The 121,052-nt window shown below is 50.8% G+C and overlaps 4 protein-coding genes across 5 annotated transcripts; 3 read left to right on the forward strand and 1 right to left on the reverse strand.

Moving 5' to 3' along the window:
• Window positions 1-4,779: 4,779 nt before the first annotated feature.
• Window positions 4,780-21,878, reverse strand: CORO1A (coronin 1A). Of its 2 annotated transcripts, none has more exons than XM_038762897.1 (11): window positions 21,739-21,878; window positions 19,286-19,484; window positions 12,294-12,416; window positions 11,995-12,124; window positions 10,975-11,159; window positions 9,880-9,999; window positions 7,269-7,370; window positions 6,661-6,806; window positions 6,467-6,524; window positions 5,181-5,384; window positions 4,780-5,079 (listed from the first exon to the last, which is right to left on the reverse strand). In XM_038762897.1, exons 2-11 carry the CDS (start codon window positions 19,481-19,483, stop codon window positions 4,975-4,977), a joined length of 1,371 nt encoding a protein of 456 aa, XP_038618825.1. In that variant the 5' UTR covers window position 19,484; window positions 21,739-21,878; the 3' UTR covers window positions 4,780-4,974. The 2 variants fall into 2 exon arrangements, with proteins under 2 accessions (XP_038618825.1, XP_038618824.1); XM_038762896.1 differs by having other exon boundaries at window positions 7,269-7,373.
• On the forward strand, window positions 19,984-88,988 carry MAPK3 (mitogen-activated protein kinase 3). The gene is made up of 11 exons (XM_038762713.1): window positions 19,984-20,461; window positions 22,242-22,263; window positions 75,371-75,529; window positions 77,647-77,829; window positions 81,364-81,553; window positions 83,654-83,770; window positions 84,094-84,208; window positions 84,625-84,756; window positions 85,105-85,214; window positions 85,373-85,521; window positions 88,234-88,988. The coding sequence occupies exons 1-10, from the start codon at window positions 19,984-19,986 to the stop codon at window positions 85,493-85,495; spliced, it is 1,629 nt and encodes a 542-aa protein (XP_038618641.1). The 3' UTR covers window positions 85,496-85,521; window positions 88,234-88,988.
• A 1,355-nt stretch (window positions 88,989-90,343) lies between these two features.
• GDPD3 (glycerophosphodiester phosphodiesterase domain containing 3) lies at window positions 90,344-94,351 on the forward strand. Its single transcript, XM_038763358.1, has 10 exons — window positions 90,344-90,702; window positions 90,797-90,839; window positions 91,006-91,141; window positions 91,362-91,407; window positions 91,710-91,828; window positions 91,940-92,029; window positions 92,493-92,626; window positions 93,388-93,447; window positions 93,540-93,591; window positions 94,091-94,351. The coding sequence occupies exons 1-10, from the start codon at window positions 90,564-90,566 to the stop codon at window positions 94,217-94,219; spliced, it is 948 nt and encodes a 315-aa protein (XP_038619286.1). The 5' UTR covers window positions 90,344-90,563; the 3' UTR covers window positions 94,220-94,351.
• An 18,767-nt stretch (window positions 94,352-113,118) lies between these two features.
• On the forward strand, window positions 113,119-115,507 carry YPEL3 (yippee like 3). The gene is made up of 4 exons (XM_038763000.1): window positions 113,119-113,301; window positions 113,443-113,486; window positions 114,406-114,514; window positions 114,984-115,507. Exons 1-4 carry the CDS (start codon window positions 113,185-113,187, stop codon window positions 115,071-115,073), a joined length of 360 nt encoding a protein of 119 aa, XP_038618928.1. The 5' UTR covers window positions 113,119-113,184; the 3' UTR covers window positions 115,074-115,507.
• Window positions 115,508-121,052: the final 5,545 nt, after the last annotated feature.

Consider the following 121,052-nt stretch of genomic DNA (forward strand, 5'->3'; position numbering starts at 1 on the left):
GAGAGCTAGCTTGGCGGATGGGCGGAGGGAGGCCATTCCAGGCCCGGGGGAGGACGTGGGCCGGGGGTCGATGGCGGGACAGGCGAGAATGAGGCCTAACGGTGAGGAGATTAGCGGCAGAGGAGCGGAGGGTACGGGCTGGGCTGGAGAAGGAGAGAAGGGAGGTGAGGTAGGAGGGGGCGAGGGGATGGATGGACAGCCTGGAAGCCCAGGGTGAGGAGTTTCTGCCTGATGCGCAGATTGATTGATAGCCACTGGAGAGTTTTGAGGAGGGGAGTAACATGCCCAGAGCGTTTCTGGACAAAGACAGTCCGGGCAGCGGCGTGAAGTATGGATTGAAGTGGGGAGAGACACAAGGATGGGAGATCAGAGAGAAGGCTGATGCAGTAGTCCAGATGGGATAGGAGGAGAGCTTGAATGAGCAGGGGAGCGGTTTGGATGGAGAGGAAAGGGCGGAGCTTGGCAATGTTGCGGAGCTGAGACCGGCAGGTTTTGGTGACGGCTTGGATGTGAGGGGTGAACGAGAGAGCGGAGTCGAGGATGACACCAAGGTTGCGGGCTTTTGAGACGGGAAGGATGGTAGTGCCGTCAACAGAGATGGGAAAGTCAGGGAGAGGGCAGGGTTTGGGAGGGAAGACAAGGAGTTCAGTCTTGGACATGTTGAGTTTTAGGTGGCGGGCAGACATCCAGATGGTAACCAGGTTACAAGGTGATCAGGTTGTCCCAAGGGAGGCTCACAGTTTTAACCCCCCTTTTACAGATGAGGGAACTGAGGCACAGAGAAGTGAAGTGACTTGCCCAAAGTCACACAGCGGACAATTGGCAGAGGCGGGATGGTTGATCTACTGATTAACTTATTCACTGATTAATGATCTACCCTGGCACTTAGAACAGTGCTCGACACACAGTAAGTCCTTAACAAATGCCACGATTATTAGAAGAGGGTGAACTCCCTCCGTACCTCAATCTCCTCTCCTTTGCCGCCAATTCCTTACCCACATCCTCCCTCTGACCGGCAACTCCCTCTCCTTCGCATCTAACAGACCACATTCAAAGCCTTATCAAAATCACATCACCTTCGAGAGGCCTTCCTCGACTAAATACAACCCGATTAGCTTGTATATATCCCAGAATATACAGTACCTGACATAGTAAGCACTGCCCTACCTTCTCCCTTCCCCACAGCACCTGTATATACGTTTGTACAGATTTATTACTCTATTTATTTTACTTGTACGTATTTTCTATTTATTTTATTTTGTTAATGATGTGCATCTAGCTTTACTTCTATTTATTCTGATGACTTGACACCTGTTCACGTGTTTTGTCGTCTTTCTCCCCCTTCTAGACTGTGAGCCCATTGGTGGGTAGGGACCGTCTCCATACGTTGCCGACTTGGACTTCCCAAGCGCTTAGTACAGTGCTCTGCACCCAGTAAGCGCTCAATAAATACGATTGAATGAATGAATGACTAAACCCTCATTCCCCATGGAAGCACCTAACAAGTATCATTATTATTATTCTCCCTTCAGCACTTGGATCGGTAGCCTTCAATCACTTGAGAACGGTTGATAACCACGTAACCTCAGCCCCATAGCACTTACGTCCAGAACCGTAATTTATTTTAACGTTTGTCTTCCCATTCGTTCCAGTCAATCATATTGGGCGCTTACCATGTGCCAAGCACTGGACTGAGCGCTTGGGAAAGTACAGTACAGCTCCTTGTAGGCAGGGAACACATCTACCAACTCTGCTGTATTGTATCATCATCGGTGGTATTTAGTGAGCGCTTACTGCGTGCAGAGCACTGTACTGAGCGCTTGGGAAAGTACAGCTCCTTGTAGGCGGGGAACATATCTACCAACTCTGCTGTATTGCATCATCATCGGTGGTATTTATTGAGCGCTTACTGTGTGCAGAGCACTGCACTAAGCACTTTGGGAGAGACCAGCACAACAGAGTTGATAGACGCATTCCCCGCCTACAACGAGCTTATTGTACTCTCCCAAGTGCTTAATGCAGCGGTCTTTACAGAGAGAGCAGTCGCTAAATCAGTGGTATTTATTGAGCGCTTCCTACTGTACTAAGCGCTCGGGAGAGTACAATCCAACAGAACTAGCAGATACGATACCCGCCCATTAGGAACGTGCAGTGTGAAGATACTGCCGACGAATAACTATCCGTGCCGCCTGAGTAAACACCCTCCTCCTCGTCAATCCTATTTATTGAGCACCCACTGAGTGGTGCTTTTCGGCGGGAGGGCAACAGAAACAAGCCAGCGCTTAGAATAGTGCTTTGCACATCGTAAGCGCTTAATAAATGCCATCCTTGTCATTATTATATAGCTATAATTCTATTTATTCTGACGGTTTTGACACTGTCGACGTGTTTTGTTGTCCGTCTCCCCCTTCTAGACTGTGAGCCCGTTGTGGGGTAGGGACCGTCTCTGTATGTTGCCGACTTGTACTTCCCAAGCGCTTAGTACAGTGCTCTGCACACAGTAAGAGTGTGGCTCCGAGGAGAGAGCCCGGGCTTTGCAGTCAGAAGTCATAGGTTCAAATCCTGACTCCGCCACTTGTCAGCTCTGTGACTTTGAGCAAGCCACTTCTCTGTGCCTCAGTTCCCTCATCTGGAAAACGGGGATTAAGACCGAGCCCCCCGAGGGACAACCTGATCACCTTGCAACCTCCCCAGTGCTTAGAACAGTGCTTTGCATGTAGTAAGCGCTTAATAAATGCCATTATTATTATTATTGCGGAGTACACTGTGGGATGCAGAAATGAACACCGCCCTGGCCGGAGACATTCACACCCCGGTGTGTTTCCGGGGACTGGATGGATTGGAGCCAGTGAGGAGAAGCGGGAGCCGGGTTCATGGATAGAGCGCGGGCCTTGGAGTTAAAAGGACTCGGGTTCGAATTCCGCTCCGCCACTTGTCTGCTGTGTAACCTTGGACAAGTCACTTCGCTTCTCTGTTCCTCAGTAATAATAATAATAATGATGGCATTTATTAAGCGCTTACTATACGCAGAGCACCGTTCTAAGCGCTGAAAGACGGGGATAAAGACCGCGAGCCCCATGTGGGCTCCCGATTAGCTTGTATCTGCCCCAGTGCTTAGTACAGTGCCTGGAGCGTGGTGAGCGCTTAACAAATACCCTCAACAACAACACTACTGTCTCTCTGGGCCGAAAGGCGGGGGCGAAGATGGAAGCGAGACGTGAGCACCCCAGACACTGCGGCACCGGGGGTGAGCAGCGAATCACCCTGGAAACGAGCGTGTGGAAGGCGCCGGCCGGTGGAGCTCCGCCGCTTGTCAGCTGTGTGACTCCAGGCAAGTCACTTCACTTCTCTGGGCCTCAGTTCCCTCATCTGGAAAATGGGGGTGAAGACTGCGAGCCCCCCATGGGACAACCTGATCACCTTGTAACCTCCCCAGCGCTTAGAACAGTGCTTTGCACATAGTAAGTGCTTCATAAATGCCATCATCATTATTATTTGCCATCCCACAGAAGCGTTGGAGGCACCGGCCGGGAGCCTGAGCGCTCTGCCCATTTCACCTCAACCCCAAAGATAAACCGACTTCCTGGTTGGCAATGGAAGTAGGTTTATTGGGTAAGTAAACGCGCCACCGCCCTTTCCTGGCCCCTCAGTGGCTTGCTTAGCGTAGCCTGTGGCCAAAAGGCTTTCGTAATTGAGGGATCCGTTGGGTGTGCGCTGTACTAAGCACCGGGGTTGGCATAATCTAAGCAGATGGAACGCATTCCCCATCGCCTCCCGGGCAAGTTTCAGTCAGTCGATCAGTGGCATTTATTGAGTGCTTACGATGTGCGGAGCTTGGGAGAGTACAATGCAGCCGAGTTGGCACACTCCCTGCCCACAAGGAGCTTACACTCTAAAGGCTTCCTGTAATAATGATAACTAAGCGCTTACTATATACCAGGCACCGTACTAAGCACTGGGGTGGATACAAGCAAATCAGGCTGGACACGGTCCCTTCCCATATAGGGCTCACAAGTGGAATCCCTGTTTTATTGACGAAGCGAAATCCCCATTGATGAGGGAACTGAGGCACAGAGCAGTGAAGTGACTTGCCCGAGGCCCCCCAGCAGACAAGTGGCGGAGCCAGGATTAGAACCCATGACCTTCTGGCGCCCAGGCTTACTATATGCGAGGCACCGTACTAAGCACGGGTGGATACAAGCAAATCAGGCTGGACACGGTCCCTTCCCATATAGGGCTCACAAGTGGAATCCCCGTTTTATTGACGAAGCGAAATCCCCATTGATGAGGGAACTGAGGCACAGAGAAGTGAAGTGACTTGCCCGAGGCCCCCCAGCAGACGAGTGGCGGAGCCGGGATTAGAACCCATGACCTTCTGGCGCCCAGGCTTACTATATGCCAGGCACCGTACTAAGCACTGGGGTGGATACAAGCAAATCAGGCTGGACACGGTCCCTTCCCGTATAGGGCTCACAAGTGGAATCCCCGTTTTATTGGCGAAGTGAAATCCCCATTGATGAGGGAACTGAGGCACAGAGAAGTGCAGTGACTTGCCCGAGGCCCCCCAGCACACAAGTGGCGGAGCCGGGATTAGAACCCATGACCTTCTGGCGCCCAGGCCCGGGCTGTACCCACTAGGCCGTGCACAGCGGTTAACTCCCCCGTCCCCCGACGCCAAACCCAACACGGCTATCTAGCCGGGCCAGAGACTGAATAGGTGGTTCACTGAGAACTGGGGGGAACCCAGGGGGGTGCAAACAGTAGCCAGAGCCTCAGAGATATCAGAAAATAAATCCGTTATAATTTTTCTTCCCAGCCCCTTCACAACTCTCTCCCCTCCCCGGCCGTGAAAGGGGAGGGCTGGAGGGGGTCCAGGATGGTCTCAGTTGAGGGCAGCTTGTTCAGTAGGATCTGGAGGGGTCTAGCCAAGCCCTCCCCTCCCGCCCCCCGCGCTCCCCCGTCGTCTCGCTTCTCTTATTTCCCTCCAATTTTCAGCTCCAGCTCATCCAGGCGTCGCTGGTGTTCCTGCAGCGTGGTCCGCAGCTGGCGCACCTCTTCCTCCAGCCGGGACACCGCTTCCTAGAGCCGGGGGGAGAGCCCTCAGTGGTCCGCGGCCCCCGGGGCCCGGCTTCCCCCGCCACCGTCCCACGGGACCCCGAGCGCCCGCCCGCGTCCCTCACCGTGCCGGCCTCCGGGGTCCCCCGCTTGCGCCCGGTCTCCAGCCCCCGGTTGACCCTCAGCTCCCGGCTCTTGGGGGGCACGTATCCGTCCTTCAGGGACACCAGGAGCGGGGCCGCGTTCTTGCCCCCCAGCCACTCTTCGGCCGTCAGGGCCGGGTCGGGCCCGGCCGTGGGAGGGTACAGGTCCTCTTGGAACAGGTCTGACTAGAGGAGGAGAGCGGGGACACGTGGCGGGCGGCAGCAGGGGGACGCGGAACCCCACCGAGTCACGGAGGGGGCTGCCACGGACCCCCCACTCCCGGGTGGCTCCGTGGTTGGAAATGTGGGACCGCGGGAGCGACCCTGGCCTGCCCTCTGTCCCCCTCTAAGCTCGCCGTGGGCAGGGAATGTGCCCGTTACTTGTTGCGCCGAAATCTCCCAACCGCCTAGTACAGTGCTTTACACACAGTGAGCGCTCAGTCAGTACAGCCGAATGAACGGAAATCCGTTCATTTGGATTTGGAGAAGCAGCGTGGCTCAGCGGAAAGAGCCCGGGCTTTGGAGTCAGAGGTCATGGGTTCAAATCCCGGCTCCGCCACTTTTCAGCTGGGTGACTTCGGGCAAGTCACTTCTCTTTTAGACTGTGAGCCCACGGTTGGGTAGGGACTGTCTCTATATGTTGCCAACTTGGACTTCCCAAGCGCTTAGTACGGTGCTCTGCACACAGTAAGCGCTCAATAAATACGATTGATGATGATGATGATGATGGGCCTCAGTGACCTCATCTGGAAAATGGGGATGAAGACTGGGAGCCCCCCGTGGGGCAACCTGATCACCTTGTAACCTTCCCAGCGCTTAGAACAGTGCTTTGCACATAGTAAGTGCTTAATAAATGCCTTTGTTGTTATTATTATTACTACAGTGCTTTACACACAGTGAGTGCTCAATCAATACAGTCGAATGAATGGAAATGCATTCATTTGGATTTGGAGAAGCAGCGTGGCTCAGCGGAAAGAGCCTGGGCTTTGGAGTCAGAGGTCATGGGTTCAAATCCCGCTCCGCCACTTGTCAGCTGTGTGACTTTGGGCAAGTCACTTCTCTGGGCCTCAGTGACCTCATCTGGAAAATGGGGATGAAGGCTGGGAGCCCCCCGTGGGGCAACCTGATCACCTTGTAACCTCCCCAGCGCTTAATAAACGCCGTCGTTATTATTATTATCAAATCCAGGGTCAGGCGGGGTGGGCTTGGGCCCCGCGGAGAGCCAGGTGGTCCGAAGGCCGCTAGGCCCCCGGGGCAGGGAGTCTCACCTTCCTGGGCACCGTCATAGCAATGGGTTCACACTTCCGCTCGTGCAGTTTGTAGAACCTGAGGAGGCCAAGGGGGAAAAGCGGGGAAGGGCCGAAGCCCAGGTGAGCGGCGCAAGGGGCCCGGGCCCGAGGATGGGTCCTTCCGTGCTGCCCGCCGTGGGGGGAAGCCGTCGGGGAGGGGGGTCGGTAGTCACCTGGCGATTTCACACTTGTTGACCTCCAGCCCGCGCTTGGGCATGTAGCCCATTCCCCTCTGGGACTCCTTGGAGCTGAACATGGACAGGAAGTGTAGGAACGGGGCCTCGTCGGTGATCTCAAAGTACCGGATTGAGCTGTCCCCCTGAGGGGCGAGGGGAAGGTAGACGTCAGCACCCAGAAACACCCTCCCTCCCCACGGTCTTCGTCCTCCTCCGCCTCTGTGCCCCTTTCCCGCTCCCCGGACCGGCCCGGTTGCCTCCTCCCCTCGGCCCCCTTCACTCAATTGAGCGCTTACTGTGGGCAGAGCACTGGACTAAGCGCTTGGGAAGTCCAAGTCGGCAACATAGAGAGGCGGTCCCTACCCAACAACGGGCTCACAGGCTAGAAGGGGGAGACGGACGACAAAACGGGACAGGTGTCAAGTCGACAGAACGAGTAGAATTAAAGCTAGGTGCACATCGTTAACAAAAGAGAATGGTAAATGCGTAGAAGTCAAATAAATAGTGATAAATCTGTACAAACAGGTGCTGTGGGGAGGGGAAGGAGGTAGGGATGGGGAGGAGGAGAGGGAAAAGGGGGCTCAGTCTGGGGTCCGCGGGCTGACCTTGCCACAGAGGTAAACGATGTTGGTGTCGGGGTCAAAGAAGGGCAGCAGGACCCCGCTGCTCGTGTCCAGCTCCTGCAGCGACAGCGGCTCGTCCAGCTTCTTCTGTGGGGACCAGAAGGCCGCAAGGGCGGGTCGGAGGCCGGCCCCGCTCCCTTCCTCCCGGCCGGCCCTGACCCTCGCGGCCTGCCCCGCGGCCCCGAGAGGCTGGGAAAGGGAGCCCGTCCCGAGGGGCGTGAGGGAAGGCTCTCCGGGGCCTCCGGCCGCCTCCGAGAAAGGCCCGTCCATCGCAGCCCCAGGACAGGTCGTTGGGGTGTTTCTCCAGGGCTGACATGGCTGAAGCACTGCGCTAAGCACTGGGGTCAATGCAGCCAACATTAGACAAGGCCCGAGGCTCGCCATCTAAGTGACCTCCTTCCCTTCCCCGCAGCACCTGTATATATGTATATATGTACATATTTATTACTCTATTTTACTTGTACATATCTATGCTATTTATTTCATTTACTAATGAATTTATTTATTTCCTTCCCCTCATCTTTCAAACATGCCCACGTCATCCCCGCTGCCCTTTGTATTCGCCCTATCTCCCTCCTTTCCAAACTCCTAGAACGGGTCGTCTACACTCGGTGCCTCAAAGTCCTCAAGGCCAACTCTATCATAGACCCCCTCCACTCTGGCTTCTGTCCCCTACACTCCACCGAAACTGCCCTCACAAAGGTCACCAATGACCTCTTTCTTGGCAAATCCAATGGCTCCTACTCTGTCCTAATCTATCCTAATAAATAAATTTACTAACAAGTATGTTTGGTTTTGTTCTCTGTCTCCCCCTGTTAAACTGTGAGCCCACTGTTGGGTAGGGACTGTCTCTATATATTGCCAACTTGTACTTCCCAAGCGCTTAATACAGTGCTCTGCACACAGTAAGCGCTCAATAAATACAATTGATTGATTGATTGGGATGGGGAGCCTCCAGAATCCTCCCATCCCTCGTCCCTTTCCTTCCTTGGCCCCCACTCACTGGATCCTTTGGCTCCTCTGTTCCTCCAGACTGCAAATTTTTTTCAGCACTTACTGCGTGTCAAGCACTGTGCTAAGTGCTGTTATTCATCCGTTCATTCATTCAGTAGTATTGAGCGCTTACTGTGTGCAGAGCACTGGACTAAGCGCTTGGGAAGGACAAGTTGGCAACATCTAGAGACGGGCCTTACCCAACAGTGGGCTCACAGGCTAGAAGGGGGAGATGGAGAACAGAACAAAACATATTAACAAAATAAAATAAATAGAATAAATATGGACAAATAAAATAAATAAATAGAGTAATAAATAAAAAGAGTAATAAATAAATAGAGTAACAAATAAATAGAGTAATAAATAAATAGAGTAATATCTGACCGACTATTGGTCAGGTCTATTTATCTGACCGACTATCTATCTATCTATTTATCTATCTTACTCTATTTTACTTGTACATATTTGCTATTCTGTTAATTTTATTTTGTTAATATGTTTTGTTTTGTTGTCTGTCTCCCCCTTCTAGACTGTGAGCCCGCTGTTGGGTAGGGACCGTCTCTACATGTTGCTGACTTGTATTTCCCAAGCGCTTAGTACAGTGCTCCGCACACAGTAAGCGTTCAATAAATACGATTGGATGAATGAATGAATGAACCTCACTGTGGACAGGGAATGTGTCTACCAACTCCATTATGCTCTACTCTCCCAAGCGCTCAGTATAGTGCTCTGCACACAGTAAGCGCTCGATAAATATGGTCGATCGATGGATTAGCTCATGTCTCTCAGCTTCCTTGCGTCTAATCCTTATCGGAATTCTTATTCTAATCCTTACTAATGACATTCGTTATTATTTTTGTGAGTGGTAATAATAATCCTAGTACAGAGAGGCAGCGTTGCTCAGTGGAAAGAGCCCGGGCTTTGGAGTCAGAGGTCATGGGTTCAAATCCCGGTTCCGCCAATTGTCAGCTGTGTGACTTTGGGCAAGTCACTTCACTTCTCTGGGCCTCAGTTCCCTCATCTGTCAAATGGGGATGAAGGCTGTGAGTCCCCCCTGGGACCACCTGATCACCTTGTAACCTCCCCAGCGCTTAGAACAGTGCTTTGCACATAGTAAGCGCTTAACAAATACCATCATTATCATTATTATCATGAATCCCGTCTCTGCCGCTTGTCTGCTGTGTGGCCTTGGGCCAGTCACTTCTCCGTGCCTCAGTTCCCTCATCCGTAAAATGGGGATTGAGACTGTGAACCCCACGTGGGACAGGGACCGTGTCCAACCCAATTTGCTTGTGTTCACCCCAGTGCTTAGTACAGTGCCTGGCACATAGTAAGCACTTAATAAACACCACAATTATTAGTAATGATTGTAATAGTAATGCGGAGATGATTGGGCTGAACTTCTTTCGTAGAAAATGACCTGGGCAGCAGAGAGATCATTATTAGCCTAATAATCTTTAGGCTAATCGTTATTTGCCCCTTCCGGCCACATCCGCAGGGGTATTCCTCCTTTTCCTGCTTTTCCCCAAGCCTCCGCGGGCCTCTCCCTGGGTTGGGGGTCTCCCCGCCACCCCCGATTTTTTACTTCCCTCAGACTCACCATGTCCCAGAGAGCCACCTGCCTCTCACTCATGCGGCTGAATCCCGTGGTCAGGATCTTGCCCTCCGTCACGAACACCGCTCGGACCGGCCGCGTCCCCTCGTGAGGCCGTTCCTTCTCCTAAGGAGCCGGGGAGGGAAGGAGAGAGGGAGGGGTGGCATCCTCACAGCTGGGACGGACCCCCTTCTCACCGCGCCCCGGCCCTGACGAGCAGGAGCCCGGAGGGAATCGGAAGCGGGTGGAGGAGTGGGAGTCCCTGGAGCTTCCCAGGGGCAGCCCGGACTGGATTTCAGGGCCCGTTGCAAACAAGAGACTCCGGAACCACCCCCTGGGAGGATTTATCCAGATTCAAGCCAAAAGATGTGGAGGAATGGGATCAGCCACCGCAAATGGGCCTCTCGCCCCTCTCTGGGCCGGCGCGGACGGATGGAGTGGTCAGTTTCCTCCTGGATCATTCATTCATTCATTCAATCGTATTTATTGAGTGCTTACTGTGTGCAGAGCACTGGACTAAGCACTTGGGAAGTCCAAGTTGGCAACAGAGACGGCTCCCCTGACCCCCGTCCCCAACTGAGAGGCTGCATCCCTGGGAACGGGTGGGAAGGCGGCTTGTTGGGCGGGTAAAGTTTCCAAGTTGGCTCTTCCCCCGTCCTTCGGGGTGAGGAGCGGGAGGAGGCCGGAAAGGCCCCGGGCAAGTCACATCACTTCTCTGGGCCTCAGTTCCCTCATCTGTAAAATGGGGATGAAGGCTCAGTACATCTCCAGAGGCCCGTGAGGCCGAGGGGGCTCCTTTCCCGCCCGGCTCTCCGGGCCGAGGCCTCTCTCCGGAGGAGCGGAGAGCGGGTGGAAGTCAGGGAGACGGGACAGACTCCTGGCTGTCCTCCACCTTTGCCCGTGGGGTGGGATGGGTTCCCCCAACTGAAAGGAAAAGAAAGTCCCAGGGGCCTCCGGCCAGGGCCACCTCTGATCGGGACTGCCGGGATGACTGGGATTTGCAGTTTGACGGGCCCCCCGACTTTAGACAGTAAGCCCCAGGCTGGAGACGGGGGGTCCGCTCCCTTCCGTGCCCCCGGCCCAAGCTCCAGGGTGACTCACGATGATGACGGTGCCCTTGCGAGGGTCAATCACGCGGACCCTCTTGTCCCGGCAGGAGGTGCAGAGGAGGGCGCCGTCCCGGCTCCAGTCGGCGCTGTAGATGGTGTCGGGGTGCGTGTCCGGCCCCAGGGTCAGCACCGCCGCCCCCGTCCCCACGTCCCACACGAGCACCACGTTGTCGCAGCCTGGGGGGCGGCGGGGCGGGACGGGGCCCGGGCTCAGCCAGCCCCTCGGACCCCGCTCGCCCCCGAGAAACCACCTCCGCCACCCGGTACCTTTCATTCAATCGTATTTATTGAGTGCTTTCTGTGTGCGGAGCATGGACTAAGCGCTTGGGAAGTCCAAGTCGGCAACATATAGAGATGGTCCCTACCCAACAGCGGCTTACTGTGTGCAAAGCACTGTACTAAGCGCTTGGGAAGTCCAAGTCGGCGACATATAGAGATGGTCCGTACCCAACAGCGGCTTACGGTGTGCGGAGCACTGAACTAAGCGCTTGGGAAGTCCAAGTCGGCAACATATAGAGATGGTCCATACCCAACAGCAGCTTACGGTGTGCAGAGCACTGTACTAAGCGCTTGGGAAGTCCAAGTCGGCAACATATAGAGACAGTCCCTACCCAACAGCGGCTTACTGTGTGCAGAGCACTGTACTAAGTGCTTGGGAAGTCCAAGTTGGCAACATATAGAGACAGTCCCCACCCAACAGGGGCTTAATGTGTGCAGAGCACTGTACTAAGCGCTTGGGAAGTCCAAGTCGGCAACATATAAAAACAGTCCCTACCCAACAGTACTAAGTGCTTGGGAAGTCCAAGTTGGCAACATATAGAGACTACCCAACAGCAGCTTACTGTGTGCGGAGCACTGTACTAAGCGCTTGGGAAGTCCAAGTCAGCAACATATAGAGCCGGTCCCTACCCCACAGCGGGCTCACAGTCTAGAAGGGGGAGACGGACAACAAAACGCAACGTGTTAACAAAATAAAATAAAGACGTACAAGTGAAATGAATAAACAGAATACCTGCGCTGAGCAGCACGTTCTGGGCCGTCGGGTGCCAGACCACGATGCCCACCCGCTTGGTGTGTCCCTCCAGAGTGACCACGGGCTCCCGGAGCGGCAGGGTCAGGCCCCCATCGGGGATCTCCCACACCTGGGCCGACGGGGAGAGGAAGAAGTCAGTCTGTCCCGGGGGTCCCCTCCGCCCCCCGACTCTTCTCAACCCCCGGGTCCCCCCGTGATCTCCCGCCTTCAGGACCGTCCATCTCCCCCCTTCCATTTTGGCTCCCCTCTCTCGGCTCCTGGGGTCCCCCGCCCCTCACCATTACGGTGCAGTCCTCGGAGCCGCTGGCGATGACGTGGTCGTTGTGGGGACACCAGGCAATGTCCAGCACAGGAGCCGTGTGGCCGCACACCGTGGGGACATTCTTGTCCACCCGGCCGGTCTGCGGAAACACAGGGGCGGGGGTCAGAGGTCAGGGCCGCTCTCCGGTCCAAGCTGCTCGTCCTCCACTCATCCACCCTTCTACACTGTGAGCCCACTGTTGGGTAGGGACCGTCTCTAGATGTTGCCAACTTGGACTTCCCAAGCACTTAGTCCAGTGCTCTGCACACAGAAAGTGCTCAATAAATACAATTGAATGAACGAATGAATGAATAATAATAATAATAATAATGATAGCATTTATTAAGCGCTTACTATATAAGGAGCGCCTTACCTCCTTCCCCTCCCCACAGCACCTGTATATATGTTTGTACGGATTTATTACTCCATTTTATTTGTACATATTTATTCTACTTATTTTATTTTGTTAATATGTTTTGTTTTGCTCTCTGTCTCCCACTTCTAGACCGTGAGCCCGCTGTGGGGTAGGGACCGTCTCTAGATGTTGCCAACTTGGACTTCCCAAGCACTTAGTCCAGTGCTCTGCACACAGTAAGCGCTCAATAAATACGATTGAATGAATGAATAATAATAATAATGACAGCATTTATTAAGCGCTTACTATGTAAGGAGCCTTACCTCCTTCCCCTCCCCACAGCACCTGTATATATGTATATATGTCTGTACGGATTTATCACTCTATTTTATTTGTACATATTTATTCTATTTATTTTATTTTGTTAATATGTTTTGTTTTGTTCTCTGTCTCCCCCTTCTAGACCGTGAGCCCACTGTTGGGTAGGGACCGTCTCTCTATGTTGCCAACTTGGACTTCCCAAGCGCTTAGTACCGTGCTGTGCACACAGTAAGCGCTCAATAAATATGAATGAATGAATAATAATAATAATAATGATAACATTTATTAAGCGCTTACTATGTAAGGAGCGCCTTACCTCCTTCCCCTCCCCACATGTTTATATGTATATATGTTTGTAAGGATTTATTACTCTATTTTATTTGTACGTATTCTATTTATTTTATTTTGTTAATACGTTTTGTTTTGTTCTCTGTCTCCCCCTTCTAGACTGTGAGCCCAATGTTGGGTAGGGACCATCTCTATATGGTGCCGACTTGGACTTCCCAAGCGCTTAGTCCAGTGCTCTGCACAGAATAAGTGCTCAATAAATATGATTGAATGAATGAATGAACTGAAAAATGGTCTCCCTCCTACTCCGACTGTGAGCCCCCCGCGGGACGGGGACTAGTCCAGTGCTCTGCACACAGTAAGCGCTCAATAAATACGATTGATTGATTAAGCACTTGGGAAGTACAAGTTAGCAACGTATAGAGACGGTCCCTACCCGACAGTGGGCTCAGGAAACTGAGGCAGAGAGAAGCGAAGTGACTCGCCCCGGCATCACACAAGCAAGCAGTTGGCACAGTCAGGATTAGAACCCGGGTCCTCCTGTCTCCCGGGCCTTGGTTCTCTAGGTGATCGGAGAGATGGAGGTACCAGTGGGGAGTGTTTTAGAAGTCAAGAGACGGTCTGGGGTGGGGGGAGAGGAGGACTGGGATCCTCGGGGGAGATGATTTTTGCGTTCTTCTGGTTTTCCGTTCTGTGAAATATAACGTGGCTTATGCCAAGAAATGGGACTTCACGGCTTTGACTGACTTCTGGGATAAGGTACTTGAAGAAGCCGAAGCGCAGCATTTATCCCAATCCATCTTGCCCGATGTGGTGAAGCTGGCATTTTATCTGCCAAATATTTGTACCCAGCCAATACCTCTACTGAAACAGAAGATGTCCATATTTATTCTATTTATTTTATTTTGTTAATTTGTTTTGTTGTCTGTCTCCCCCTTCTAGACTGTGAGCCCGCTGTTGGGTAGGGACCGTCTCTAGATGTTGCCGACTTGGACTTCCCAAGCGCTTAGTCCAGTGCTCTGCACACAGTAAGCTCTCAATAAATACAATTGAATGAATGAATGTTTGTACAGATTTATTACTGTTTATTTTACTTGTACATATTTACTATCCTATTTATTTTATTTTGTTAATGTGTTTTGTTTTGTTGTCTGTCTCCCCCTTCTAGACTGTGAGCCCGCTGTTGTGTAGGGACCGTCTCGATATGTTCCCCCTCCCCACCTCTTCATCCCCCCCGCCTTACCTCCTTCCCCTCCCCACAGCACCTGTATATATGTTTGTAAGGATTTATTACTCTATTTATTTATTTATTTAACTTGTACATATTTATTCTATTTATTTTATTTTGTTAATATGTTTTGTTGTCTGTCCTCCCCTTCTAGACTGTGAGCCTACTGTTGGGTAGGGACCGGCTCTATATATTGCCAACTTGTACTTCCCAAGCGCTTAGTACAGTGCTCTGCACACAGTAAGCGCTCAATAAATACGATTGAATGAATGAATGAATCACAATGTCACAAGAGCAAATCACCAGTCTTCTGGCCAATGCTTTCTTCTTCCCATTCCCACGACGCAATGCTAAGATGAAGTCCGAGTATTCTAGTTGCCCAGATATCAATTTCAACAGGTTCTTCTATCAATAATCAATCAATCAATCAATCAATTGTATTTATTGAGCACTCACTTTGTGCAGAGCACTGTACTAAGTGCTTGGGAAGTACAAGATGGCAACATATAGAGACAGTCCCTACCCAACAGTGGGCTCAAGGCTCAGTGGAAGGAGCCCGGGCTTGGGAGTCAGAGGTCATGGGTTCAAATCCCGGCTCCTCCACTTGTCAGCTGGGTGACTTTGGGCAAGTCACTTCACTTCTCTGGGCCCCAGTTACCTCATCTGTAAAATGGGGATGAAGACTGTGAGCCCCCTGTGGGACAACCTCATCACCTTGTAACCTCCCCAGCGCTTAGAACAGGGCTTTGCACATAGTAAGTGCTTAATAAATGCCATCATCATCATTATTATTATTATCATCCCAGCTCTGCCACTCGTCAGCTGTGTGACTTTGGGCAAGTCACTTCTCTGTGCTTCAGTTCCCTCGTCTGGAAAATGTAAAATCCCTCATCCCTGTAAAATCCCTCATCTTCTAGACTGTGAGGCCGCCGTTGGGTAAGGGCCGTCTCTAGATGTTGCCCACTTGGACTTCCCAAGCGCTTAGTCCAGTGCTCTGCACACAGTCGGCGCTTAATAAATGCCATTATTATTATTATCCCAGCTCCGCCACTCGTCAGCTGTGTGACTTTGGGCAAGTCACTTCTCTGTGCTTCAGTTCCCTCGTCTGTAAAATCCCTCATCTTCTAGACTGTGATCCCGCCGTTGGGTAAGGGCCATCTCTAGATGTTGCCCACTTGGACTTCCCAAGCGCTTAGTCCAGTGCTCTGCACACAGTCGGCGCTTAATAAATGCCATTATTATTATTATTATCCCAGCTCCGCCACTTGTCAGCTGTGTGACTTTGGGCAAGTGACTTCTCTGTGCTTCAGTTCCCTCGTCTGGAAAATGTAAAATCCCTCATCCCTGTAAAATCCCTCATCTTCTAGACTGTGAGCCCGCCGTTGGGTAAGGGCCGTCTCTAGATGTTGCCCACTTGGACTTCCCAAGCGCTTAGTACAGTGCTCTGCACACAGTCAGCGCTTAGTAAATGCCATTATTATTATTATCCCAGCTCCCACTTGTCAGCTGTGTGACTTTGGGCAAGTGACTTCTCTGTGCTTCAGTTCCCTCATCTGGAAAATGTAAAATCCCTCATCCCTGTAAAATCCCTCATCTTCTAGATTGTGAGCCTGCCGTTGGGTAAGGGCCGTCTCTAGATGTTGCCCACTTGGACTTCCCAAGCGCTTAGTCCAGTGCTCTGCACACAGTCGGCGCTTAATAAATGCCATTATTATTATCATCCCAGCTCCGCCACTTTTCAGCTGTGTGACTTTGGGCAAGTGACTTCTCTGTGCTTCAGTTCCCTCGTCTGTAAAATCCCTCATCTTCTAGACTGTGAGCCCGCCGTTGGGTAAGGACCGTCTCTAGATGTTGCCCACTTGGACTTCCCAAGTGCTTAGTCCAATGCTCTGCACACAGTCGGCGCTTAATAAATGCCATTATTATTATTATCCCAGCTCCGCCACTCGTCAGCTGTGTGACTTTGGGCAAGTCACTTCTCTGTGCTTCAGTTCCCTCGTCTGTAAAATCCCTCATCTTCTAGACTGTGATCCCGCCGTTGGGTAAGGGCCATCTCTAGATGTTGCCCACTTGGACTTCCCAAGCGCTTAGTCCAGTGCTCTGCACACAGTCGGCGCTTAATAAATGCCATTATTATTATTATTATCCCAGCTCCGCCACTTGTCAGCTGTGTGACTTTGGGCAAGTGACTTCTCTGTGCTTCAGTTCCCTCGTCTGGAAAATGTAAAATCCCTCATCCCTGTAAAATCCCTCATCTTCTAGACGGTGAGCCTGCCGTTGGGTAAGGGCCGTCTCTAGATGTTGCCCACTTGGACTTCCCAAGCGCTTAGTCCAGTGCTCTGCACACAGTCGGCGCTTAATAAATGCCATTATTATTATCATCCCAGCTCCGCCACTTTTCAGCTGTGTGACTTTGGGCAAGTGACTTCTCTGTGCTTCAGTTCCCTCGTCTGGAAAATGTAAAATCCCTCATCCCTGTAAAATCCCTCATCTTCTAGACTGTGAGCCCGCCGTTGGGTAAGGACCGTCTCTAGATGTTGCCCACTTGGACTTCCCAAGCGCTTAGTCCAGTGCTCTGCACACAATCAGCACTTAATAAATGCCATTATTATTATTATCCCAGCTCCGCCACTCGTCAGCTGTGTGACTTTGGGCAAGTCACTTCTCTGTGCTTCAGTTCCCTCGTCTGTAAAATCCCCCATCCCTGTAAAATCCCTCATCTGCCAGACTGTGAGCCCGCCGTTGGGTAAGGGCCGTCTCTAGATGTTGCCCACTTGGACTTCCCAAGCGCTTAGTCCAGTGCTCTGCGCCCAGTCGGCGCTCAATAAGTGCGATTGAGTGAGTGAACGGTGCAGAGGTTTGGAAACGGGGCCTTTCCGGAGCAGCGGCGGCCACAGCAGGCTGAGCAGGGCTTCCTGTGTATGTGGGGAGGGGAGGGCTGGGGTGGGGTGGGATGGGGGGTGGTGGGAGGCTGGGGGAGCTGCCGTCCCGACACCCACAACCACTTCCTCTTCTCCCTGCCCTGCCGCAACGGTCCTTTTAAGGTAACAACGTTGCACTCCGAAGGAGCCCTCTCACCCCTGGCCCCCGCCCTGCACCTCCAACCCCCTCCCCAGAATCAGCTTCTTCCCACCCCATCTTCCCCGCTACCCCAGGAGACTTAGGGAGGGCCGAGGGCAGGGTCGGAATAATCATAATCATGATGATGATGACGGTATCGCGCTTGGGAGTCAACCAATCAATCAATCAATCGTGTTTATTGAGCGCTTACTGTGTGCAGAGCACCGGACTAAGCGCTTTGGAAGCACAAGTCAGAGGTCAGGGGTTCGAATCCCAGCTCCGCCGCTTAGCTGTGTGACCTTGGGCAAGCTACTTCGCCTCTCTGGGCCTCAGTGACCTCATAATCAGGGGTTCGAATCCCGGCTCCGCCACTAAGCTGTGTGACCTTGGGCAAGCCACTTTGCCTCTGTGACCTCATAATAATAACGATGGCATTTGTTAAGCGCTTACTATGTGCAGGGCGCTGTTCTAAGCGCTGGCGGGGGCGGGGACACACAAGGTGATCAATAAATACACAGTCTTCATCCCCATTTTCCAGATCAGGTAACTGAGGTTCAGAGAAGTGAAGTGACTTGCCCGAGGTCACACAGCAGACGTGTGGCGGAGTCAGGATTCGAACCTATAACCTCTGACTCCAAAGCCCGGGCTCTTTCCACTGAGCCACGCTGCTTCTCTAACCTCATCTGGAAAATGGGGATGAAGACTGTAAGCCCCATGTGGGACAACCTGATCACCTTGTATCCCCCAAGCACTTAGAACGGTGCTCAATTACCATCATCATTATTATTATTATTATTTGTTCAGTCATTTGCTCATTCAATTGTATTTATTGAGCGCTTACTGCGTGCAGAGCACTGGACTAAGCGCTTGGGAAGTCCAAGTTGGCAACATATAGAGACGGTCCCTACCCAACAGCGGGCTTACAGTCTAGAAGTCTAGATTTGTTAAGCGCTTACTACGCGCCAAGCACCGCTCGAAGCAGAAGACAAGAGCGGGGCAAGGGGGGAACTCTCAAAACGTTGCTCGGGTTCCCCCCCTCCGGGGTGAAGAGGGTCGGGGAAGCCTCCGGCCCCTTCCCCATCGCTCGCGTTGTCCCCTTCCCAGGCCAAATCCCGGCTCCGCCGCTTGTCAGCTGTGTGACTTTGGGCGAGTCGCTTCACTTCTCTGGGCCTCAGTTCCCTCAACTGCAAAATGGGGATGAAGACTGTGAGCCCCATATGGGACAATCTGATCACCTCGTATCCTCCCCGGTGCTTAGAACAGTGCTTTGCACATAGTAAGCGCTTAACAAATACCGAAATTATGATTAATTATTATCACTGGGAGAGGAGGTGGCTGCTCTTGGCGCCTTCGGCCTTGTCTCCCCATCCCGGAAGAGATGCCCTAGCATCCCCTTCCCCCGCCACAGCCCCCTCCTTCCCAGCCGCCGCTGCCTCGGTTGCTAGTTGTTGGGGTGATAAGGGGTTCCCAGAGGGGGGGACCTCACGCCTCCGGTGCCCCACATCTCCCAGCGGTGGGGTTGGGGGAGCCGGGGACGGGGTCCCTGAGGGTGCCGCCCCTAGATTAAGGGCCGGCCTCGCCACTCCCGGGCAGGGTGAGGTCCCGGGATGATCCCAGGGGCTGCCGGAGGGAAGAGTCCCATGACCGGCCATCCCTCGGCATCCACCCAGCGTCCGGGGCCTTCCTGCGACTCCCAGACGCGCCCGCCGTGCCTCACCTTAGCCAAGGGTAGTACCAGGAAGGCTCCCCCGCCGCTGGCCTCGCAGATCAGTGCCACGAACTTGGGATTGACGGCGCAGAAGCCGCTGTCCCAGGTGGTCTGGGACACCCGCACGTCCTCGTAGCACTGGTCCGCCTTGGCCTGCTGGCCAAAGACATGGCGGAACTTGCTGCTGCGCACCACCTGCCTGCTCATCCTGGCGGGGGGAGGACACACATGGAGGACCGGGATCAGAGCGGGCCCCGGGAGACCGTCGCCAGAGGAGGACCCATGGTTCTTCCTGGTCACTTGGGACCCGCAAGCGGCCCTTCCCCGCCCCTCTGTCCCCACCCAGTCTCCCCGTAACGCTGCTCAGCGTCGAAGGCTAAGCGAGCCCGCCCGTCTGCCCGCAGCCAGAGACCCCCCTCACGCAGGCACGGTCCCACGAGAAGCCGACACAAAGGAAAGAGACGGCAGAGGCCGCAGAGTTCAGAAGGGTCCAGCAGGCCTGCTTCGGTGCTAGGCCTCGCCGTCTAATTTCGTCTAGTCCCCGCCGCCTGACGCCCTCCAGGCCCGGAGAGCGGCACCCACCCAACAGGCCATGGATGCAAAGGGTCTGGGGGCGGTGGAGGCCTGAGGGGGGTCTGAAGGGTTAGAAACTCTGAGATGCCCACGGCCCCCTTCTCCACCCTCTCCACGGCCGCCCCAAATGCGGGATGGACTTGGGCACCCCCAGCCCTGCTGTTCATTCCCCGTCCATCCCCCACCCCTCCATCTGCACCCCGCTCTTCCCGCTGCCGCTGCCCTGGGTGAGAAGCCGACGAAGGGGGGAAGCGAGGAACCAGTGTGAATTTTCTGCTGCTCTCGCCCCCGCTTTCTCACACTCGCCCGCTCTGCGTCAGCCGACCGAGTCCCCGAGGGGGAGGGGAGGCCCGGATCCCAAAACGGGTGTCCCCCAACCCGGGTGTCCCCCAACCCGGGTGTCGGAAGAACCGGGGGAGCTGGGGCTCGGTGGCTTTGAGGAGAGCGGTGACCCCGAGACGCTGACCCTCGCCCCTGGGCCGGCCGGCCTCGATGGCTGGCACAAGTGGGCCCGTCTCACGGCTTGGGTTGGGGAGAGGGTGGTCGGGGACCCCGGGCGGGCTGGTGGGGAGTGGCAGAGCCTGGCACCCCACCGGCCCTCCCCCACCCCAGGTACCGGGGCCCGGAAACCACCGAAAGGGGAACTTTGACTTTTCTTGTTTTTCTCTAGAACCTTTTCCTGTCTCCGAGCCCCAAGCAGCCGCTCCCCGGGCACCCCCTTGCTCTGCCGCCCCGGTACCCCCACCCAGAGGTGTCTTCACTTTGGGGTTTGGGTCGAGGCCGGATTCCCCGGCCTCCTCAGGGCCCTGCCCTCTGCACCCCGTGCCCCTCAGTGGGACCAACTTTGCTTCTCCGGGGCTGACCTCTCCCCGCTTTCCCTGACCCCCCCCAAACCATCCTTCACAGTGGCCCCTTCTAGGAGCCGGTCAGTTCCCCCAGCCCCCACCCAGGGGTGCCTCCACTTTGGGGTTTGGGTCTAGGCCAGATCCACCGGCCTCCTCAGGGCCCTACCTTCTGCGCCCCGTGCCCCTCAGTGGGACCAACTTTGCTTCTCCGGGGCTGACCTCTCCCCGCTTTCCCTGACCCCCCCAAAACCATCCTTCACAGTGGCCCCTTCTAGGAGCCGGTCAGTTCCCCCAGCCCCCACCCAGGGGTGCCTCCGCTTTGGGGTTTGGGTCTAGGCCGGATCCCCCGGCCTCCTCAGGGCCCTACCCTCTGCGCCCCATGCCCCTCAGTGGGACCAACTTTGCTTCTCCGGGACTGACCTCTCCCCGCTTTCCCTGACCCCCCCCCAAACCATCCTTCACAGTGGCCCCTTCTAGGAGCCGGTCAGTTCCCCCAGCCCCCACCCAGGGGTGCCTCCGCTTTGGGGTTTGGGTCTAGGCTGGATTCCCCTGGACTCCTCAGGGCCCTACCCTCTGCGCCCCATGCCCCTCAGTAGGACCAACTTTGCTTCTCCGGGACTGACCTCTCCCCGCTTTCCCTGACCCCCCCAAAACCATCCTTCACAGTGGCCCCTTCTAGGAGCCGGTCAGTTCCCCCAACCCCACCCAGGGGTGCCTCCACTTTGGGGTTTGGGTCTAGGCCGGATCCCCCGGCCTCCTCAGGGCCCTTCCCTCTGTACCCCTTGCCCCTCAGTGGGATCAACTTAGCTTCTCCGGGACTGACCTCTCCCCGCTTTCCCTGACCCCCCAAAACCATCCTTCACAGTGGCCCCTTCTAGGAGCCGGTCAGTTCCCCCAGCCCCCACCCAGTGCCCCTCCCTCTTTTAGGAGGGCGATTCCCTTCCCCCCATGACACCCACCCACCCACCCATCCACAGGTTGGGGATGGAAGGGCAAGGCACCCACCCCCGGCCCCCGGCCCAACCCCTGATCTCCCAACCTCACCTGCTAGACAGACACAGAGAGAGAGAGAGAGAAAGAGAGCCAGGGAGGACCCTGCGGCTCCAAGGACGAGGAAGAAGAGGAGGAGGAGGATGGAGCCGAAGCCACGGAGCACCCGCCCAGCGAAAGGATGCTCCTGTCAAGACAATGAATGAGAAGCAGCAGCTTGGGAGGCCTCTTTAAGGGCGGCCGCGCCCCTTGGGGCGGAGCTCTTAAAGGGGTCCCCCTTCCTCCTCCTCCTCCTCCTCCTCTGATCCTCCCCCTCTGGTCCTCCCCCTGCCCCCAGGCCGGACAGCTGCCCACCAGGCCTCAGAGGAGACCCCCGGCCCCCCAGGACCTGCTCCTGATAGTAGTGGTCAACCGAGGGAAAGATGGGGGGCCGGCAGCCCCCTCTTTTCCCTCCCATCTTCCCCGTCCCCTCCCCACTCCGCCATCCGGGAGCCTCAGCCCCGTTTCAAAATGTCTGGGTTGCTGATTTGCTTGAATTTTTTTCGGTGAATTCGCAGCTTATTCCGAGTACGAACAACGGTCCGTCCCCCTGCTTCCTTCTCCCTTAATAATAATAATAGTGATGGCATTTGTTAAGCTATGTGCAAAGCACGATTCTAAGCGCTGGTGGGGTTACAAGGTGATCAGGTTGTCCCCCGGGGGGCTCCCAGTCTTCACCCCCATTTTCCAGATGGGGGAACTGAGGCACAGAGAAGTGAAGTGACTTGCCCCAAGTCACCCAGCTGACAACTGTGAGCCCACTGTTGGGTAGGGGCTCTCTCTATGTGTTGCCAACTTGGACTTCTCAAGCCCTTAGTACAGTGCTCTGCACACAGTAAGCGCTCAATAAATACGGTTGATTGATTGATTGAACTGGCAGAGTCGGGATTTGAACCCATGACCTCAGACTCCAAAGCCCGGGGTCTTTCTACTAAGCCTTACCCTTACCCCATTCAGATTCCTTTACCTCCTTTTCCCCTTACGATGGTAATAATTAGGAAATAGGGCTTACATCGTGTCAGGCACTGGTCGAAACTCAGGGGTCACTCAGTTTCCGGGCCCTCAGGAGGCTCACAATCTAAAAGGGATTCCCATTGATCGGCGTAAAAACTGCAATCGATCAATCAGTCGTCAATCAATCTTATTTCTTCTCCAACAGCATGGCCTGTGCACTTAACCAGGCCCCCCGCGCCCAAGCATATTGCTACCCCGTGGCTCAGTGGAAAGAGCCCGGGCTTTGAAGTCAGAGGTCGTGGGTTCGAATCCTGGCTCCGCCACGTGTCGGCTGTGTGACCTTGGGCAAGTCACTTCACTTCTCTGGGCCTCAGTTCCCTCATCTGGAAAATGGGGATTAAGATTGTGAGCCCCCTGTGGGACAACCTGATCACCTTGTATCCCCCCCCAGCGCTTAGAACAGTGCTTTGCACATAGTAAGCACTTATCAAATGCCATCATCATCATCATTATTATTATTATTATTATTATTACTCTCCCACCCCCACAGCACTTATGGACGTATCCCGGCAGGGTTTGTCACTCTTCATTGTTGTACTACTAATAATAATGATAGCATTTATTAAGCGCTTACTATGTGCAAAGCACTGTTCTAAACGCTGGGGAGGTTACATAGTGATCAGGTTGTCCCACGGGGGGGCTCACAGTCTTAATCCCCATTTTACAGATGAGGTAACTGAGGCCCAGAGAAGTGAAGTGACTTGCCCAAAGTCACACAGCTGGCAATTGGCGGAGCCAGGATTTGAACCCACGACCTCTGACTCCAAAGCCCGGGCTCTTTCCACTGAGCCATGCTGCTTCCCTGACTTTCCCAAGCGCTTAGTACAGTGGTCTGTACACAGTAAGCGCTTAATAAATATGCTTGAATGACTGAAAGAGTTGCTCCCCACTCTCTGTAATGGGATGCGGCATGGCTTAGAGAAGCAGCGTGGCTCAGTGGCAAGAGCCCGGGCTTTGGATTCAGAGGTCATGGGTTCAAATCCTGGCTCCGCCAACTGTCAGCCGTGTGACTTTGGGCAAGTCACTTCACTTCTCTGGGCCTCAGTTCCCTCATCTGGAAAATGGGGATTAAAACTGTGAGCCCCCTGTGGGACAACCTGATCACCTTATAACCTCCCCAGCGCTTAGAACAGTGCTTTGCACATAGTAAGCGCTTAACAAATACCATCATTATTATTAGTAGGAAGAGCCCGGGCTTGGGAGTCGGAGGTCATGGGTTCTAATCCCGGCTCCACCCCTTGTCTGCTGTGTGACCTTGGGCAAGTCACTTCACTTCTCTGTGCCTCAGTACCCTCATCCTAATCCCTTCTATTTAGACTGTGAGCCCCACTTGGGACAGGGACTGTGTCCAACCTGATGATCTTGTATCTACCCCTTAGTACAATGCTTTGCACCAAATAAGTGTTTAATAAATATAATAATAATAAAAATGTCTCCCCCACTAGATTGTAAGCACTCTGAGAGTGGAGATCTTGTCTACCTACTGTATTGCACTCTCCCTATCTCTTAGACAGCCCTCTCTACATGCTCAATAAATACATACCATTGATTTACTGACTGAACATCTATTCATTCAGTCATTCAATCGTATTTATTGAGCGCTTCCTGTGTGCAGAGCACTGGACTAAGCGCTTGGGAAGTCCAAGTCGGCAACATATAGAGACGGTCCCTACGCAACAACGGGCTCACGGGCTAGAAGGGGGAGACAGACAACAAAACTAACAAGTAGACAGGTGTCAAAACCGTCAGAATAAATAGAATTATAGCTATATGTGCATCATTAATAAAATAGAGTAGTAAATATGTACATGTAAAATAAAGTAATAAATATGTACAAATATATACAAGTGCTGTGGGGAGGGGGGAAAGGGGGTAGGGCAGATGGAGGGAGGGGGCGAAGGGGAGGGGAGGAGAGGAAAAAGGGGGCTCAGTCTGGGAAGGCCTCCTGGAGGAGGGGAGCTCTCAGTAGGGCTTGGAAGGGAGGAAGAGAGGTAGTTTGGCGGATATGTGGAGGGAGGGCATTCCGGGCCCGGGGGAGGACGTGGGCCGGGGGTCGACGGCGGGACGGGCGACAACGAGGCCCAGTGAGGAGGTGAGCGGCGGCAGAGGAGCTGAGGGTGTGGGCTGGGCTGGAGAAGGACACAAGGGAGGTGAGGGAGGAGGGGGCCAGGGGATGGATGGACAGCCTGGAAGCCCAGGGGGAGGAGTTTTTGCCTGATGCGTAGGTTGATTGGTAGCCACTGGAGATTTTTGAGGAGGGGAGTAATGTGCCCAAAGCGTTTCTGCACAAAGATGATCTGGGCAGCAGCGTGAAGTATAGACTGAAGCGGGGAGAGACAGGAGGATGGGAGATCAGAGAGGAGGCTGATGCAGTAATCCAGTCGGGATAGGAGGAGAGATTGAACCAGCGAGGTAGCGGTTTGGATGGAGAGGAAAGGGCAGATCTTGGCGATGTTGCGGAGGTGAGACTGGCAGGTTTTGGTGATGGATCGGATGTGTGGGGTGAACGAGAGAGCGGAGTCGAGGATGACACCAAGATTGCGGACTTGTGAGACAGGAGCTGTGGTAGTGCTGTCTACAATGATGGGAAAGTCAGGGAGAGGACAGGGTTTGGGAGGGAAGATAAGGAGTTCAGTTTTGGACATGCTGAGTTTTAGATGGCGGGCAGACATCCAGATGGAGATGACCCGAAGGCAGGAGGAGATAGAGCCTGGAGGGGAGGGAGAGAGAGCAGGGGCGGAGATGTAGATTTGGGTGTCATCAGCATAGTGATGATAGTTGAAGCCGTGGGAGTGAATGAGCTCACTGAGGGAGGGAGTATAGATGGAGAACAGAAGGGGACCAAGAAGTGACCCTTGAGGAACCCTTAAAGTAAGGGGATGGGAGGGAGAGGAGGAGCCAGCGAAGGGAGCTGAGAATGAACAGCCAGAGAAATGAGGAGAACCAGGAGAGAACGGAGTCTGTGAAGCCAAGGTTGGATAGCATATTGAGGAGAAGGGGGTGGTCCACAGTGTGCACTGTATTAAGTACTTGCGGGGGGGGGGGGGGGGGGATACAATAGAATTAGTAGATATGATCCCTGCCCTCAAGAAGTTTACAGTCTAGTCAGGGAGAAGAACATTAGAGTAAATTACAACTAGGAGAAAGAAGGAAAGGGGACTACATACACAAGTGTGGGTTTACGTAACTGCTCTGGCCTATCTAGATTTCAAGTAACTTCACTCCTGCGTGGGCTGATGTGCCTGTGTTTCTTCTCTCATTTCCCTAAATCATTTTGCCCTCTGGGAGGGAGGGAAGGGTATACCTCTGAGCCTCTGCGCACCCTGGAACTTAAAAAGCAGGATGCTCACCAGGGGCCCATCTAGCCCAGTATTCTGGCTCTGAAACTGACAACAGGATATTTGGTAGAATCAAGCGATGGACGTCCTCGCTCCCCACCCCCTCCACCCTCCGGGCTCTCCTTTCACTAGGGCACTAGGGCCGTGCCGTCTAATAACTCTAACTTTTCCCACCACCAATCCAGCGTGGGCTGACCGATTGGTCATCTATGAATTTGTCCTAACCTCGGACAGAGAGCCAGGCAGATGGATAGGATGGATACGGAGAGGAGCAGGCCTCTATATGTTGCCAACTCGTACTTCCCAAGCGCTTAGTACAGTGATCTGCACACAGTAAGCGCTCAATAAATACGATTGATTGATTGATTGATTGATTGCAGAGGGGCTCTCTGGAGGGCAAAGGTGGCAACGTGGCGATAGTTTCAACTAGAAAGTCTCCAGGACTGTCCCCAGCTCGGCCTTAAGGCAGAAGGAGGGACAGGATGGCCTCCTGTGGGCCTTAAAGCCCTTATTCTCCCACGCGTTTAATGCCGTGCTCTACACAGAGTTAAAGCGCTCAATAAATACTACAGATTGGTCAGTCCGTCGGTACTGAATCCATTCCTATTGCCTCTTGGGGCATCAACAGGTTTAATGATGGCATTTATTAAGCGCTTACTATGTGCAAAGCACTGTTCTAAGCGCTGGGGAGTTTACAAGGTGATCAGGTTGTCCCACGGGGGGCTCACAGTCTTCATCCCCATTTTCCAGAGGAGGGAACTGAGGCCCAGAGAAGTGAAGTGACTCGCCCAAAGTCACCCAGCTGACAAGTGGCGGAGCCAGGATTTGAACCCATGACCTCTGACTCCAAAATCCGGGCTCTTTCCACCGTTTCCCCAAGGTTTCCTCTGAGTGTGTGAATTTTGAGGCGTTCTGAAGGATGAGAAGGACGAACCTTAATTTGACTCTAGAGAAGATAATAAATGTTTGTTCCAAAGCCCTCTCCCTCATTCATTTATTCAATCGTATTTATTGAGCGCTTCCTGTGTGCAGAGCACTGGACTAAGCGCTTGGGAAGTCCAAGTGGGCAACATCTAGAGATGGTCCCTACCCAACAGTGGGCTCACAGTCTAGAAGTGGGAGACAGAGAACAAAACAAAACATATAAACAAAATAAAATAGGTGGAATAAATATGTACCAGTAAAATACATAAATAAATAGAGTAATAAATACGTACAAACATATCTACATATATACAGGCATTGATAGTAAGTGTTTAAAGTTCACTGTTACCCTCATCTCAGGGGAGTGAGGAACGATTGGCATGAGTATAAATGAAATATTCAAAGATGGGGTAAGATTTGGAACGCCCACAGCACGTAAGGGATTAGGATTAACTGGGATTAGGACCCAGATCTCCGGACTCCCAGGCCGGTGGTCTTTCTATTAGGCCACGCTATTTCTTGGGCCTTAATTCATCCTTTCTGTGTATTATTATATTGCCCCAATCCCTTCACAAGTTCATCGTTCCTTGTCTTCCGGAGAGTGGTATCATCATCATCATCATCATCAATTGTATTTATTGAGCGCTTACTGTGTGCAGAGCACTGTACTAAGCGCTTGGGAAGTACAAGTTGGCAACATATAGAGACAGTCCCTACCCAACAGTGGGCTCACAGTCTAAAAGGGGGAGACAAAACCAAACATAGTAACAAAATAAAATAAATAGAATAGATATGTACAAGTAAAATAAATAGAGTAATAAATCTGTACAAACATATATACATATATACAGGTGCTGTGGGGAAGGGAAGGAGGTAAGATGGGGGGATGGAGAGGGGGACGAGAGGGAGAGGAAGGAAGGGGCTCAGTCTGGGAAGGCCTCCTGGAGGAGGTGAGCTCTCAGTAGGGCCTTGAAGGGACCGATACTGAAATACTTACCTCAGAAAACCACTTAGAGAAGAGACCATGACTGTTGATTTCAATCAACTGCCCATATCTGTACCTGTCTCATCCCACTGCTTCCCCCAACAACCCATGCTGAGCTTGGCGTTCACCGTGAGAAGCAGCTCAGACAGGCGGGAGACCTCTCCCGTAATTCATTCATTCATTCAATCGTATTTATTGAGCGCTTACCGTGTGCAGAGCACTGGACTAAGCGCTTGGGAAGTACAGTTGGCGACATATAGAGACGGTCCCTACCCAACAGCGGGCCGTAATGTCTAAGCTCGCTGTGGGCGGGATTTGCATCTACCAACTCTGTTGCATTGTGCTTCCCCAAACGTTTAGTACAGTGCCTCGCACCCAGTGAACCGCAATAAATACCACTGACCGACTGATCGATCCACACAGTGGGAAGGAGATTCCAGAGTCGTTTTTGCTCGCCCATTGCCAACTCTCATATAATAATAATAATAATAATGATGGTATTTGTTAAGTGCTTACCGTGTGCAAAGCATTCATTCATTCAATCATATTTATTGAGCACTTACTATGTGCAGAGCACTGGACTAAGCGCTTGGGAAGTCCAAGTTGGCAACATATAGAGACGGTCCCTACCCAACAGTGGGCTCACAGTCTAGGAGGGGGAGACAGAGAACAAAACAAAACATATTAACCAAATAAAATAAATAGAATATGTACAAATAAAATAAATAAATAGAGTAATAAACACGTACAAACATATATACATATATCCCTGCCCCAACAGGGCCGCTGAGCAGCCCTCCCCTCGCCCAACGACGCCCACTTTTCTAAGCACTGGGGAGGGTACAAGGTGATCAGGTTGTCCCACGTTGGGCTCACGGTCTTAATCTTCTTTTTCAGATGAGGAAACTGAGGCACAGAGAAGTGACTCTCCCAAGGTCACACAGCTGACAAACAGCAGAGCTGGGATTAGAACCCCTGACCTCTGGCTCCCAAGGCCGTGCTCTTTCCACTGAGCCACGCCGCTTCACAGCTCAAGCAGGGGGGAATTTGCTCTTCAAGCCTGCATCCATAATAAAATAATAATTATGGTATCTGTGAAGTGCGTACTGTGTGGCAGGCACTGTACTAAGCGCTGGGGTGGACACATGAAAACCGGGGTGGGCAGAGTCCCTGTTCCACGTGGGGCTCGCAGTCTCGACCCCCATTTTACAGATGAGGGAAACGAGGCCCGGTGAAGTGACTTGCCCAAGGTCACACAGCAGACAAGCGGTGGAACCAGAATTAGAACCCACAACCTTCTGATTCCCAGTGCAGTGGTCGATCCGCTGCATCAGGCTGCTTCTACGCCATACCGTGGTAGTCCCCACTTCATCATCATCAATCGTATTTATTGAGCGCTTACTGTGAGCAGAGCACTGTACTAAGCGCTTGGGAAGTACAAGTTGACAACTTTTAGAGACAGTCCCTACCCAACAGTGGGCTCCCTCCCGGCCCAGTCCGGAGCTCGGGGGCCACCTGCACTGTCTATGTGGAAGAAGCAGCCCGGGCTTGGGAGTCAGAGGTCACGGGTTCAAATCCCGACTCCGCCACTTGCCAGCTGGGTGACTTTGGGCGAGTCCCTTCACTTCTCTGGGCCTCAGTTCCCTCATCTGTCAAATGGGGATGAAGACTGGGAGCCCCACGGGGGACAACCCGATCACCTTGTATCCTTCCCAGCGCTTAGAACAGTGCTTCTTCTAGACTGTGAGCCCACTGTTGGGTAGGGACCATCTCTATATGTTGCCAACTTGGACTTCCCAAGCGCTTAGTACAGTGCTCTGCACACAGTATGCGCTCAATAAATTCGATTGAATGAATGAATGAATGCTTGGCACATATTAAGTGCTTAACAAATGCCATCAGTATTATGGGAAGCCTGGCAGGAAGAGAAGCAGCACGGCTCAGTGGAAAGAGCCCGGGCTTTGGAGTCAGTGGTCATGGGTTCAAATCCCGGCTCCGCCAATTGTCAGCTGTGTGACTTTGGGCAAGTCACTATATGTTGCCAACTTGTACTTCCCAAGCGCTTAGAGCAGTGCTCTGCACACAGTTAGCGCTCAATAAATACGATTGAATGAATGAATGAATAATTTCTCTGGGCCTCAGTTCCCTCATCTGTAAAAGGGGGATTGACTGTGAGCCCCCGCGTGGGACAACTTAATCACCTTGTAGCCTCCCCAGCGCTTAGAACAGTGCTTTGCACATAGTAAGCGCTTAACAAATGCCATTATTATTATTATTATTATTATTATTATTATTATTTTATTATTAGAGGCCTCTGCCCAGGTAATACCCACCACGCCCACAAGAGGTCTCCACTAGCTCCATAGGGACGGACTCCTGTACTAGATTTTTCATTCATTCATTCATTCATTCCATCGTATTTATAATAATAATAATAATAATAATGGCATTTATTAAGCGCTTACTATGTGCAAAGCACTGTTCTAAGCGCTGGGGAGGTTACAAGGTGATCAGGTTGTCCCATGGGGGGCTCACCGTCTTAATCCCCATTTTACAGATGAGGGAACTGAGGCACAGAGAATCAATCAATCAATCGTATTTATTGAGCACTTACTGTGTGCAGAGAAGTTAAGTGACTTGCCCAAAGTCACACAGCTGATAAGTGGCGGAGCCGGGATTTGAACCCATGACCTCTGACTCCAAAGCCCGGGCACTTTCCACTGAGCCACGCTGCTTCTCATAATGATGGTATTTGTTAAGCGCTTACTATGTACAAAGCACTGTTCTAAGCGCTGGGGGGATACAAGGCGATCAGGTTGTCCCATGTGGGGCTCACAGTCTTCATCCCCATTTGACAGGTGAGGTCACTGAGGCCTAGAGAAGTGAAGTGACTTGCCCAAAGTCACCCAGCTGACAATTGGCAGAGCAGGGATTTGAACCCATGACCTCTGACTCCAAAGCCCGGGCTCTTTCCACTGAGCCATGCTGCTTCTCTATGCACTGTTATTGAGCGCTTACGGTGTGCAGAGCACTGTGCTAAGCGCTTGGGAAGTCCAAGTCGGCAACATATAGAGACGGTCCCTACCCAACAACGGGCTCCCAGTCTAGAAGGGGGAGACAGTAGTATTTTCTAAGCACTTACTATGTTCCAGGCACTGTCCTAAGCGCTGGGGTGAAGAAGAATAATGCTAGTATTTATGTAATAATGATAATGATGGCATTTGTTAAGCGCTTACTATGCGCTTCCTATTCGAGAAGCAGCGTGGCTTAATGGAAAGAGCCCGGGCTTGGGAGTCAGAGGTCATGGGTTCTAATCCTGCCTCCGCCACTTGTCAGCTGCGTGACCTTGGGCAAGCCATTTAACTTCTCTGGGCCTCAGTTACCTCATCTGTCAAATGGGGGTGAAGGCCGTGAGCCCCACGTGGGACAACCTGATTACCTTGCATCTACACCAGTGCTTAGAACAGTGCTTGGCACGTAGTAAGCGCTTAACAAATACACCTGAATTATTATTATTGTATCCATCAATTCTATTGGTCCCTCTCATACAGAAAATGCTCATTAAATGCCATTGATTATTGATTGTTATCTCTCTCCTGGACTAGATGGTAAGCAGGGAAGCAGTGTGGCTTAATGGAAAGAGCAAGGGCCTGAGAGTCGGAGGATCTGGGTTCTAATCCCGGCCCCATCACTTCCCGGCTGTGTGTCCTCGGGCAAGCCGCTTCTCTGCACCTCAGTTCCCTCATCTGTGAAATGGGGATTCAGTACCTGTTCTCCCTCCTATTTAGAATGCGGGCGTGGCGTGTAGAACCTGATAAGCTTATATCCACCCCAGGATTTAGCACAGTGCTTGGCACATCGTAAGTGAGAAGCAGCGTGGCCCAGTGGAAAGAGCCCGGGCTTTGGAGTCAGAGGTCAAGGGTTCAAATCCCGGCTCTGCCCATTGTCAGCTGTGTGACTTTGGGCAAGTCACTTCACTTCTCTGTGCCTCAGTTACCTCATCTGTAAAATGGGGATAAGGACTGTGAACCCCCAGTGGGACAACCTGATCACCTTGTAACCTCCCCAGCGCTTAGAACGGTGCTTTGCATATAGTAAGCGTTTAATAAATGCTATCATTATTATTATTATTATTAAGTGCTTCACAGACAACGCTATTGACCATTTATTGTTGTACTGTACTCTCCCAAGCGCTTAGTATGGCGCTCTTCACACAGTAAGCGCTCAATAAATGCGACTGAATGAATGAATGAATGGGGACCATCTCTATCTGTTGCCAACTTGGACTTCCCAAGCGCTTAGTCCAGTGCTCTGCACACAGTAAGCGCTCAATAAATACGATTGAATGAATGAATGGATGAATGAATAGGGACCGTCTCTATCTGTTGCCAACTTGGACTTCTAGGCACTGGAGAAGATGCAGGGTGATTAGGTTGTCCCATATGGGGCTCACAGTCTTCATCCCCATTTGGCAGATGAGATCACTGAGGCCCGGAGAGGTGAGGTAACTTGCCCAAAGTCACACAGCTGACATGTATATGTGTTTGTACATATTTATTACTCTATTTATTTTACTTGTCCATATTTATTCTATTTATTTTATTTTGTTAATATGTTTTGTTGTCTGTTTCCCCCTCCTAGCCTTTGAGCCTGCTGTTGGGTAGGGACCGTCTCTAGATGTTGCCAACTTGGACTTCCCAAGCGCTTAGTCCAGTGCTCTGCACACAGTAAGCGTTCAATCAATACGATTGAATGAATGAATGAATAGGGACCGTCTCTATCTGTTGCCAACTTGGACTTCCCAAGCGCTTAGTCCAGTGTTCTGCACACAGTAAGCGCTCAATAAATACGATTGAATGAATGAATGAATAGGGACCATCTCTATCTGTTGCCAACTTGGACTTCCCAAGCGCTCAGTCCAGGGCTCTGCACACAGTAAACGCTCAATCAATACGATTGAATGAATGAATGAATGAATAGGGACCGTCTCTATCTGTTGCCAACTTGGACTTCCCAAGCGCTTAGTCCAGTGCTCTGCACACAGTAAGCACTCAATAAATACGATTGAATGAATGAATGAATAGGGACTGTCTCTATCTGTTGCCAACTTGTAATTCCCAAGCGCTTAGTCCAGTGCCTGCACACAGTAAGCGCTCAATCAATACGATTGAATGAATGAATGAATGAATAGGGACCGTCTCTATCTGTTGCCAACTTGTACTTCCCAAGCACTTAGTCCAGGTCTCTGCACACAGTAAGCGCTCAATCAATACGATTGAATGAATGAATGAATAGGGACCGTCTCTATCTGTTGCCAACTTGGACTTCCCAAGCGTTTAGTCCAGTGCTCTGCACACAATAAGCGCTCAATCAATACGATTGAATGAATGAATGAATGAATAGGGACTGTCTCTATCTGTTGCCAACTTGGACTTCCCAAGCGCTTAGTCCAGTGCTCTGCACACAGTAAGCGCTCAATCAATACGATTGAATGAATGAATGAATGAATGAATAGGGACCGTCTCTATCTGTTGCCAACTTGGACTTCCCAAGCGTTTAGTCCAGTGCTCTGCACACAATAAGCGCTCAATCAATACGATTGAATGAATGAATGAATGAATAGGGACTGTCTCTATCTGTTGCCAACTTGGACTTCCCAAGCGCTTAGTCCAGTGCTCTGCACACAGTAAGCGCTCAATCAATACGATTGAATGAATGAATGAATGAATGAATAGGGACCGTCTCTATCTGTTGCCAACTTGGACTTCCCAAGCGTTTAGTCCAGTGCTCTGCACACAATAAGCGCTCAATCAATACGATTGAATGAATGAATGAATGAATAGGGACTGTCTCTATCTGTTGCCAACTTGGACTTCCCAAGCGCTTAGTCCAGTGCTCTGCACACAGTAAGCGCTCAATCAATACGATTGAATGAATGAATGAATGAATGAATAGGGACCATCTCTATCTGGTGCCAACTTGGACTTCCCAAGCGTTTAGTCCAGTGCTCTGCACACAATAAGCGCTCAATCAATACGATTGAATGAATGAATGAATGAATAGGGACTGTCTCTATCTGTTGCCAACTTAGACTTCCCAAGCGCTTAGTCCAGTGCTCTGCACACAGTAAGCGCTCAATAAATACGATTGAATGAATGAATGAATAGGGACTGTCTCTATCTGTTGCCAACTTGGACTTCCCAAGCGCTTAGTCCAGTGCTCTGCACACAGTAAGCGCTCAATCAATACGATTGAATGAATGAATGAATGAATAGGGACCATCTCTATCTGTTGCCAACTTGGACTTCCCAAGCGCTTAGTCCAGTGCTCTGCACACAGTAAGCGCTCAGTAAATACGATTGAATGAATGAATGTATAACTCTACTGTACTCTCCCAAGCGTTTGGTCCAGTGCTGTGCCCACAGTAGGCGTTCAGTGAATACTACAGAGGGACTGACTTTCCAACGAATTGAAAATAAATGTCAAAGAGACCCGCTTGCAGAGCCAAACTAGTCTGGCCCCCAGTTGGGCTCTTCCGGATCGAATCTGGCTCCGAACGGTTGTTCAAGGCCGCAGAGGCTCTCGGAGCCTGTCGGGAAAGGAAAAGTGGGCGGAAGGCAGATGAAGACCCCCCACCAACCCCTCTCATCCCGCAACTAGACATTCATGCTGCTCCGTAGCTTGCAAAGTACACGCTACAAGCACACAGACACACACGTAATCGTTTACACCAGTGTTATGAATTTATTTCTTTTTTCTTTTTCCTCCAGATCGGTAACAGAACAATATCGCCGGGCCCACACGCGTGAGGGCTGGGTTCTGGTGGTGGGCTCTCTTCTCTTCCTCCACCTCCTTCGCCATGCCCCTCTTCCTTCTCTTCTTCCTTCTCCTCCTCACTCAGTCGGCCCGGCCAACGGGAGGGTGGCCATCAGGCCGGATCTTGGGCCCCCTTACTGGGCCGGGCTCAAATTGGACCAATCATTCAATCAATCAATCAATCAATCGTATTTATTGAGCGCTTACTGTGTGCAGAGACTGTGAGCCCCACATGGGACAAGGACTTTGTCCAACTTGATTACCTTGTATCTACCTCAGTGTTTAGAACAGTGCTTGGCACATAGTAAGCACTTAACAAATATATATATGTATATATGTTTGTACATATTTATTACTCTATTTTACTTTTACATATTTATTCTATTTATTTTATTTTGTTAATATGTTTTCTGTCTCCCCCTTCTAGTCTGTGACCCCGCTGTTGGGTAGGGACCGTCTCTAGATGTTGCCGACTTGTACTTCCCAAGAGCTTAGTACAGTGCTCTGCACACAGTAAGCGCTCAATAAATACGATTGAATGAATGAATGAATGCAGAGCACTGGACTAAGTGCTTGGGAAGTACAAGTTGCCCCTCCTGGTGACGGGGGCACTGGTTTCCTAATCGCAAATCATCATCATCAATCGTATTTATTGAGCGCTTACTGTGTGCAGAGCACTGTACTAAGCGCTTGGGAAGTACAAATTGGCAACATATACAGTCCCTACCCAACAGTGGGCTTTTGCAGCCTGCTTTTGCAGGTTCTTTTCTGAGAATCAAAAAAGAAATTTTCCTCCTTCAACTTTGCAGGTATTCTGTGATGGTGAGCCCCAGGAGGGACGGAGTCAAATTCCCACCCATATACTCTTTTCCAGTGTTTAGTAATAATAATAATGATGATGATGGCATTTAGTAAGCGCTTACTATAATAATAATCAATCAATCGTATTTATTGAGCGCTTACTGTGTGCAGAGCACTGTACTAAGCGCTTGGGAAGTACAAGTTGCCCCTCCCGGTGGCAGGGGCACTGATTTCTTAATCGCGAATGGTCCCCTCCATTTTGCTGCCTGCTTTTGCAGGTTCTTTTCTGAGAATCAAAAAAGAAATTTTCCTTCTTCAACTTTGCAGGTATTCTGTGATGGTGAGCCCCAGGAGGGACGGGGTCTAATTCCCACCCATATTTTTCCAATGTTCAGTAATAATAATAATGATGATGATGATGATCATCATCATCATCATCAATCGTATTTATTGAGTGCTTACTATGTGCAGAGCACTGTACTAAGCGCTTGGGAAGTGCAAATTGGCAACATATAGAGACAGTCTCTACCCAACAGTGGGCTCGCAGTCTAAAAGGGGGAGACAGAGAACAAAACCAAACATATTAACAAAATAAAACAAATTGAATAGCTATGTACAAGTAAAATAAATAAATAAATAGAGTAATAAATACGTACAAACATATATACATATGTACAGGTGCTGTGGGGAAGGGAAGGAGGTAAGATGGGGGGGATGGAAAGGGGGACGAGGGGGAGAGGAAGGAAGGGGCTCAGTCTGGGAAGACCTCCTGGAGGAGGTGAGCTTTCAGCAGGGCCTTGAAGGGAGGAAGAGAGCAAGCTTGGCGGATGGGCAGAGGGAGGGCATTCCAGGCCCGGGGGATGATGTGGGCTGGGGGTCGATGGTGGGACGGGCGAGAACGAGGCACGATGATGGCATTTAGTAAGCACTTACTATAATAATAATCAATCAATCGTATTTATTGAGCGCTTACTGTGTGCAGAGCACTGGACTAAGCGCTTGGGAAGGACAAGTTGGCAACATATAGAGACAGTCCCTACCCAACAGTGGGCTCACAGTCTACCGTTATAATAATAACGGTATTTGTTAAGCCCTTACTATGTGCGACGCACTGTTCTAAGCGCTGGGGGGATACAAGGTGATCAGGTTGTCCCAAGTGGGGCTCACAGTCTTAATCCAAACCAAACATATTAAAATAAAATAAATACAAAGTAGTCATTCATTCAATCGTATTTATTGCCCACTGTTGGCAAGGGACTGTCTCTATATGTTGCCGACTTGGACTTCCCAAGCGCTTAGTCCAGTGCTCTGCACACAGTAAGCGCTCAATAAATACGATTGAATGAATGAATGAATTCTATTTTATTTTGATAATATGTTTTGTTTTGTTGTCTGTCTCCCCCTTCTAGAGTGTGAACCCGTTGTTGGGTAGGGACCGTCTCTCTATGTCGCCGACTTGTACTTCCCAAATGCTTAGTACGGTGCTCTGCACCCAGTAAGCACTCAATAAATGCGATTGAATGCATGAATGAATGAATCCCCATTTTACAGACGAGGTAACTGAGGGACAAAGAAGTTGAGTGCCTTGCCCAAGTTCACGCAGCTGACAAGTGGAGGAGTTGGGATTCGAACCCATGACCTCTGACTCCCAAGCCTGTGCTCTTTCCACTGAGCCACGTTACTATGTGCAAAGCACTGTTCTAAGCACCAGGGAGGTTACAATAGTAATAATAAAAATGGCATTTATTAAGCACTTACTATGCTGTTCTAAGCGCTGGGGGGATACAAGGTGATCAGGTTGTCCCCCAGGGGGCTCCCAGTCTTCATCCCCATTTTATAGATGAGGGAATTGAGGCCCAGAGAAGAAGTTAAGTGACTTTCCCGAAGTCACCCAGCTGACAAGTGGTGGAGCCGGGATTTGAACCCATGACCTGTGACTCCAAAGCCTGAGCTCTTTCCACCGAGCCACGCTGTGCTCTGCGCACGGTAAGCGCTTAATAAATCCTCTCACTACTAGAGTCTTTAAAACCTTGCAGTCCACCAAATAGCCCCCAGAGCTTCTCAGGATCCCAGCAACAGTGGATCTGACAGCTGGGAGCAGCAGAAACCTGAAGAAATATAGTACTGATGTGTGGCCTAGTGGCTAGACCCCGGGCCCGGAAGCCGGAAGGACCTGAGTTCTAATCCCGGCTCTGCTACTCGTCTGCTGGGTGACCCTGGGCATGTCACTTCTCTCCTCTGTGCCTCAGTTACCTCATCTGTAAAATGGGGATTAAGACCATGAGCCCCATGCAGGACAGGGACTGTGTCCACCCTGAGAACCTTGAATAATAATGATAATAATACTAATGATGGCATTTGTTAAGCGCTTACTATGCACAAAGCACTGTTCTAAGTGCTGGGGGGATGCAAGGTGATCAGGTTATCCCACCTGGGGCTCACAGTCTTCATCCCCATTTTCCAGATGAGGGAACTGAGGCACAGAGAAGTGAAGTGACTTGCCCAAGGTCACACAGCAGACACGTTGGGGAGCCGGGATTAGAACCCTTGACCTCTGACTCCCAAGCCCGGGCTCTTTCCACTGAGCCACGCTGCTTCTCTGTCTACCCCAGTGCTTAGAATGGTGCTTGGTACATACATTCATTCATTCAATCGTATTTATTGAGCGCTTACTGCGTGCAGAGCACTGTACTAAGCGCTTAAGTGCCTAACAAATACCACCCTTATTACTAGGTAAAATTATGTCAAATTACGTAAAATGGCTAGGTTCTCACCACCTGTTTTTTTCCCAGGCTTTGGAGGGGTTGGACCCAGCTGATATGCACAGATAATTGGTCAATGAATCAATCAACTAATCACACTTATTAAGCACTTATTTAAGCAATATTCAAGAAGCTGTATGGTCTAGTGGACCTAGCACAGGCTTGGGAGACAGAGGACCTGGGTTCTAATCCCAAATCCACCGCTTCTTTGCTGGATTCATTCATTCAGTCAATTGTATTTATTGAGCGCTTACTGTGTGGAGAGCACTGTACTAAGCACTTAAGTGCCTAACAAATACCACCCTTATTACTAGGTAAAATTATGTCAGATTACGTAAAATGGCTAGGTTCTCACCACCTGTTTTTTTCCCAGGCTTTGGAGGGGTTGGACCCAGCTGATATGCACAGATAATTGGTCAATGAATCAATCAACTACTTGCATTTATTAAGCACTTATTTAAGCAATATTGAAGAAGCAATATGGTCTAGTGGACAGAGCACGGCCTTGGGAGACAGAGGACCTGGGTTCTAATCCCAAGTCCACCGTTTCTTTGCTGGATTCATTCAATTGTATTTATTGAGCGCTTACTGCATGCAGAGCACTGTACTAAGCGCTTAAGTGCCTAACAAATACCACCCTTATTACTAGGTACAATTATGTCAAATTACGTAAAATGGCTAGGTTCTCACCACCTGTTTTTTTCCCAGGCTTTGGAGGGGTTGGACCCAGCTGATATGCACAGATAATTGGTCAATGAATCAATCAACTAATCACACTTATTAAGCACTTATTTAAGCAATATTCAAGAAGCTGTATGGTCTAGTGGACGGAGCACGGGCTTGGGAGACAGAGGACCTGGGTTCTAATCCCAAATCCACCTTTTCTTTGCTGGTTTCCTTCATTTATTCAATCATATTTATTGAGCGCTTATTGTGTGCAGAGCACTGGACTAAGTGCTTAAGTGCCTAACAAATACCATCCTTATTACTAGGTAAAATTATGTCAAATTACGTAAAATGGCTAGGTTCTCACCACCTGTTTTTTTCCCAGGCTTTGGAGGGGTTGGACCCAGCTGATATGCACAGATAATTGGTCAATGAATCAATCAACTAATTGCATTTATTAAGCATTTATTTAAGCAACATTCAAGCAGCAGTATGGTCTAGTGGACGGAGCACGGGCTTGGGAGACAGAGGACCTGGGTTCTAATCCCAAATCCACTGTTTCTTTGCTGGATTCATTCATTCAATCGTATTTATTGAGCGCTTACTGTGTGCAGAGCGCTGTACTAAGTACTTAAGTGCCTAACAAATACCACCCTTATTACTAGGTAAAATTATGTCAAATTGCGTAAAATGGCTAGGTTCTCACCACCTGTTTTTTTTCCCAGGCTTTGGAGGGGTTGGACCCAGCTGATATGCACAGATAATTGGTCAATGAATCAATCAACTAATTGCATTTATTAAGCACTTATTTAAGCAATATTGAAGAAGCAGTATTGTTTAGTGGACAGAGCACGGGTTTGGGAGACAGGACCTGGGTTCTAATCCCAAATCCACCGCTTCTTTGCTGGAGTCATTCGTTCATTCATTCAATTGTATTTATTGAGGGCTTATTGCGTGCAGAGCACTGGACTAAGTGCTTAAGTGCCTAACAAATACCATCCTTATTACTAGGTAAAATTATGTCAAATTACGTAAAATGGCTAGGTTCTCACCACCTGTTTTTTTCCCAGGCTTTGGAGGGGTTGGACCCAGCTGATATGCACAGATAATTGGTCAACGAATCAATCAACTAATCGCATTTATTAAGCATTTATTTAAGCAATATTCAAGAAGCCGTATGGTCTAGTGGACGGAGCACGGGCTTGGGAGACAGAGGACCTGGGTTCTAATACCAAATCCACCGCTTCTTTGTTGGATTCATTCATTCAATCGTATTTATTGAGCGCTTACTGCATGCAGAGCACTGTACTAAGTGCTTAAGTGCCTAACAAATACCACCCTTATTACTAGGTAAAATTATGTCAAATTATGTAAAATGGCTAAGTTCTCACCACCTGTTTTTTTCCCAGGCTTTGGAGGGGTTGGACCCAGCTGATATGCACAGATAATTGGTCAATGAATCAATCAACTAATCACACTTATTAAGCACTTATTTAAGCAATATTCAAGAAGCTGTCTGGTCTAGTGGACAGAGCACGGGCTTGGGAGATAGAGGACCTGGGTTCTAATACCAAATCCACCGCTTCTTTGCTGGATTCATTCATTCAATCGTATTTATTGAGCGCTTACTGTGTGCAGAACACTGGACTAAGCACTTAAGTGCCTAACAAATACCACCCTTATTACTAGGTAAAATTATGTCAAATTGCGTAAAATGGCTAGGTTCTCACCACCTGTTTTTTTTCCAGGCTTTGGAGGGGTTGGACCCAGCTGATGTGCACAGATAATTGGTCAATGAATCAATCAACTAATCATATTTATTAAGCATTTATTTAAGCAATATTCAAGAAGCAGTATGGTCTAGTGGACGGAGCACGTTCTTGGGAGACAGAGGACCTGGGTTCTAATCCCAAATCCACCGCTTCTTTGCTGGATTCATTCATTCATTCAATTGTATTTATTGAGCGCTTACTGCGTGCAGAGCACTGGACTAAGCACTTAAGTGCCTAACAAATACCACCCTTATTACTAGGTAAAATTATGTCAAATTACATAAAATGACTAGGTACTCACCACCTGTTTTTTTCCCAGGCTTTGGAGGGGTTGGACCCAGCTGATATGCACAGATAATTGGTCAATGAATCAATCAACTAATCACACTTATTAAGCACTTATTTAAGCAATATTCAAGAAGTAGTATGGTCTAGTGGACGGAGCACGGGCTTGGGAGACAGAGGACCTGGGTTCTAATCCCAAGTCCACCACTTGTTTGCTGGAGTTATTCATTCATTCATTCATTCAATTGTATTTATTGAGCGCTTACTGTGTGCAGAGCACTGGACTAAGCGCTTGGGAAGTCCAAGTTGGCAGCAGATAGAGACGGTCCCTACCCAACAGCGGGCTCTTCAGTTGCTCTTCTTCAGTTCCCTCCTCTGTAAAATGGAGTTTAAGACTGTGAGCGGAGACTGTGTCCAGTCTGATTAGCTTGTATCTATCCCAGGGTTTAGTATAGTGCCTGGCACATATTAAGCGCTTAAAAAATACCTTAAAAAAATTGTATGCAGAGTACTGTGCTGTTTGGTAGGGTACCACATAACTGGGTTGGCAGACACGTTCCCTGCCCACAATGAGGTCACAGCCTAGTGGGGAGGACAGACGTGAATATGAATAAATAAACAAACAAATAAATGAATAAGTAAATAAATAGTGGTTATGTACGTAAGTGCTGTGGGGTTGAGGGTGGGGCCTATGAAAATCTATACACAAGTGATTTATTGCTTTCAGTTAGATAATAATAATGATGGCACATCATCATCATCAATCGTATTTATTGAGCGCTTACTGTGTGCAGAGCACTGTACTAAGCACAGTAAGCGCTCAATAAATACAATTGATTGATTGACTGATTGATGGCATTTATTAAGTGCTTACTATGTGCAAAGCACTGTCCTAAGCACTGTGGAGGTTACAAGGTGATCAGGTTGTCCCCCGGGGGGCTCCCAGTCTTCATCCCCATTTTACAGATGAGGGAACTGAGGCCCAGAGAAGAAGTTAAGTGACTTTCCCGAAGTCACACAGCTGACAGGTGGCGGAGCCGGGATTTGAACCCATGACCTGTGACTCCAAAGCCCGGGCTCTTTCCACTGAGCCACACCGTGCTCTGCGCACGGTAAGCACTTAATAAATCCCCTCACTACTAGAGTCCACGGGGGGCTCGCGGTCTTAATCTCCTTTTTTCACAGATGAGGGAACCGAGGCATAGAGAAGCGAAGTGGCTTGCCCAAAGTCACCCAGCTGACAGTTGGAGGAGCCGGGATTTGAACCCATGACCTCTGACTCCAAAGCCCGGGCTCTTTCCACTGAGCCACGCTGCTTCTTAGATCTTGGAAAATGAATGAGTTTTCCAGTCTGCGTGTCAGTATAGGGCAGTATAGGATGGTGGGCATCCTGCCTGTGCCTGGGAGGGCCTGGTGACTGGGTTCCCTCCTCTGTTCCACCCATTTCCCTCCCTCCCTCACTCATTTGTATTTATTGAGCGCTTACTGTGTGCAGAGCACTGTACTAAGCGCTTGGGAAGTACAAAACGACAACAGATAGAGACAGTCCCTACCCAACAACGGGCTCACAGTCTAGAAGGGGGAGACGGACAACAAAACAAATAGACAAGTGTCAATACCATCAGAATAAATAGAATTACAGAATTATAAATATTACAGCATTTAAGTGCTTATTATGCGCCAGACACTGTACTAAACGCTAGGGTGGATCCAAGCAAACCGGTTTGGCAACAGTCCCCGTCCCGCATAGGACTCGGTCTTAAGCAGCATGGCTCAGTGGAAAGAGCACGGGTTTAGGAGACGGAGGTCAATCAATAATCAATCAATCGTATTTATTGAGCACTTACTGTGTGCTCAGTAAATAACATCCGGGACCGGACGTTTCTCTGTAGATTGAAGACTCCCAGTTTCTGAAGCCCCGTCTCTGCCGCCTCTCTTTAGGCGGGGATGGTGAAAAGCAGCGTGGCTCAGTGGAAAGAGCCCGGGTTTTGGAGTCAGAGGTCATGGGTTCAAATCCCAACTCCGCCAATCGTCAGCTGGGTGACTTTGGACAAGTCACTTCACTTCTCTGGGCCTCAGTTCCCTCATCTGGAAAATGGGGATGAAGACTGTGAGCCCCCTGTGGGGCAACCTGATCACCTTGTATGCCCCCAGCGCTTAGAACAGAGTAAGTGCTTAACAAATACCATCATTATCATTATTATTCATTCAATCGTATTTATTGAGCGCTTACTGTGTGCAGAGCACTGTACTAAGCGCTTGGGAAGTACAAGTTGGCAACATATAGAGACGGTCCCTACCCAACAGTGGGCTCACAGTCTAGAAATTATTATCATTAATCCCGTCTCTGCCACTTGTCTGCTGTGTGGCCTTGGGCCAGTCACTTCTCCGTGCCTCAGTACCCTCCTCTGTAAAATGGGGATTGAGACTGTGAGCCCCACGTGGGACAGGGACTGTGTCCAACCCAATTTGCTTGTGTTCACCCCAGTGCTTAGTACAGTGCCTGGCACATAGTAAGCGCTTAATAAACACCACAATTATTAGTAATAAAATAATCCTTAGAGAAGCAGCGTGGCTCAGTGAAAAGAGCCCGGGCTTAGGAGTCAGAGGTCATGGGTTCTAATCCAGGCTTCACTAATTGTCAGCTGTGTGACTTTGGGCAAATCACTTAACTTCTCTGTGCTTCAGTTCCCTCATCTGTAAAATGGGGGTGAAGACTGTGAGCCCCCCATGGGACAACCTAATCACCTTGTAACCTCCCCAGCGCTTAGAACAGTGCTTTGCACATAGTAAGTGCTTAACAAATGTCATCATCATCATTATTATTATTATTCTCTGTGCCTCAGTTACCTCATCTGTAAAATGGGGGTGAAGACCGTGATCCCCCTGTGGGACAACCTGATCACCCTGTAACCTCCCCAGTGCTCAGAACAGTGCTTTGCACATAGTAAGTGCTTAACAAATGCCATCATTATTATTATTATTCTCTGTGCCTCAGTTCCCTCACCTGTAAAATGAGGGTGAAGACTATGAGCCCCCCGTGGGACAATCTGATCACCTTGTAACCTCCCCAGCGCTTAGAACAGTGCTTTGCACATAGTAAGCGCTTAACAAATGCCATCATTATTATTATTATTATTCTCTGTGCCTCAGTTCCCTCACCTGTAAAATGAGGGTGAAGTCTGTGAGCCCCCCGTGGGACAACTGATCACCTTGTAACCTCCCCAGCGCTTAGAACAGTGCTTTGCACATAGTAAGCGCTTAACAAATGCCATCACCGTTATTATTATTATCTGTGCCTCAGTTCCCTCATCTGTAAAATGAGGATGAAGCCTGTGAGCCCCCTGTGGGACAACCTCATCACCTTGTAACCTCCCCAGTGCTTAGAACAGTGCTTTGCACATAGTAAGCACTTAACAAATGCCATCATTGTTATTATTATTATTCTCTGTGCCTCAGTTCCCTCATCTGGAAAATGGGGGTGAAGACTGTGAGCCCCCCGTGGGACAATCTCATCACCTTGCAACCTCCCCAGTGCTCAGAACAGTGCTTTGCACATAGTAAGCGCTTAGCAAATCCCAACATTAATATTATTCTAGACTGTGAGCCCACTGTTGAGTAGGGACTGTCTCTATGTGTTGCCAACGTGGACTCCCCAAGCGCTTAGTGCAGTGCTCCCGCACACAGTAAGCGCTCAATAAATACGATTGATCGATTGATACAATATAAAAATAAACAGACAAATTCCCTGCCCACAACAAGCTTACAGTGCAGAGTATGAAATTAATTAAGGCCAGCTGCCGGTGGCCGTTCACGGCTACCCGCCCGCCATCCGCAGATGCCACCCAACAGTGGTCAGGCCCTGGCAGATTGGCAGACAGAGGATGGCGGTTCTGGTGGTGGCCATGGAAGAGGAAGTTAATTTCCCTTTTTCCCCTGCCCTCCGCCTCCCCTTCACCCCCTCATTTCTCTCTCTTCCCCTTTCCACTCTCTTTCACACCTTCCCCTTCCCCTGCCTGTTTTTTCCCCCCTCTTCAGCGAAAGAGCCCGGGCTTGGAAGCCAGAGGTCGTGGGTTCGAATCCTGGATCCTCCAAGTGACATGGGGCCAGTCACTTCACTTCTCTGGGCCTCAGTTCCCTCATCTGGAAAATGGGGATTTAAGACTGTGAGCCCCCCCGTGGGACAACCTGATCACCTTATATCCTCCCCAGAACAGTGCCTTGGGGCGAGTCACTTCACTTCCCTGGGCCTCAGTTCCCTCATCTGTAAAATGGGGATTTAAGACTGTGAGCCCCCCGTGGGACAACCTGATCACCTTATATCCTCCCCAGCGCTCAGAACAGTGCCTTGGGGAAAGTCACTTCACTTCTATGGGCCTCAGTTCCCTCATCTGTAAAATGGGGATTTAAGACTGTGAGCCCTCCCGTGGGACAACCTGATCACCTTATATCTGCCCCAGCGCTTAGAACAGTGCCTTGGGGCAAGTCACTTCACTTCTCTGGGCCTCAGTTCCCTCATCTGTAAAATGGGGATTTAAGACTGTGAGCCCTACGTGGGACAACCTGATCACCTTATATCCGCCCCAGCGCTTAGAACAGTGCTTTGCACATAGTAAGCGCTTAACAAATGCCACTATTATTATCATTATTATTATTATTCCATCTTTGGCCCCAGACCCTTTGAGCCCCTCCCCTGGAGGCTCCCCTTTGACACTTTCACCTCCTCCCGGAGGCCTTCCCAGACTGAGCCCCGTCCTTCCTCTCCCCCTCGTCCCCCTCTCCATCCCCCCCGTCTTGCCTCCTTCCCTTCCCCACGGCACCTGTATATATGTATATATGTTTGTACATCTTTATTACTCTATTTATTTATTTATTTTACTTGTACATATCTATTCTATTTATTTTATTTTGTTAATACGTTTGGTTTTGTTCTCTGTCTCCCCCTTCTAGACTGTGAGCCCACTGTTGGGTAGGGACTGTCTCTAATGTTGCCAACTTGGACTTCCCAAACGCTTAGTACAGTGCTCTGCACACAGTAAGCGCTCAATAAATACGATTGATTGATTGATTGATTGATTTCATCTGCCTGTCACCTTTCTTCCGCTGCCCGTCGACACTGAGGCAGTCTTGCTCTCTGGGGAGAGCGGCATGAAGTCTCAGCTCATCCTTCCTACCTTCCCTCTGGGCTCCTGCCAAGGCCTCCTGCCCCAGCCCCTCACCCCCGGTAATAACAATAAAAATAATAATAATAATGGCATTTATTAAGCGCTTACTATGTGCAAAGCACTGTTCTAAGCGCCGGGCCACATGCCTGCTCTGTGACCTTAGGCAAGTCACTTAACTTCTCTGAGCCTCAGTGACCTCATCTGTAAAATGAGGATTAAGACTGTGAGCCCCACGGGGGACAACCTGAGACCTTGTATCTACCCCAGAGTTTAGAACAGTGCTTGGCACATAGTAAGTTCTGAACAAATGTCCCAAGCGCTTAGTACAGTGCTCTGCACACAGTAAGCACTCAATAAATACGATTGAATGAATGAATGGTGATCAGGCTGTCCCACGGGGGGCTCACAGTCTTAATCCCCATTTTCCAGATGAGGTAACTGAGGCCCAGAGAAGTGAAGTGACTTGCCCAAAATCACACAGCTGACAATTGGCAGGGCTGGGATTTGAACCCATGACCTCTGACTCCAAATAATAATAATAATGATGGTATTTGTTAAGCGCTTACTGTGTACAAAACACTATTCTAAGCACTGGGGAGATTACATGGTGATCAGGTTGTCCCACAGGGGGCTCACAGTCTTAATCCCCATTTTCCAGATGAGGTAACTGAGGCCCAGAGAAGTGAAGTGACTTGCCCAAAATCACACAGCTGACAATTTGCAGGGCTGGGATTTGAACCCATGACCTCTGACTCCAAATAATAATCATAATGATGGTATTTGTTAAGCGCTTACTAGGTGCAAAACACTATTCTAAGCACTGGGGAGGTTACATGGTGATCAGGTTGTCCCACAGGGGGCTCACAGTCTTAATCCCCATTTTCCAGATGAGGTAACTGAGGCCCAGAGAAGTGAAGTGACTTGCCCAAAATCACACAGCTGACAATTGGCAGGGCTGGGATTTGAACCCATGACCTCTGACTCCAAAGCCTGTGCTCTTTCCACCAAGCCACACTGCTTCTCATAATGGTATTTGTTAAGCGCTTACTATGTGCCAAGCACTGTTCTAAGCACTGGGGGGGATACAAGGCGATCAGGTTGTCCCACGGGGGGCTCACAGTCTTCATCTCCATTTTCCAGATGAGGGAACTGAGGCCCAGAGAAGTGAAGTGACTTGCCCCAAATCACACAGCTGACGCTTGGCAGAGCCGGGATTTGAACCCATGACCTCCGACTCCAAAGCCTGTGCTCTTTCCACCAAGCCACGCCGCTTCCCATAATGGTATTTGTTAAGCGCTTACTATGTGCCAAGCCCTGTTCTAAGCACTGGGGGGGATACAAGGCGATCAGGTTGTCCCACGGGGGGCTCACAGTTTTCATCCCCATTTTCCAGATGAGGGAACTGAGGCCCAGAGAAGTGAAGTGGTGTCACCCAGCTGGCAAGTGGCGGAGGCGGGATTCGAACGCATGACCTCCGACTCCCAAGCCCGGGCTCTTTCCCCTGAGCCACGCTGCTTCTCGAGGCAGACTGGCTCTGAGGGAAGGGTGGCGATGGGGGGAAGGAGGGCGGCGATGGCTCGGCCTCCTTGCTACTTGCTGCTGCCATGGCAGCGCAAATTCCCGTTTCCTAGCTTAGCCAACTCCTTCCTCCCACCCAGATGCTCATCTATTTACCTTCTGTGGCTTGGTACATTGGCTTCGGCGGTAATTTGTGTGGAGCTAGCTGAGAGAGAGGGGGTGTGTATGTGTGTGCCTGCGTGTGACAGCTGAGTGCATGTCTGGGTGTTTGTTGACAGCTAAGTTTGTGTGGGTAGCTGGGTGTAAGTGTGTGTGTGAGAGAGAGAGAGAGAAAAGGCTGAGAGAACATGGAGTGTGTGCTTATAATAATAGTAATAATGGCATTTATGAAGTGCTTACTATGTGCAGGGTGTGTATGTGTGAATGTGATAGCTGAGTGTGTGTCTGTGTGTTGAGAGCTAAGTTTGTGTGTGGTAGCTGAGTGCGTGTGTGCGTGAGTGAGAGACAGAAAAGGCTGAGAGAACATGGAAGAATGGGCTGAGTGTGTGCTTATACTAATCATAATAATGGCAGTTATTAAGCGCTTACTATGTGTGGGGTGTCTGTGTTTGCATGTGATAGCTGAGTCTGTATTGTCTGAGTGTTTGTTGATAGCTAAGTTTGTGTGGTAGCTGAGTGCATTTGTGTGTGAGAGAGAGAGAGAGAGAAAAGGCTGAGAGAACATGGAAGGGTGGGCTGAGTGTGTGCTTATAATAATAGTAATAATGGCATTTATTAAGCGCTTACTATGTGCGGGGTGTGTTTGTGCATGTGATAGCTGAGTGTGTGTCTGTGTGTTGAGAGCTAAGTTTGTGTGTGGTAGCTGAGTGCGTGTGTGGGTGAGTGAGAGAGAGAAAAGGCTGAGAGAACATGGAAGGGCGGGCTGAGTGTGTGCTTATAATAATAGTAATAATGACATTTATTAAACACTATGTGTGGGGTGGTGTGTGCATGTAATAGCTGAGTGTGTAATGTCTGAGTGTTTGTTGAAAGCTAAGTTTGTGTGGTAGCTGAGTGCATTTGTGTGTGTGAGAGAGAGAGAGAGAGAAAAGGCTGAGAGAACATGGAAGGGAGGGCTGTGTGCTTATAATAATAGTAATAATGACATTTATTAAGCGCTTACTATGTGTGGGGTGTGTGTGTGCATGTGATAGCTGAGTGTGTGTCTGTGTGTTGAGAGCTAAGTCTGTGTGTGGTAGCTGAGTGTGTGTGTGGGTGAGTGAGAGAGAGAAAAGGCTGAGAGAACATGGAAGGATGGGCTGAGTGTGTGCTTATACTAATCATAATAATGGCAGTTATTAAATGCTTAATCAATCAATCAATCAATCGTATTTATTGAGCGCTTACTATGTGCAGAGCACTGGACTAAGCGCTTGGGAAGTACAAATTGGCAACATATAGAGACAGTCCCTACCCAATAGTGGGCTCACAGTCTAAAAAACGCTTACTGTGTGCGGGGTGTGTGTGTGTTTGCATGTGATAGCTGAGTGTGTAATGTCTGAGTGTTTGTTGATAGCTAAGTTTGTGTGGTAGCTGAGTGCATTTGTGTGTGTGTGAGAGAGAGAGAGAGAAAAGGCTGAGAGAATATGGAAGGGCAGGCTGAGTGTGGGCTTATAATAATAGTAATCATGACATTTATTAAGCGCTATGTGCGGGGTGTGTGTGTGTGTGAATGTGATAGCTGAGTGTGTGTCTGTGTGTTGAGAGCTAAGTTTGTGTGTGGTAGCTGAGTGCGTGTGTGTGTGTGTGAGTGAGAGAGAGAAAAGGCTGAGAGAACATGGAAGGATGGGCTGTGTGCTTATAATAATCATAATAATGGCATTTATTAAGCTCTTACTATGTGCGGGGTGTGTGTGTGTGCATGTGATAGCTAAGTGTGTGTCTGTGTGTTGAGAGCTAAGTTTGTGTGTGGTAGCTGAGTGTGTGTGTGGGTGAGAGAGAAGGCTGAGAGAACATGGAAGGGTAGGCTGAGTGTGGGCTTATAATAATAGTAATAATGACATCTATTAAGTGCTAGCTAAGTTTGTGTGGTAGCTGAGTGCATGTGTGTGTGTGTGTGTGTGTGTGTGAGAGAGAGAGAGAGAGAGAGAGAAAAGGCTGAGAGAACCTGGAAAGGCGGGCTGAGTGTGTGCTTTTAATAATAGTAATAATGACATTTATTAGGTGCTTACTATGTGCGGGGTGTGTGTGTGCATGTGATAGCTGAGTGTGTGTCTGTGTGTTGAGAGCTAAGTTTGTGTGTGGTAGCTGAGTGTGTGTGAGTGTGTGTGTGGGTGAGAGAGAGAGAAGGCTGAGAGAACATGGAAGGGTAGGCTGAGTGTGGGCTTATAATAATAGTAATAATGACATCTATTAAGTGCTAGCTAAGTTTGTGTGGTAGCTGAGTGCATGTGTGTGTGTGTGTGTGTGTGTGTGTGTGTGAGAGAGAGAGAGAGAGAGAAAAGGCTGAGAGAACCTGGAAAGGCGGGCTGAGTGTGTGCTTTTAATAATAGTAATAATGACATTTATTAGGTGCTTACTATGTGCGGGGTGTGTGTGTGCATGTGATAGCTGAGTGTGTGTCTGTGTGTTGAGAGCTAAGTTTGTGTGTGGTAGCTGAGTGTGTGTGTGTGTGTGTGTGTGTGAGAGAGAGAGAAAAGGCTGAGAGAACATGGAAGGGTGGGCTGAGTGTGTGCTGATAATAATAGTAATAATGACATTCATTAAGCGCTTATTATGTACGGGGTGTGTGTGTGTGCATGTGATAGCTGAGTGTGTGTCTGTGTGTTGAGACCTAAGTTTGTGTGCGGTAGCGGAGTGTGTGTGTGGGTGAGAGAGAGAAAAGGCTGAGAGAACCTGGAAGGGCGGGCTGAGTGTGTGCTGATAATAATAGTAATAATGACATTTATTAAGCACTTACTATATGCAGGGTGTGTGTACGTGTGCATGTGATAGCTGAGTGTGTATCTGTGTGTTGAGAGCTAAGTCTGGGTGTGGTAGCTGAGTCTGTGTGCGGGTGAGTAAGAGAGAGAAAAGGCTGAGAGAACATGGAAGAATGGGCTGAGTGTGTGCTTGTAATAATCATAATAATGGCAGTTGCTAAGCGCTTGCTATGTGCGGGATGTGTGTGTGTTTGCATGTGATAGCTGAGTGTGTAATTGAGTGTTTGTTGATAGCTAAGTTTGTGTGGTAGCTGAGTGCATTTGTGTGTGTGAGAGAGAGAGAGAGAGAGAAAAGGCTGAGAGAATATGGAAGGGCAGGCTGAGTGTGGGCTTACAATAATAGTAATAATGACATTTATTAAGCGCTGACTATGTGCGGGGGGTGTGTGTGTATATGATAGCTGAGTGTGTGTCTGTGTGTTGAGAGCTAAGTTTGTGTGTGGTAGCTGAGTGCGTGTGTATGTGAGAGAGAGAGAGAGAAAAAAGGCTGAGAGACTATGGAAGGCTAGGCTGAGTGCTTATAATAATCATAATAATGGCATTTATTAAGCGCTTACTATGTGCAGGGTGTGTGTGTGCATGTGATAGCTGAGTGCGTGTCTGTGTGTTGAGAGTTAAGTTTGTGTGCGGTAGCTGAGTGTGTGTGTGGGTGAGTGAGAGAGAGAAAAGGCTGAGAGAACATGGAAGGATGGGCTGAGTGTGTGCTTATAATAATCATAATAATGGCATTTATTAAGCGCTTACTATGTGCAGGGTGTGTGTGTGCATGTGATAGCTGAGTGTGTGTCTGTGTGTTGAGAGCTAAGTTTGTGTGTGGTAGCTGAGTGTGTATGTGTGAGAGAGAGAGAGAGAAAAGGCTGAGAGAACGTGGAAGGGTGGGCTGAGTGTGTGCTTATAATAATAATAATAATGACATTTATTAAGCATTTACTATGTGCAGGGTGTGTGTGTGTGTGCATGTGATAGCTAAGTGTGTGTCTGTGTGTTGAGAGCTAAGGTTGTGTGTGGTAGCTGAGTGAGTGTGTGTGTGTGTGTGAGAGAGAGAGAGAGAGAGAGAGAGAGAAAAGGCTGAGAGAACATGGAAGGGTGGGCTGAGTGTGTGCTTATAATAATCATAATAATGGCATTTATTAAGCGCTTACTATGTGTGGGGTGTGCGTGTGTACATGTGATAGCTAAATATGTGTTTGTGTGTTGAGAGCTAAGTTTGTGTGTGGTAGGTGAGTGTGTGTGTGTGTGTGTGTGAGAGAGAGAGGAAAGGCTGAGGGAACATGGAAGGGCAGGCTGAGTGTGTGCTTATAATAATAATAATAATGGCATTTATTAAGCGCTTACTATGTGCGGGGTGTGTGTGTGTGCATGTGATAGCTGAGTGTGTGTCTGTGTGTTGAGAGCTAAGTTTGTGTGTGGTAGCTGAGTGAGTGTGTGTGTGTTTGTGTGTGTGTGTGTGTGTGTGTGAGAGAGAGAGAGAGAGAGAGAAGAGAGAAAAGGCTGAGAGAACATGGAAGGGTGGGCTGAGTGTGTGCTTATAATAATCATAATAATGGCAGTTATTAAGCGCTTACTATGTGCAAAGCACTGTTCTAAGCACTGGGGAGGTTACAAGGGGATCGGGTTGTCCCCCGGGGGCTCACAGTCTTCATCCCCATTTGACAGATGAGGGAACTGAGGCCCAGAGAAGTGAAGTGACCTGCCCAAGGTCACACAGCTGACAAGTGGCGAAGCAGGGATTTGAACCCCTGACCTCTGACTCCAAAGCCCGGGTAGCTGAGGGAATTAATGTGTGTAGCGAGTGAGAGAGTACATGGGTGGGGGTGGCTGTGTGTTTTGGTAGCTGAGAGAGTGTGTGTGTGTGTGTGTGTGTGTGTGTGTGTGTCTGTGACAGGGCTGAGAGAGAGTACATGGCTCAGAGGAACTCAGTGCTAAGAACAGTGCTTTGCACATAGGAAGCGCTTAACAAATCATCATCATCATCATCGTCATCATCAATCGTATTTATTGAGCGCTTACTGTGTGCAGAGCACTGCACTAAGCGCTTGGGAAGTACAAATTGGCAACATGCAGAGACAGTCCCTACCCACCAGTGGGCTCACAGTCTAAAAGGGGGAGACAGAGAACAAAACCAAACATACCAACAAAATAAAATAAATAGAATAGATATGTACAAGTAAAATAAATAAATAAATAAATAGAGTAATAAATATGTACAAACATATATACAGGTGCTGTGGGGAAGGGAAGGAGGTAAAATGGGGGGGATGGAGAGGGGGACGAGGGGGAGAGGAAGGAAGGGGCCCAGTCTGGGAAGGCCTCCTGGAGGAGGTGAGCTCTCAGTAGGGCCTTGAAGGGAGGAAGAGAGCTAGCCATCGTTATCATTGTTATTATTAGGATGCAGTAGAGGCGCAAGACACGTTCCCCACCCATGGCGACCTGACCGTCCAGAGGGAAAAACAGATGTTGAAATAGATTTCCGACGGCTACGTACACCGATGGATTGGAGGGAAGGGAGAGGTGAATAATACGTCCTCCTCCTGGCCCGGAATACCCTCCGTCCGCACATCCGCCAAACTATCTCTCTTCCTCCCTTCAAAGCCCTACTGAGAGCTCACCTCCTCCAGGAGGCCTTCCCACACTCAGCCCCCTTTTTCCTCTCCTCCTCCCCATTCCCCCCGCCCTACCTCCTTCCCCTCCCCACAGCACCTGTATGTATGTTGGTACAGATTTATTACTCTATTTTACTTGTACATATATACTGTTCTATTTATTTTGTTAACGATGTGCATCTTAGTACAGTGCTTAGTCCAGTGCTCTGCACACAGTAAGCGCTCAATAAATACGATTGATTGATCTGGCTTTATTTCAATTTATTCCGATGACTTGACACCTGTCCACATGTTTTGTTGCCTGTCTCCCCCTTCTAGACCGCGAGCCCGTTGTTGGGTAGGGACCGTCTCTCTATGTGGCCGACTTGGACATCCCAAGCGCTTAGTCCAGTGCTCTGCACACAGTAAGCGCTCAGTAAATATGATTGATTGATCTGGCTTTATTTCAATATTTATTCCGATGACTTGACACCTGTCCACATGTTTCGTTTTGTTGCCTGTCTCCCCCTTCTAGACCGTGAGCCCATCGTTCGGTAGGGACCATCTCTCTATGTGGCCGACTTGGACTTCCCAAGCGCTTAGTCCAGTGCTCTGCACACAGTAAGCGCTCAATAAATACGATTGATTGATCTGGCTTTATTTCAATTTATTCCGATGACTTGACACCTGTCCACATGTTTTGTTTTGTTGCCTGTCTCCCCCTTCTAGACCATGAGCCCGTCGTTGGGTAGGGACCGTCTCTCTATGTGGCCGACTTGGACTTCCCAAGCGCTTAGTCCAGTGCTCTGCACACAGTAAGCGCCCAATAAATACGTTTGACTGAATAATAATAATTGTGGCATTTGTTAAGCGCTTACTATGTGCAAAGCACTGTTCTAAGCACTGGGACTGACTGACTGAATGAATTAAGTGCTTCAAGGGTATACCGCTAAGCACATAGACGGCCCAGCGGGGAGAGGGAATACAGCGAATGAAGGCTTAGGTGGGGAAGCCCTCTCGGAGGAGATCCGATTTTCATCAGGATTTGAATTTAGGGAGAGCGGCCGTCTGTCAGATCAGCTTCCTCCACCAATTCTTTTTTATTTTTAAAGGGTATTGGTTAAACGCTTACTAATGTGCCAGCTACTGTTTTAAGCGCCGGGGTAGATATGAAGTGGTCAGTTTGCACACAGTCCCTGTCCCCCATGGGGCTCACAGTCTTCATCCCCATTTTACACATGAGGGAACTGAAGCCCGGAGAAGTGAAGTGACCTGCCCGAGGTCACACGGCAGACATGTGGTGGAAACAGGATTAGAACCCAGGTCCTTCTGAATCCCAAGCCCAAGCTCTGTCATTCATTCATTCATTCAGTCGTATTTATTGAGTGCTTACTGTGTGCAGAGCACTGGACTAAGCGCTTGGGAAGTCCAAGTTGGCAACGTATAGAGACGGTCCCTACCCAACAGCGGGCTCACAGGCTAGAAGGGGGAGACAGACAACAAAACATATTAACAAAATGAAATAAATAGAATAAATATGTACAAGTAAAATAAATAGAGTAATAAATATGTACAAACATATATACATGCATTCATTCAATTGTATTTATTGAGTGCTTACTGTGTGCAGAGCACTGTACTAAGCGCTAGGGAAGTACAAGTTGGCAACGTATAGAGACGGTCCCTACCCAACGGTGGGCTCACAGCCTAGAAGGCGGACAGACAACAAAACATATGAACAAAATGAAATAAATAGAATAAATATGTACAAGTAAAATAAATAAATAAATAGAGCAATAAAAATGTACAAACATATATGCCTTCATTCATTCAATAGTATTTATTGAGCGCTTACTGTGTGCAGAGCACTGGACTAAGCACTTGGAAAGTACAAGCTGGCAACGAATAGAGACGGTCCCTACCCAACGGCGGGCTCACAGCCTAGAAGGGGGAGACAGACAACAAAACATATTAACAAAATGAAATAAATAGAATAAATATGTACAAGTAAAGTAAATAAATAGAGAGTAATAAATCTGTACAAGCATATATACATATATACAGATGCTGTGGGGAGGGAAAGGAGGTAAGGCTGCGGGGGATGTCCATTCTCAACTAGTCAGAATTTCACTCTGGTATTCACTCTCCATCATCATCATCATCATCAATCGTATTTATTGAGCGCTTACTGTGTGCAGAGCACTGGACTAAGCCCAACCGCTACCCTGCTGGTTCAATCTGTCCTCCTATCCCGACTGGATGACTGCATCGGCCTCCTCTCTGATCTCCCATCCTCCTGTCTCTCCCCGCTTCAGTCTATACTTCACGCTGCTGCCCGGATCATCTCTGTGCAGAAGCGCTCTGGGCATGTCATTCCCCTCCTCAAAAATCTCCAGTGGCTGCCTGTCAACCTACGAATCAAGCAAAAACTCATCACTCTGGGCTTCAAGGCTGTCCATCCGATCCCTGGCCCCCTCCTCCCTCACCTCCCTTCTGTCCTTCTCCAGCCCAGCCCGCACCCACCGCTCCTCTGCCGCCACTCACCTCCTCACTGGGCCTCGTTGTCGCCCGTCCCACCGTCGACCCCCGGCCCACGTCCTCCCCCTGGCCTGGAATGTCCTCCCTCCGCACATCCGCCAAGCTAGCTCTCTTCCTCCCTTCAAAGCCCTACTGAGAGCTCACCTCCTCCAGGAGGCCTTCCCACACTCAGCCCCCTCCTTCCTCTCCCCCTCCCCCCCGCCCTACCTCCTTCCCCTCCCCACAGCACCTGTATATATATATATATTTCTACAGATTTATTACTCTATTCATTTTACTTGTCCATATTTACTATTCTATTTATTTTGTTACTGATATGCCTATAGCTTTAATTCTATTTGTTTCTTTTAGACTGTGAGCCCACTGTTGGGTAGGGACTGTCTCTATATGTTGCCAATTTGTACTTCCCAAGCGCTTAGTACAGTGCTCTGCACATAGTAAGCACTCAATAAATACGATTGATGATGATGATTTGTTCTGACGACTTTGACACCTGTCCACATGTTTTGTTTTGTCGCCTGTCTCCCCGTTCTAGACTGTGAGCCCGTTGTTGGGTAGGGACCATCAATCAATCAATCAATCAATCGTATTTATTGAGCCCCTACTGTGTGCAGAGCACTGTACTAAGCGCTTGGAAAGTCCAAGTTGGCAACATCTAGAGACAGTCCCTACCCAACAGTGGGCTCACAGTCTAGACCGTCTCTATATGTTGCCAACTTGGACTTCCCAAGCGCTTAGTCCAATGCTCTGCACACAGTAAGCGCTCAATAAATACAATTGAATGAATAAGAAAAAGACCTGAAATAGCCAAACCCAGGCAAGCAGGGGTGGCAGCTCCGTCCCTTGTCAGCTGGGTGACCTTGGGCAAGTCGCTCAACTTCTCTGGGCCTCAGTTCCCTCATCTGGAAAATGGAGATTAAGACTGTGGGCCCCACGTGGAACAACCTGATTACCTTGCATCTACCTCGGCACTTAGAACAGTACTTGGCACATGGTAAGTGCTTAACAAGTACCTTATTATTATCATTATTATTATTATTTTTAATGGCATTTATTAAGTGCTTACTATGTGCAAAGCACTGTTCAAAGCGCTGAGGAGGTTACAAGGTGATCAGGTTGTCCCATGGGGGGCTCACAGTCTTAATCCCCATTTTCCAGATGAGGTAACTGAGGCCCAGAGAAGTGAAGTGACTTGCCCAAAGTCATCCAGCTGACAAGTGGTGGAGCCAGAATTTGAACCTATAACCTCTGACTCCAAAGCCCAGGCTATTTCCACTGAGCCACGCTGCTTCTCTTATTATTATTATTATTAAATGGCAGAAATGGGAACAGAAGTTCTAGACTGTGAGCCCGTTGTTGGGTAGGGACCGTCTCTATATGTTGCCAACTTGGACTTCCCAAGCGCTCAGTCCAGTGCTCTGCACACAGTAAGTGCTCAATAAATACGATGGAATGAATTAGATCCCAAGTCCTTCTGACTCTTAGGCCCGTGCTCTAGCCGCTACGTCACGCTGCTTATCTACAGCGCTTAGAACAGTGCTCAGCGCTTAGAACAGTGCTTTGCACATAGTAAGCGCTTAATAAATTAGTCTATTACTATTAAATTACTCTATTATTACTCCATTTATTTTACTTGTACATATTTATTCTATTTATTTTATTCTGTTAATATGTTTTGCTTTGTTCTCTGTGTCCCCCTTCTAGACTGTGAGCCCGCTGTTGGGTAGGGACCGTCTCTATATGTTGCCAACTTGGACTTCCCAAGCGCTTGGTACAGTGCTCTGCACACAGTAAGCGCTCAATAAAAAAAATAAAAAAATAAAAAATAAAATAAATGCCATCATTATTATTATTATTATTATTACCCATCCTGATCCGGTCCTCCTCTCCCCAACCCGTTCGGTCCCAACCCGAGGCCGCAGCCCTGCCGAGTGCTGGCAGAGGCCTGCCCCTCCCTTCCCCAAGATAATAGTCATAATTGTGGTCTTCATTAAGCACTTACTATGTGCCAGGCACTGTCTAAGCGCTGTGGGAGATACAAGACAATCGGGTTGGACACAGTCCCTGTCCCACACAGGGCTCACAGTCTCAATCATCATCATCAGTCATCATCAATCGTATTTATTGAGCGCTTACTGTGTGCAGAGCACTGGACTAAGCGCTTGGGAAGTCCAAGTTGGCAACATCTAGAGACAGTCCCTCCCCAACAGTGGGCTCACAGTCTAAAAGGGGGAGACAGAGAACAGAACCAAACTACTAACAAAATAAAATAAATAGAATAGATACGTACAAGTAAAATAAACAGAGTAATAAATATGTACAAACATATATACATATATACAGGTGATATAATCCCCATTTTACAGGCGGGGGAACCGAGGCCCAGAGAAGTTAAGTGACCCACCCAAGGTCACCCAGCACACAAGAGGCGGAGGCAGGATTGGAACCCAGGTCCCAGGCCTGTGCTCTCTCTTTGACCCCTTTTCATTTTCCAAGTTACAGAGCTCCCGGTAAGCTTTAGGGTTAGTAAGGTGAGGGGGAACAGACCTGAAGCAGATGGCCACAGTATGGCCCAGTGGCTAGAGCACAGGCCTGGGATTCAGAAGGACTTGGGTTCTAGTCCCAGATCTGTCATCATCAATCGTCATCAATCGTATTTATTGAGCGCTTACTGTGTGCAGAACACTGGACTAAGTGCTTGGGAAGTACAAGTTGGCAACACATAGAGACAGTCCCGACCCAACAGTGGGCTCACAGTCTAAAACGGGGAGACAGAGAACAAAACCAAACATACTAACAAAATAAAATAAATAGAATAGACATGTACAAGTAAAATAGAGTAATAAATATGTACAAACATATATACATATATACAGGTGATGTGGGGAAGGGAAGGAGGTAAGATGGTACCCCCCTTCCTCCTCCTTTCCCCCACTTCTTCTTGCGTACTGTGCTCTGCATACAGTAAGCACTTAATAAATTCTATTACTACCTAATAGTAGTAATCTGTCATTTATAATACTAATAATAATGGCATTTATTAAGTGTTTACTATGTGCAGAGCACTGTTCTAAGCGCTGGATAATAATGATGGCATTTATTAAGCGCTTACTATGTGCAAAGCACCGTTCTAAGCCACACAGCTGACAAGAGGCAGAGCCAGGATTTGAACCCACGACCTCTGACTCCCAAGCCCGGGCTCTTTCCACCGAGCCACGCTGCTTCTATGTGCGAAGCACTGTTCTAAGCGCTGGGGTAGATGCAAGGTAATCAGGTTGTCCCACGTGGGGCTCACAGTCTTCATCCCCATTTTCCAGATGAGGGAACGGAGGCCCAGAGAAGTGAAGTGACTTAATAATAATAAATAAATAATAATGGCATTTATTAAGCGTTTACTATGTGCAAAGCACTGTTCTAAACGCTGGGGAGTTTATAAGATGATCAGCTTGTCCCACGGGCGGCTCACAGTCTTCAGCCCCATTTTCCAGATGAGGGAACAGAGGCACAGAGAAGTGAAGTGACTTAATAATAATAAATAAATAATAATGGCATTTATTAAGCGTTTACTATGTGCAAAGCACTGTTCTAAGTGCTGGGGAGTTTATAAGGTGATCAGATTGTCCCACGGGGGGGCTCACAGTCTTCATCCCCATTTTCCAGATGAGGGAACTGAGGCTCAGAGAACTGAAGTTCCTTGCCCAAAGCTGACAAGTGGCGGAGTCGGGATTAGAACCCATGACCTCTGACTCCCAAGCCCGGGCTCTTTCCACTGAGCCGCGCTTCCCTCCATTTTAGAGTTGAGGTAACTGAGGCCCGGAGGAGTGAAGTGACTTACCCAAGCTCACACACAGCAGACAAGAGGCGGAGCGGGATTAGAACCCACGAGCTTCTGAATTCCAGGTCCTTGCTCTGTCCATTAAGTGCTTGGCACACGTAAGTTCTTAATAAATCAATCAAATCAATCAATCAATCAATCGTATTTATTGAGCGCTTACTGTGTGCAGAGGCACTGTATGAAGCGCTTGGGAAGTACAAGTTGGCAACAGATAGAGACGGTCCCTACCCAACAGTGGGCCATTATTACGATGACGATCAAGTACCACAACGATTAGAGAAGCAGCGTGGCTCAGTGGAAAGAGCCCGGGCTTTGGAGTCAGAGGTCATGGGTTCAAATCCCGGCTCTGCCAATTGTCAGCTGGGTGACTTTGGGCAAGTCACTTCACTTCTCTGGGCCTCAGTTACCTCATCTGTAAAATGGGGATTAAGACTGTTCGCCCCCTAAGGGACAACCTGATTGCCTTGTAACTTCCCCAGTGCTTAGAACAGTGCTTTGCACATAGTAGGCGCTTAATAAATGCCATAAAAAAAAACAAAAAAAAAGATTAGGAAGTGGACAATGGGCACGAAGTGGCAAAATACAGGAGTGAATAAATGAATGAACCCAAGACCCCCAGGCCCGTGCTCTAATCACTATGCTTCCCACAAGGACCTGGGTTCTAATTCCCGCTCCGCCACATTCATTCAATTGTATTTATTGGGCGCTTACTGCGTGCAGAGCACTGTACTAAGCGCTTATCTGCTTATGTACTTATTTATCTGCTGGGTGACTCTGGGCAAGTCACTTCTCTTCTCTGGGCCTCAGTTCCCTCATCTGTAAAATGGGGATGAAGAGTGTGAGCCCCAAGTGGGACAGGGACTGTGTCCAACCTGATTAGCTTGTACCTTCCCCAGCGCTTAGTACAGTGCCTGTCACATAGTAAGTGCTTAACAAATACCTGGGATTGTCGAGAGGAGCCCACAGAAAAAGTTCACCTCCTCCAAGAGGCCTTCCCAGATTGAGCCCCCTCTTCCCTCTCCTCCTCCCCGTCCCCCGCCCTACCTCCTTCCCCTCCCCACAGCACCTGTATATATGTTTGTACAGATTTATTGCTCGATTTATTTTACTTGTACAGATTTACTACTCTATTTATTCTATTATAGCTATAATTCTATTTATTCTGATGGTATTGACACCTGTCTACTTGTTTTGTTTTGTTGCCTGTCTCCCCTTTCTAGACCGTGAGCCCGTTGTTGGGTAGGGACCGTCTCTCTATGTTGTCGACTTGGACTTCCCAAGCGCTTAGTCCAGTGCTCTGCACACAGTAAGCGCTCAATAAATACGAATGAATGAATGAATGAGTGGGAGTGGGTAGATCCGAGAATTAAATAAACCAAGTGATTAAATACTTCGTTGACAAATCCAAGTAGGAGCTGAGGAGGAGGATGGAGGCTTGCCCCCGTAAGGGTAACGGCCCTGGACAAGATGGCTTTTCAAATGGCTCCGAAGGAGGGGAAGGATGTGGTTTAACAGAGCTGAAGTGGGGAGGAAGTTCCCGATGAGGGAAATAAGCAGGAACAGGGTGAGACTGAGCGTCAAAAGCGGCTTTTGGGGACCCCCGAGGACTGAGCCGGCTCTCAGATTCTAACCAGGAAGACCAAAAGAGGATTTCTAGAGAAAGTGGTGGTCGGGGGGATGGCGATGGAGAGGATTTAAGAACAAAAATTACTTTCCTTCTGCCTTGTCATTCTAATACTTGACTCTGAGTAGCTCGGTGGCTCGGAGCCACTCGGGGCGAAGGACTTTCCATGAGTCATAGAGTCCAGGGCCGCCAACATAATAGCCCGCACCAGTTCCCGAGAGCCCCGGGCCTCCTCCGAATCAATCGATCACTCAGTCGGTGGTATTTTGTGAGCGTTTACTCTCTGCTGAGCGTTGCTCTGGGCTCTTGGAAGGGATCGATACAGTAGAGTTGGTAGACGTATTCCCGGCCTGCCAGTGGCTCACGGTCCAGAGGGGGAGACAGATGTTAAAATAAATTCCTGATGATAATAATAATAATAATGATAGCATTTATTAAGCACTTACTATGTGAAAAGCACTGTTCTCTATATATATGTTCTATATATATATATGTTCTATATATATGTTCTATATAAATGTTCTATATATATATGTTATATAGATATATATATATATACCTTGGTGCTGTGGGGCTGGGGGTGGGAGTGAAAATCAAGCATTTTAGGGGCTTGGTTCCAAGGACAATCAATCCATCAATCAATCGTATTTATTGAGCGCTTACTGTGTGCAGAGCACTGTACTAAGCGCTTAGGAAGTACAAGTTGGCAACATATAGAGACAGTCCCTACCCAACAGTGGGCTCACAGTCTAGAAGGGGGAGACAGGCCACGTGGAAGGGAGGACGAATAGGAGAAATGAAGGCCTTGTCAGGGAAGGCTTCTGGGAGGAGGTGTGATTTTTAGTAATTAATGATGGCATTTATTAAGCGCTTACTATGTGCAAAGCACTGTTCTAAGCGCTGGGAGCAAGGTGATCAGGTTGTCCCACGGGGGCTCACAGCCTTAATCTCCATTTTACAGATAAGGGAACTGAGGCCCAGAGAAGTGAGGTGATTCGCCCAAGGTCACACAGCTGACAATTGGCAGAGCTGGGATTTGAACCCACGACCTCTGACTCCAATGCCCGGGCTCTTTCCACTGAGCCACGCTGGGATATATATATGTATGTATGTATATATATATATATATATATATATATATATATATATATATATATATATATATATATATATATATACCTTGGTGCTGTGGGGCTGGGGGTGGGAGTGAGAATCAAGCATTTTAGGGATTCGGTTCCAAGGACACAGGCCGCGTGGATGGGAGGATGAATAGGAGAAATGAAGGCCTTGTCAGGGAAGGCCTCTTGGAGGAGGTGTGATTTTTAGTAGTTAATGATGGCATTTATTAAGCGCTTACTATGTGCAAAGCACGGTTCTAAGCGCTGGGGAGTTTACAAGGTGATCAGGTTGTCCCATGGGGACAATTGTCCCCATTTTACAGATGAGGGAACTGAGGCCCAGAGAAATTAAGTGACTTGCCCAAAGTCACACAGCTGACAATAGGCAGAGCCGGGATTTGAACCCTTGACGTCTGACTCCAGAGCCCCTGCTCTCTCCACTTAGGACTTTGGAGGTGGGCTGTCAGGGGATTATTATTATTATTATTATTATTATTATCATCATCATCAGTTAGTATTTATTATGTACTTATGTACAAAGCATTATACCAAATGCTAGGGTAAGCACAAGATGATCAGATCAAACACCTTCACTGTCCTTCCTGGGACTCAAAATGCTAGTAACAATATAAGCACTTATGTGTTGAGCACTGTTCTAAGCGCTGGGGTAATAATAATAATAATAATAATAATAATAATAATAATAATATTTGTTAAGTGCTTACTATGTGCTGGGGAGGTTACAAGGTGATCAGTTTGTCCCACTGAGGGCTCACAGTTTTAATCCCCATTTTCCAGATGAGGGAACTGAGGCCCAGAGAAGTGAAGTGACTTGCCCAAAGTCACACAGTTGACAGAGCCGGGATTTGAACCCATGACCTCTGACTCCAAAGCCCGGGCTCCTTCCACTGAGCCACGCTGGGGTAAATATAAGTTAATCAGGTTGGCCACAGTTCATGTCCCACATGAGGGTCGCAGTCTGAGGAGGAAGGAGAGCAGATATTCGGTCCCTATCTTGCTGCTGAGGAAGCCAAGGCACAGGAAACCTAGACGAGATCGGTCTAAGAGAATCCCCATTTTACAGGCGGAGAAACGGAGGCCCGCAGAGGGTGACTCGCTCAAGGTCACGGCAGGCACGGGGCAGAGTTGTTCCTCCTGTCTTCCCATCCTTTGCTCTTTCCAGAAGGCCACCTGGATACAGGGATTCCCAGCAGTTGCCTCGCTACACTACGGTTAATCCAAGATCTGATCAGGCTTTATTTGTACACATTTATTCTCTTTATTTTCTTTTGTTAATAGGCTTTGTTTTGTTCTCTGTCTCCCCCTTCTAGACTGTGAGCCCGCTGTTGGGTAGGGACCGTCTCTAGATGGTGCCGACTTGGACTTCCCAAGCGCTTAGTCCAGTGCTCTGCACCCAGTAAGCGCTCAATAAATACGATTGAAGGAATGAATCAGGCGCAGGGGAACTGAGAGCAAGACACAGTTAAGAGGTTTTGCCTTGGAGAAACAAAGGCGAGAGCTGATGAGTAAACGGGAGACGGTTGATGGAGAGAGAGCCTTGGAGTCACTGGTGAGGAGAATCAATCAATCAATCGTATTTATTGAGCACTTACTGTGTGCAGAGCACTGTACTAAGCGCTTGGGAAGTACAAGTTGGCAACACAGAGAGACGGTCCCTACCCAACAGCGGGCTCACAGTCTAAAAGGGGGAGACAGAGAACAAAACCAAACATACTGACAAAATAAAATAAATAGAATCGATATGTACAAGTAAAATAAATAGAATAATAAATATGTACAAACATATATACATATATACAGGTGCTGTGGGGATGAGAACTGTAGAAAGAAGGGGGACAGATGGAAGAGGGGTGAAACTAGAGGCAGGGAGACCAGCAAGGGGGTGACTAGGACAGGCCAAGCTGGGAAGTGATCAGACTGTGAACCAGGGTGGTGGTTGTAAAGTGAAATGTGAAATGTGAAAAGTGAAATGTGGGCAGAGAATAATAATAATAATAATGGTATTTGTTAAGTGCTTACTATGTGCAAAGCACTATTCTAAGCACTGGGGAGGTTACAAGGTGATCAGGTTGTCCCACAGGGGACTCACAGTGTTAATCCCCATTTTACAGCTGAGGGAACTGAAGCCCACAGAAGTCACACAGCTGACAGAGCCGGGATTTGAACCCATGACCTCTGACTCCAAAGCCCGGGCTCTTTCCACCGAGCCACGCTGCTTCTCAAGAACGAGCAGGACTTGGAGACCCACTAAATGAGTCGGGTGAATGAGGGTGAGATGTCCGCGGTACGGGACCACTCCCGGGTTACGGTAAACCGAGGCCATCGTGAGCTGGCCGGTCGGGGAGAATGGTGAGGGGGGAAGCAGTGACGGGAAAGTTAGGAGGACGGGAGAGCTGAGGAAGGAAGATGAGTGTTCAGTTTTGGCCAGGTTCAGTTTAATAATAATACTGGCACTTGTTAAGCGCTTACTATGTGCAAAGCACTATTCTAAGCGCTGGAGAGGCTACAATAATAATAATAATGGCATTTATTAAGTGCTTACTAAGTGCAAAGCACTGTTCTAAGTGCTGGGGAGGCTACAATAATAATAATAATGGCATTTATTAAGCACTTACTATGTGCAAAGCACTGTTCTAAGCGCTGGGGAGGTTACAAGGTGATAAGTTTGTCCCACGAGGGGCTCACAGTCTTAATCATTCATTCATTCATTCAATCGTATTTATTGAGCACTTACTGTGTGCAGAGCACTGGACTAAGCGCTTGGGAAGTCCAAGTTGGCAACATCTAGAGACGGTCCCTACCCAACAGTGGGCTCACAGTCTAGAAGGGGGAGATAGACAACAAAACAAAACATATTAACAAAATAAAATAAATAGAATATGTACAAGTAAAATAAATAGAGTAATAAATCTGTACAAACATATATCCATATATACAGGTGTTGTGGGGAGGGGAAGGAGGCAAGGCGGGGGGGATGGAGAGGGGGTGATTGGGTTGTCCCATGGGGGGCTCACAGCCGTCATCTCCATTTTCCAGATGAGGGAACTGAGGCCCAGAGAAGTTAAGTGACTCACCCGAAGTCACCCAGCTGACAATTTGGCGGAGCCGGAATTTGAACCCACGACCTCTGAATCCCAAACCCGGGCTCTTTCCAGTGAGCCACGCTGCTCCTCTAAGTTGCCAAGTTTAAGTTGCCAAGGATGTCACCCACTCACTAACTTGGCCGCACGCTCGATCTCATCATCGCTAGGCTCTGGGCCCATCTCTAAGCTCGCCAACTCTGAATGACAACTCTGTTGGGTAGGGACCGTCTCTATATGTTGCCAACTTGTACTTCCCAAGCGCTTAGTCCAGTGCTCTGCACACAGTAAGCACTCAATAAATACGATTGATGATGATGATGATCTCCTATCCTGACCTCTCTCCCCCACACCCCTCTCCAGCGAAACCGTCCCCTCCCTACACAGAGCCCTCCGGCCCCCTCCTCCAAATTCGCATCAGCCTCCCTTCCCATCTCTTCCCTCATTCATTCATTCAATCATATTTATTGAGCGCTTACTGTGTGCTAAGCGCTTGGGAAGTCCAAGTTGGCAACGTCTAGAGACGGTCCCTACCCAACAGAGGGCTCACAGTCTAGAAGGGGGAGGCAGACAATAAAACAAAACATATTAACAAAAGAAAATAAATAGAGCTCCGCTTAGCCCTGTGCTTTCCTCTTGCCTCTTCGGCATCTTGGGAGAAGCAGCGTGGCTCAGTGGAAAGAGCCCGGGCTTTGGAGTCAGAGGTCATGGGTTCAAATCCCAACTCTGTCAGCTGTGTGACTTTGGGCAAGTCACTTCACTTCTCCATGCCTCAGTTCCCTCAGCTGTAAAATGGGGATGAAGACTGTGAGCCCCCCGTGGGACAACCTGATCACCTTGTAACCTCCCCAGCACTTAGAACAGTGCTCTGCACATAGTAAGCGCTTAATAAATGCCATCATTATTATTATTATTATTATCTGGCCATTGCTCCCCACCTTCAACTAGAGAAGCAGCGGGGCCTAGTGGATGGACCATGGTCCTGGGGGTCAGAAGGACCTGGGTTCTAATCCACGTGTCTGCTGTGTGACCTTGGGCAAATCACTTCACTTGTCGGTACATCAGTTCCCCCATCTGTAAAACGGGAATTAAGGCCGTGAGCCCTAGGTGAGACTCTGAGCCCGCTGTTGGGTAGGGGCCGTCTCTATATGTTGGCACCTTGTACTTCCCAAGCGTTTAGTACAGTGCTCTGCACACAGTAAGCGCTCAATAAATACGATTGAATGAATGAATGAATGAATGAGACATGGACTATGTCCAACCTGGTTACTCTGAATCAACCCCAGAGCTTAGAACAGTACCAGGCACCTAGTAAGCGCTTTACAAATGCCAATAAAAAAAAAAATCCAATCGATCGATCAATTGTGTCATACTTACTGAGCATAGAGCACTGTACCAAGCGCTTGGGAGAGTACATTATAACACAGTTGGTAGACACGTAAACCACCAGATCACAACTCTCTCCACTTGCAAAATCGTCTTCCCCTGCCCCGCCACCTCCTCTTTCAATTGTATTTAATCCTCCGCCTCCTGGCATGGAAGCATTCCCTAATAATAATAATGATAATAATAATGATGGCATTTATTAAGCGCTTACTATGTGCAGAGCACTGTTCTAAGCTCTGGGGAGATTACAAGGTGATCAGGTTATCCCACAGGGGGCTCACAGTCTTCATCCCCATTTTACAGATGAGGGAACTGAGGCCCAGAGAAGTGAAGTGACTTGCCCAAAGTCACACAGCTGAAGCAGCATGGCTCAGTGGAAAGAGCCCGGGCTTTGGAGTCAGAGGTCAGGGGTTCAAATCCCGGCTCTGCCACTTGTCAGCTGGGTGACTTTGGGCAAGTCACTTCACTTCTCTGGGCCTCAGTTCCCTCATCTGTAAAATGGGGATGAAGACTGTGGGCCCCATGTGGGACAACCTGATCACCTTGTATCCTCCCCAGCGCTTAGAACAGTGCTTTGCACAGAGTAAGCACTTAACAAATGCCATCATTATTATTATTATTTGAACCCATGACCTCTGACTCCAAAACCTGTGCTCTTTCCACTGAGCCACGCTGCCTTAAACGAATTCTCAATCAGGGCAGGGAAGGGTAGGGTTAGGGTTAGGGTTAGGGCCCAGAGAATAATAATAAATAATAATGATGGCATTTATTAAGCGCTTACTATGTGCAAAGCACTGTTCTAAGCGCTGGGGAGGTTACAAGGTGATCAGGTGGTCCCACGGGGGGCTCACGGTCTTCATCCCCATTTTACAGGTGAGGTCACTGGGGCCCAGAAAAGTGAAGTGACGTGCCCAAAGTCACACAGCTGACAAGTGGCGGAGTCGGGATTTGAACCCATGTCCTCTGACTCCAAAGCCCGTCCCCTTTCCTTTCACTAATTCATTCGAATGAGCCTGCTGTTGGGTAGGGACCGTCCCTATATGTTGCCAACTTGTACTTCCCAAGCGCTTCGTACAGTGCTGCGCACACAGTAAGCGCTCAATAAATCCGATTGAGTGAAAGGATGAATGAATTGAGCGCTTACTATGTGCTGAGCACTGTACTAAGCTCTTGGGAAGTACAAGTTGGCTTCTCTGAGCATTTATAGTGTACTCTCCCAAGCACTTGGTACCCAATAAGTACTCAATAAATGGAATTTATGGATCGAATTCCCCCACCCAAAGACCCGTCATCTTCTTTAGCACTTATTGTACAGGCGGTCTTCCTTAGTACCGTTGCGGCTATTGAGCGTATTCTTATTCATTCATTTATTTCTCTATCACTCTTCCCTTCCCCTTGTTATTCCAGCTGAATCTGTAGCTTTCCTCCTACCCACGAGACTCAGCAGGAGCCCGACTGATTCCACCTACGACTAGAGGCTGCCCACCCTGATCTGCAGGTTCCCAGTCGGCTGCGCTTTAGAAAAACAGTGAAAGACACAACTGCTTAGACTGGAATTTAAAAGACGGCATCCAATTTTAATACCCTGCCAATCTACAGGCCTACGGTGGCAGGGGGATCGCTGGTTCAGAGGAGGAAGACGGCCCTGGGAGTCAGAAGGTCATGAGTTGGGTTCATAATCCGGGACCACACCAGGCACCGACCCTATTCCCTCCCCTGGATTCTCTTCCATCCTCCTCAACCAAATCCTGGCCCTATTTCCCGTCCCCTTACAGCAGACATTGGTCCTATTTCACCTCCAGGTAGGATCTCAAAAAGGCGCACATTCTCCACAGGTCCGAGCGCAGGGAGGTCGCAGAATGGAGAGCAAAGCTGGGGAGAAGAGGGCTCAGTTGGGGAAGGTCTCTTGGAGGAGACTGGAAGGTGGGGAGAGTAGCTGTCTGGTGTAGATGGAGCGGGGAGGAATTCCAGGCCGGAGGGAGGATATGGGAAGGGGGTCGGCGGCGAGCGAGGTCGCGCTAGAGGAGCGAAGCGCGCAGACTGGGTTGTAGTAGGAAATCATGGGTTGGGCTCATAATCCGGGACCACACCGGACACCGACCCTATTCCCTCCTGTGGATTCTCCTCCATCCTGTGAGGTAGGATAGGGCGAGTTGAGGGAGGGCGTTAAAACCGACGGGAAGGAGTTTCTGCTTGATCCCCATTTTACAGATGAGGTGACTGAGGCATAGCGAACGTAAGTGACTTGCCCAGTATCACACAGCAGACAGGTGGTAGAGAAAGGGTCAGAACCCAGGCCCTCTGACTCCTGGGCTTGGGTTCTTACCACTAGACCTTATTCTTATTCTTATTCTTATTCTTCTTATTCTTAGGCCTGTCTTCCTGTGAGAATGGGTTCCGCGTGTTTACCATGGAGGAGAGTAGTAATATTACAATAATAATTGTACTTGTTAAGCCCTTACTATGTACCAAACACTGTTCTACGTTCTGGGGTAGATACAAGTTAATTCCCAGACTGAGCCCCCTCCTTCCTCTCCCCTGTCTCTCCCTCCCCATCCCCGCCCGCCTTACCTCCTTCCCCTCCTGTATATATGTATATATGTTTGTGCATATTTATTATGCTATTTATTTATTTTACTTGTACATATTTATTCTATTTATTTTATTTTGTTAATATGTTTGGTTTTGTTGTCTGTCTCCCCCTTGTAGACTGTGAGCCCGCTGTTGGGTAGGGACCGTCTCTAGATGTTGCCAACTTGTACTTCCCAAATGCTTAGTACAGTGCTCTGCACACAGTCAGCACTCAATCAATACGATGGAATGAATGAATGAATGAATGAGGCACCATTGTTGGGTAGGGACCGTCTCTCTAGGTTGCCGACTTGTCCTCTCCCAAGCGCTTAGCCCAGTGCTCCGCACCCAGTGAGCGCTCAATAAATATGACTGGATGAACGGATGAGGCGCCGTTGTTGGGAAAGGACCGTCTCTGTAAGTTGCCGACTTGTCTTCTCCCAAGTGCTTAGTCAAGTGCTCCGCACCCAGTCAGTGCTCAATAAATATGACTGGATGAATGGATGAGGTGCCATTGTTGGGAAAGGGCTGTCTCTCTAGGTTGCCGACTTCTCTCCCAAGCACTTAGTCCAGTGCTCTGCACCCAGTCGGTGCTCAATCAATACGATGGAATGAATGAATGAATGAGGTGCCATTGTTGGGTCGGGACGGTCTCTATATGTTGCTGACTTGTCCTCTCTCAAGTGCTTAGTCCAGCACACAGTAAACGCTCAATAAATACGATGGAATGAATGGATGAGGCGCCATTGTTGGGAAAGGACCGTCTTTCTAGGTTGCCGACTTGTCCTCTCCCAAGCGCTTAGTTGAGTGCTCCGCACCCAGTCAGAGCTCAATAAATACAATTGGATGAATGGATGAAGCGCCACTGTTGGGAAAGGACCGTCTCTCTAGGTTGCCGACTTGTCCTCTCCCAAGCGCTTAGCCCAGTGCCCCGCACCCAGTCGGCGCTCAATAAATACAATTGGATGAATGGATGAGGCACCGTTGTTGGGAAAGGACGGTCTCTATATGTTGCTGACTTGTCCTCTCTCAAGCGCTTAGTCAAGCACACAGTAAGCTTTCAAGCAATACGATGGAATGAATAGATGAGGCGCCATTGTTGGAAAAGGACGGTCTCTGTATGTTGCCAACTTGTCCTCTCCCAAGCGCTTAGCCCAGTGCTCCACACCCCGTCGGAGCTCAATAAATACGATTGGATGAATGGATGAGGCGCCATTGTTGGGAAAGGACCGTCTCTCTAGGTTGCTAACCTGTCCTCTCCCAAGCGCTTAGCCCAGTGCTCCGCACCCAGTCAGAGCTCAATAAATACGATTGGGTGAATGGATGAGGCGCCATTGTTGGGAAAGGACGGTCTCTATATGTTCCTGATTTGTCCTCTCCCAAGTGCTTAGTCCAGCACACAGTAAGCTCTCAATCAATATGATGGAATGAATGGATGAGGTGCCATTGTTGGAAAAGGACTGTCTATCTAGGTTGCTGACTTGTCCTCTCCCAAGCGCTTAGTCGAGTGCTCCGCACCCAGTCGGCGCTCAATAAATACGACTGGATGAATGGATGAGGCGCCATTGTTGTGTCAGGACGGTCTCTATATGTTGCTGACTTGCCCTCTCCCAAGCGCTTAGTCGAGCACACAGTAAGCTTTCAATCAATATGATGGAATGAATGGATGAGGTGCCATTGTTGGGAAAGGATGGTCTCTATATGTTACTGACTTGTCCTTTTCCAAGCGCTTAGTCCAGCACACGGTAAGCGCTCAATCAATACGATGGAATGAATGGATGAGGCGCCATTGTTGGAAAAGGACCGTCCCTCTAGGTTGCCGACTTGTCCTCTCCCAAGCGCTTAATCGAGTGCTCCGCACCCAGTCGGTGCTCAATAAATACGACTGACTGACTGACTGAATGAATAAGCTGTCGACTTGTCCTCTCCCAAGTGCTTCCTCTCCCAAGTGCTTAGTCCAGCACACAGTAAGCGCTCAATCATATGATGGAATGAATGGATGAGGCGCCATTGTTGGGAAAGGACTGTCCCTCTAGGTTGCCGACTTGTCCTCTCCCAAGTGCATAGTCGACTGCTCTGCACCGTCGGTGCTCAATAAATACAACTAACTGACTGAATGAATAAGTTGTCGACTCATCCTCTCCCAAGCGCTTAGTCCAGCACACAGTAAGCACTCAATCAATACGATGGAATGAATGGATGAGGCACCATTGTTGGAAAAGGACTGTCTCTCTAAGTTGCCGACTTGTTCTCTCCCAAGTGCCTAGTCGAGTGCTCCGCACCCAGTCGGTGCTCAATAAATACGACTGACTGACTGAATGAATGAATAAGTTGTCGACTTGTCCTCTCCCAAGTGCTTAGTCCAGCACACAGTAAGCGCTCAATCATACGATGGAATGAATGGATGAGGTGCCATTGTTGGGAAAGGACGGTCTCTATATGTTGCCAACTTGTCCTCTCCCAAGCGCTTAGTCGAGTGCTCCGCACCCAGTCGGTGCTCAATAAATACGACTGACTGACTGAATAAGTTGTCGACTCGTCCTCTCCCAAGTGCTTAGTCCAGCACACAGTAAGTGCTCAATCATACGATGGAATGAATGGATGAGGCGCCATTGTTGGGAAAGGATGGTCTCTATATGTTGCTGAATTGGACTCTCCCGAGTGCTTAGCCCAGTGCTCCTCACCTAGTCAGTGCTCAATAAATACAACTGACTGAATGAATGAATGTTGTTGACTCGTCCTCTCCCAAGCACTTAGTCCAGCACACAGTAAGTGCTCAATCAATACGATGGAATGAATGGATGAGGCGCTATTGTTGGGTCAGGATGGTCTCTATATGTTGCTGACTTGTCCTCTCCCAAGCGCTTAGTGCAGCACACAGTAAGTGCTCAATCAATACGATGGAATGAATGGATGAGGCGCCATTGTTGGGAAAGGACCGTCTCTCTAGGTTGCTGACTTGTTCTCTCCCAAGCGCTTAGCCCAGTACTCCGCACCCAGTTGGTGCTCAATAAATACAACTGACTGACTGAATGAATGAATAAGCTGTCAACTCATCCTCTCCCAAGCGCTTAGTCCAGCACACAGTAAGCGCTCAATCAATACGATGGAATGAATGGATGAGGCGCCATTGTTGGAAAAGGACCGTCTCTCTAGGTTGCCCATTTGTCCTCTTCCAAGCGCTTAGTCGAGTGCTCCGCACTCAGTCAGTGCTCAATAAATACGACTGACTGACTGAATGAATGAATGAATAAGTTGTCAACTTGTCTTCCCCCAAGCGCTTAGTGCAGCACACAGTAAGCGCTCAATCATATGATGGAATGAATGGATGAGGTGCCATTGCTGGGAAAGGATGGTCTCTATATGTTGCTGACTTGGACTCTCCCAAGCGCTTAGCCCAGTGCTCCGCACCCAGTCGGTGCTCAATATATATGACTGACTGAATGAATGAATAAGTTGCCGACTCGTCCTCCCCCAAGCGCTTAGTCCAGCACACAGTAAGCGCTCAATCATGCGATGGAATGAATGGATGAGGCGCCATTGTTGGAAAAGAACCGTCTCTCTAGGTTGCCGACTTGTCCTCTCCCAAGCGCTTAGTCGAGTGCTCCGCACCCAGTCGGTGCTCAATAAATACGACTGAATGAATGAATGAATGAATAAGTTGTCGACTCGTCCTCTCCCAAGCGCTTAGTGCAGCACACAGTAAGCGCTCAATCCTACGATGGAATGAATGGATGAGGCACCATTGTTGGGAAAGGACCGTCTCTATATGTTGCCGACTTGGACTCTCCCAAGCGCTTAGTGGAGTGCTCCGCATCCTGCTGGTGCTCAATAAATACGACTGACTGACTGACTGAATGAATGAATGAATAAGTTGTTGACTTGTCCTCTCCCAAGCACTTAGTCCAGCACACAGTAAGTGCTCAATCCTATGGTGGAATGAATGGATGAGGCGCCATTGTTGGGAAAGGACCGTCTCTCTAGGTTGCTGACTTGTCCTCTCCCAAGCCCTGTCAGGGCTCAATAAATACGACTGACTGACTGAATAAGTTGTTGACTCGTCCTCTCCCAAGCGCTTAGTCCAGCACACAGTAAGCGCTCAATCAATGAGATGGAATGAATGGATGAGGCACCATTGTTGGGAAAGGACGGTCTCCATATGTTGCCGACTTGTCCTCTCCCAAGCGCTCAGTCGGTGCTCAATCAATATGACTGACTGACTGAATGAATAAGTTGTCGACTCGTCCTCTCCCAAGTGCTTAGTGCAGCACACAGTAAGCGCTCAATCAATACGATGGAATGAATGGATGAGGCGCCATTGTTGGGAAAGGACCGTCTCTCTAGGTTGCTGACTTGGACTCTCCCAAGCGCTTAGCCCAGTGCTCCTCTCCTAGTCGGTGCTCAATAAACACAACTGACTGAATGAATGAATAAGTTGTTGACTCGTCCTCTCCCAAGCACTTAGTGCAGCACACAGTAAGCGCTCAATCCTACGATGGAATGAATGGATGAGGCGCCATTGTTGGGAAAGGACGGTCTCTCTAGGTTGCTGACTTGAACTCTCCCAAGCGCTCAGTCGGCGCTCAATAAATATGACTGACTGACTGACTGAATGAATAAGTTGTCGACTTGTCCTCTCCCAAGCGCTTAGTCCAGCACACAGTAAGCGCTCAATCCTACGATGGAATGGATGAGGCGCCATTGTTGGGAAAGGACCGTCTCTCTAGGTTGCTGACTTGTCCTCTCCCAAGTGTTTAGTTGAGTGCTCCGCACCCAGTCGGTGCTCAATAAATACAACTGACTGACTGAATGAATAAGTTGTTGACTCGTCCTCTACCAAGCGCTTAGTGCAGCACACAGTAAGTGCTCAATCCTACGATGGAATGAATGGATGAGGCGCCACTGTTGGGAAAGGATGGTCTCTCCATGTTGCTGACTTGTCCTCTCCCAAGTGCTCAGTCGGTGCTCAATAAATACGACTAAGTTGTCGACTCGTCCTCTCCCAAGCACTTAGTGCAGCACACAGTAAGCGCTCAATCCTACGATGGAATGAATGGATGAGGCGCCACTGTTGGGAAAGGACCGTCTCTCTATGTTGCCCACTTGGACTCTCCCAAGCGCTCAGTCAGTGCTCAATAAATACGACTGACTGACTGAATAAGTTGTCGACTTGTCCTCTCCCAAGCGCTTAGTCCAGCACACAGTAAGCGCTCAATCCTACGATGGAATGAATGGATGAGGCGCCATTGTTGGGAAAGGACCGTCTCTCTAGGTTGCTGACTTGTCCTCTCCCAAGTGCTTAGTCGAGTGCTCTGCACCCAGTTGGTGCTCAATAAACACAACTGACTGAATGGATGAATAAGTTGTCGACTCGTCCTCTCCCAAGCGCTTAGTGCAGCACACAGTAAGCGCTCAACCAATATGATGGAATGAATGGATGAGGCGTCCTCTCCCAAGCGCTTAGTCCAGCACACAGTAAGCGCTCACTCCTACGATGGAATGAACGGATGAGGCACCATTGTTGGGGAAGGACGGTCTCTCCATGTTGCCCACTTGGACTCTCCCAAGCGCTCAGTCGGTGCTCAATAAATACGACTGACTGACTGACTGAATGAATGAATAAATTGTCGACTCGTTGAATGAATGAATGAATGAATAAGCTGTCGACTCGTCCTCGCCCAAGCGCTTAGCCCAGAGTGGTCGCCCAGCCAACATGGCTGCACGACTGAGGCGCCTGAGGCGCCTGAGGCGCGCGAGGCGGGCCCGGTCGGCGGGCGGGTCCGCCCGTGCGTGCCGTGCGTGATGACGTCAGGGGGCGTGACCCCCCCCCGGGCGGAGCCGAAGGGCGGGAGCGGCCATGGCGGCGGCGGCGGCGGCGGCTCCGAGCGGGCCGGCGGCGGCGGGGGTTCCCGCGGCGGGTCCGGCGGGCGGGGAGGCCGACGGGGCCGCGCCCAAGGTGGAGACCGTGAAGGGTCAGCCCTTCGACGTGGGGCCGCGCTACACCGACCTGCAGTACATCGGGGAGGGCGCCTACGGCATGGTCAGGTCAGGGATGGACCGGACCCCCCCCCCCCCCCCCGCCGCCAGCCCCGACAACAACAGTGCGGGATGATGCCCCGCCCGCGGGACCCGCAGCCCGGGGGCCCGGGGCCCGGCCCGCCATGACGGGGGAGCGGAGCCCGGAAGGCGCTGGGCGCCAGCCGGACGGACGGACCGACCGACCATCCCTCCCTCCCTCCGTCCGTCCGTCCGTCCGTCCCTCCGTCTGTCGTCAGTCCCTTCATCCCCCATCCGTCCCTCCGACCATCCCTTCGTCCGTCCCCCCGTCAGTCCCTTCTCCGTCCCTCCATCAGTTCCTCCGCCCATCCCTCCGTCCGTCCCTCCCTCCTTCACTCCCTTCAACTGTCCCTCCGTCAGTCCCTTCAATCCCTCCGTTAGTCCCTCCATCCGTACCTACCTCCGTCAGCCCCTTCTCCATCCCTCCGTCAGCCCCTTCTCTATCCCTCCATCAGTCCCTCCGTCCATCCCTCTGACCATTCCTCCGTCCATCCCTCCCTCCATTCGTCCCTTCATCCCTCCGTCAGTCCCTCCGTCCATTCCTCCGACCATTCCTCCGTCCGTCCGTCCCTCCCTCTGTCGTCAGTCCCTCCATCCCCCCATCAGTCCCTCCATCCATCCCTCCGACCATCCCTTCGTCCGTCCCTCCGTCAGTCCCTTCTCCGTCCCTCCATCAGTTCCTCCGCCCATCCCTCCGACCATTCCTCCGTCCGTCCCTCCCTCCATCGTCTTTTCATCTCTCCCTCCGTCAGTCCTTTCAATCCCTCCGTCAGTCCCTCCATCCATCCCTCCATCAATCCCTTCTCCATCCCTCCATCAGTCCCTTCTCCATTTCTCCATCAGTCCCTCCATCCATCCCTCTGACCATTCTTCCGTCTGTCCCTCCCTCCGTCAGTCCCTTCATCCCCCCATTCATCCCCCCAACCATCCCTTCGTCCATCCCTCCGTCAATCCCTTCTCCATCCCTCCATCCATCCCTCCGTCCATCCCTCCCTCCATCAGTCCCTTCATCTATCCCTCCATCAGTCCATCCATCCCTCCGACCATCCCTTCGTCCATCCCTCCATCAGTCCCTTCTCCATCCCTCCATCAGTCCCTCCATCCATCCCGCTTACCATTCCACCGTCCATCAGTCCCTCCATTCATCCCTCCGACCATCCCCTTGTCCATCCCTCTGTCCCTCCCTCCATCAGTCTCTCCATCCATCCCTCCATCAGTCCCTTCATCCATCCTTCCGTCAGTCCCTCCTACCATCCCTTCATCCATCCCTCTGTCCCTCCCTCTGTTAGTCCCTCCATCCGTCAGTCCCTCCATCCATCCCTCCATCCCTCCCTCCGTCAGTCCCTCCATCCATCCCTCCATCCCTCCCTCTGTCAGTCCCTCCATCCATCCTTCCATCCGTCAGTCCCTCCATCCATCCCTCCATCCCACCCTCCGTCAGTCCCTCTGTCAGTCCCTCCATCCATCCTTCCATCCGTCAGTCCCTCCATCCATCCCTGCATCCCACCCTCCGTCAGTCCCTCCATCCATCCCTCCATCCCTCCCTCTGTCAGTCCCTCCATCCATCCCTCCCTCTGTCAGTCCCTCCATCCATCCCTCCGTCCCTCCATCCCTCCCTCCGTCAGTCCCTCCATCCATCCCTCCATCCCTCCCTCCGTCAGTCTCTCCATCCATCCCTCAGTCCCTCCATCCATCCCTCCATCTCTCCCTCCATCAGTTCCTCCATCCATCCCTCTGTCCCTCAATCCCTCCCTCCGTCAGTCCCTCCATTTGTCCCTCCTTCTATCCCACTGTCCCTCCCTCCGTCCATCCCTCCCGGCCTCCCTCCTCGAGGTCAGAGGCTGGAGCCCCCAGCCCAGCTCCAGGCTTCCCCGGCGCCCGCCCGGCAGCAGGAAGGAGTCCGTGGTGTTGGCCGGCCTGTCCAGACCGCCCCGGCCCCCGGCTGGGTTCAGCCCCACTTCCCCTCCCCGGTCCAAGCCCCCCACCAGTTGCCGCCCATCCTCCTCCCCTCACGGGGCACTCCCCGGCCCGCTCTCCGCCCGCTGGCTCCTCCGCCCGGACCCCGACTCCCTCGAACCTCTTCTCCGCGCCCTCCGTCCCCACAGCTCGGCGTACGACCACGTGCGGAAGGCCCGGGTAGCCATCAAGAAGATCAGCCCTTTCGAGCATCAGACCTACTGCCAGCGCACACTGCGAGAGATCCAGATCTTGCTGCGCTGCCGCCATGAGAATGTCATCGGCATCCGCGACATCCTGCGGGCTCCGGCGCTGGAGGCCATGCGGGATGTGTATCCTTAACCTCCTCGTCCACCTCTCCCTCCCTCCCCTATGGGTCTCCATTCCCCGGAGCCCACGAGGGCCTCGGTCTTCCTCGGGCTAAGCTACGCCCCTGTTCTGTCCCCTCCCCTCGGTGACTTTGCCTTTCCCTTCCCCGTCCCTCCCGCCCCACAGACGGGAGGAAATGAAATCCTTCTCTCCGTGTCTCCCCCACTCCCCTTTTTAACTTCCAGGGGTGGGCTGGGGCATCCCACCGAGAAGGATCCCAGTGTGACTTTTCCCCACAGTCTCCCTCCCTGCCCCAGGGAGAGGGTCACACAAACTCTGGCAGACTGTCCCAAAGTCCTTTCCCATCCCTCCTCATCTTTCTGCCTTCCCCTCAGTTTCCATGGGGCTTAAAAGGAATCGTTACATCAATAGCAGCATTTATTTAATGCATCAGTGTGTGAAGCGCCAGAGTGAGCGCGGGGAAGAGTCCAGAAGTTGACCCACAGGAGGGGTAGGGAGGAGGCATGATTCAGCCCGTGGTACGTATCGAGTTCCTGTTGTGTGCCGAGCGCTGTACCGAGCGCCCCGGGGAGTACGTTAGAGTTCGTAGACACCGGCCCTGCCCTCAAGCAGCTTGCCAATCTAGAGGGAGAGGCAAGCGCCAAAGTACAGAGAGGAGGAAGGAGGAAAAATAGATCTGCAGATGAGTGAGTGTTTACGACCGGCACGTACACACACGCGGAAAACGGGGTGGGAAAGGAAGGAGGGGGGAAAAGCTCACGTTGGGCGTTATATTAAAAATGATAACGGTAAAGGTAACAGCTCGTTACTGCCCAGAGGGGTAAGCCTCGACTCCGTTTCCTTCCCCGGCTCCGCGGTGCGAGAGTCCCTTCCTGTTCTCAGCCTCCCCCCCAGCTCTGACCAGCATCTTCTCCTTCCCCCCAACCGCCAAGATTTGTATTGGCTTCTGCTCAAGGAGCCAAGTATCCTCCCTCCCGAAAATGCTCCCCGGCCCGTCTCCAAGCCCCTTTAGGAGCGGAGAGAAGACGGGTCTAGAGAGAGGGCCTTTGACCGGTCGCTTCCTGTTTCTTGATTGCCGAGGCAAGCAGAAGGGGGTGGGTCCTAGGACTTGGCACGGTCTGGGAATCGGAGGCCCCGGTCCCCGCTCGGGGCCGAACTGACCGGGTCCTAGCTGCGGCGGAGTGGCCGGAAACAACGGTAATAATAACAGTCGCTGTGGTATTCGTTAAGTGGGCCGAGCCCGGGACTGAGCACTAGGGTATGTGGAGTGTGAGCAGATGGGACTCCAGATGAGGGAACTGAGGCCCAGAAGTAAAGTGACTTGCCCAAAGTCACCCAGCTGACAATTGGCAGAGCCGGGATTTGAACCCATGACCTCCGACTCCAAAGCCTGGGCTCTTTCCACTTTGCCACGCCGCTTCTCATTCGTTCATTTGGAAGGCAGTGACCAGCCTAACGGCTCCCAAGACAAATCCCCAAACTGGAAAGCAGCTAGTCCAGAGCTGGCCTGGAAGTAGGAGCAGCCACTTCTTCCCTCCTCCTCCTCTGACCCCGCACCCCTGGGGTCCTGGAAGCCCCTTCCCCAAAGTCCATTTCCATTTACAAGGGGGGGAAAATGGAAGAAGAATCAAAGGCCTGATCCCACCGGACAGGAGATTGTTGGCAAACTTGCTCCTGGAGGAAAGAAGGGGCTCCCAGACTGAGCCGCTTCCTTCCTCTCCCCCTCGTCCCCCTCTCCATCCCCCACATCTTACCTCCTTCCCTTCCCCACAGCACCTGTATATATGTATAGATGTTTGTACATATTTATTACTCTATTTATTTGTTTTACTTGTACATATCTATTCTATTTATTTTATTTTGTTAGTGTGTTTGGTTTTGTTCTCTGTCTCCCCCTTTTAGACTGTGAGCCCACTGCTGGGTAGGGACCGTCTCTATATGTTACCAACTTGTACTTCCCGAGCGCTTAGTACAGTGCTCTGCACACAGTAAGCGCTCAATAAATACGATCGATGATGATGATGATGACTCAGTCCCCGTCCCCTCGTCCCCACTTAGGGCTCGCGGTCTAAGAAACCCGTGAGGGATGGATGGCGGGGGGAGCGGTCCTCTAGGAGGCACGTTTCTGCCCACTTTTGGCTTGTGCCAAGCACTTTGTGTACAACCGCCGTCATCCCGAAGCAGATGGGCACGGAGGCTGCCAGCTGGATCGGCTCGGTGCCGCCTGACCCGATCCCAGGCGCCCAGGGCCCTGTGAAACCCGCGGGCTTTCATCAGCCCGGGGAGGACTCGCCATCCCGACGTTCAGGCCTCCTCCTCCCGCGCCCCGTTTCACTGGCTCCGCCTCCCCCCAGAGCCCCGGCTTTGGAGTCAGAGGTCGTGGGTTCAAATCCCGGCTCCGCCACTTGTCAGCTGGGTGACTTCGGGCAAGTCACTTCACTTCCCTGGGCCTCAGTTCCCTCATCTGGAAAATGGGGTTGAAGACTGTGAGTCCCCCGTGGGACAACCTGATTCATTCAGTCGTATTTATTGAGCGCTTACTGTGTGCACAGCACTGTACTGAGCGCTTGGGAAGTCCAAGTTGGCAACGTATAGAGACGGTCCCTACCCAACAATGGGCTCCCAGTCTAGAAGGGGGAGACAGACAACAATACAAAACATGTGGACAGGTGTGAGCCCGCTGTTGGGTAGGGACCGCCTCTATATGTTTCCAACTTGTACTTCCCAGGCGCTTAATCCACTGCTCTGCACACAGTAAGCGCTCAATAAATATGATTGAATGAAAGTTAGAATAAATAGAAATAAAGCTAGATGCACATCATTAACAAAATAAATAGAATAGTAAATATGTACAAGTAAAATAGAGTAATAAATCTGTAACCTCCCCAGTGCTTAGAACAGTGCTTTGCACATAGTAAGCGCTTAATAAATGCCATTATTATTATTAATCAATCAATCACTCGTATTTATTGAGCGCTTACTGTGTGCACAGCACTGTACTAAGTGCTTGGGAAGTACAAATTGGCAAGACTGTGAGCCCACTGTTGGGTAGGGACTGTCTCTATATGTTGCCAATTTGTACTTCCCAAGCGCTTAGTACAGTGCTCTGCACATAGTAAGCGCTCAATAAATACGATTGATGATGATGATGATGATACAGAGACAGTCCCTACCCAACAGTGGGCTCACAGTCTAAAAGGGGGAGACAAAACCAAACATACTTACAAAATAAAATAAATAGAATAGATATGTACAAGTTAAATAAATAGAGTAATAAATATGTACATACATATATACAGGTGCTGTGGGGAAGGGAAGGAGGTAAGATGGGGGGGACGGAGAGGGGCACGAGGGGGGGAGGAAGGAAGGGGCTCAGTGTGGGAAGGCCTCCTGGAGGAGGTGAGCTCTCAGTAGGGCCTTGAAGGGAGGAAGAGAGCGAGCTTGGCGGATGGGCAGAGGGAGGGCATTATTATTATTATTATTATTATTCTCCTTGACCCCCAACTCCTGCTGGGCTCCCCACTTGCCCTCCCCAGCTACATCGTGCAGGACCTGATGGAGACAGACTTGTATAAGCTGCTGAAGAGCCAGCAGCTGAGCAATGACCACGTCTGCTACTTCCTGTACCAGATCCTGCGCGGCCTCAAGTACATCCACTCGGCCAACGTGCTCCACCGAGACCTCAAGCCGTCCAACCTGCTCATCAACACCACCTGTGACCTCAAGGTCCGGGGCATTATCCCCTCTCCCCCCGCATCCCTCCGCGCCACCTTAATGATGATGGCATTTATTAAGCGCTTACTGTGTGCAAAGCACTGTTCCAGATTTCGTGTAATCTTGGTGTCACTTCAGGCATAACGACAGCCCCTTTCTGTTCGCACAACCTTCACCATCTTTCTCTAAGCAAACTACAGAGACGCCTAATAATAAGTGTGGTATTTGTTAAGCTCTTACCATCATCATCATCATCATCAATCGTATTTATTGAGCGCTTACTATGTGCAGAGCACTGTACTAAGCGCTTGGGAAGTACAAATTGGCAACATATAGAGACAGTCCCTACCCAACAGTGGGCTCACAGTCTAAAAGGTCGGGGGGGAACCATGTGCCCGCCTCCGCCACGTGTCTGCGGTGCGACCTCGGGCAAGTCACTTTACTTCTCTGGGCCACAGTTACCTCATCTGTAAAATGGGGATTAGGACTGTGAGCCCCCCGGGGGACAACCTGATCACCTCCCCAGCACTTAGAACAGTGCTTTGCACATAGTAAGCGCTTAACAAATGCCATTATTATTATTATTATGTACTTGATAAATACGATTGAATAGAATGAATACCGTTGATTAAGAGACTGTGTAAGGGCCTTGAACATAGTAAGCACTTAACAAATGCCATCATCGTTATTATTATTACAACCTTACCTCCTTCCCTTCCCCACAGTGCCTTTATATATGTATATATGTTTGTACGTATTTATTACTCTATTTATTCATCTTATTTACTTATTTTGCTTGTACATATCTATTCTATTGATTTTATTTTATTTATTTTGTTAATGTGTTTTGTTGTCTGTCTCCCCCTTCTAGACTGTGAGCCCACTGTTGGGTAGGGACCGTCTCTGTGTGTTGCCAACTTGGACTTCCCAAGCGCTTAGTACAGTGCTCTGCACCCAGTAAGCGCTCAGTAAGTACGATTGATTGATTGATTGATTAATAATGATGGCATTTATTAAGTGCTTAATAAATGCCATTATGATTATTATTATTATTATGTGCAAAGCACTGTTCTAAGCCCTGGGGTAGATACAAGGCGATCAAGTGGTCCCACGTGGGGCTCACAGACTTAATCCCCATTTTCCAGATGAGGGAACCGAGGCCCAGAGAAGTGAAGTGACTTGCCCAAAGTCACCCAGCTGACAAGGGGCGGAGCCGGGATTCGAACCCATGACCTCTGACTCCAAAGCCCGGGCTCTTTCCACTGAGCCACGCTGCTTACCTTAGACCTCCGACTCCAGGAGTCCGTTCTTTCCGGCCCTCGGATCAACCGGGGACTCCGGTGTCCTAAATTGAAGCCCCCCTCCACCCTCCCAATTCATCAATCAGCGGTGTTTATTGAGCACTTAGTAGTATTTGTTGAGTGCTTACCGTGTACAGAGCACTGTGCTAAGCGCTTGGGAGAGTACAATATATACTTGGAGAAACCGTGTGGCTTAGTGGAAAGAGCACGGGCTTGGGAGTCAGAGGTCATGGGTTCTAATCCTGGCTCCGCCACTTATCGGCTGTGTGACTCTGGGCAAGTCACTTCTCTGTCCCTCAGTTACCTCATCTGTAAAATGGGGATGAAGACTGTGAGTCCCACATGGGACAACCTGATCACCTTGTATCTACTCCAGCGCTTAGAACAGTGCTTGGCACAGAGCGCTTAACAAAGCGCTCAGAACAGTGCTCGGCACATAGTAAGCGCTTAACAAATCCCATCATTATTAGGTACCGTAATTATTATTAATATATGGCAATAAACAGACGCATTCCCTGCCCACAACGAGCTTACAGTCTAAAGGGGGAGCGAGAGCAGAGCACTGTACTAAGCGCTTGGGAGGGTAGACTATGACAGAGTTGGTAGACCGGTTCCGTGCCCACAACGAACCGTCTCCCCCTTCTAGACTGAGCCCACTGTTGGGTAGGGACCGTCTCTCTATGTTGCCAACTTGGACTTCCCAAGCGCTTAGTCCAGTGCTCCGCACGCAGTAAGCGCTCAATAAATGCGATTGAATGAACGAGCTGACAGTCTAGAAGGGGAGCTGACCGTCTCCGCCGGTGCCTTCCAGATATGTGACTTCGGCCTGGCCCGGATCGCCGATCCTGAGCACGATCACACGGGCTTCCTGACGGAGTACGTGGCCACCCGCTGGTACCGGGCACCGGAGATCATGCTCAACTCGAAGGTGAGGACCGCCCGCCCGCCCACGGCCCCAACCTCCGTGAGGCGGCGGGCAGGGCCCGCCCCGGAATGGGACCTGAGTTTGTACCGATGCCTACGAGAAGCGGGCCCCGGAGACAGCCGGGCTAACGGGAGGGAGGGGGAGATGAGCGGGAAAGAGCCCCTCCGTCACCATCCATCTGGATATGAGGGTGGGGGGAAGCGGTGGAGAGGGGTCCCTGGACGCGAGACCTCGCTTGGGGGTAGCCGGCCGAAATAGCGGCCATGGAGAGTGGGGCCCGCCGACGGCGCCGACTCCCTGGTTCTGAGCCCCTCCCGCTCCCTCAGGGCTACACAAAATCCATCGACATTTGGTCTGTGGGTTGCATCCTAGCCGAGATGCTCTCCAACCGCCCCATCTTCCCCGGGAAGCATTACCTGGACCAACTCAACCACATCCTGGGTGAGTGAGGGCTGACCACCGGGAAGGAGGACTCGGGGCCTGGGCAGCTGTTGAGGGGTGGCGAGGGGGGACGGGCTGGGGAGGGGCGTTGGAGCGACGCCGGTTAAAACGGGGACAGGCGGGGCTGAGATCCCGTCTCCGCACCCCGAGACCGCCTGGCCGCCCAGCAGTCGGAGCCCGTTCCCAACGGGGCAGCTTCCCTGAGAGGATATTCATTCATTCGTTCAATCGTATTTATTGAGTGCTTACTGTGTGCAGAGCACTGTACCAAGCGCTTGGGAAGTCCAAGTTGGCGACCTATAGAGACGATCCCTACCCAACAGTGGGCTCACAGTCTAGAATGGGAGGTGGGTGGGCTGAAGCTGGACTTCCCGAATGCCCTCTCACCCCCCTGTCCTCAAATGCCTCCCCGCCAGGCATCCTGGGCTCCCCGTCCCAGGACGACCTAAACTGCATCATCAACATGAAGGCGCGGAATTACCTGCAGTCCTTACCGCCCAAGCCCAAGGTGCCCTGGGCCAAGCTGTTCCCGAAGGCCGACTCCAAAGGTGAAGGGTCGGGAGAGGCCCGTGGAGGGGGTGGGGAGTCCGAGGAAAAGAAGGGACTGGTGTTTGTGTGTGTGTATTTGTGAGGTGAGGGAGGGGATGCAGGAGAAGCAGAGTGGCCTCCTCTGATGGAGCTTGGGCTTGGCCAGCTCTCACCTTAGTTCTGTAGTCCGACGAGGGAGGATGAGGTTGGGGGATGCGGGAGGTCCAGCTCGGGGGGTGCCTCTACAGATCCGGGGTAGGAAGCCCAAGACAGGGCAGGGGGTGGGGACGGTGGAGAAGTGTCCCGCGACGGGAGCCGAGGGGAAGGGCTTCCGGGCGCCGTGGCTAACCCCCCCTGGCCTCTGCTAGCCCTGGACCTCCTGGACCGGATGTTGACCTTCAACCCCAACAAGCGCATCACAGTGGAAGATGCCCTGGCCCACTCCTACTTGGAGCAGTACTACGACCCGACGGACGAGGTGGGGCCCGGGGGCGGCGGCGGGGGATTGGACGCTGACGGAGGGGACGGCGATCCCCGCCGCCGAGCGGGACGTGGTCGCGGGGGGAAGGGGGAGGGCTGCAGCCAGGGTTCGGGAGGAGGACGAGAGAGTAGCCCCTGACTCTGCTCTCCTCCCAGCCAGTGGCGGAGGAGCCCTTCACCTTTGACATGGAGCTGGATGACCTGCCCAAGGAGCGGCTGAAGGAGCTCATATTCCAGGAGACGGCGCGTTTCCAGCCTGGGCATCCTGGAGCACCCTGAGACGGGGACTTGCCCTCAGTGGCCCGGTTAGTGTTCCCTGCCCAGTGGGCAGACACACACAAACACACCCACTCTCTCTTTTTTTTTTATGGCATTTATTAAGCGCTTACTAGGTGCAAAGCACTGTTCTAAGCACTGGGGAGGTTACAAGGTGATCAGGTTGTCCCACGTGGGGCTCACAGTCTTCATCCCCATTGTACAGATGAGGGAACTGAGGCGCAGAGAAATGAAGTGACTTGCCCAAAGTAGCCGGGATTTGAACCCATGACCTCTGACTCCAAAGCCCAGGCTCTTTCCACTGAGCCACGCTGCTTCTCTTTCCCCGCCTCCTTCCGTGTACGATCTTGGGCTCACTTCCAGTGCCTTCCTCCTTGAGAAGGGGTTACAATACTGCCACCTCAATCTCGGGGCCCCTCCTTTGTCCTATCTTTGTTATAATCGTAATAACTGTGGTATTTGTCAAGGGCTTAACAATTTGCCAGGCACCGGACTGAGCGCCGGGGTGGATCCAAGCCAATCGGGTTGGACACAGTCCCCGTCCCCCGTGGGGCTCACAGTCTCAGTCTCCGTTTTACGGACGAGGGAACTGAGGCCCCGCGAAGCAAAGTGACTCGCCCAAGGTCACGCAGCAGCCGAGTGGCAGAGCTGGGATTAGAACCCAGGTCCTTTTGACTCCCAAGCCCGGGCTGTAGCCACTAGGCTTGGGAGATCTGACGACTAGGTGTGACCACGTGTCTGCGGGCCCAGCTGGAGTCCCCAGGGCCTGGGAGAGCTCCAGGATTCCAAACCTTTTGCTCTGGAGGTAGTAGGGTGGGAAACCGTAAGTGGACCCATCCCGTTCTTGCGTCCCCATACTGCCGAGGGGGCCTGGAGGAATGCCTTCGGCCCCCAACCCCACAGGTCACCCCCAGAGTTAGGGGGGACAGAGTCTCTCCTCTCCCTCCCCCGGTTTCTCCCTGAGAGTTGTGATTTTAAACCTTCTGACCCCCCAGGTTATCCTAGGCTGACTCAGTTGGGCACAAGGTTAATCTTGAAAGGGCCTGGGAGAGCTCTGGAGTTCCAAACCTTTTGCTCTGGGGGTAGTAGGGTGGGAACCATAAGTGGACCCATCCCGTTCTTGCGTCTCCATACTGCTGAGGGGGGCTGGAGGAATGCCTTCGGCCCCCAACCCTACCGGTCGCCTCCAGAGCTAGGGGGAACAGAGCAGCTCCTCTCCCTCCCCACCTTTCTCCCCGAGAGTTGGGATTATAAACCCTCTGCCCCCCAGTTTATCCTAGGCTGACTCAGTTGGGCGCAAGGTTAATCTGGAAATGGCCTGGGAGGGCTCCAGGGTTCCAAACCTTTTGCTCTGGGGGTAGTAGGGTGGGAACCCGTAAGTGGACCCATCCCGTTCTTGCGTCCCCGTACTGCCGAGGGGGCCTGGAGGAATGCCTTCGGCCCCCATCCCCACCGGTCACCCCCGGAGTTAGGGGGAACAGAGCCTCTCCTCTCCCTCACCCCCTTTCTCCCCAAGTGTTGGGATTATAAACCTTCTGACCCCCCAGGTTATCCTAGCTGACTCAATTGGGCACAAGGTTAATCTCGAAAGGGCCTGGGAGAGCTCTGGAGTTCCAAACCTTTTGCTCTGGGGGTAGTAGGGTGGAAACCCGTAAGTGGACCCATCCCGTTCTTGCGTCTCCATACTGCCGAGGGGGCCTGGAGGAATGCCTTCGGTCCCCAACCCCACAGGTCACCCCCAGAGTTAGGGGGAACAGAGCCTCTCCTCTCCCTCCCCCCCTTTCTACCTGAGAGTTGGGATCATAAACCTTCTGACCTCTCAGTTTATCCTAGGGTGACTCAATTGGGTGCAAGGTTAATCTCGAAATTGGGTTTACGGGGTCACAGCTGTTAATTAAATCGCCCTTGATTCCTCTCTTGAGATGTCTTGCCGTGAGTCATCTTTGACCGAGGCCTGACTCCCTCCCTCTGTGGCTTGTTCAGACCGCCTTTCCACTCCTTTTCTTCTCACCGCTTCCAGCCCTGAACTTTAACACACTCCCGTAGTGTCTGTCCTTAAGGGCATGAGAAGCAGCACGACCTAGAGGCTAGAGCACCGGCCTCGGAGTCGGAAGGACCTGGGTTCGAATCCCGACTCTGGTGCCGGTTTGCTGTGTGACCTTGGGCAAGTCATTTCACTCCTCTGTGCCTCAGTCACCTCAACTGTAAAACGGGGATGAAGACCGTGAGCCCCGTAGGGGGCATGGACTGCATCCAACCCCATCAGCTCGTAGATACCCCAGCGCTTAGTGCAGTGATTGGCACCTAGTAAACGCTTAACAAGTGCTGTAATAATGGTATTTGTTAAGCGCTTACTATGTGCAAAGCACTGTTCTGAGCGCTGGGGGGATACAAGGTGATCAGGTGGGGCCAGTCTTAATCCCCATTTTACAGATAAGGGAACTGAGGCACGGAGAAGTGAAGTGACTTGGCCAAAGTCACACAGCCGACAGTTGGCGGAGTGGGGATTCGAACCCGTGACCTCTGACTCCAAAGCCTGTGCTGTTTCCACTGAGCCACGCTGCTTCTCTAAGAAACAAACCAAAGTTCTCTGCAGAGAGGAGTTAATCTGTCACTGGAAGAATTGAAGGAATGGAATGACTCCCGCCCCCCGCCCCCCCCATCAGTTAACCTCCTCAGTCGTCCGCGGGCGCTTGCATCTGCGCTGTGTGTCTCAGCCTCCCTTTCTGTCTCCCATCCAGGGTCTCTCTCCTGCCTGCCCCCTCCCCGCTGGACTGTTTGAAAACTGGACGCCGCTCACTCCCTGGCCTCCCGGCCCAGACGTACCGGGCAACTGGGGGGCCTGGTTTCCCCCACTTGTAATGTGCTTTGCCCCAGAGCCAGACTCGCTTCCCCTCTTCCCTCCAAGGGAAGCCTGGACCAAACCTCCCTCTGACCTCGCAAGTTCTGCCCCCACGTCCCGTCTCTCTTGGGTGACCGTCCCCGCTTCTCCCTCCCCTCCTAGCCTGGGGACCCACCTTCTGGGAGGGGCCTAGGAGGGACCCCGGAGAGGGTGCCACCCTCTCACTCTTCGAATAACCATCTCCTTTCTGAAGGGCTAATGCTGCCTCTCTGCCTCGAACCCACCCCGAAAATCCACCTCCCGCGTGGTGAGCTGGCAGTTGAGGAAGGCCTGGGCCCTTGCCTTGCGTCTGCCTTCCAGCATGAAACATTCCTGACTCAAGGGCTAGTTTGGAGTTCGGGTGGGTGAGGGGACGGGGGGGTTCTGAGGAGAGGGGCTCCCCGCCGGCCCCCTTTACCTTCCTGTGTCTGCCACAGCTGCCACGAATACCCCGTCAGCCCGGGGGAGAGCCTCCGCTGCTTGTGTGTGTGGGTCTGTGTATGCGTGGGGGGGAAGGGACGGACCGCCAGCCAGCTCTCCCTACGGTTAGGGGATCTGGACTAGAGTCTCCCTGCTCCTGTATCTAATATATAAATCTATAGATGTGTATACCAACCCGCCCGTCTCGGCCTCAGTCTGTCTGCCGTTGTCCCCAACCCGCCCCGGAGTCCCAGATGCTCAAGGTGGGCGGTGGGGAGGGGAGGGGAGAGTCCCTGCCTATATTTCCATCCGGGACACTTCTGGTCCACCCCAGCTGCTCTTTTAGCGGGGCGGGAGGGGACCTCCGCGATTTGAGGGAGGAAAGGCTAGGTGACTGTGGGTGGAGAAGGAAAGAGGGTACCTTCTTCCGGACCCCCGCCGACGGTCTCTAGCCAGTGGAAGCGAGGCCGTCCCCAAGCACTAAACCTGCCCGCCGGGATCCCCGTTCTCGGTAAACATTTCCACCCAACTCTCTTCGCCCGATCTTTGACCTGGGCCTCGCGAGCGTCTCGAGGGCCGCAGCGTTGCCCCTCCCCTACCTCTCCCAGCACCTTTGGGCAGGGGCCGGTTTATCGATTTACCATCTGTGGATCCTTAAACAAAAGGGGGAAAAGTGTCCTCGCTCGTTCGCGGCCGTGTCCCACCGGAGGTGAGCTCACTTCCAGGCCACTGCCACGGCTGAGCGAGGGATCCGGCCCCATCGGGTGACGTTTGCAGGGCACCGATTGCAATGGAAAAAAATCCGTGCCACTTCCTTGTCTTCTTAACCTATCGTTTTAGTCTTTTACCTTTAGCGTTTTTCCTCCGAAATTGCCTCAGCCCTCCTCCCCTACCCCCCGAATTTGGCTCTTCAGGCTTTGGAGGAAGTTGGCCCCTGCTCCTGGGTCTAAGGGGCCCCAATCCGGGGGCGACTGATTTCTCAACTCTGGGCGGGGGAATGGGGGTCTTCTACTGCCCCTCCCTCTGTCCCACCGGGTGGCACAGTCGCTGGTAGGGGAGTTAGCTGATAATAATAATCGTGGCATTTGTTAAGCGCTTACAATGTGCCAAGCTAAGATAGGGGGTCAGGAAAGCCAGGGAGCCGGGCGGGTGCGGGACCCCTGGGCTCTAGGAAGGAAGGGGGAGTCGTCATCTCTACCCCCTCACTTCCTGTCCGACTGGCTTGGGGGGTGACTCAGGGAGGGAAGGGTGACACCCCTACACCCCATGACTCTGCCCTAAGGGCAACAGAGAGGTGGCAGGGCCGGAACTTCTAAGGGAGCATCAAACTCCGATCCTGATGGTGAAGTGGAGGGTGGGAACTGACCAACAGGCGATGTGTGTCACCGGAAGAGATCGGCGAGGACTTCTCCCAGCCGAACGTGATGGGGAGGGGGCCCCGAGAGGGCCCAAGGGCCTCCCTGCTGCTCACGGCAGAGGGGTCGGGGCCTCCGGTTGAAAAGCAGGCAATCCTTGACGTGGGGAGATCCGCGGTAGATAAGGGAGCACTCTCCCAGACGCTCCATCCCCAGTCATCTCCGCCTCCTTCTTCTGCCCCGCCGGCCGGGCTCCGTGCCAGCAGCAGGCTCAGCAGGTCCCAGGGGCGTGGCGAAGAGGCAGAGCCGGCCGGTCGCCGGTACAGAGGGAGAACCGGCCAGGAGAGAGTCAGGGAGCCAGCGACCCTCGTCCCCTGACCCCGGAGGAGGTGGGAAGGGAAGGAGGGAGAAGGCCATGAGTTCCGTGTTCTACTACGCGCTCCCTGCCCTAGGCGGCTACACGCTGCTCTCCTACTGCTTCTTGCGCCGACCTTGGCTGCTCCACTCCCCGCGGGCCCCGGCCTTCTCCTGCTGCCTGGCTGCTCACCGAGGAGGTAAGTCGGGGCAGGTGGGACCGCGGGGACCCGGGTGGAGGCGGGGGAGACCAGAGCCGGGAGGGAAGGAACCCACAGCCATCCTCTCCCGCAGGCTCCGGGGAGCGGATTGAAAACACTCTGGAGGCCTTTGAGAAGTGAGTCTGCCCGTCTTCTTCGCATCTCAGTTATCCGTGACCTTCCCCTGCTGGAGTCACCTCTCGGCCCTTGACCCTCCCCTCTCTCATCTCCGGTCTCTTCCCCCTCCCTCCCTCGTGTAGTCGTCCACCCTTTCCTCCTCGGTGACCCCTCTGTCCCCCTCAGTGCGGTAACCCAGCGAGCTGACCTGTTGGAGCTGGACTGTCAGCTGAGCCAAGATGGGGTGGTCATCGTCTCCCACGACTCCAACCTCCAGCGTCAGTCAGGCCTTAACAAGGAGATTCGGAACCTGAATTCTGCCGTAAGGTTCCCTTTCGGTGTGGTTCCCCGTCCCCGCCCTCCGGCTTCCCCAAAGCCGGTCCCTCCGGGCTTTCTGGGATCCCCCGAGAGATCCCTCGTGGCTTTCCCGATCTCCCTCCAAACGCTCATTACGGGATGAGGGAGATGCAGTAGAAGACCCCTCCCCAGCTCTAGAGTTCCTCCTTGAGACCCTTCCTTTCACCCCTCTCTCCCCAAAACAGGAATTGCCCTTGTACAAGGAGGAGCTGGAGGTGTACTTCTCTCCAGGTGAGGAGAAAGGGGCTGGAGGGACTGGAGTGGGGGACAGGAAGCCCTAATAGGCCTCTCTCCCACCCCCGCCTCTTATCCCCGACCCCCACTATGTTCCCATCAACCTTCATGTGAGAGGCCAGGGTGCTGGAAGGCTGGGGTGGGGATTTGTCTGCTTTACCCATGAGGGTGCGTGTGTATCAGAGAGCGAGAGATTGTGTTTGTGTGTTTCCAGAGTGGGGTTGGGGAGAGGGGAGTGAGGTCCAGGAGGTTTGGCCACCTGTGCGTTACCCCCGCCCCCCCCCCATCCCACCCCACAGGCCGGGTTTCTCGGGGAACGGATCGCCGGATGGTACGACTGGAAGAGGTTTTCCAGAGGTTCCCCCGGATGCCTGTCAGCGTGGAGGTGAAGGTGGCCGATGACGACCTCATCCAGAAGGTGGGGGCGAGGGGCGGGATGCTGAGGTTTGGCCTGGTGGTCAAGAAGCTTGGGGAACCCCCCCCCCCCGACTTGGGGTCCCCACCCTTTACTCTCCTTCCCTTCTGCCAGGTGGCCGCCCTGACTCGCCAGTACGGACGCAGCCACATCACGGTCTGGGCTGCCGAGAAGAGCTGCATCATGAAGAAGTGTCGGAAGGCTGTACGGTTCTGGCCCCTCGCCACTATTCTCCGCCTCATCCTTCTCCCCGGCCTCTCCAATCTGTAGCCTGTCTTTTATCGTTCGCTCGCCTTAGTCTCTGGCCTCTCCCCGAGAACGTCTCCCTGCCGGCTTCTTTTCCCCTGCCCCAGGACCTCCACTCCATCCTTTTTCTCCCCCCCAAGCTCCTTCCTGTCTCCACAGGCTCCCCGGACCTCCCAGTCTGCCAAAAGGGTAATTTTTTATGGTATTTGCTAAGCACGTATCATGTGTCAAGCACCCTTCTGGGGTAGATCCAAATCAATCAGGTCAGACACAGTCCCTGTCCCGCGTGGGGGTTCCCGGTCCAAGTAGCTCGTCCCCTAAAGCAGGCAGTGCCCTTCTCTGGGTGAATCCCCGCTCTCTTCTCTCTGCCAGTTCTGGCCTGGATTTCCCCGTACAATCCTCCGGTCTTTCTCTCCCCCAGAACCCCGAAATGCCGTTCTCCTTCACTCTGAGCCGAGGACTGTGGTTGCTGTTTCTCTTCTACGTGGGACTGCTGCCCTTCTGCCCCATCCCTGAGCAATTCCTGCTCTGCTTCTTGCCCTCTATAATCAACAAGTAATAATAATAATGGCATTTGTTGAGCGCTTACTATGTGCAAAGCACTGTTCTAAGCGCTGGGGAGATTACAAGGTGATCAGGTTGTCCCATGGGGGGCTCACAGTCTTAATCCCCATTTTACAGAAGAGGGAACTGAGGCCCAGAGAAGCGAAGCGGCCTGCCCAAAGTCACACAGTTGACAATGTGGGGGCAGGGTGGTTGGGAGAGTGGGGAGAAGGGGAAAGTTAACTGCGGGGTGGGATGGGGTGGGCAAGGAGGTCAAGGGAGGAAGGCTTGGACAGCTGATGTTCACTGGACTCTGCTTTCTGCCCATCACTCTCCCCCAACCAAACTGATAGCCAGAGAGTTGAAAGTCTAGGGGCTGGGGACTACTTTATAATAATAATAATAATAATAATGGCATTTATTAAGCACTTACTATGTGCAAAACACTGTTCTAAGCGCTGGGGGGGTTACAAGGTGATCAGACTGTCCCACAGAGGGCTCACAGTCAATCCCCATTTTACAGATGAGGTAACTGAAGCCCCGAGAAGTTAACTGACCTGCCCAAAGTCACACAGCTGACAGTTGGCGGAGCTGGGATTTGAACCCATGACCTCTGACTCCAAAGCCCGGGCTCTTTCCACTGAGCCATGCTGCTTCTTTAGAGAGTAAAGACCCTGTGGCTTTCGTTGGGGGAGAAGCTTCAGGGGCATCTTCCCATCCCTTGGCATCTCCCCATCTCTGGGCAACCCCGACCCTTCTCTTTCTCTCACCAGGACGTATTTCCCGTTTTGTTCTCGCACTGCCAACTGGTGTGCGGCAGCCTTCCTGCAAAGGTGAGAGGGCGAAAGGTTGGAGATGAGAACCGGGGACTTTGGGCTCTTCACCCTAAATCTTCCCTCACCCCCGCAAATTTCCTCTCCTTCAGGTTGATCATGAGAAAAAGCCTGATAAGGCATCTGGAAGCCCGGGGGGTCCAGGTGAGAAATTGACTGTTCGTTCATTCGTTCATTCAGCCGTATTTATGAAGTGCTTACTGTGTGCAGAGCACTGTACTAAGCGCTTGGGAAAGTGCAATACAACAATAAACAGTGACATTCCCTGCTCATAACAGCTCACAGTCTTGAGTGGGGGAGACAGACATCAATAAAAATAAATACAATTACAAATACATACATAAGTGCTGTGGGGCTGGGGGAACGGGGGAAGAGGGAGCAAATCAGGGTGACACGGAGTGGGAGATGAGGAAAAGTGGGACTTAGTCTGAGAAGGCCTCTTGGAGGAGAAGATGGGCCTTCAATAAGGCTTTGAAGCGAAGAGAGAGTTAATTGTCTGTCGGATTTGAGGAGGGAGGCCGTTGTTCATCCAGCTCCCCACCACTTCCCCACGGCTTGCTCTTTCCCGTCCACCTCCTTCCCTGTAACCTGCGCCCTTCCTCCACCCAGCCTCATCCTCCCAAACCCTCTTCCTCTCTTCCAGGTCGTTTTCTGGTGTCTGAATGAGGAGGCGGATTTCAAGGTGGCCTTGGGGCTTGGGGCCAGCGGGGTCATGACAGACTACCCCACCGACCTGCGTCGTTATCTTGACAGTCACTTCCCCTCTCCCTGAAACAGCTCCCGACTCCCCTCAGGGAGATGGGGTTTCAATTCCTTCCAAAATCCGTGGGTCCCCTCGCCCCCTGACCGTAGTTACTTTCCGTCCCCCTGCTTCATCTGCTCCCAATAAATATTTTTTTATGTATTCCTGGCTTTTTGTTTGGGGAGGGGGAAACAGGTGTTCATTCGGTGGAAGGCGAAGTGGGGCGGTTGAGAAAGTTGGTGGGGGGGGGAGCCAGGTGCCTGACTTGAGGGTGGGAAGAAGAGGAGGAGCATTGGGAGTGGGCCTCAGAGTCTTGGACTTCCAACTATCTGGTTCAGCCACATTCCTGACCCCAAAAGGTGGCCACTTCCTGGTTCCACACCCTGCTCAGCCAATTCTACCTCAGTCACCAAAATAGCCCACTGAGCACCAGTCCCCAAGCCTCCTCTCTCTCATCCAGCCCCGGATCGCCTCGAGGTAGGGCCTCACGAGGGATGCTCGTTAGGATTTCCGCGGGCCAGGGAGACCCCGGGCATCTGTGTTTCTCTCCAACCTGAAACGGGGAGAGGGGGTGGCTGTGGGAAGAGTCGGTCCCATCCCATGGGGGTGAGAGATTCGGGGTGATGTCCCCTGACTGATCATCAGGAAGCCCCACTGCCGTTAAGGATCCTTCAAAGAGGGAGAAGGTATCAGTTGGCATCAGGTCAGTCAGTGGTAGTTATTGAGCGCTTTCGGCATGCCGAGCACTGTACAAAGTGCTTGGGAGAGTACACTATAACAATAAACAGACGCATTCCCTGCCCACAGTGAGTTTAAGGGGGTGGCCGTGGGAAGAGTCGGTCCCATCCCCTGGGGGTGGGGGTGAGAGATTCGGGGTGATGTCCCCTGACTGATCATCAGGAAGCCCCACTGCCATTAAGGATCCTTCAAAGAGGGAGAAGGTATCAGTTGGCATCAGGTCAGTCAGTGGTAGTTATTGAGCGCTTTCGGTGTGCCGAGCACTGTACAAAGTGCTTGGGAGGGTACACTATAACAATAGACACATTCCCTGCCCACAGTGAGCTTAAGGGGGTGGCCATGGGAAGAGTCGGTCCCATCCCCTGGGGATGGGGGTGAGAGATTCGGGGTGACGTCCCCTGACTGATCATCAGGAAGCCCCACTGCCATTAATGATCCTTCAAAGAGGGAGAAGGTATCAGTTGGCATCAGGTCAGTCAGTGGTAGTTATTGAGCGCTTTCGGCGTGCCGAGAACCATACAAAGTGCTTGGGAGAGTACACTATAACAATAAACAGACACATTCCCTGCCAACAATGAGCTTACAGGTGGCACTGATCCCCTAAGCCCTGGATTAGTCAAAAGTCCGAACAACGCTTTGTGGTCAGTGATGGCGGTGGTGCTTCAGTGTTCTCTGGTCCTTAAAGACTGTGAGCTCATTAGGAAGGGGTTATCTCGATTTGTTGCCGAATTGTACTTTCCAAGTGCTTAGTACAGTGCTCTGCACAAAGTAAGCGCTCAATAAATACGATCAAATGGACGAATGACTGTGAAGTAGGACTCCTGGCAGTGAGACGTTTCTTCTCCCCGAGTGGGACGGACGTGGTACCGAAAATCCATTTTACACTGTCAAAAGTCAATGTCGTCTTTTTGCTGAGCTGTTTGATTTTACCATCTGAGGTGCCCGGCACTGATTCTGATTCTGCCTGAGGTATCGCTGTCTTCCCAAAGTCCCTTTATAATAATAATAATAATGATGGTATTTGTTTAGCACTTACTATGTGCATAGCACTGTTCTAAGCCCTTGGGGGATACAAGGTGATCAGGTTGTCCCACGTGGGGCTCACAGTCTTAATCCCCATTTTACAGATGAGGCAACAGAGGCCCAGAGAAGTGAAGTGACTTGCCCAAAGTCACACAGCTGACAAGTGGAGGAGCCATGACCTTTGGCTCCTAAGCCTGGGCTCTTTCCACTGAGCCACGCTGTTTCTGATTTACTAAAAGAGTCAGTCATTCCATTCCGGTTTGCCACACCCTATTGTTGTCTTGGTCGCCGTCTCCCAGCATTTTACAGCTTGGCGCCATTTCTCCTGTCCAATTTGCCTGTTGTACCCCTGACCCTTTGACTTCATCTCACCCCAGAGCAGGTACTCTCCAAATCCATTTTCAATCCTCCCAGAGAAACTGGGTTACAACAGGCGATGCTCTTGCGGTCGGCAGGACCTCCTTGACCGTGCTTTTCTACGGTGCCGTTTGTCGTTCTGCTTGTAGCTGAAGTCGGCCGTGATTTCTGGAAGGTCCAGCTTTTCAGTCCTACGCAAGGTTGAACACTTTAACTCCTCTGGACCCTTAACGTTCAACTCGTGTCTTTCGTTCTACTCTCATAGTCTGTCACCAAATCTTCAAAATCTGGCTAAAATCCATCCTTCCCTCTACATCCAAACTGTTACCACGTTAATCTAAATACTGATCCTCTAACACCCTGATGACTGCAGCAGCCTCCTTGCTGACTCCCTGCCTCCCGTCTCTCCCCACTCCAGCGCACACTTCGCCCTGCTGTCTGGACCATTTTTCGGGCTTTGGAGTCAGGGGTCGTGGGTTCAAATGCCGGCTCCGCCACTTGTCAGCTGGGGTGACTTTGGGCAAGTCACTTCACTTCTCTGGGACTCAGTTCCCTCATCTGTCAAATGGAGATGAAGACTGTGAGCCCCCCGTGGGACAACCTCCTTACCTTGTAACCTACCCGGCGCTTAGAACAGTGCTTTGCACATAGTAAGTGTTTAATAAATGTCATCATTCTTCTTATTATTATTATTTTCAACAAAACTGTTCAGTCCATGTTTTACCACTCCTCAAGAACCTCCAGGGGTTGCCTCTCCACCTCTGCATTAAACAGAAACTCCTTACAATTGGTTTTAAAGCACTCAGGTACCTTGTTCCCTCTTAATTTACCTCTCTAGCTTTCCAACTACAACCCAGCTGGACCACTTCGCTCATTTAACGCCAACCCACTCCCTGTACCTTGATCCCATCTATCTCACCGCCAACCTCTCACCCACATCCGGCCTCTGGCCTCGAACACCCTTCCTCTTCACACCTGCCAGACGCTCACTCTTCCCACCTTCAAAGCTTTAATAATAATAATAATAGTAAGGGCATTTATTAAGTGCTTATTATGTGCAAAGCGCTGGGGTGGTTACAAAGTGATCAGGTTGCCCCAAGGGGGCTCACAGTCTTAATCCCCATTTTACAGATGAGGCCACTGAGGCCCAGAGAAGTGAAGTGACTTGTCCAAAGTCACACAGCAGACAAATGGTGGAGCTGGGATTTGAACCCATAACCTCTGACTCCAAAGCCCGGGCTCTTTCCATTGAGCCACGCTGCTTATTAAAAGCACAATCTCCCCGAGAGGGCTTCCCTGACTAATCCCTTCTTTCCTCTTCTCCCACTCCCTTCTGTGTTGCCCTTGCACTTGGATTTGCACCTTTTATTAATCATAATGATGGCATTTGTTAAGCGCTTACTATGTGCCAAGCACTGTTCTAAGCACTGGGGAGGATACAAGGTGATCAGGTTGTCCTACGGGGGGCTCACAGTCTTCATCCCCATTTGACAGATGAGGGAACTGAGGCCCAGAGAAGTGAAGTGACTCGCCCAAAGTCACCCAGCTGACAAGTGGCGGAGCAGGGATTTGAACCCATGCCCTCTGACTCCCAAGCCTGAGCCACGCTGCTTCTCTACACCCCTCCCTCAATCCCTCAATCCCAAAGCATTTATAAACATATCTGGAATTAATTTATATTGTCTGTCCCCCCCTCTAGACTCTAAGCTTTTTGTGGGCAGGGGATGTGTCTACCAACTCTCTTATTGTACTCTCCCAAGTGTTTAGCACAGTGCTCCACATACAATAAGTGCTCAATAAATGTGATTGATTCAGTTTGATCCTAAACCTGAAGCCACGTTTCAAGGCAGACTCCCAGAGGACCAGTTGGCCTTAATTCAGCTTTCTGTTTTTTAATTACGGTTTTAAAAGCATTTATTCAGTGCGCAAAGCACGGAACTAAATGCCAGGGTAAATGACAAGAAAATCATTTAATCCGTAGCCCCTGCTCACAGTGGGTTTACAGTCCAAGTGGGAGAGAGAGAGAGACACCTAGAAGAATAAGAATATCATGAAAATCAAGTTAAAATGCCATAATGTTATAACTATAGAACATTGTATTATATGATTTCACAAAGCTTATATATATGTATATATATATGTGTGTGTATGTTTATATATATTTGGTAAAGACATTTATTAACAGCCATACTATGGGCTGACTGAGCGCTGTCCTAAATACTGGGGTGGATACAGTAAAATTACTTTGTTCATTCATTCATTTATTCATTTAATCGTATTTATTGAGCACTTACTGTGTGCAGAGCACTGTACTAAGCGCTTGGGAAGTCCAAGTCGGCAACCTATAGAGACGGTCCCTACCCAACAACGGGCTCACAGTCTAGAAGGGGGAGACGGACAACAAAACAAAACATGTGGACAGGTGTCAAGTCGTCAGAACAAATAAAATTCCCACATGGGCTCCCAATCTAGATGGGGCTGGAAAGATTAAGAAAATGATAGTAATGAATTCTGAAAAACATGGCCTTGTGGATAGAGCACGGGCCTGGGAGTTAAAAGGACCCGAGTTCTAGAGAAGCAGCGTGGCTCAGTGGAAAGAGCCCGGGCTTTGGAGTCAGAGGTTGTGGGTTCAAATCCCGGCTCCGCCAAGTGTCAGCTGTGTGACTTTGGGCGAGTCACTTCACTTCTCTGGGCATCAGTTCCCTCATCTGGAAATGGGGATTAAGACTGTGAGCCCCCCCATGGGACAACCTGATCACCTTGTAACCTCCCCGGCGCTTAGAACAGTGCTTTGCACATAGGAAGCACTTAATAAATGCCATCATTATTCATTCATTCATTCAATCGTATTTATTGAGTGCTTACTGTGTGCAGAGCACTGTACTAAGCGCTTGGGTAGTACAAGTTGGCAACATATAGAGACGGTCCCTACCCAACAGTGGGCTCATAGTCTAGAAGGGGGACAGTCTAATACCGGCTCCGCCACTTGTCCATTACATGACCCCGGGCAAATCACTTGATTTCTCTCTGCTTCAGTTCCCTCATCTGTAAAATAATAATAATGGCATTTATTAAGCCCTTACTATGTGCAAAGCACTGTTCTAAGCACTGGGGAGGTTACAACGTGATCAGGTTGTCCCACGGGAGGCTCACAGCCTTAATCCCCATTTTCCAGATGAGGTAACTGAGGCACAGAGAAATGAAGTGACTTGCCCAAAGTCACACAGCTGGCAAGTGGCGGAGCCGGGATTTGAACCCACGACCTCTGACTCCAAAGCCCGGGCTCTTTCCACTGAGCCACGCTGCATCTACCCCCAGCGCTTAGTACAGTGACTGGCACATGGTAAACCCTTTAGAATAACTTAAAAATAAACCCGAAAAACAAAAACAGTAAATAATAAAATTGACGGATCAAGACAATGATGTCCCAATAAATTCATTCCATTCATTCAATCGTATTTATTGAGCGCTGACTGTGTGTGGAGCACTGGACTAAGCGCTTGGGAAGTACAAGTCAGCAACATATAGAGACGGTCCTTACTCAACAACGGGCTCTCAGTCTGAAGACCCAATAAATAAATATACAGTTCTTGCAAGGAGCCCTCAGTGTTCTTTCTATAGGTGATTTACGGGCCTGTAGACATTCCTAGAGGGGAATGTGTCTGCTAATTCTGGTGTATTGTATACTCCCAAATGCTTAGTAAGGTGCTCTGTACATAGCAAGCACGTAGTAAGCGCTTAATAAATGCCATCATTATTAAATGCCATCGATCGATTGATTGATTGGCTTCTGTTGTGCGGTTTTCTGGGCGTTGAGGTCAGCTGGTTGGGCATCGGGGTCAACAGCTCTGGAACTCCTGCCCTTGGAGGGGCTCTGGGCCCTCAAGCGCTTAGTACAGTGCTCTGCACGCAGTAAGTGTTCAATACATACGATTTAATGAATGAATGAATGAATCCACCCATCAATCGAGGGGATTTTTTGAGCACTTACTTTGCTCGGTGCACTGGCCCGGAGGTCAGACGGGTTCTACTCCCAGCTCTGCCACTTGCTTACTGTGTGACCTCGGGCAAGTCACTTGGATTCTCTGTGCCTCAGTTTCCTCGATTGTAAAATGGGGATTCAATCCCCATTCTCCCTCCTACTTCGACTGGGAGTCCCCATGTGGGACAGGGACTCCGTCAAAAGTGATTCTCATGTACCTACCCCAGTGCTTGGCACATAATCAATCAATCAATCGTATTTATTGAGCGCTTACTGTGTGCAGAGCACTGTAATAAGAGCTTAATATCATCATAATAATACTAAGTGTTTGGGAGAGTACAATGTGGTCAGTTTTGTGCACAGTTACTCTGCTCTTTCCTCCACTTAACCACAATTCTACTCCACCCTTATGGGCTTTCATGCCCGCTGCCTGAGCCAGCTGTTTCAGACTTAAAACTCCCTATATACACCCCATCTCTTCGTCCTGATCGGTCAATCAGTTGTATTTATTGAGCGCTTACTGTGGGCAGAGCACCGTAGAGGCCCTGATCGGTCAATCAGTTGTATTTATTGAGCGCTTACTGTGGGCAGAGCACCGTAGAGGCCCTGATCGGTCAATCAGTTGTATTGATTGAGCGCTTACTGTGGGCAGAGCACCGTAGAGGCCCTGATCGGTCAATCAGTTGCATTTATTGAGTGCTTACTGTGGGCAGAGCACCGTAGAGGCCCTGATCGGTCAATCAGTTGTATTTATTGAGCGCTTACTGTGGGCAGAGCACCATAGAGGCCCTGATCGGTCAATCAGTTGTATTGATTGAGCGCTTACTGTGGGCAGAGCACCGTAGAGCGCTTGGGAGAGGATGATATAACAGAGTTTGTAGGCACGTTCCTTGCCCACAACAAACTTACGGTATAGAGAGGGAGACAGACAGTAATACAAGTAAATTAATTAAGGCTGTGTACATAAATACCGTGGGGCTGAGGGAGAGGTGAATAAAGGGGACAAATGCAAGTTGGAGGGCGATTCAGAAGAAGAAATGAGGGCTTAGTTGGAGAAGTCCTCTTGGACGTCGGGGTCTGAAGGCGGGGAGAGTGATCTTCCGTCGGATGCGAAGAGCTAGGAGGTCCAGACCAGGGGCAGGATGTGGGCGAGGGGTGGGTGGCGAGATAGATGAGATGGAGGGACAGTGAGTAGGTTGGTGTTAGAAGGGAAAAGTTTGCAGGCTGGATTGTAGTAGGAAAGCAGCAAGGTGAGACAGGATGGGGGGAAGCTGATTGAGTGTCTTAAAGCCGATGGGAGGGAGTTTCGGTTCGATGCAGAGGTGGATGGACAACCGCTGGAGGTTCTTGAGGAGAGGAATGGTGATGACCGCGCCACTTAGTTCATCAATGAAACTGAAACCATTAAGCAAGCTCTTTTGAAGACTTCTACTGCCACTCTTCGGTCCCTTCTTCCTCCTGCACCTTCTCAGGCCTTCCAATGATAATAATAATAATAATGATGATGGCATTTGTTAAGCGCTTACTATGTGCATAGCACTGTTCTAAGCGCTGAGGGGGCCACGCTGAGAAGCAGCGTGGCTCAATAGGAAAGAGTACGGGCTTTGGAGTCAGAGATCATGGGTTCAAATCCCAGCACTGCCAATTGTCAGCTGGGTGACTTTGGACAAGTCACTTAACTTCTCTGTGCCTCAGTTACCTCATCTGTAAAATGGGGATTAAGACTGTGAGCCCCACAAGGGACAACCTGATCGCCTTGTGTCCTTCCCAGCACTTAGAACAGTGCTTTGCACCTAGTAAGTGCTTAATAAATGCCATTATTATTATTATACAAGGTGATCAGGTTGATCCCACAGGGGGCTCACAGTCTTAATCCCCATTTTACAGATGAGTTAACTGAGGCTCAGAGAAGTTAAGTGACTCGCCCAAGGTCACACAGCAGACATGTGGTGGAGCCGGAATTCGAACCCCTGACCTCTGACTCCAAAGCCTGGGCTCTTTCCACTGAGCCACGCTGCTTCTCGCTGCTTCTCTACAATACTTCCCAGCAGGACCCCAAGGGACAAACTCCCACCCACCTCTCCAAATCTACCCCCTCCACCTGCACCTCCAATGAATTTCTTTTCACCCATCAAAATAATTGCCCCCCCCTTCTTCCCTTCCTGACCACGCTCTTCAACTGCTCACTCTCTGACTCTCTGACACGTTTCTGTATCCCCCGGACTAAAAAAACCATCCTCTTAACACAACTCCCTCCAGCTATCACCTCATCTCCCACCTACCCTTCCTCCAAACTCCCGGGGTGAGTTGTTTACCCCTGCAATCTCCACTTCCTTTCCTCTAATTCCCTCCCTGACTCCTTACAATCAGGCTTCTAACCCCTCCACTCCAGCGAAACTGCCCTCTCTAAGGTCACCGATGATGTCCTTCTGGCCACATGAAACGGCCTCTACTCCATCCTAAACCTCTAAGACCTCTCAGTTGCCTTCGACCACCTTCTTCTAGAAACATTATCTAACCTTGGCTTCACCGACACTGTCCTCTCCTGGTTCTTCTCCTACCTCTCCGGCCGCTCCTTCTCCGCCTCGGTTGTCGGCTCCTCCCCTGCCTCCCAACCCTTAAATGTGGGAGTCCCTCAGGGTTCATTTCTGGGTCCCCAGCTATTCTTCATCTACGCCCACTCCCTCGGAGAACTCCTCTGCTCCCCCGGCTTCAACTACCACCTCTTCACGGATGACTCCCGAATCTTCTCCCCATCCCAGACCTCTCTCCTTCGTCAGTCTCGTATTTCCTCCTGCCTTCTGGACATCTCTACCTGAAACTTAACATGTCCTCATCTTCCCACCCAAACCCTCTCCTCCCACTGACTTACCCATCGTTGAAAACAACACCTCCCTCCCTGTCTTACAAGCCTGTAACCTTGGCATCATGTATCCTTGAGTCATCTCTCTCATTAAACCTGCCTATTTAGTCACCGAATCCTGCTGGTTCTTCCTACATCCCTAGGCTCCACCCTCTCCTCTCCATCCAAACTGCTGTCACACTGATCCAAGCCCTCATATCCCATCTCGATCACTGCATCAGCCTCCTCACCCACCTCCCTCTCTCCTGTCTCTGCCCTTTCCAGTCCGTACTTGATGACGATGGCATTTATTAAGCGCTTACTATGTGCAAGGCACTGTTCTAAGCGCTGGGGAGGTTACAAGGTGATCAGGGGGTCCCACGGGGTGCTCACAGTCTTCATCCCCATTTTACAGATGAGGGAACAGAGAAGTGAAGTGACTTGTTCAAAGTCACCCAGCTGACAACTGTCGGAGCCGGGATTTGAACCCATGACCTCTGACTCCAAAGCCCGGGCTGTTTCCACTGAGTCACGCTGCTTCTCAGTTGTATTTCCTGAGCTCTTGTGCACCTAGGCGTTGGACCTGGGTTCTAGGAGTAGCGCATGAAGGCTCCACTTGACTCTGGGAGAGACACCCGCTTTTCCGAGCAACCAGAATAAGAAGTTGCAAGCAGGCCTCCCTCCCCGCCTCTCGACGCCTAGGGGGACAAACCCCAACTCCGCTCTGAGGTATTCAAGCGCCGTCCGCCTTCCACTGGATTTATTTATTTTATTTGTACATATTTATTCTATATTTATTTTATTTTGTTAATATGCTTTGCTTTGTTCTCTGTCTCCCCCTTCTAGACTGTGAGCCCGCTGTCGGGTAGGGACCGTCTCTAGATGTTGCCAACTTGGACTTCCCAAGCGCTTAGTCCAGTGCTCTGCACACAGTAAGCGCTCAATAAATACGATTGAATGAATGAATGAATGAATGAATGAATTGGAGCCCAGGCTGGGACTTTAATCACTGTACAGGACGAGGCTCATTTCCTTCCTTTCATTTCCCACCCCCGGCCCAAAGCGCTACAGGGAGGGAAGATGGGGACGTCGGGGGTCCCGCTCTGCTCTTTCTGTGGTTACTGAAGATGTTGTGTGTCTGGACCCCATCCCCTGTCATAGAGAAGCAGCGTGGTTCAGTGGAAAGAGCCTGGGCTTTGGAGTCAGAGGTCATGAGTTCGAGTCCCGGCTCCGCCACAAGTCTGCTGTGTGACCTTGGGCGAGTCACTTAACTTCTCTGAGCCTCAGTTCCCTCATCTGTAAAAATGGGGATTAAGACTGTGAGCCCCATGTGGGACAACTTGATCACACTGTATCCCCCCCAGCGCTTAGAACAGTGCTTTGCACATAGTAAGCGCTTAACAAATGCCATTATTATTATTATTATTATTATTATCTGCTCTGTCCGTCAAGTTTCTTCCCCAAAAAAGGGGAAGAAAGGGCTGAGGTTCCGCGTACAGGCCGGGGCCTGCGCTCTGGGGTCCGGCCTGGGAAGGCCAAGGCGGCCCACGGGCTTTGGCCTGGCAATTGGGGAGAGGGGGACGGGTTCATTCATTCATTAGCGTGGCTCAGTGGAAAGAGCCCGGGCTTTGGAGTCAGAGGTCGTGGGTTCTAATCCTGGCCACGCCACTTATCAGCTGGGTGACTTTGGGCAAGTGACTTCACTTCTCTGGGCCTCGGTTCCCTCATCTGTAAAAATGGGGATAAAGACTGTGAGCCCCCCGTGGGACAACCTGATCTCCTTGTAACCTCCCCAGCACTTAGAACAGTGCTTTGCACATAGTAAGCATTTAATAAGTACTATCATTATTATTATTATTATTATCCAGACCTCAGTTATCTCAACTGGAAAATGGGGATTAGGACTGTGAGCCCCATGTGGGACAACCTGATTATCTTGTATCTCCCCCAGCACTTAGAACAGTGCTTGGCACGTAGTAAGAGCTTAACAAATACCACCATCATCATCATCAATCGTATTTATTGAGCGCTTACTGTGTGCAGAGCACTGGACTAAGCGCTTGGAAAGTACAATTGGGCAACAGATAAAGACGGTCCCTACCCAACAATGGGCTCCCAGTCTAGAAGGGGGAGACAGACAATCAATCAATCATCAATCAATCGTATTTATTGAGCACTTACTGTGTGCAGAGCACTGTACTAAGCACTTGGGAAGTACAAGTTGGCAACATATGGAGACAGTCCCTACCCAATAAAACAAGTAGACAGGTGTCAATACCATCAGAATAAGTAGAATTATAGCTATATACACATCATTAATAATACAAACAGGGTAATAAGTATGTACAAGCAGCGTGGCTCAGTGGAAAGAGCACAGGCTTTGGAGTCATTCATTCATTCATTCAATCGTATTTATTGAGCACTTACTGTGTGCAGAGCACTGTACTAAGCGCTTGGGAAGTCCAAGTTGGCAACATATAGAGACAGTCCCTACCCAACAGTGGGCTCACAGTCTAGAAGGGGGAGACAGACAATCAATCAATCATCAATCAATCGTATTTATTGAGCACTTACTGTGTGCAGAGCACTGTACTAAGCACTTGGGAAGTACAAGTTGGCAACATATGGAGACAGTCCCTACCCAATAAAACAAGTAGACAGGTGTCAATACCGTCAGAATAAGTAGAATTATAGCTATATACACATCATTAATAATACAAACAGGGTAATAAGTATGCACAAGCAGCGTGGCTCAGTGGAAAGAGCACGGGCTTTGGAGTCATTCATTCATTCATTCATTCATTCAATCTTCCTAAGCGCTTGGGAAGTCCAAGTTGGCAACATATAGAGACAGTCCCTACCCAACAGTGGGCTCACAGTCTAGGAGGGGGAGTGAGAGGTCATGGGTTTTTTTCTTTCTTTCTTTCAATCATATTTATTGAGCACTTACTGTGTGCAGAGCACTGTACTAAGCGCTTGGAAAGTACAAGTCGGCAATGCATAGAGATGGTCCCTTCACAACAATGGGCTCACAGTCTAGAATGATGTGTACCAATCACCCAGATTTACCCCCCTGTGTTTTGGGGTAAATTGCATGACCTAGTGGATAGAGCGTGGGCTGGATTCTAGTCCCGGCTCCACCACCTGTCTGCTGTGTGACCTTGGGGAAGTCACTTTAGCGCTCAGTACAGTGCTTTGCACACAGTAAGCACTCAGTAAGTACGATTGAATCATCATCAATCGTATTTATTGAGCGCTCACTGTGTGCAGAGCACTGTACTAAGCGCTTGGGAAGTACAAGTTGGCAACATCTAGAGACGGTCCCTACCCAACAGTGGGCTCACAGTCTAGAAGGGGGAGACAGAGAACAAAACCAAACATACTAACAAAATAAAATAGAATAGATATGTACAAGTAAAATAAATAAATAAATAGAGTAACAAATATAATCCCAGCTCTGCCAATTGTCAGCTGGGTGACTTTGGGCAAGTCACTTCACTTCTCTGGGCCTCAGTTACCTCATCTGGAAAATGGGGATTAAGACTGAGGCCAGGGGAGAGGGGTTGACTCACCTTCCCAACAGAGAAGAGTTTCAGGGAGCTGGAGGGTGGGCACCCAGGGCTTGTGGGGAGGGGGTTGGCAGGGGTCTCCATGCTTTGTTTTGTCGTCCGTCTCCCCCTTCTAGCTTATGAGCCCGCTGTTGGGTAGGGACCGTCTCTCTATGTTGCCGACTTGGACTTCCCGAGCGCTTAGTCCAGTGCTCTGCACACAGTAAGCGCTCAATAAGTACGATTGAATGAATGAATGAATGGGTCTGTGCCGCACGGTTATTTTTAGGGGGCCCCAGGTCCCTGGAGCTGGGCAGCTGCGTAGGAGGGCAGGGCCAGAGCCCCCCACGAGACAACCTGATCACCTTGGATCCCCCCCAGCGCTTAGAACAGTGCTCGGCACATAGTAAGTGCTTAAAATACCACTAAAAAGTAGATAGGTGTCAATATGTTTGTACATATTTATTACTCTATTTATTTATTTATTTATCTTACTTGTACATACCTATTCTATTTATTTTATTTTGTTAGTATGTTTGGTTTTGTTCTCTGTCTCCCCCTTTTAGACTGTGAGCCCACTGTTGGGTAGGGACTGTCTCTAGATGTTGCCAATTTGTACTTCCCAAGCGCTTAGTACAGTGCCCTGCACATAGTAAGCGCTCAATAAATACGATTGATGATGATGAGGAATACCATCAGAATAGATAAATAGAATCATAGCATATATACATCATGTTTGCAATATATGTATATATGTACGTATTTATTACTCTATTTTACTTGTACATATTTATTCTATTAATTTTATTCTGTTAATATGTTTTGTTTGGTTGTCTGTCTCCCCCTTCTAGATTGTGAGCCCTCTGTTGGGTAGGGACCGTCTCTAGATGTTGCCGACTTGGACTTCCCAAGCGCTTAGTCCAGTGCTCTGCACACAGTAAGCGCTCAATAAATACGATTGAATAAATGAATGAATGAGTGGAGTAATAAATATGTACAAATAGACACAAGTGCCGTGGGGAGGGGAAGGGAGTAGGGCAGAGGGAAGGAGTGGGGGCCATGGGGAGGGGAGGAGGCATGGGACAACCTGATAACCTTGTATTCATTTATTCAATCGTATTTATAGAGCGCTTACTGTGTGCAGAGCACTGGACTAAGCGCTTGGGAAGTGCAAGTCGGCAACATATAGAGACGGTGTATCTCTACCAGTGCTTAGAACAGTGCTTGGCACATGGTAAAGGCTTAACAAACAAATACCATCATTATTTTCTAGCCTGTGAGCCCGTTGTCGGGTAGGGACCATCTATGTTGCCAGCTTGTACCTCCCAAGCGCTTTGTGCAGTGCTCTGCACACAGTCAGCGCTCTATGAATACGATTGAATGAATGAATCGACGAATGAATAGAAGAGAAGCTCAGTGGAAAGAGCAGGGGCTTTGGAGTCAGAGGTCATGGGTTCAAATCCCAGCTCCGCCACATGTCTGCTGTGTAACCTTGGGCAAGTCGCTTAACTTCTCTGAGCCTCAGTTATCTCATCGGTAAAATGGAGATTAAGACTGTGAGCCCCACGGGGCACAACTTGATCACCTTGTATCCCCCCAGCGCTTAGAACAGTGCTTTGCACATAGTAAGTGCTTACCAAATGCCATTATTATTATTATTATTATTATTATTATTATTATTATTATTATTATTATGAATGAATGAACTGGGATTTGGGGATGCCTGTCTACTTGTTTTGTTGTCTGTCTCCCCCTTCTAGACTGTGAGCCCGTTGTTGGGTAGGGGCCGTCTCTCTGTATTGCCGAATTGGACTTTCCAAACGCTTAGTCCAGTGCTCTGCACACAGTGAGTGCTCAATCAATCAATCGTATTTATTGAGCGCTTACTGTGTGCAGAGCACTGGACTAAGCGCTTGGGAAGTCCAAGTTGGCAACATCTGGAGACGGTCCCTACCCAACAGTGGGCTCACAGTCTAGGAGGGGGAGACAGACAACAAAACCAAACATATTAACAAAATAAAATAAAATACGATTGAATGAATGAATCTCTAATTCTATTGATCTATTTTGATGCTTTGATGCCTGTCTGCTTGTTTTGTTCTGTTGTCTGTCTCCCCCTTCTAGCCTGTGAGCCCGATGTTGTGAGCTTGGGGTCCTGCTCCTCTCTTTCTGTGGTTACTGAAGACGTTGTTTTTGTGTCTGGGCCTCACCCCTCGTCATCTGCTCTTTCCCTCAAGTTTCTTCCTCCAAAAAATGAATACTATTGAATGAATGAATGAATGAATGAATGAACTGTGGATTTGGGGTTGCCTGTCTCCTTGTTTTGTTTTATTGTCTGTCTCCCCCCTTCTAGCTTGTCTCCACAAAACACGGAAACAGGTGTCAAGCAGCGTGGCTCAGTGGAAAGAGCCTGGGCTTTGGAGTCAGAGGTCATGGGTTTGAATCCTGGCTCCCCCACATGTTTGCTGTGTGACCTTGGGCAAGTCACTTAACTTCTCGGAGCCTCAGTTACCTCATCTGTAAAATGGGGGTGAACATTGTGAGCCCCACGTGGGACAAACTGATCACCTTGTATCCCCCACAGCACTTAGAACAGTGCTTTGCACATAGTAAGCGCTTAACAAATGCCATTATTAATTAATTAATTAATTAAATAGAATTAAAGCTCTATGCACAGCAATAACAAAATAAATAGAATAGTAAATATGTACAAGTAAAATAGAGTAATAAATCTGCACAATATATATACAAGTGCTGTGGGGAATTAATGATGTGCAGCTAGCTTTATTTCTATTTGTTCTGACGATTTTGACACCTGTCTCCATGTTTGGTTTTGTTGTCTGTCTCCCCCTTCTAGACTGTGAGCCCATTGTTGGGTAGGGACCGTATCTAGATGTTGCAGACTTGGACTTCCCAAGCGCTTACTACAGTGCTCTGCACACAGTCAGCGCTCAATAAATACGATTGAATGAGCCCCCTTTTTCCTCCCCTCCTCCTCAACCCCCCCGCCCTACCTCCTTCCTCTCCCCACAGCACCTGTATATGTTTGTCCAGATTTATTACCCTATTTTACTTGTCCATATTTAATATTCTATTTACTTTGTTAATGATGTGCATCTAGCTTTATTTCTATTTATTCTGATGACTGGACACCTGTCCACATGTTTTGTTTTGTTGTCTGTCTCCCCCTTCTAGACTGTGAGCCCGCTGTTGGGTAGGGACCGTCTCTAGATGTTGCCAACTTGGACTTCCCAAGCGCTTAGTCCAGTGCTCTGCACACAGGAAGCGCTCAATAAGTACGATTGAATGAATGCAAATGACTATGTTGCCAACTTGGACTTCCCAAGCGCTCAGTCCAGTGCTCTGCACACAGTCAGCGCTCAATAAATCCGATGGAATGAATGAATGAGAGGAAAAGGGTGGGGTGGTGGCTCAGTGTGGGCAGGCCTCCTGGAGGCCTTTTAGACTGTTGGGTAGGGACTGTCTCTAGATGTTGCCAACTTGTACTTCCCAAGCGCTTAGTACAGTGCTCTGCACACAGTAAGCGCTCAATAAATACGATTGATTGATTGATTGATTGAGGAGGTGAGCTGTCAGGGCTGTGGACGGCGCGCCTTGTTCCCCTTTGTCTTCAGCCGCATTTCCGGAGGCGCCGGCAGGGGGCGCGCGCGGACGCTCCCGGACGCGTGACGCAGCCCTTCATTTACATACGGTGCAGGGATTGGACGCGGCCCGTCGTTTGCATGCGGCGCGCGGATTGGACGCGGCCCTTCCTTTGCATAAAGCTTGTGGGTTGGGCCCGGCCCTTCATTTGCATACAGCGCGCGGATTGGACGCGGCCCTGAATTTGCATACAGTGCGCGGATTGGACGCGGTCCTTCATGAGCATACAGCCCGTGGGTTGGACCCGGCCCTTCATTTGCATACAGAGCATGGGTTGGACGCGGCCCGTCATTTGTATACAGCGCGCGGATTGGACGCGGCCCGTCGTTTGCATACAGCGCGCGGATTGGACGCGGCCCTTCATGAGCATACAGCCCGTGGGTTGGACCCGGCCCTTCATTTGCATACAGCGCGTGGGTTGGACCCGGCCCTTCATTTGCATACAGCGCATGGGTTGGATGCGGCCCCTAATTTGCATACAGCGCGCGGATTGGACGCGGCCCTTCATTAGCATACAGCGCGCGGGTTGGACCCGGCCCGTCGTTTGCATACGGCCCGCGGATTGGACGCGGCCCGTCATTTGCATACAGCGCGCGGATTGGACGCGGCGGCGGCGGCGGCCGGCAGGGGGCGCCCCCGCTTCGGAGCGTCCGGCTTCGGTGTAAACAAGTGGCGGCGGCGGCGGCGGCGGCGGAGCCGGGCGGGTGGGCGGGGGGGACAGCGCCCCCAGCGCCGCCGACCCGAACCCCAACACCCGAGGTGAGACCCCCCCCTAATCCCACCCCGCGCATGCGCCCCCCGGGCATCGTGGGCCCCCAGACCCACAAAGGCGCTGTCCGGGCCCAGGGCGCCCCCTGCCGCCGCCCCCCCCGCCAACGCCCCCTCCCTCCCCGAGACTCTTCTCTGTTGGGAAGAAGGTGAGTCAACGCCTGTCCCCCAGCCTCAGTTTCCCCCCAGGACGCCCCAGGAAGCCCCTGGCCCGCTGCTGTCCGTGGGCACCGGGGCTGGACCCTGGTATTGGGCCCCCTGCCCAGCCCCCCCACCCCCCCCAGGAGTCCCCCCCCAGCTGGCCCAGGGGAGAGGGACGGTAGCCATGGCCCACCCTGGGCTTTGGCCAGGCCCCCCCCAGGGGAGAGGTGGCAGGAGACACTGGCAAGGAAGAGGAGAGGGGCTGGGCTGGGGGGTTGGGGGGCCCAATGCACACACACACACACACACACACACACACACACACACAAACACACACACAGAGGCCCCTGACTCCCACCCAGAGTCCCAGCTGGCCCAGGAGAGAGGGACGGTAGCCAAGCCCCACCCTAGGTTTTGGCCAGTCTGGCCCCGCCCCCTGGGGAGACGTTGCAGGTGAGACTGGCAAGGAAGAGGTGGGGGGCTGGGCTGGGGGGTTGGGGGGGCCCACCACACACACACACACACACACACACACACACACAACACAGAGGCCCCTGACTCCCACCCAGTCTCAGCTGGCCCAGGGGAGAGGGACGGTAGCCAAGTCCCACCCTGGCTTTTGGCCAGTCTGGCCCGGCCCCCAGGGGAGACGTTGCAGATGAGACTGGCAAGGAGGAGAGGGGCTGGGCTGGGCTGGGCTGGGGGGCCCAACATACACACACGCACACGCAGAGGCCCCTGGCCCCCACCCAGTCTCAGCTGGCCCAGGGGAGAGGGACGGTAGCCAAGTCCCACCCCGGCTTTTGGCCAGTCTGGCCCGGCCACCAGGGGAGACGTTGCAGGTGAGACTGGCAAGGAAGAGGAGAGGGGCAGGGGGGCCCCACCACCACACACCCACACCCACAAACACACACACAACACAGAGGCCCCTGACTCCCCCCCCCCCCCCCCCCCCCAGCTGGCCCAGGGGAGGGGGACAATAGCCATGTCCCACGCTGGGGTTTGGCCAATCTGGCCAGGCCCTCATGGGAGACTGGCAAGGAAAAGGACGGGGGCTGGGCTGGGGGGTTGGGGGACCCAACACACACACACACACATACACACACACACACACCCAACTCCCACCCAGCCTCAGCTGGCCCAAGGGAGAGGGATGGTAGCCAAATCCCACCTTGGGGTTTGGCCAGTCTGGCCAGGCCTCCAGGGGAGACGTTGCAGGTGAGACTGGCAAGAAAGAGGAGGGGGGCCGGGGTTGGGGGGCCCACCACTCACCCACGCACACACAGAGGCCCCTGACTCCCCCCTATCTCAGCTGGCCCAGGGGAGAGGGACGGTAGCCAAATCCCACCCTGGGGTTTGGTCAGTCTGGCCAGGCCCCCAGGGGAGACGTTGCCGGTGAGACTGGCAAGAAAGAGGAGGGGGGGCCTGGGCTGGGGGGTTGGGGGACCCACAACACACACAAACACACCCACACACACAAACACACACACACAGAGGCCCCTGACTCCCCCCCCCACCGGTCTCAGCTGGCCCAGGGGAGAGGGATGGTAGCCAAGTCCCACCCTAGCTTTTGGCCAGTCTGGCCCGGCCCCCAGGGGAGACGTTGCCGGTGAGACTGGCAAGAAAGAGGAGGGGGGCTGGGCTGGGGGGTTGGGGGGCCCAACACACACCCCCATACACAGAGGCCCCTGACTCCCCCCCCGGAGTCCCAGCTGGCCCAGGGGAGAGGGACGGTAGCCACGTCCCACCCTGGGTTTTGTGCCGGCCCCCGGGGGAGAGGTGGCAGGAGAGACTGGCAGGGAAGAGGCGAGGGGCCGGGTTGGGGGGCCCAGGCCGGACCCTCCCAACCTTGGCTCGTGTCCCTCAGGCTCTGGGCTCCCTCTGTTCCCCGTGGTCCCCCGGCCGGGTGGGCCCGCCGCCCCCGGCCCCCACCATGGTGCGGCTCTCCAAGCCCAAGACCTTCCAGGCCTATCTGGACAACTGTCACCGGAGGTATAGCTGTGCCCACTGCCGAGCCCATCTGGCCAACCACGATGACCTCATCTCCAAGGTAGCCCGTGCCAAGGAAGCGCCCGGCAGCCCTGTGGGGGAGGGAGGGGGCGTACCCATCACCCCCTGGACCCCCCACCCGGCCCCCGCTCCGGACCTCACCCTCCTTCTCTCCCCCGCTTCCCTCCCCGTCTCTCTCCAGTCCTTCCAGGGCAGCCAGGGCCGTGCCTACCTCTTCAACTCTGTGTGAGTATCAATCAATCAATCAATCAATCGAATTTATTGAGCGCTTACTGTGTGCAGAGCACTGGACTGAGCGCTTGGGAAGTCCAAGTTGGCAGCATCGAGAGACGGTCCCTACCCAACAATGGGCTCACACTCTAGAAGGGGGAGGCAGACAACGAAACCAAACGTATTAACAAAATAAAATAAATAGAATAGATACGTACAAGTAAAATCGATCAATAAATAGAGTAATACATCCGTACAGACATATATACAGATATACAGGTGCTGTGGGGAAGGGAAGGAGGTAAGGCGGGGGGAGGATGGAGAGAGGGAGAGGAAGGAGGGGGCTCAGTGTGGGAAGGCCTCCTGGAGGAGGTGAGCTCTCAGTAGGGCCTTGAGTATATAATAATAATAATGATGGCATTTATTAAGCGCTTACTATGTGCAAAGCACTGTTCTAAGCGCTGGAGCACTGTTCTAAACGCTGGAGTATATCCACCAGGCCCTTTCGTTTCGCCCCTTTCACCCACCCTCTCCGGAGATGCGGGGGGCAGGAGGCGATTGCGGACGGGAGACCCCAGGACCTCCCTCCCAAGCCCGCTATCTGTCCCACCTCCAGCCCCCCGGCCGTCCTCCTCCTCCTCCTCCTCATCAATCGTATTTATTGAGTGCTTACTATGTGCAGAGCACTGTACTAAGCGCTTGGGAAGTACAAGTTGGCAACATCTAGAGGCAGTCCCTACCCAGCAGTGGGCTCACAGTCTAAAAGGGGGAGACGGAGAACAAAACCAAACATAGTAACAAAATAAAATAAATAGAATAGATGTGTACAAGTAAAATAAATAGAGTAATAAATCTGCACAAACATATTTGTCCTCGAGTCACGGTGGGCGTTGACAAGGCCCCGTGGCCTCACGGCTCCCCGCCGACCCAACAGGGTGAATGTGGGATGCGGGCCGGCGGAAGAGAGGGTGCTGCTCACCGGGCTCCACGCCGTAGCTGACATCCACTGTGAGAACTGCAAGACCACACTGGGCTGGAAATACGTGAGTCTGTCTTCTCCCACCGCCCGGCCCCGGTCTCAGTCAGTCGGTCGAATTTATTGAGCACTTACTGTGTGCAGAGCACTCTGCTGAGCCCTTGGGAGAGTACAGTCCCCGCCCACAGTGAGCTTCCTCCCTCTCCATGTCGGGTCACCCGCAGACCACCCTGTCCCCAAGCCGATCAGCCCCCGGCCTGTGACGCTGCTCCTCGGCTTGCCCGTTCGAGGAGCCCAACCTGATCAATCAATCAATCGTATTTATTGAGCGCCTACTGTGTGCAGAGCACACTTGATCCTGATCCCCCCGGCCTCAACCCCCTTGGCAGGCTGACTGGCCACCGGCCTTTCTGCTTCCCAAACCTCCCGGTGTCCTGGCATCCCTCTCCCCGGACCCCCTTCCCCAAAGGATGCGTCCCCCCGTTGCCGGCCGGAGAGGCTCCGACTTCCCCTTTCCCCATCTTCCTCCTTCGCAGGAACAGGCCTTCGAGAGCAGCCAGAAGTATAAAGAGGGGAAGTACATCATTGAGCTCAACCACATGATCAAGGACAATGGCTGGGATTGAACTCCGCTTCCCATCCTCGGATTCCCAACCCAACTTCCCTCCTCCCACCCCAGCTGGGCTGCAGTGGGAACCGTGATGGGGGGCAGGGAAGGGGGTGGTGGGGGAGTGGGAATGTTTGCCCGGCCCCTTTCCTTTCCCTGAGGAGAGGGAAATCTTCCACAGGGGAAACCTCCTGGCCATTGTACATCTATTTTATTGCATGCACTGTGACCTAGCAGGGAGGGGAGATGGGTCCCTCCCCCACTCGATCTGGCTGGTTTGGATCTCCTTTTTAACCTCTTCCCGGACTTCACCTGTAGATGAGTTTCCGTGTACAGAATTCCCGGCCCTCGCCGTGTCCCTCGGCCCCCCGCCCTCGTCGCCACTTTCTCTCCGTCCCTTGATATGTAGCGTCTGTAAATAATAAGAAGAATAATAAAAAACTGTGAAACCTCCGGGCCCGTTTTGACTCCGGGGAATGGGCAGGCTCTAAGGTGCAACCCGCCCGGTCTCCGTCCGCTCTAGAGATTTCGTGCTGCCGGTGGTGGTCTCGCTTTTTCGCGCGTCGGGTGTCCCGGCCTCTTCGACCGGCCGCGTTGAGCCCTAATCTGTCTTTTCCACCCTCGGTAGGAGCTGCTTGACACCGGATCAGAAAACCTCAGCCCCGCCGCTCCTATCGGATGCCCAGGAGCGTGTGAGGAGCAGCACGTTTCAGAGGATAGAGCACAGACTTGGGAGCCAGAAGGACCCGGGTTCTAATCCCAGCCCCGCCGCCTGTCAGCTGTGTGACCTTGGACAAGTCACTTCGCATCTCTGGTCCTCGATTACGTGGCTCAGTGGAAAGGGCCCGGGCTTTGGAGTCAGAGGTCGTGGGTCCAAATCCCGGCTCTGCCACTTGTCGGCTCTGCTTCTCTGCGCCTCAGTGACCTCATCTGTCAAATGGGGATGAAGACTGTGAGCCCCCCGTGGGACAACCTGATCACCTTGTATCCTCCCCAGTGCTTAGAACAGTGCTTTGCACATAGTAAGCGCTTAATAACTCCCCCATTATTATTATTATTATTATTATTATTATCTGTAAGATGAGGGTTAATAATAGTAATAATGATGGCATTAATAATAGTAATAATAGTAATAATAATAAATCCCATTATTATTATATGTAAGATGAGGGTTAATAATAATAATAATGGTGGCATTTATTAAGCGCTTACTATGTGCAAAGCCCTGTTCTAAGCGCTGGGGAGGTTACAAGGTGATCAGATTTTTTTTAATGGCATTTATTAAGCGCTTACTATGTGCAAAGCCCTGTTCTAAGCGCTGGGGAGGTTACAAGGGGATCAGATTTTTTTTAATGGCATTTATTAAGCTCTTACTATGTGCAAAGCCCTGTTCTAAGCGCTGGGGAGGTTACAAGGGGATCAGATTTTTTTTTAATGGCATTTATTAAGCGCTTACTATGTGCAAAGCCCTGTTCTAAGCACTGGGGAAGTTACAAGGGGATCAGATTTCTTTTAATGGCATTTATTAAGCGCTTACTATGTGCAAAGCCCTGACCTCTGACTCCAAAGCCCATGCAAAGCCCTGTTCTAAGCGCTGGGGAGGTTACAAGGTGATCAGATTTTTCTTTTTTAATGGCATTTATTAAGCGCTTACTATGTGCAAAGCCCTGTTCTAAGCGCTGGGGAGGTTACAAGGGGATCAGATTTTTTTTAATGGCATTTATTAAGCGCTTATTATGTGCAAAGCCCTGTTCTAAACGCTGCGGAGATTACAAGGTGATCAGGTTGTCCCACGGGGGGCTCACAGTCTTAATCCCCATTTTACAGATGAGGGAACTGAGGCCCAGAGAAGTTAAGCGACTTGCCCGGAGTCACACAGCTGACAATTGGCAGAGCCAGGATTTGAACCCATGACCTCTGACTCCAAAACCCGGGCTCTTTCCACTGCGCCATGCTGCTTCTTCTCACGGGGGGCTCACAGTCTCAGTGCTTCGCACATAGTAAGCGCTTAACAAATGCCATTATTATTATTATTATTATTATTATTATTATTATTAATCCCCATTTTACAGATGAGGGAACTGCAGCCCAAAGAAGTTAAGCGACTTGCCCAAAGTCACACAGCTGACAATTGGCAGAGCCAGGATTTGAACCCATGACCTCTGACTCTAAAGCCCGGGCTCTTTCCACTGAGCCACACTGCTTCCCGGCCGGCCAGGTTAAGAGCGTGAACCCCATGTGGGACAGGGACTATGTCGTGGCTCAATGGAAAGAGCCCAGGCTTGGGAGTCAGAGGTCACGGGTTCAAATCCAGACTCCACCAATTGTCAGCTGTGTGACTTTGGGCAAGTCACAACTTCTCTGGGCCTCACTCTATTTATTTTACTTATTACTCTATTTTACTTATTACTCTATTTTACTTATTACTCTATTTATTTTACTTATTACTCTATTTTAATTATTACTCTATTTATTTTAATTATTACTCTATTTTACTATTACTCTATTTTACTTGTACATATTTACTATTCTATTTATTTTATTTTGTTAATATATTTTGTTTTGTTGTCTGTCTCCCCCTCCTAGACTGTGAGCCCATTGTTGGGTAGGGACCGTCTCTAGATGTTGCCAACTTGGACTTCCCAAGCGCTTAGTCCAGTGCTCTGCACGCAGTAAGCGCTCAATAAATACGATTGAATGAATGAGTCTGTAAAATGGGAATTAAGACTGTGAGCCCCCCGTGGGACAACCTGATCACCTTGTATCCTCCCCAGCACATAGAACAGTGCTTTGCACATAGTAAGCGCTTAACAAATGCCATTAGTAGTAGTAGTAGTAGTAACTTGTATTTATGCCAGCGCTTAGAACAGTGCTTGGCGCATAGTAAGTGCTTAACAAGTACCATAATTATTACAGGGGCTTGGGGTTCCCTTGGGCCCCCTCCCCGTGGCAGGAAGGCTACTAAGAAGGCTTCATCCCTGGGAAGATCCACTCTCCCTGACCCCGGCTCGCTCGTTCGCTCTCCGACTTTCAAAGCTTCATCCACCCGTAGAATCAATCAGTCAATCAATCGTATTTATTGAGCGCTTACTGTGTGCAGAGCACTGTACTAAGCGCTTGGGAAGTCCAAGTTGGCAACATAGAGAGACAGTCCCTACCCAACAGTGGGCTCACAGTCTAAAAGATCCCGCTCTTTGCCAGGGGGTTGTGGGCAGCACAAGAGGCGGGTGCTTGGCAGCATGTGGGCCCGTCTTAACAACCTACAAATAATAATAATAATAATAATGGCATTTGTTAAGTGCTGACTATGTGCAAAGCACTGTTCTAAGCACCCGGGGGGGGTTACAAGGTGATCAGGTTGTCCCACTGGGGGCTCACAGTCTTAATCCCCGTTTTACCGATGAGGTAACTGAGGCTCAGAGAAGTTAAGTGACTTGCCCAAGGTCACACAGCAGACATGTGGCGGAGCCGGGATTCGAACCCATGACCTGTGACTCCAAAGCCCGGGCTCTTCCCACTGAGCCACACTGCTTGCCGCCACTCTAGGACGTCCACCTCCATTCAGAGCTATCCGTGGGACTTCATCATCAATCGTATTTATTGAGCGCTTACTGTGTGCAGAGCACTGTACTAAGCGCTTGGGAAGTACAAGCTGGCAACATATAGAGACGGTCCCTACCCAACAGTGGGCCCAAATGTAGTCCCAGAGAGAGAAGCGACGAGACCCCGGATGGGAAGAGCCAAGTCTGACCGCCTACGGAGTTCTGCTTGGTCCTGTGGACGGGGGTGTCTCACACAGAGTCCCCGTCCCACACGAGATTCACAGTCTAAATAGGAGGGGGAGCGGGTGTCGAATCCCCATTTTGCAATTGAGGAATCTGAGACAGAGAGAAGTAAAGTGACTCACCCAGGATCACCCAGCAAACAATAATAATGATGGTATTTGTTAAGCGTTTACTATGTGCAGAGCACTGTTCTAAGCACTGGGGAGGTTACGAGGTGATCAGGTTGTCCCAAGGGGGGCTCACAGTCTTCATCCCCATTTTACAGATGAGAGAACTAAGGCATGGAGAAGTGAAGTGACTTGCCCAAAGTCACCCAGCTGACAGTTGGCGGAGCCGGGATTTGAACCCATGACCTCTGATTCCAAAGCCCGGGCCCTGTCCACTGAGCCACGCTGCTTCTCTGAGCTCCCAGGCCCTGCTCTTCCCACCAGGCCACACGGCTTCTTTACCATCATTGATTCATTTATTCAATAATAATAATAATTATGGTATTTGTTAAGCGCTTACTATGTGCGAAGCACTGTTCTAAGCACTGGGGAGGTTACAAGGTGATCAGGTTGTCCCATGGGGGCTCACAGTTTAATCCCCATTTTACAGATGAGGTAACTGAGGCCCAGAGAAGTGAAGTGACTTGCCCAAAGTCAGCCAGCTGACAGTTGGCGGAGCTGGGATTTGAACCCATGACCTCTGACTTCAAAGCCCGGGCTCTTTCCACTGAGCCACGCTGCTTCTTTACCATCATTGATTCATTCATTCAATCAATCGTATGTATTGAACGCTTACTCCCTGACCTCACTGAGTTTACAACCCAACGGAGTTAGGTGGGATTGGATGATGGGCACATTGGCACAGAAGCATAATAATAATAATGGCATTTATTAAGCGCTTACTATGTGCCAAGCACTTTTCTAAGTGCTGGGGAGGATACAAGGTGATCAGATTGTCCTGCGTGGGGCTCACAGTCTTCATCCCCATTTTCCCGATGAGGTCAGTGAGGCCCAGAGAATAATAATAATAATAATGAGGGCATTTATTAAGTGCTTACTATGTGCAAAGCACTGTTCTAAGCGTTGGGGGAGATACAAGGCAATCAGTTTGCCCCACGGGGGGGCTCACAGTCTTAATCCCTATTTTACAGATGAGGGAACTGAGGCACAGAGAAGTGAAGTGACTTGTCCAAAGTCACCCAGCTGACACGCGGCAGAGGCGGGATTAGAACCCATGACCTCTGACTCCCAAGCCCGGGCTCTTTCCATTGAGCCACATAGCTGTGGCAAGGACTTCTAAGGATTAGTGTCGCCCACCCCTACTCCTCCTTGGGGAGGGGTCAGCCAGGACACTTTGGATCCCGCCTCTGGCCTTGGTGGCGGTGGCCAGGCCTCGGCCTCTTCTGTTCATTCATTCAATCGTATTTATTGAGCGCTTACTGTGTGCAGGGCACTGTACTGAGCTCTTGGGAAGTACAAGTTGGCAACATATAGAGACGGTCCCTACCCAACAACTGGCTCACAGTCTAAAGGGGGTGGAGGTGGGGGGGTGAGAGAGAGAGAGAGTGTTCATTCATTCAATCATTTATTGAGCGCTTACTGTGTGCAGAGCACGGTACTAAGCGCTTGGGAAGTACAAGTTGGCAACTTATAGAGATGGTCCCTACCCAACAGTGGGCTCACAATCTAGAAGGGGGAGACAGACAACAAAACAGAACATATTAACAAAATAAAATAAATAGAATAAATATGTACAAGTAAAATAAATAGAGTAATAAGTACGTACAAACATATATACATATATACAGATGCTGTGGGAGCGCTAACTGTGTGCAGAGCACTGTACTAAACGCTTGGGTAGTCCAAGTTGGCAACATATAGAGATGGTCCCTACCCAACAGCGGGCTCACGGGCTAGAAGGGGGAGACAGACAACAAAACAGAACATATTAACCAAATAAAATAAATAGAATAAATATGTACAAGTAAAATAAATAGAGTAGTAAATCTGTACAAACATACATATATACAGGTGCTGTGGGGTGGGGGAGGAGAGGGAGAGGAAGGAGGGGGCTGAGTGTGGGAAGGCCTCTTGGAGGAGGTGAGCTCTCAGTAGGGCTTTGAAGGGAGGAAGAGAGCGAGCTTGGCGGATGGGCAGAGGGAGGGCGTTCCGGGCCAGGGGAAGGACGTGGGCTGGGGGTCGATGGCGGGACGGGCGACAACGAGG

The sequence above is a fragment of the Tachyglossus aculeatus genome, chromosome 21, assembly GCF_015852505.1.
Source record: "Tachyglossus aculeatus isolate mTacAcu1 chromosome 21, mTacAcu1.pri, whole genome shotgun sequence".
Lineage (NCBI taxonomy): Eukaryota > Metazoa > Chordata > Mammalia > Monotremata > Tachyglossidae > Tachyglossus > Tachyglossus aculeatus.

Coding starts and splice junctions, on each gene's coding strand:
- MAPK3 (XM_038762713.1), top strand. CDS start 19,984: ATGGACTTGGGCACCCCCAGCCCTGCTGTTCATTCCCCGTCCATCCCC. Junction 84,209..84,624: donor CCAACTCAACCACATCCTGG/GTGAGTGAGGGC, acceptor CCTCCCCGCCAG/GCATCCTGGGCTCCCCGTCC. Junction 84,757..85,104: donor CCCGAAGGCCGACTCCAAAG/GTGAAGGGTCGG, acceptor GGCCTCTGCTAG/CCCTGGACCTCCTGGACCGG.
- YPEL3 (XM_038763000.1), top strand. CDS start 113,185: ATGGTGCGGCTCTCCAAGCCCAAGACCTTCCAGGCCTATCTGGACAAC. Junction 113,487..114,405: donor GCCTACCTCTTCAACTCTGT/GTGAGTATCAAT, acceptor CCGACCCAACAG/GGTGAATGTGGGATGCGGGC. Junction 114,515..114,983: donor CCACACTGGGCTGGAAATAC/GTGAGTCTGTCT, acceptor CCTCCTTCGCAG/GAACAGGCCTTCGAGAGCAG.
- CORO1A (XM_038762896.1), bottom strand. CDS start 19,483: ATGAGCAGGCAGGTGGTGCGCAGCAGCAAGTTCCGCCATGTCTTTGGC. Junction 7,374..9,879: donor AGGTGGCTCTCTGGGACATG/GTGAGTCTGAGG, acceptor TGGTCCCCACAG/AAGAAGCTGGACGAGCCGCT. Junction 6,525..6,660: donor AACAAGTGTGAAATCGCCAG/GTGACTACCGAC, acceptor TGGCCTCCTCAG/GTTCTACAAACTGCACGAGC.
- GDPD3 (XM_038763358.1), top strand. CDS start 90,564: ATGAGTTCCGTGTTCTACTACGCGCTCCCTGCCCTAGGCGGCTACACG. Junction 91,408..91,709: donor GGAGGTGTACTTCTCTCCAG/GTGAGGAGAAAG, acceptor CCCACCCCACAG/GCCGGGTTTCTCGGGGAACG. Junction 92,030..92,492: donor TGAAGAAGTGTCGGAAGGCT/GTACGGTTCTGG, acceptor TCTCTCCCCCAG/AACCCCGAAATGCCGTTCTC.